The following is a 144,179-nucleotide window of genomic DNA, read 5'->3' on the forward strand; positions in this document are numbered from 1 at the left end:
TGGCTGAGCAGCTATTGCCACTTTTATCTGGGCACCATTGATTTTGTTCATAATGAAAACTGTTTATTTATTATTATTATTTTAAAAATGACTAAATATTTTACTTTCCCCACGTTTTGCAGCTCAGGTCAGGTGCAGGTCCTAATTTCCAAAGCATAGTTGATATTAACCATTTCTTTTTGACTTTCCAATAAGCACAGATCTTAGGCCAGTAATCTGTGATACAATTGATTACAAGCAACCCTGGATGCTTTCAATGACTGGGCCGTTTACCAGGGCTACTGGATGCAGAAACACATGGTGAAATGCAGCTGCCTCAGAGCTGCTTCATGTCAACATGTCACCTCAGTCCTGTTTCATTTGGTCTCCATATCTCTGATAATCACTCGTCTGAAAATACTGCCTTTATGAATGAGAGTGTGTGATCAGTTTTTATTTTCCTGCTTTTTATGTTGTGGCTTAAAAATGTTGAGATTAGTTTAAAACAATCAGTGTATTAATTACAGACAGTCGACAAATCAAAAATGAGACCTGAACACTTGACCTTTGCACTTTGATGGACTGGTTCCTTTTAGTCTCTTTAGAAGGAAGGGGCACTGCAACTCAGGACAAAGTGATGAAACACTTTTATCCAGGTGGTACTAACAGGGGTTTGGATAAAGGGAGGGCTGGGTGTTGCAAACTCTTATTAGAATAAAACTTATTTAAAACTGTGACCAGACTCCTTCACTGTGACTGCCATATTGTTCTGGGTTATGCTATATTTCCTGATGTCTGTTTAGATTTTTGGGGGAATTTATATCTTTGATGTTTTAATCTTCTGATTAGCCATGGCCACCTTATGACTGCTCACCCACCTACCCACCCTCCTAATGTGAGCCCACAATCACAGTCCCTCCATGCATAGGGAATATGGGCTCACTGATTGTGTATAAAATGCTGTGAATCACAAACCATGGCCTTCGCAGAAATCAGATCTACCCCTAATTGAACACATATGAGAGATTCTGGACCAACATGCTAGAGAGAGCTCTATGCATGTTCATTTTCAGAAGAAAATGTTGTTTTTCCTTTAAATTGTCACCCATCTGTCCCTTTATGCAAATGTACAAACAAATATACAAAGGATGTTGTAACATTGTATCCTTTGCATATATATATATATATATATATATATATATATATATATATATATATATATATATATATATATATATATATATATATATATATAATATATATACATATATATATATATTTGCCGAACACAATATATATATATATATATATATTGTGTTCGGCAAATCTTCATAAAACTGCACACAACATATGATCATAGGAGGAAACCTGTGGATTACAGAAAAGCGTCATGAAGTGAAATGCATATTGTAATGTCAGATGTGATAGAAGTGTAGGTGACATTTTCCAAACATTGCCATGACAATTCCTTGTGGAACACTGGAAGACATCTGAAACTACTTTGCCGTGCTGTGTTAAGACAGGCCTGAGGTTTAAATTCTAGTGTGTTCAATCCATCCTGGCTGCATCTCTTCTGGCTTGTTTTGATAGAATAATTCTAGGTTCCATTATGTTCCTGCCACAGCCTGTAGAGCTGATTTGAATTTCTTATAATTCCAAAGTGTGTTAAGTAGCACCTCTTTGAAAAGAGGGGGGAGTCGGAGCGCATGTTTCAGACCTTCTAATGTGCAAATGTGTTTCTGATTCCTGACACGACACAAAGTCAGATGGCAGTGTGTGTGTGTAAGTGTGTGTTTCCTTGATCCCTCCATATGACTGGCTGCCTGTAATCAGTAATTACCGGGATTGGTTGATGGATTCTAGTTATAATGAATGATTGATGACTGCTGAAAGAGAGCGGCCAGGCCATTTCTGTCCTCTGACAGCATGACGTTAGCACTGAATTGAAACCATTTAAGTAGAAAATGACTGGACACAAGCAAGGGCTCAATAGCAGGTACCATGTTACCATTTTGGAAATAGACATGTTTGCATTCACCCTGTCTTTGAATACTGTGTATATTCATGTGCATCTAAAACCTGAGCTCTTGCCGCTGCCAACTGTTCACAAGTGTTCATAGGAAAATCAATCCAAGCCCGAGATGAACTTAAATGCTATAAAAGTGTCTTTCACTCAAACAAACAAAAAACAAAACAAAACACTAATTTGTTTGTTTTCACCTCTAACACATGCTAAAAAATGACTAGAAAAACAAGTTAAACATTTAAATTTCCACTGTGTAGACATCTTTAATGGGAGTACTTTTTATACCGTACCTCTTGTTTTTATATCTGTGGTGAGTATTTTCAGGCACACTGACCCCACAACACAATTGAGAGTGGCTTTCCTGAAATTTGTACATTCAAGTGGTAAAGGCCAGAGTCTGTCCAGATATTTATAAGTTATGCTAACACTTCATAAAACAGCTGTGACCAGGCCTGTGAATGTGACAGCAAAGCACCTCCTTTTGCAAGCTTGCCACCACACAACTCAAGTGTGTTACTGTCTGCACCCCAAATAGTGTTTAATGTTTAACTACAGTGTAATTAGGGAGGTTGGGCTACTCTGTGATATAGCCTACAAGAGTGATGAGTAATTACAGTCTAGGAAGGGGAGATACAGCCCACTCCTGTTTCATTATAATTTAAGAAAGGAAAATATTATTGTTTTCCTATAAAGGATCTTGAAGGTTACTACTTAAAATAACTAATTACAACGAAATTTATGTCTATATGCTTTTAAAATACTCCAAAGATACTCACTGCTTACTCTCCTTTCCTTTAAAAACTTTTTGAATCTATTTACTCCGCACTGAAAATAACACCATGCATTCAGAAACATGACATAAATGTTTAGAAATTACACCAGGCTGAATAATGAAGGGCTAACTCTGCTTTTACAAATCTAAGTCATCATACTGTCACACTACCACTAGGAGTCACCACAGTCAGGCATTTTAAAACCCATGCAGATGGACTTAACCCTGGCTGTATTTTTAATCGTTATCATACACTGTATTAAAATTTCCATCATATTTATCTATGAATCATTTTGGGGTTTTTTAGATTGAATTATGTACTCATCACACTTTTTATACGTGATAGTGTATCACACATGGTTAGGTTAGGTTGTGCATAATTATTAATGTGAGACTAAATGATGGTCTGTTAGCCTTGCAATGACAGCTGATCTGTTCACTGTGCATCCCGCTGCTCTTTGCCCAGTGACAGCTGGGATAAGTGGACGGATGAATGGATGGATTTGGCTGGGATGTAAATGACATGGTATTTTGTCTGAGCAGTTTTGTATAAAACTCTGCATGCACTGCACTCTCTGCACTGCAGGGTTGTTGGGATCCATTTAATGGTTTCAACTCATATTTGTGACGTTGTTTGACAAAATTTTTTACATGATTTCAATTTATGCAACACAAAGCAAAAAGTGAATTACAGATTTGTCTGGAGACTGGATTGTCGGGAAGCATCATTCATCACTTTTTTTTTCTAGTAGGCCGGCTTTTTGTGAAAGGATTATTGTGTGTGCAACTTACTTGAAGCTCATGTGCGAAGAAAATGAGTGCTGAACAAAATGACATTTTGTGATTCGCGTCCTTTCATGTGTGAGGCAGATATTAAATTTGTGGTCAGGTTACGGGCACTTTGTGGTTTGCTTTGAGCAAAAGATGGTTTGCATCGGGTGGTGGTGGGAATGATGAACGGAGGAAGGGTGGGCTGCCTCCTTGAACCTAGCAAGTGGTTCTTAGAAACACATGGGTCCCATAGTGGATCCCTGATCCAACAAAAGGAACCAGACTCTACATGACAGATCTGACATGTACATATGTAACTATGTGTGTGTGTGTGTGTGTGTGTGTGTGTGTGTGTGTGTGTGTGTGTGTGTGTGTGTGTGTGTGTGTGTGATTGAATTTACTTGCATTTTATTTGAAAGGAAACTGAAAACTAGATTAACAGACCTTCAAATTCATCAACTCACAGACACACACACACACACACACACACACACACACACACACACACACACACACACACACACACACACACACACACACACACACACACACACACACACACATTCCATAATATTCATTTGTTAATGCTGGTACTATGTGTGTTTTTTAGGTTTGTTTATGCATTTTCCTTTGAATTCACATCACTTATGCAATGCTGTTTACAGTAATTTTTCATTTTATGATTTATACAGTTATGGTAGAGTAACGGTATATACAGTGCAATGACAGTAATATACACTGATATGCCACAAGAACTGAACACTGATGACCTTGTTATTACACTACAGTGGGTTTCTTACCTTCATGTGGCTACTTTAACACACACCACACCCAAAAACGCTGTTTGAAACCACACAAATTGTTGCTGACCAAGTGGTTTCCTTAACCAGGACAAAAACAACACATGGACAGTTTGAGGAATGCAATAAACGGCTGAAGCTGACCCATCCTCCAAACTTCCTCTATCTATCTATCTATCTATCTATCTATCTATCTATCTATCTATCTATCTATCTATCTATCTATCTATCTATCTATCTATCTATCTATCTATCTATCTATCTATCTATCTATCTATCTATCTATCTATCTATCTATCTATCTATCTATCTATCTATCTATCTATCTGATAATGTAATTATTCAGCCTTACCATATATTTATCACCTCTTGGAGGGAAGCATTAACAAGTTTGTCTGTTTTTATTTACCCTGTTTAAGCAGGTTTTAAAGATCAGGGCTCTGATATATAAAAGATGCATCTGCTATTGCAGCTTTGTGAGTCTTCTTCAGCTTCCATCTGCAGCCTGATTGACGCTTCTATTCACCTGTAAGTGCTGCCTTCACGGTGCTTTTCAACGGCTTTTAATTTCAAATGGACATTTCGTTTTGTGGCAATCCCTTTTGACTCGTTGCTTTCACTGCCACTTGGAAGTAGAAATATAGAAAGAAATGTGAAAATAATAACAGCACATGGTCCTGTTTTGCTCTCTCTCCCGGTCTCCTCTGAGCTAGAATCAAAGTGTGACTGTATTACAGAAAAGGCTTTCAGCCGCGGGAGCGTGTTTCCAGACCCAAAAAAGTCACACTGATTTCCCACTACACACAAAATCAAAATGTGTCACAATCAAATCAATCAATATCCACTTGAATTTTTTTCATCTGGAATGTAAATAAGTAATGCATTTTATGTATTTTTTAAAAACGAAAAAAAAATTATCTTTTGCTTCTTATACTGTATATATGTAATAACCACAGTCATACCAAAGGCCTGACACTGCACACTGCTCGTGTACGCATGATAAAGAACAGAGTAAGTTTAGTCTTTGTCCTGTGAACATCCCCGTGTCCACATCGGCTCCTATCTAAGGTTCGCTTTGTTTTGGTTACATGGCTGATAGATTTCAGATCAAGTGTCATACTTCGAATTTCCCATGCACGCATGCTGCAGCGGGATGGAACGGAAGTAAAAGCTTTGAAAGAGCTTCATTCTGGATAAAAGGCGCATTTTTTTTTATAACATAAGATGCAGTTTTGGGGTTGTTGGCTCAGAGTGCTGCCGTGCACTTATCTGTAAAACAGCGTCCTCAGAGCAGCAGGTTGTAGTTTAAAGGTCAGGCTGCGGCTGAACGGCAGGAGTCAGCCTAGCCTCGCCGGCACAAGCCTACTGAGGGCTGGCAGCAGCGCGCTTAGCTTTCACGATTTTTGCAAAACTGTCAAAGCAAAGAAGAGAGACACACACGGCCCCGGAAAAGCGCCCAAACACAACGTGACAAAAGAAAGGAAAATGCATCTGTGATCACAAACAGTGTCTAAAATGACGCTGAAGGACCAACGCATTTTATTTGCCTTTTTCTACTCTTCACGCGACTTGTTTTTACCTTACAGAAAAGCCATCGTGCTTATCCCAGTGTTACTGTACAGAGGTTTCAACGGAATATCTCTTTCAGGGAAATTTCGTAGTAGAAGGTTAGAGATAATAAATCAATCGTCTTAAATTCAATTGCTCTAAAATTAAGAAAAGAAAAAAGAAAGAAAGATTTTTTTATTTCACCCGATATTTCAAACAATTGCAAAAATGTTAAAAATAAACGTTTCTTTAAAAAAAAAAGGTGCAGTGTCTTCGTTTTCCGAAACAGGCTGACATGTACAGGGGTATTTCATCCACATTTTTTAAAATGCTGTAAAAACAATTTGATGGATGGTCTGCAGGTAAGAGGAGTGTAAACTTAGAACAGAGCTTGTGTGTAAACTGTGCGGCCACACAGTGCTAATCACCTCCGTATCTTCACAGCTCAGGCTTATCTGGCCGCCTGACAGCAGCATGTGCGAACATCCTGCAGAGTGTTAAATGCAATCATCGTCCCATTAAGGTCTGAGCTGGAATCCACGTTCCACTGCAGCAGCCAGCGCCCGTTTCCCGACCGCTAAGTCTATGTTGATTAGCCATGTAAATACTTAATAAGTTCCCCTTTCCTTCACTGAATGGAAGCGATAATGGGCCGTTACCTTCGCCCGGTCAGGGGGAAAGAAAGACAACTATGGAGGAAAGCGCTGACTTCCTCCCCACGGAACAGCGAGGGTGGATAATGAGATGACCCCCAGCTTTAATACAGCGTGTTTCAGGGTGACATTTTCATTTAGTCATGCAGGAAGGCAGAGGAGGTAACAGGTAAAGCCCCGGTCACACTTTCACCGCACTCATGCGCACAGATTGTTAATCTAATGGTTTCTTTGTTGTTAAGTAGTCCTAAATGGGCCATTAGTGATAGATATTAATGAGCAACAAAATAACCGTCATGTCTGCTCACTGCTCGAGCTTTAGCGACTTTCTTGCTTTGAGTCAGTAATGATGTCAGAGTGTCCAGAGTGATGGGCACAGCTCACGGAGACCGGTGCACTGGTTTTATGAGGACTTTGATCTGTGCTGAGGGGCACGTTGAAGCAGCCTGTAAACGCTGCTGTGATGTCCTGCACAAAGTCTCGCTGACACCGCGATAATCGGATTACTCTGTAGGAAGAGCCCCCGCGGCCCAGTGACACGTTTCTAAAAGTCTGCAAACACTCTGGATTATCTTAATTGAATTAATTCAATACACAGCTCCGTGGCGCGTTCACGCAGCAAGACGAGCGCAAGGAGACTTGTTGCTGTGACGTCAGCAGTGTATAAGAACAGCCCCGGACTCAGGCGGTTCCCCCAAACCTCCTGTCCGTATTCTCCAGCAGAGAGAGAGAGCACACACGAGTCCCGGAGCCGCGATGACGCAGTTGTAGCTTACGTTCTCCCGGAGCACGGAATCCCGTCAGTCCAGGACGCTCACAGCTGGTTCCCACTTTTCGGAGAGTTCCCGCCGCACACCGGTGTGATGCCCGCCGGGATGTTCAGCATCGACAGCATCCTGTCCGCGCGGCCGAGCTGTAAGGAGCCGCTGCTGCTGCACCGGAGCGGCCCGGTGGTGCTGTCCGCCGGCCTGACGGACTCTCTCTACACCGACTACAACGGACTGTATTCAGCCACGTGCGGGCCCGTGGCCCCCCCGGTGCAGCCCGTGAGCGGGAGCAGGATCGGATATAATGGCTACTACTACAGCCAGCTGCACGTCCAGGGCGCCGCGGCAGGGCCCCCGTGCTGCGGCTCCGTGCCCGGCCTCAGCCCGCAGCAGTGCCCCTGCATCCCCACAGGTAACACGGCCAGTCACAGAGTGTCACAGACTCAGCTAAGACCTACGCAGTGAAGGATCCGCCACGGGAACTTTTTTTCCCCCTCACACTCTGTATTTCTCAGAGAAAGCATCTGTGGAGCGAAGTAGCTTCCAAGCCAGAGGGCCCATCAGCCTCTAGGTCAACGCGCGTAATGCCACCGTGAAGTAATTATTCGTTATTAATACAAATTAATTACAATCATGCGTAATATTTCATCGCTTGCGAGCACTATCTTACAATTAAGATTCAGTGTAAACACGCCTGAAATACGCGTTTGTAAAATTATTTCAGACTCCATGCTGCATTTCAAAGCTTTGTAAAAACTCGCAAATGTTCACGTGTGAAGTCTTTTTGTGAGACATTACTGTCGCTGCTGTTTCGCAATCAGGACGAATATCACCGAGCTGTTCTGGATTCATACACAGGAAGCAGAAGCGCTCAGGCACGTGCGCGAGCTTAACTTTGAATACAGGAAAGACTGGAGCTGAGCTTTTCCATCGCTGGGATCTGTTTTGGTGTTTCCACACATTCTGTCATGCATAAAACAGCCTCTTCCACAGTTCATTTAATGTATTTTATTTTATATTTATTTTATTTTATTTGTTTTGTTTTGTTTTGTTTTGTAGTAAAAAACGGAGTGATTTTAATACGCCAAATAATTGAGTGTATATATAGGGTTTCCACCCAGCCATGATGTGTGCTGTCTGTCCGTCATGCAGGCTATGACAGCCCGGGCTCGGTGCTGATCTCTCCGGTGCCCCACCAGATGATGTCCTACATGAACATGAGCAGCCTGTCTCGGACCGAGCTGCAGCTCCTCAACCAGCTGCACTGCCGCAGGAAGCGAAGGCACCGCACCATCTTCACGGACGAGCAGCTCGAGGCTCTGGAGGGCCTCTTCCAAGAAACTAAGTATCCGGACGTCGGCACTCGCGAACAACTTGCCCGCAAGGTCCACCTCCGCGAGGAGAAGGTCGAGGTCAGCGCTTTTATTTTTAAAAGCTATCTTCTTTCAAAGCTTTCACTCCACTCATAAACACACTCACGTGCAGTGAGTTCTAAAACCCGGCTGACACGCGCTCACAATGTTATTATTATTATTGAATAATAATAATAATAATAATTAAAGTTTGCTCACCTTTATTATTATTATTATTATTATTATTATTATTATTATTATTATTATTATTATTATTATTATCTTTTTTGTTGCTTCAACAAAATTCACAAAAATCACTATGTTAGAGGTTGTATAATATTGAACAGAAATGTAATTTAATTCAATTTTATTAAATGTTTCTGTTTGCAACAGTTTATCTTCTGCCCTGATTCTGAAAACAAAGTCGATGCTTATCTACAATGTGCAGCAAGTAACACTGCTTCAAAGCAAAAACAAAACAATAACAACAACAACAACAACAACAACAAAACAATAATCATCATCATCATCATCATCATCATCATCATCATCATCATCACCATCGTGATAGTTATAATAATCCATTGAAAACAATAGATTAAGAATAAGGGGCTGAGCTGTGGCCGTGCTCAGCATCAGTCGCCACACAGACACGTTCAAAGTGTGCTCTCTCTCTGTCACGCAGGTGTGGTTCAAAAACAGACGTGCGAAGTGGAGGAGGCAGAAAAGGTCTTCATCGGAAGAATCAGAGAACTCTCAGAAATGGAACAAATCCACTAAAACGTCCGCGGAGAAACCCGAAGAGAGTAAGAGCGAGGTGGACTCGGACAGCTGATAACAGAGCGGACCTAACACGGCCTCATCGGCTTGTCCCGTGGAAATCGATGTGGACCCCGAGACATTGTGGTGGTGTGGTGTTGCCATGTTGCACAGTTGTATATATATCTACATTTTATTATTGACTGTGTTCATTATTTAAATTTAATTTAAGCTGCTTTTGTAACGTTCCACACACAGGGATGAGACGCCCTCTGAACTGACTGACATGTGTGAATATATCGTGATGTTCTCTATATGTGATATTTTCATGGATATTAAATGTTGTAATTCTATCATTATTATTACTGTTCTTTTGTCTTTGGCAAAAATAAGAGAAACGTATAAAGGACAGATAAATGTGCGCTCATTTAAACAGTGTGCGCTTTCATTCTGCGCTCGGCGGCAGAACCACAGACTGAAAAGAGCTTGTAAACAGGCTGTGAAATATAGCTCGAAGAAAACGAACGTTCTGGGGTTTTTTGTTTTTAGCTTCCAAAACGTCAGGGAGAAAAGCTGCTGCAGGCCTCCACATATAAAAGCCTTTATGTGAAAGTAAATGAAATGAAAGATGATTTTATTGTTATCACATCTGAACTGTGGCTCTTTTATGTCCCGCTGACGATTTGGGGTTTGTTTAAAACATCTTTTGGGCAATGAGTTAAAAAAAAAACAACCCCAGAACAGGACAGGTTAGAGAGGTCAGGTCGATCATTTTAAATGGAAACCGTGGAGAAAACAACCGCCAACAAACAACTGCAGCTATTTCCTTCATTTTTTTTTAAAACTTGGTACGTTTATTATCATTGACAAACCAACAACAACAACAGTCCAGAAACGTTTGGCCCGCTCAGCAGATCTGGATCAAAGTGTCAGTGTAAGCTGAAACAGAGGAGCAAAGAGACACCGAGCAAAGAGAAGGTATGAACGCTATCTGCAGAGTGTTGAAGTCCCTCTCTCTCTCTCTCTCTCTCTCTCTCTCTCTCTCTCTCTCTCTCTCTCTCTCTCCATATACATTGTAGAAAAAATTATTATTATTATTTTATTTATTTATTTTTTACAGTGCCTTAACATTTGCGCTCTTTATGGCCTCCTCTCGATTATTTCCCCCAGTTAAAGGGCTCAGCTCACATTGAGCTCCTCATGTCGTTTAGAATGAGCAAACATGAGCAAATGCAGCTGCTGATAAACACAGCATCAAGGTCAGAAATGCCACATACGAGATAAAGGTCAATGTGATTATGAAATAGAGGGCAATGTGATTGCATCAATAAACTGATGCAGTAAACACACAGCTAAATACAATGATTCATTAAATATATCTACATAGAAATAAAAGTGGCCAGATAAACGAATGGAGTCCGGGCCTCCACGCTTTCGCAATAGCAACTTCATTTTTCGATACAAGTGGAAAAACAATCAAGCTCTAAAATCGGGTTCACCTTTCTCTTTTCAAACACGTGTGGGACATCCACTGTCTAGTCATAATTCCATATCAAAATGGACTTCTCAAAACGCACTTCTTCAACAAAACCCGCAACCTTTAGCCTTCTTTCTTTTTCTTTTCTTTTTTTTCCTACTCTTGTGTAAATCGTCCTCGGGGTTCTTCAGAAAGGCTATACAAATATGTTATTATTATTATTATTATTATTGTTATTGTTGTTGTTGTTGATAATAATAATAAAACAACAATAATAATAATAATAATAATAATAATAATAACAATAATGATAATAATAATAAAAATAATGATAACAACTGTGTTGCGCTGGCTATTGCTCTTTTCACATTTTTCAGCTGGAGGCAACAAAATTAAGTGACCCGGACACTCCAGTATGCTCACAGATGAAGTCTGGCAGGTTCTGCTGGTTCTGGTGTGCTGGTTTGGTTTGAGTCTATGATTCTGAGCGATCGTCTTTAGGTGTAGGTATCATTCACGACTCTTTCCTTGATGAAAATGAAACAGTTGGTCACATGTTCTCACCTTTACAGTAACCAGAGCAGCTCTCACACATGTGGCGGTGAGCTCGGAGTTCTGTTTCCATCTTCTGAAAGAATGTTGCCTGTCGCTTCAGAGCAAATTTCATCAGATGTGGACTATCTGTGCTGAGGAGTAGAAAGATACTGCGCTGGTTTTTCCTTTAGCTGGTTGCTCATTTGTATTGGAAAAAACAATCACGTGTAAACTGACACTTTTATATCAACTGTTAAATCTTACATGAATAAAAGTGTATTCACGAGTAGTTTAGCTTCTATATTTCTGAAAGTTTGTGTTTGTGTACAGCAATGGCGTTCTAAAAGCTATTAAAAATTTGAAATCCACACAGAAAAGACTGCTTGTGATTGCTGTTAGGTCATATTTATTAAAAAGAAAAATTCACACACTTTTTGTGTGTTTTGTGTTGTACCCTTTATTAAAGGGTTTGCGCATTTGTATGGGAAATTTCAAATTTGCTTTATTAAGTGTTCCTAATGAAAGGGTGTTACCCACCTCTTTAGCTGTTTACAGTAAAAGATAAATATTGTTATAAGCTGTTGTTTAAAATGCATTGTAAAAAGTAGTCTCCATGGCAAACTAGGGGTAAAGACTTCTGCTGCATGCAGGTTCTGTTGTAATATAAATGCTAGCACAGCAACGATGACGCATTAGGTTAGAGCAGATGAACCAGTCCTTAAGTACATTATTTCTTTCTTATGAATTCAGTTTTCATCAGAGCCCTGCAGACCTGCTGCCTGACCGTCACGCTGTATGCTGTCTGTATCCAGAGGTGAGTGTCTGTGGTGTTTTTTCATGAACACGATTGATTGCAGACTCAGCGATCAATCGATCGCTCTTGATTGATTGATCGATCAACCACCGATCAATCAATCATCTTTCTGACACCATTTTAAAGGAAAATTACTATTAAAACAAAGGTGTTTAATTCACTGAGGACTGAAGTACAGCTGATGTTGCACGAGTTGCTTTATTTAAACGCAGATATTGTTTTGAGGATTTTTACAGATGACACCTAATTATTTGTCATTAACATTCGCATACTTTCTCTAATTTGTGTTTTGTTCTGTTTGCTGTTCTGTCTTCTATTTTCCTCTCCATGCCTAACCAGTCGTAGCAGATGCCTCTCCTGGTTCTGTGAGAGGCCGTTTGCTCTAAAAGAGGAATTATTCTCGCACCACACTTTCACATCAAGCTAGTCTGGTTGTTGGGATTTTCTCTCTAATATTGTAGGATATCCATCATACAGTCTGGAGACTGGAGACAACTGTTAGAGTCAGCTGGTAAAAATAAAATGTAATTGAACTATATATCGACATTCAAACTGGGTAAGATTATTTAATTCCAATTTACATTAAATTAAATTGACACTTAACCTTTCCTTTAAAACTCCAAATACCTCTCAGCAGGTAAAAGACTGAACCGAGGATTCTTGCAGGAATAATGAAGTGTTATTTTACTTGCAGCCAAACTCTGCTGTAGTGCCAGCATAGATGGAGTCCTTCACCTGTGCAATAAACTGCTTTTATCCAAGCTATGGTTTTAACTACATATTTAAATTTAATTTATTATATTTCACTTAATCTCACTTTATTAGGTCCTACAACAGAGTGCAGAGTCACACTGTCCCTCTGTCATTTTGAGTCAATTTCTCCCCACTGACTTAATATTGTTTTTCAGCTTTTTGTATAGTGTTTTTTTAGCCACACGGTAAAGTCCTCGAGGCACTCAATCCTGTTTGTGCAGTTGTATTAGCTGGGACTATTTACTGAGTTAATGCTTGCCATGTGTTCTCATTTTAAAATATTACATGTCATCATTTTAAAATATTACATATCAAAGGGCACTCTGCCACTCATCCTGAAGCAGAGACATCAGCACATACATGTATCCTTATGCTCTGTCAGTGACCATAAGTGCTGCTTTTCTGGAGGCAGATGATATTGAAAGTCCAAAAAGAAATGTTCGATTTCACTGCAAAAATGATGGCTTTGTATTAAATGTCTTTTATTCCCCCAAATGTTTGTCTTTTCAAATAACATAAGAATTTATGTTTATATTTTTGTTATAATGCTCACTGTAACTTATTCTTGGTGCCTCTGAGAACTTCAGTCGCTAGTCTTATATTATGTCATTTTTGTCATAAACTAGGACCAAGTTTCAGTTTTCCAGCAAAGCAAACAAAAAAAACCACAACCACAACAAAAAAGCCCTTTAAATATAATACTTTAATAATATGTAAAAAAAAATGATTATATTATACTGAATTAGAATTTTGAAAATTAAAAAAAACATTATGTTAAAAAATGTAGTAAAAATATTGGCACAGTTAAAAATGACAAACAGATCATACGATAAATTATTTTACAATTATTTTGTTTTTATGCATTTATATAGTTATGAACTTGGAAGATTTGGGTTTAATGTTGCATTTTTGGTATAATTCATTTGCCAAAAAATGACAAAACAAAATAAATGAAGTTTAAGATGAATTTGACTGGGAGTATTAGAGCTATTTTTGCAGGTTTTAGACAGACATTAGCACAACAATTATGAAGTGAAAATCTGATATTGTGACAGCCCTAATCTAGACAGAAAAAGCAGTGAAGCTGTGAATCACTTCTTTTGACAACCAGGAGAGAAGCTGGAGTTCAAAGAAAGGAACACAGCTGGCATCAAGAGGAGCACAAACCCTCAAACTAATGAGTACACCACAACACAAACCACAATGTTCAGCTAAACAAGCACGTTGTAAATTAAGAAAGTACAATTTACAGTTATCAGATATCAATTTTTTACACTAATCAGAGCATGCCTAAACATGATGAGGAATGACATCAGGACAACCCAAAGCCTGGTAATGTAGAACAACAAATATGGTTTGAAGTGCATGTTTTTGCTGCCCAGATCCCATCAGTCTATTATACAAAATCAGCTCTAAAAATCATTGTGTTTTCATGGTTATGTTTAGGAAAGTCACACACATGATCAGGGAAAATTATTGCTTAGTTAAAGATTGCAAATAAGTCAATTTCTTTTTAGTTTGACAGAGCATATTTACATTTTCAGTATTTATGCAAATCTTGGTCTAACCTTGACCATTCCGACATGCAAGGACACACAACACAAATCTTCATCGCTGCAGCTCGTGACCTCTACGGTGTCATCCCTGTACGAAACAAAAACATGTAACAATCGTATCTCTTTAGTGCATATAGCTCATATAATTGCCATTTTTATGAGTTCGGTCAGGTTTGGGTGGCAAGAAGGTTTCTGGTTTGAACCCCAGCTGAGGTCTTTCTGTGTGAGGTTTGCACGTGTCTGTGAGCCCAGGTGGTTTTTATTCCCCCCACTGTTCAAAGACAACATGTTAGGGTGGCTGCTGTTGAAATTTTTAGAGGATACAATTGTATACAATACTATAAGAATTTATGGTTACAAGTGCTTTGAGTTGTCAGTAGGACTTGAAAGCTCTACATAAATGCCATTCCATTAATCAGAATGAGAGTATAACGTGAAATTACCCAAACGCTGTCAGGAAGATGGTGTACAGAGAACCCTTTGTTCCCAATCTTAAAACCCTAGAACAAGGAACCATTAAGTTCAAAGAAAGTCATGAAATTAAGAAATCATGAAAATGTAAACATTTAAGGCAGCCTTTTAATGTTTTTAGATCAAACACCTTAACTTTTCTCTGTCTGTTTTTTTTTTTTTTTTTTTTTTAGATTTTTAAGTATTTTTATTACATACCACAACAACAGTTTGCTTATAATAATTTAGTTTTAGGTCAACTCAAACACGACTTTGTTTTTCACATCATTATCTTTTGTAGTCACTGAAAAGCAGTGCCTCACTGTAATCACAGTCCTTTCAGCAATCACTGTAAAATAACAATAGCATCTTAAATTAATTCACTCTTGGTAACACAGCCAGAAATTCACTTTAAAAAGCTTGGTATTTTACAAAGAGAGCATAAAACATTTTCTGTTTCATTAACTCAGAGAGAAAACATCGCAGAAATTCAAAGCTTTAAGTAAAAAAAATAATTTTATACCTGATGACCTGCCTCTTGCCCTATGACAATTGTGATTGTTTCCAGCACCCCAGTGACCCTGAACTGGGTAACTAGAAGAAGATGGATGGATGGGTAATTAGGTTTTCAGTGCCTAATCTAATTAATCACTTTGGGCATTTGTCTTTCCACCACTATAGAGTATAGCTTTTACTCGAGTAAATTTAAAAGAAATTAGAGAATTTTTTTTTTAATTCTCCATCTTTTTTTCCTAACATTATCCTAACTGTCCTAACTGTACATGAATTTATTATTTAAATTCATGTACAGACTTAAATGAAATGGATTACACTTAGTTATTTGCTGACAGAACAAATAAACAAGAATTTTCAAAGTTAGCATTAAACATTTTTCTGTTTTCCATTTAAAACAGAGAGCTATACATGGCTTTTCAATTATTAATAGTACAAAGTGGTGAAAAGTACCTTACATAGATTTTCTTGCCGATCTTGCTTTGATCAGTCTATCAACATTCATATGCCACACAGGCTCCCATCAAAGAAGAAATCACCTTGCTTTGTGGTGGCTGTACTCAGATCATGAGGAGAGTGACATAGAAGCAGGCTGCTAAAGAGACTTTTTAAAAAACAGATTAGAGCCTGGATCAGTTCAAGCTCCCTGAGACTTGGCACCCACACAAATAGTGAAAAACACCATCCCAATTAACTCCTTGTATGGACACCAGTGATTTATTAAGTACCTCTGTACAGAGCTCCAGTGAGATCCATGAGCCCACAGCTAGAGCCATTTATCTTTTTTTCAGCTGCAGTCATTTTCTGTTTCACAAATTTAATGCAACCAGTTAAAAAAAACAAAACATTTTCTTTCTTTGACCTTTTTTATACTGTTCCCAGCACTTGGAAAAACAAAGGTGGAGTCCAAGAAAAATTAGGTATTGAGTTAACTTTCAGAGTAGATAAATCTTTACTCCTTCTGCAAGCATTTTGGGGGGAAAAAAAGAAGTTGTTTTTCATTTTTTTGGATTCTGTGTAATTTTCTGTGGGTGAGCTGCACTTACGTAAGCCCAGCTGATGATGCTGAGGTCTGATTTATTTACTTTTTTCTAGTAAATACCACCACGTCTATAGTATCTGAGCCTGTGCGTGCGTGTGTGTTTGCACGTATACATACACATATGCATGCATACACATCTGCAGTCAGTCAGACACACGCACAAGTGTGTATGCATTGTGCGTGCGTGGATGTGTGTGTGTGTGTGCAGATGTCTCTGAATGACGCTGTTAGTGTTTGGGGGTCTGGAGAGTTTTAGCAGTCCTGGATTTGGCGGCTGGACTGACAGCTCTTGGGTGGATTCCCTGCTCTAAAGATAGACAGGGGTGTTGGCTGCTCTGTGGTCCACGTCCAGAAACATTTGAGAAAATGGCCTCCCTCATCATGGCAGGCTCAGCCAGTCATGAATGAAAGCTAAGACAAATAATGCATATTTTTACAAAATGTAAACTTCCTCCTGTATTATTACCATATATCACTGGGATGACGTGTGGTTTGAAGTTTGTTTTTGTTTTTGTCCATGACTATCTTTTTGGCCTCTGGATCTTTCTAGAGAGCCTGACTCTTGAGGCCAGATTAAAGTTGGTTGGATACATGGCTACACATAAAGGCATGTACAAATACACAGTGGAAAAAGTCATACCACAGCCATTTAAATACCCAACATGTGGCTGCTCTATGGAGTTGCCTTTTCACTGTCTTACCATCCCTGGTTTTGCTTCCACAGAGATTTGTTGGATTAAAAGCGTTTTCCTTTCATTAAATTTTTTGTGTTAGTTATTGGATTTACTGCAAAACCAATAATATTTCAGTTCAATTCAATGCAGTTGTATTTCTCTAGTGTCAAGTCACAACAACTCAAGTCAAGGCAGCTATCAGCTCAATATTTTCACCCTTATTTAGGCCATAGGTTACACAGTACTCAAATAAAACATGCTTTGGTCACAAATATTGTCTGCTGTTAATGCATAAACATGTCAGCATGTGTATGTGGCTGCAGCTCAGGAGGTATTGCAGGTCACATACTAACTGGAAGATTGGTGGTTTGAGCCCTGGCTGCTCCAGTCTGTGTGCCAAAGTATCCTTGGGCAAGATTCTGACCCACATGCTACGCATTCTTCAGAGTATGAAATAAGTACTTGGATGAACTAGACATGTAAAATGTTGTGATAAGAGTAGAGCAGAATTATATAAGAACCCCTCCATTCAAGTGTTAGCCAGTGCTTGCACTGTTTAGACAGACAAAATTGTGTTACTCATGCTGACATCGTGACACTACTTGTAGGTGTGCTACACTACCAAATAGCTGGATGTCCATTTAGCTGGTTAAATTTGTATTTAACCTTTGTACACAGAAACCAAAAAAATAACCAAAATGTTCATTCTGTTCTTGTAACAAACAACAAAAAATAAGATAAAAATAAATGTAATAATAATAATAATAATAATAATAATAATAATAATAATAATAATAACAACAAAAAATTTAAAAAAAAGATATGCTGGATATGAGCGGTGACTTTGTCTTCTTCTTATGCACAATCAGTGCAGACAAGATGACTATTTATTACAAATAGCAAAATCGAATTGAATGCAATTAAATCTAAACATGATTTATCATCTCCCTAGTCTGATATGTACTGATTTATGTCTTTGTGTTTTCCACTTTTCAGAGCTGTTTCAACTTTAAAACTGCCTTTAAACTATGAAATATAGTTATTGTGTTTAGTTACTAGATGAGTAAAGTAAATATAGAACAGATGTTGGTGCTAAGCTTTTCAGTCAGTCAAAATGTGTTGGACATTTTCTGTCTAGTCACATACAAGGACTGAATTCAAGACCAGTCTTCATCATAGGTACCATAGTTTCCATTATTATAAAAAGAAGAAAAGTATCACCTTTACATGCATTAAAAAATGTCATGTGTCTGAAGAAAACAAAATTGCATCTCTGGGGCACACATGGAATTATAATTTTAGCTCTGTCTGAAAATTCAGAAAGGGAAAGGGAATTTATTATGTTTTACTCACTCTGTCCTGAAACCTCTTTTAACAGAGATTTTTTTTAGAGATTTCTTGGTCCAAGGAAGGATAAAGAAATGTACTTACACTGCAGATGTACACCCCACCACAAACATACATTGTATTGAGCAGCGTCGCAGCACTCCCCACGATTTACAAATACCAAAATGTAAGTATCCTTTTATTGGCCGAGTTAGCGCCCGTGAAACCCCTTAACTACTGTAATGTTCTTTCTGACCAGCCGTGTAATTACACTGCTTGTCACCACACAAATCACAGCACACCTGCCATCTGCTGACTTCAATTAGCCGCTCCCCCTGGCACTCCCGCCTGGCTGGCTTAAAATCACTGAGGAACCTTAAATCTGAGGAGCTATAGTGCAGGTCAAAGCCAGGTGCTGCCAATGCTCACTGATCTCTATGGTGGAGGAGGAGATTATAAAGCCTGTGACAACTCAGGTTTAAACCACCGTAAAAGATTTCAAGGTAAAGCCACGGTAATTCACAAGCCTCCAAAAGAAAGGTTCGTTCTAAAATGTGCATGCTGTAACCTGTAACCATAAATGAAAACTCTGTACTTTCCTGTCATTCTCCTCTTATTTTCCTGTCATTTCTATGTAGCATAAAACTCAACTTAAAGCTTGCCTGTGTTGGGTGATCCAACACTGCAAATATAAACTTTGCTTTCCCTGTTATCAATACATTATTGCTGGCTGTTTCACAGTGGATATTGACTGAAAAGTCTGCAGCCAATTCCTTCAAAGTGACAAAATAACTTTGACATAACTGAAAAAGGAGAGAAGGGACAGAAAAGACGCCATCAAAATATGTTACCGTGGAACTGAATCTCTTAATTTTATTTCTAAGTCACAATTCACAAGCTAAATGTTAATTTTTTTTTACATGCCTTTAAACGATCGAGATTTTTCAGTAATAAATAAAAATATTATTTTTGAATTTTCAAGAGCTTTACTTTATTATTATTATTATTATTATTATTATTATTATTATTATTACACCTTTAAAAAACAAACCAAATGATACAATAAGTGTGTGTGTGTGTGTGTGTGTGTGTGTGTGTGTGTGTGTGTGTGTGTGTGTGTGTTTGTGTGTGTGTGTGTGTGTGTGTGTGTGGTTTTCTTTCAGTTTGTGAGAGCAAGCCACTGGGATGAATGTCTGACCACATATCACCAGCTGATATTGCAGTTTAGAGGGACAGGTTGTGGTTTGGGGGCTGCAGGTTATAGGGAGAGAGGCAGCAAGAAGAAAGGGAGATACTGATGATGAGTAGGAGGCAGAAAGCAGATTTAAAGAGAAACAATGAAAGCCTCTCTAAGAGCAAAATGTGTAACAAGTTGATCAACAGAGAACAACCCTAAATGATTTTTTTCCTAACACTTTGGAGGCTGAGTAAAAAAAACACAAGGTAAGTGTAAAAAGAGTCAAGTCTTAATCGTCAGATTCCACAGCAGCACAAACAAAGTGAAGCTGTTTTCATTGAAGTCACAACTGAAAAGCAAAGCAAGTATAAAAATATCAGAAACACTTCTTACGTAGTTTTCCGATTGTGGAGCCTAAATGCGTTTGCACAGTCAAGTTATGACGACGACTAGTATTCATAGTTAAGATTATAGCAAGTCTCCTGGAAAAGAACATATGTTGATGTAACGTTTAAAAGAAGAGGAAACCAGAGACTGTAATTTAATTTTCTTAAAATGTTTCAACGTGAAAAATACTAAGTGAACAGACAAAATTCACAGAAATGAGACCATTTTGAGAATTACCAAACACCACTCAACATAAAACCAGCTACTGGGTTTTCTGAGAAAGTATTTTCATTGCAAGTTGAAAAGTAGTGTTTTGCTGCCCTCTATGGCTGAAGGTTTCAGGTCTGTTTCCTCTCTGACCCATTGAGAAATAATATCCTCTGGGCAAAATGTTTGCACCAAATTTTGTTATGATCCATTTAGTCTATTTCAGAACAGATACTGAAACTTGGTTTCCGGAGGTGACTGAGTTTGGGTTTGACCTCTGAAACCAGGCTAAAGTGACTAATTTGACTGCTTTGAACAAAAAGTTTCAATATTTTTAAACACAAGTCTTGTTCTTCTCACCTTTTTATTTATAAAGTATTAAGGCTGAAAGAAATGTAGTATAACTGCCAGCCATGGCATTGCTGCAATACAACCGCATGAAAATACTCAATGTAAAAGATGTAACATAATTACAGCACTGACAGAACGAGCTGCAGAGCTTGCATCATTTTATGTGCTACGTGCAAAATTTGATAGTACAACAATGTGACATAAAATGTGTTACATTTAAAATTTCCTAACTTGGCTGTTCAGAGTGTAGGAATACATTCATTATGCTCTACTCACATCAGAAAGTTATTAAAGTGTAGATAACAAGTGTGACTATGTGACCACAGGAAGAAGCTGTTGCACTGCTGGGGCTGAAACCTAACCACCTTCAGTCTGAACTGAAGCATCATTTGCTGTTTGACTGTGAACAATCTTGTCTTTGTGTCAGCGAATATAAGCAAATTCTGTAATTACTGATGTAAAGCTCAAGGTTCATGAAAGAAGTGTGCGTGTGCACTGAAGACATACATGCTTGTTGTTACACTCTGTTGTGTTTATGGATCAGCGATGGTGCTGATGTGGATACAAATGTTGAACGTTTTAATAAGGAGCAGATTTGAGGATTCTATGATATTAGTTTGGGTAAAATGAGGCTAAATGCATCAGCTCTGTGCTAAAAACAAAGCAGAAATTTTACTTGATTTTTTTACTTGCTTTTTAATTCTACTTCAAAAATTAAAGCTAACAAAAATGTTTTTTATTCCATATTACATTATTATTATTGTTAATTGACTTTTTTCATCATCATTTGTTTGACCCCTCACCCAGGAGCAATTTGCTTTGGGAGACCCTACCAGGGGGCAACAAAAGCCCCCCAACAATATAGCATCTGGTATCACAGTAGAAACAGTGATACCAATAAATTAATGTGAGCCTTGACCCAAACAAGAAAAGCCTGTAGCTCTTGATTTGCTGGGTACGTTGATAAATGACAGTGTGGTGATTGAAGTGTTCTTGCAACTTGTCTGGGCCTTTGTGTTTGGCTTCTGGGGGTGGGTATTGCAGTTGTAGGTGTACATGCCCTGCTGACATCTGGGGGAACGCTCACCCTAAGTTCAATCCCACCCTTGGGCTTTCTGGGTTTTTAGCTGCTGCTTGCCTCTGTTACCAACATGATCCAGAAAAAAATTACCACAGCACCACCTGAAACTAAAAAGCAGCATGTTTATATCAGCCCATCCTCCCCCCACCTAGCTCGACTCTATAAGCAGGGGCTCACAGTAGATCACTTGTTTTTGACCCCAGAGTGTCCCCCCTTGTCCTCCTCCACTCTGTCTCCTAGTTGCTGAGAGCAAGGGGTAAATAAAACAATGTGTGGATTAATGATCATGTGATTTGATGGCTATGTTCTTCCAAGGGCCAGAGCAAACCGCTCTCTATTTACCCAAAGGATAAATCAAAATTATGGGCTGTATCAACAACAGAATTGCACTCCCTAGACACACACACACACACACACACACACACACACACACACACACACACACACACACACACACACACACACACACACACACACACAAAACCCCAGAAAAAGATCATCAATGGAAAAGACTACACCACGAATTGCAAAGAGTCTCTTCTGTCTACTTATCTGATGATAGATGCTTCTTCACATGCGAGAATGTGATACATTTTTCAGTTAAATGCACAGAAATTAAGAAAGCCACTGCTGCTTGTGTTACATAGAATTTTTAAAACACCTATTTAACCTTTATTATTTTTATATAACTGATTATGTGTTTTTTAGTCCGAAAAATCATTTGCACACTTTATTTAGGGTCTGCTCACAAGTCTTTTTCCAAGCTATTAACCACCTTTCATGGTCTTCATCACTGAAGACATGGACTATTTCCAGATTTATTTGTCACTTGATAAGAATGGATGAGGGGTGGGGGGTTCTGGCACATCAAGCACAATCTGTTCATATGATACCAGCAATTGCAATGTTTTTGTGTAGTTGGCTAGTATTTTGCAGGTCACAAGTAAGTCTCATGTCTTTGTTATGTAGTCATGTCCCAAGCCAAAACCAACAAGTCAAGCCAAGTTCAAGTCCTAAACAAGTCAATATTTGTCCATCAGCTCATCTACACTGCCAAATGCACCTTTTCCTTCTGCAAAACTGGCTGACAAATTTACTCCATTGAGTGTTAGTTCATACTCCCCACACATTTATAACACTGTTTTTAGCATAATATTGTAGTGTGACTCATTTGAGTCAATGAGTGTGAAAAAGGCCCTTTTCCAACAAGACAGTTCCATAGCTTCCACACAAAAAGTTTTATAGTAAATTAAAAATGGACTGGTTCTTATGTAGAGCTTTTCTACTCTGCCCGAAAACTCAAAGTATTTAGGACTTTGCAGTTACTAAGCCAGGAGATTGTTGGCAACTTTTATACACTAGCAACACATCAACTTTGAGTGTCGACGCGCTGCTACCACGTGGTGGCTGAGTTTCTGTGGTTAGTAAATATCTCCAATTTATAATATTAACACTTGTTGAGCATCTTGAAAGGAAGAAATTTCACCAACTTACTTGCTGCGGTGGTGACAGTGATACTACAGTACCACACTCGAATTCAGAAAGGTCTTCACAGCAACCCATTCTGTCACAAATATTTGTTGCATTTAAGACTGCATGGCTTGGAACTTGAATTTATACATCATTGGCAATGGGACTGAAAACACTGGAATTCAAAGATTCAGAGATTAGGAGTTGTGTCCCAAGAGCTAAAACTAACACAGAACCTAAACACATTCAAGCAGTTCTATAGCCTGTGTCTCAACCTCTTCTCCTGTATCAGAGAAAAACGCTTGTACTTGCAGATTCTCTGTATTAATACTAAATACAAAATGGTTGAGAGTCCCAGGTGTTTAAGCCCTAGTGGGAGTTCTCCCTTAAGAAGGTAGTTGACCCACTATTGATCATCTGCCTCATGAGCCAAAGTGTGAAAAAAGGCATGGGTCATTATCTGCAGAGGTTTCGAGTGAAATCATTGTGAGACCTTGCCTCACTGTATCATGTGACCCATTGAGATCAACTGATGCAAGATGTAAGTGGGCGTTAAGGAAGGGATCTTAAATCTCTATTATAGAGGTGGCAGACAGTTGGCGTCCTAAGGCACCTCCTCTGTTTATCATTTAGATGCAAGTGTAAATAAATTATCTTTAGACTAAAGACCTATGCTCAGTGTTTCATGTCTTTCAGCATGTATGTCCTATAGAGCTTCTCCTGAAGCTGAAGAACAGCTGCATCTGCTTGAGGCTGACATACAGGGAGTAATTACTAATTGATTTTTGCATTAGATTTGCTTGTCAGGCTGCCAACTTCTGCTTTAAATAACTAGTGGATGGATGTTTAGTGCTGAGGAGAGAGCATGCTCTGGATGCAGAGATGCAGAGGCATATTCAAATCACAAATGTTTAAACTGTTGTTAAAATCTTTGTCTACACAGGCTGCCTGTGCCCTCTTGTGGAATAAAGCTATAATTACAATGAATAAATGATCCGAGTTGTGTAAATATACAACACCTGCCTCATTTCTCTCTTAGAGTGTTTCCTTATTTTTACACTTGTGATTCTAACATGTATATAAGCAGACACGACTAATTCCTATCATCAATCATGGGCTATTATACTTTATAGATGAGTATATAATGATCATAATCTTATGTCACTACAATTCCTCAGCCAGTTTCTTCTCACAATTTGCATGGCTGTGAGGAAAAGTGTATGAAATGTGCTACTCCCTGAACAGAACCAGGCTCAGAGAGTGGCACAGTTTATCAAGTGCTTGTTTATACAATATAATACATACATTACACACTTATAATTAATTATACCATCCTCATTATCAAGCACTTTTTAACACACACACACACACACACACACACACACACACACACACACACACACACACACACACACACACACACACACACACACACACACGTAAAGATAAAACATTGTATGTTTGCTTTCTCTCTTTCAGGTGCTGTTATCTCTGAGACTGTGTTTTGTTGCAGCACTTGGTGAACCGTTGGGCTCATCCCCTTTTTTCTCTTTATTCCTTTTTTCTTCCTCTCTGTCAGCTCTGGCATTATTACACAAGACATACATTAATGAGAATAATAAAAAAAAAAACTTTGAAAAATAAATAAAAAGAATAAGAAACTGGGCAACAAGAGGAGCCTGTGCAGATTTTATAGAGCTCCTCTTAGCAAAGCAAGTGTTCTTGGCACATCAGGGCATTTAGATCATGACACTGCTAAAGCCAACAGCCTCCCACCTAAGCAGCTACACTTCTTCTTCTCAGCAGGCTCGCCACAACTTAGTGCACTGCTTTTGTCCTTCTGGTGAAATAATATCATTGTTTGATTTGTTGTTACTTGATTGCTTTAAAGCAGGTTTTAGATGTATCCTTGATCCAACACAGCTGATTTAAATGGTTAAATTACTTCCTCAACATGTCTTGACATTCTCCAGAGTCCTGGTAATGAACTAATCATTTGATTCAGGTGTGTTGACCCAGGGTGATATCTAAAACCTGCAGGCCCTTGAGTTCCCCAACCCCTGCTTTAAAGGCACAGTCTGTAAAATTTCACAACTAGATGTCAGTAGATTGCAGACAGCTGGATTCTTTGTTAGTGATCTTAATTCATGTGCATAATTGTAGCTTTAGTGACAGCTGTACTACAAACATATTTTAGTCAGCTATGTTTTCACTAGAAATTTATTAGGAATAAAATTATCTTAGTGGGTATCTTAATATCCCCTCGGCTTGCTGCCTGTACGTTGAGGTTTCTCCTGGTGGATAAGAGTGTTTGTTCCCTGCACCATCAGGTCTGGGAATGGGTGGTTTTCTGAGCTTATACGCTGAACAACGGAACAAGAACAACTTCTTGGAGTTCCTGGGCGGGGTTTGAGGGTGTTCCACCTAGGGTCTCTGTGATCCTACTGGGAGACTTCACGGCTCATGTGGGCAACGACAGTAAGAACTGGAGGGGAATGATTGGGAAGAATGGCCTGCTAGATCTGAACCTGAGTGGTATTCTGTGCAAACCACAGTTTGTCCATAAAGAACACCATGTTCGAACATAAGGTTGCCGTTACGTGCACGTGGCACCAGGTCAATGATCCATTTTGTAATCATACCATCAGATCTGCAGCCATATGTTCTGGACACTTGGGTGAAGAGAGGGGCTGAGTTGTCAACAGATTACCACCTGGTGGTGCGTTGGGTGATGGAGCACATCTTCAACCTGAGCCTGAGGGGAGAGTTCCACAGCTCTGGAAAACCTCTTGTGTGGTACCAGTGCCAAAGACTCTACGTCCCAAGGAGCTCAAGAGCTACAGGCCGGTGGCTCTGACATCCCTGATGAAGATCCTAGAGCGGCTGGTCCTGGCTCAGCTTCGGCCCCTGGTGAGCTCATTATTGGACCCACTTCAGTTTGCCTACCAGCCTAGAATTGGAGTGGATGATGCCATCATTCACCTCCTGCATTGTTCCCTCTCTCACCTGGAGACCGCTGGGAGCACTTTGAGAATCATGTTGTTTGATTTCTCCAGTGCCTTCAACACCATTCTTCCCACAGTCCTGAAGGACAAGCTGGAGAACACAGGAGTGGACCATCACCTCACAACATGGATACTGGACTACCTCACCAACTGACCAGAGTACGTGAGAACTAAGGGCTGTGTGTCAGACAGGGTCATCTACAGTGCGGGGACCCAACAGGGAACGGTTCTGCCTCCATTCCTCTTCACCATCTACACTGCAGACTTCTGCCACAACTCCACCCAGTGCTTCCTGCAGAAGTTCTCTGACGATTCTGTAATAGTTGGCCTCATCACTGATGGGGACGACAGGGAGTACAGAGAACTGACCCAAGGCTTTGTGGACTGGTGCTAGCAGATCAACAATAGAAAAACCAAGGAGCTGGTGGTACACTTCCACAGGCACAAAAATCCTCCAATGCAGCCACTAAACATTCAAGACATGGACACTAAGGCTGTGGACAGCTACAGGTCCATTGGTGTTTATCTGAACAATAAACTGGACTGGACTCACAATTCAAATGCTCTCTACAGAAAAGGCTGTACTGCTGCGGAGGCTCAGGTCTCAGTAAAGGGCCCACTCCTGAAGACCTTCTATGACTCTGTGGTGGCCTCAGCCATCTTTTACGGTGTGGTCTGCTGGGGCAGCAGCATCTCTGCCGGGGACAGGAAGAGACTGAACAGGCTGATCTGGGGGGCCAGCTCTGTTCTAGGATGCCCTCTGGACCCAGTGGAGGTGGTGAGTGACAGGAGAATGGTGGCTAAGCTGTCATCCCTGTTGGACAACATCTCCCACCCCATACAGCAGACTGTGACAACAGCACTGAGCAGCTCCTTCAGTGGCAGGCTGCGGCACCCACGATGTGGGACAGAGAGATACCGCAAGTCTTTCCTGCCAACTGCTGTCAGACTCTACAACAAAGACTTTACAGATGATCACACACGCACACACACACACACACACACACACACACACACACACACACACACACACACACACACACACACACACACACACACACCAAGACAGCCTTCACCCAGTCTCTGTAATGTGCAATAGTACCAGTGCAATTTTATTCGAACTTGTATAGTATTTTTATTCTATTTTGTATATTACTTTATTCTATTGGATAAAATATTTTATCCTATTTTGTATAGTATGTTGTTCTATTTTATTTTATTCTATTCTATTGGGGGTTTTTTCTTAATTTTTGCTGCTCCTAACTTTATACTCTCCACTTTCGGCCGTGACCAAAACATTTCCCACTTTGGTACTTATAATAATGGTTTATCTCATCTCATCTTACCTTCATCTGTTAGCCTCTGACTATATTTTTCCTGAGTTTTACACTTAACATAAAATTTGCAGTTCATTTATCTGAGCTTTTCAACCTAAAACAGCTGTATGCTCCGGCAACCATTGATCACTGGTTGATGAAAAGTATGAGGTAAAGCCTGGAAAGCTGTAAGATTATTGATCGTCTCATTTAATACTTAACAGGTTTCAAGGCAATCTGAGTTCCAGATTTTCAGATCTACTTGACAATCACCCAGTGTGTCCCAAAAATGTGTCATTTGATCTGGGTAAAAGAAAAGCCAACACTAATCCAAAAACCGGTGTGATGTTTCATGAATTCACTTAAATGGCAGCTAACATGCATGTATAAATATTCAATGTTAATTTTCAGGTGAGCTGAGTACAAGGACAGCAGGATATGTTTAAAAAAGTATGGGGGGATAAAGTGTTATAATTTGTGACTGCAGTCTTCTCCTCTGACCCCAGAAATAGTGCGGTGTTGGCATCAGTTCTCATGTCTAATCTCCAACTGCTAAGTGAGTAATTGGAAGTGAGAGCTTATGTATTTTGGTAATGAGCTGACAGCATATTTCCACTCCTTGCCCCAAAGGTTTATCTAATCAACATGGTCACTCAGTTTCTCTGTTAGTGACAGCTCTCGCCACAATGACCATGAGAAAACAAAGTGTCAAACAGTGAAAAGGGTGTGTGTGTGTGTGTGTGTGTGTGTGTGTGTGTGTGTGTGTGTGTGTGTGTGTGTGTGTGTGTGTGTGTGTGTGAGTGAGTGTCTGTATTTTGGGTGGGCTTCAACTTCTCCCCCAACAGTGTTTCAACATCACTCCTTTTTGTCCATCTGCAGCACTGGACAGGAAGCTGCACATGATAGATAACTTAGATGAATATGCTTAGTATGAATGCAACCTTTATATGTTGTGAACTGGAAGCCCCAAGTTCACAGACACATACCGCAACATTTAGCACTAGATGATGAGTGTTTTCGTGAGAAAAACTGGGGTGGCTGTAGCTCAGGAGGTAGAGCTGATCATCTACTAATCGGAAGGTTGGTGGTTTGATCAACAACTGCTCCAGCCTGCATGCTGAATATCCTTGGGCAAGATACTGACCCCAAGTTGCTCTCTGATATATCCATCAGAGTATGATTATGTGGGAATTTTAGATATAAAGCATTTACAGAGAAAACGCACAAGAAAAAAGTCTTTGTGAAATATGTGAATGAGACATGTCATATAAGGTGCTTTGATTGCTCAGTTAGAGTAGAAAAGTGCTATATAAGAACCAGTCCATTTACCAAAATGTCTATGGTGACTATTTAAGAGAAGAAAATTACTGAATGTGCATAGCATTGGGAAGCCTTTGGAAACAAGGCATGTCTTACATGCAAGATTTAAATTTCCAATCTATAAAAATTTACTTGCTGAACAGTTCTTACATATAAAAATAACTTTTCATCTTTGTCTCTTTATCTTGCTTCTTCTATTAGTTTTGCATATTAACAATTTTCCCTTCCTAGGAAATACAGCAGCTGTATCTTTGACTAGCAGACACATCTGGTGACAAACCCTCAGTAACCATAAGTAACAATTTGTGTTTTTGAAAAGTTTAATGTGAAGTTACCTGGCACTGAAACTCTTTGGTCACTCCTCTTCTGCAACTATCTAGATTCACACAAGTTTAAAAAATGATGTTTTGAGGCTGTAAAAAATGAAAATGTTCAATCGCAAGAGCTTCCAAACTAGGAGTATTCCTTCATGTTTATTATGCAATGAATTTGATACAACAGATCAGAATGAAACCGTCACACTGGCAATTAATTAAAAAAAACCCCCAAAACATTTGTGCTCGGTCTGTGTTCTTAAAGTGAACTGCTTGGGAATTCTTGTTGGATTAAGAATGCTAAAACTGAGAATACACAGAGCTCAGAGGTGAAAAGGCAAGTGGTACAATCAGGATCCTGTCTTTTTAATCTGTAACTCAAGCTGATGGGCCTATGTGGGAAATCAGCTTTGGCTGAAGGCTTCACGGATTAGACTCTATCTTCCATGCTCCCTCGGTCCCTCAAGGCCAGTGCTCCTGACCGCAAAGCCTCAGCCCCATATCTCCATTTAGGGATACATGGGCACATGAGAGGTCACAGTGGATTGTATATGGAGGTGTTCCATTTTAAATGCCAAAACAATTTCCCTCTGGCCTGTTGAAAGCCTGTTTTGAAGGTCATCTGCCACTTGTGACATCAGTGAACCCAGAGTAACCTGCAAAAGGGTTTAGGGCTGCTCTGGACCTGCTGTGGGACTCAAATGCTGCAAACCATAGGCAAGAATGCATATAATACAGTTGTGTCATCAACATCAGAGGCTATCCCAAAGAGTGTTATATGTTTTCTGAAGTAATTACAATCACAGCCATGAGCTCTCCCCCCCCATTCGTCCTTGCAGTAATCTGGAGTACTGGCAATTGTACTGCTGAGGATCTGCTATCTGCAGCACAGGGCACCAACCCATGCGTGACCATGTGTAATATAATCAAAAAGTCAGAGCTGTGTTTTATACAACTAATCAGAGCCAATCAGTGTGAGCCCAATGTGTGATGGGAAGGTAGAAAGGGGAGTATAGGGTTTGCTGGGGCCCCAGTTGAGTGTGTTACTCATCAGTCTCCAAGGCACAGCGCTCTGTTTGGATTGCTGTGTTTGGATAAAGCAGATTGGTTTGCACTTAACCCTGTAATATATGCAAACTATTCTCCTGATAATACTCTTTAAGGCTGCCCAGTCACCACTGTGGCAGATACCGTAAACGTGACACAGCTTGAAGAAAAATGGCACATAATAAATTGTGACAAAGTCAATGAGTCAGGCAGAGTCTGTGTAGCCCCCCCCCCCCCCCGCCCCCGCCCAACACACACACACACACACACACACACACACACACACACACACACACACACACACACACAGAGTTATATTTCCATTAAATCATAGGGCATTTCATTGACCTATTTTTTTTTTTTTTTACAGACTAACCTTTTTCTCTCTTAAACCAAGTTAATTAAAAAATGTATTGATTTATGGTATGGAGGTTGTTTCTTGCATATCTAGAAGATGGATGTACCAACAACATTGATGCGTAACTAGATTAATGTTCTCGCAACATGAGCAATATAAGTAAGCAGATACAACACTCTCCTCTGTAATGTTTCCAGTAAGGATATAAAATATGGGATTGCGATTTACAGATGCCGGTCAAGAGTGTGTATTTGCATTATAGTGCACATTTGAAAATAAAATTAAGTAAAAATTGTTCAAGTTTTAAATTGCAATTTTCATTAATTTCTCACCAGACTTATATATAACAATAAAGCATACATCAAAATATTAATCATAGTATTCATTACTGCAAAAACACACAGAGAAGTCTGTATAAACAGTAACTGATGATAAACATGCTGGATTCTCTATGAGTCATGATAAATACAAGGGAAAGTAAGGCCCTGATGCTCCAGAGGAGACATGCAAATTAAACAGGCAAATAAATCAATTTTTTAGTTCAGTTCAATGCTAATGTATATATTTTTATTTAAATCACAGCAAAAGTCATCTAATGGCACTTTATATTGTAAAGGAAAGACCTTACAATGAGTCGTAGATGAAGGGAAATTGTCTTAGCATGGTGTGAGGGTAGAATGGAAATCAGATGGGTTGGCAAAATCAAAGCCACTTCAGGTGTTACACTCTGGAGTATGTATTATATATGGTTAAAATACATCAAATGTAGGAATTATACACAGTAAAGACAGACAGGAAAGTATACTATTCTTTCATATGAACATAGTCTGTAACTTTGTTATTACCATATTTTTTGGGCTATAAGGCACACCCAAAATCCTTTAATTTTCTCAAAAATCGTCAGTGCGCCTTATAATCTGGTGTGCCTTATAAGGCGCATTGAGCAAAGCAGAAAACAGACCCATTCATCGACAGAGCGCCTTATAACAATAATAATAATAATGGATTGCATTTATAAAGCGCTTTACAATTCCACTATTCATTCACTCTCACATTCACACACTGGTGGAGGCAGCTACAGTTGTAGCCACAGCTGCCCTGGGGCAGACTGACAGAAGCGAGGCTGCCATATCGCGCCATTGGCCCCTCTGGGCCGCTGAGTGCGCTTCATGGTCCGAAAAGTACAGTAGCTTTAGACCAAAAGATTCAACATTTCAGTTACATAACAAATTTGAATTTTGATGTTATGTACTGTATAGCCTATATAATAAATAAGCATGTAGTCCTCTGTGTCCCTCTGTTCCTGTCTTGTTATTGTCTAATCCGTATGTGTGTTTCCCGGTTCAGTTCAGTCAGCTTATGTTCTGTCCATCCAGTCCTTATAATAAACACTATCCACATCCTCAGCCAGCAAGTTCTGCATTTGGGTCCTCTCTCTCCACACTGATGCTGACAAAACTAGAGTGGCAGTAGGGGTAGGAAGAGATTAGTGACTCTACTGTGACTCTGCTGTGGTATAGCCCACCACAGCAGATCTGCCCCACCTACAATACTAGAAACAGTAAAATGTAAAAACTGCTATATGTACAAAGACATTATTTATTACTATTTGGTGTTATTCTTAAAAACCACATTTACTTTACCGTCCTCTGTCAATGATCTGCGGGTGCAGATCATGTGAGGCAAGGTGCAGACCCAGGCACAGACAACGCATGGAAATGGGGAACTTGAAAACAAAAGTGAGCCTTTTATTGAGTGTTGATAATAATAATGGATTGCATTTATATAGCGCTTTTCTAGACCCTCAAAGCACTGTACAATTCCACTATTCATTCACTCTCACATTCACACACTGGTGGAGGCAAGCCACAGTTGTAGCCACAGCTGCCTCGGGCAGACTGACAGAAGCGAGGCTGCCATATCGCGCCATCGGCCCCTCTGGCCATCACCAGTAGGTGAAGTGTCTTGCCCAAGGACACAACGACCGAGACTGTCCGAGCCGTGGCTCGAACCGGCAACCTTCCAGTTAGAAGACGAACTGCTAACTCCTTGAGCCACGATCACAAGTACACAAAAATAACCTAAACTGGAAAAGTACTAAGAAACCTGAAAACCTTAAAGAAATGAGAGGAGGGGAGCAGAGACTTGGACAAAGGGACAAGGGAAGTCTGAAACAATTTTTACACAGAGGGATGACAAGGAAAGCAACAAATTAAGTATAATGAGACAGGAGAAGCCACTGAACACAAAGCACATGAGACAAGGAACTGGCACCAAAGGTGGAAAGTAATGAATTACATTTATTTGTGTTACTGTAATTGAGTATTATTTTTGTGTATTTGTACATTTTAAAGTAGTTTTTAAAATCTGTAATTGTACTTTTCCTTAAGTATGTTTTTGAAAAAGTATTGTAATTCACTACATTTTCAATCACACCTGTTACTGAGTGAAAAAACATAGCGCTTTGGACTCGGAAATACTGCAGGGAATAATGGGTAGAAGAACAAACTGGCGCTAAGGTCAGAATAAAGATGGAGACGGAGGCCGAGGCCGCCTCAAAAGGGAAAGGACCCAAATGCTGGGCGCCGAACAGCACGTAAGTAGTTTCAGTGACAACGTTTATTTTCTCAGTAAGTGTTCACAATCAGGAAACTGGAATGTGAGTTTAACAAGTGCTAAATGCCACAATTAAACCAAAGGGGTTTTAAGCAGCCTGGGCTAAGTAAGCAATCTGGTCGTTGGTCAGTGGAAACAGCTGTTCCAGGGATTGGGCTGGAGGGAGAGTCAAACTGGGTCCGGGGCAAGGGTCAGAGTCACTGTAAATAGAGTACAGACGTTCAGGTATGGTTCGAGCAAGCTATTCAATTAAATTCAATTCAATTCAATTTTATTTATATAGCGCCAAATCACAACAAAAGTCGCCTCAAGGCGCTTCATAGATACAGAGAAAAACCCAACAATCATATGACCCCCTATGACCCCCTATGAGCAAGCACTTTGGCAACAGTGGGAAGGAAAAACTCCCTTTTAACAGGAAGAAACCTCCGGCAGAACCAGGCTCAGGGAGGGGCGGGGCCATCTGCTGCAACCGGTTGGGGTGAGAGAAGGAAGACAGGATAAAGACATGCTGTGGAAGAGAGACAGAGGTTAATAACAGATATGATTCAATGCAGAGAGGTCTATTAATACATAGTGAGTGAGAAAGGTGACTGGAAAGGAAAAACTCAATGCATCATGGGAATCCCCCGGCAGCCTACGTCTATTGCAGCATAACTAAGGGAGGATTCAGGGTCACCTGGTCCAGCCCTAACTATATGCTTTAGCAAAAAGGAAAGTTTTAAGATTAATCTTAAAAGTAGAGATAGTGTCTGTCTCCTGAATCCAAACTGGAAGCTGGTTCCACAGAAGAGGGGCCTGAAAACTGAAGGCTCTCCCTCCCATTCTACTTTTAAACACTCTAGGAACAACAAGTAGGCCTGCAGTGTGAGAGCGAAGTGCTCTAATAGGGTGATATGGTACTACAAGGTCATTAAGATAAGATGGGGCCTGATTATTTAAGACCTTGTATGTGAGGAGCAGGATTTTGAATTCAATTCTGGACTTAACAGGAAGCCAATGAAGGGAAGCCAAAACAGGAGAAATATGCTCTCTCTTTCTAGTCCCTGTCAGTACTCTTGCTGCACACTTTTAGGAGTCCTCATTCACTTCCGCAAGGAACCTGTAGTGGTGGCAGCAGACATAGAACAGATGTTCTATTGTTTCAAAGTCTGCCATGATCACCGGGACTTCCTATATTTCCTCTGGTTTGAGGACAATGACCCCACCAAGCGCATCACGGAGTATAGGATGACCGTGCACGTATTCGGCAACAGCCCCTCTCGCGCTGTTGCCATATACGGCTTGAGAAGAGCAGCTCTGCAAGGACAGGAAGAACACAGTGCAGAGGCAAAAGAGTTTGTTCTAAAGAACTTTTACGTGGACGATGGTCTTGCTTCCTTCTCCACCAATGAGAACGCCATCCAAGTCCTGAAGGAAACCAAGGAAATGTTAGCTGATTCCAACATACGGCTACATAAGATAGCTTCCAACCACAACATAGTAGTGGAGGCGTTTCCACCTGAGGAATGTGCTAAAGAGCTGAATGACCTAGAGCTAGGTGTGGATCTGTTGCCTATGCAGAGAAGCTTGGGTCTCAACTGCCACCTTCAAACCGACAGCTTTACCTTTCTTGTCTCCCAGGAAGAGAAGCCCTTTAACCGTAGAGGCATTCTCTCCACAGTTAACAGCATATTTGACCCGTTGGGGTTTGCAACTCCAATAGTAGTTCAGGGCAAGGCTATAGTCAGAGAGCTATGCATGGAGCATTGCGATTGGGACACCCCAATACCTGCTGAAAAAGGGGTAGTCTTGGAGAGACTCACTGAAGGCACTCGAGCAACTTCACATACCAAGGCAGTATCTACCTGTTTCCCCTGCTTTCCGCACAGCACAGGGAGTTATGTGTCTTTTGTGACGCGTCCACCATGGCCATCTCTGGCAGATGCCTACCTCAGGACAGTTGATGATGAAGGACACTGTCTTGTAGGATTCTGCATAGGGAAATCTAAATTCCTATACTGTGCCCTGTCTAGAGCCGTACTATCAGTTGAGCTGGCTGATATCTTGAGGGATGAGCTAGATGTCGAAATCCACAAAGTGAAGTTTTACACCAACTCCAGAGTTGTGCTGGGCTACATCTACAATGCCAACCCAAGGTTTTATGTGTATGTTGCAAACAGAGTAGCACGCATCCGGAAGTCTTCGCAGCCTGAACAGTGGCACTTTCTCAGTTCGGAACACAATCCTGGTACAAGACCAGTTCCAGCTGCACTGTTGAGAGATACAAACTGGTTTTCTGGGCCGATGTTCTTGAAAATGAAAAGGGAGTTACACTTACTCCACCACAGTTCTTTGAGCTTGTAGAACCAGAAAAGAATGCAGATGTGCGTCCACTGATTGCAACCTTTTCTACGAAAGCTTCTGAAAGACTGCTTGGTTCACACAGGTTTGAGAGCTTTTCCAGCTGGAAGACACTTGTATGTGGCATAGCGAAGCTCATCCAGAAAGTCAGATCCTGTGCTAAGACTCTGGAGGGAGATTCGACAAAGGTAGATGAGCATACACAGGCAACAACAGTGCAGGGAGTGCAGAATTATTAGGCAAATGAGTATTTTGTCCACATCATCCTCTTCATGCATGTTGTCTTACTCCAAGCTGTATAGGCTCGAAAGCCTACTACCAATTAAGCATATTAGGTGATGTGCATCTCTGTAATGAGAAGGGGTGTGGTCTAATGACATCAACACCCTATATCAGGTGTGCATAATTATTAGGCAACGTCCTTTCCTTTGGCAAAATGGGTCAAAAGAAGGACTTGACAGGCACAGAAAAGTCAAAAATAGTGAGATATCTTGCAGAGGGATGCAGCAGTCTCAAAATTGCAAAGCTTCTGAAGCGTGATCATCGAATAATCAAGCGTTTCATTCAAAATAGTCAACAGGGTCTCAAGAAGCGTGTGGAAAAACCAAGGCGCAAAATAACTGCCCATGAACTGAGAAAAGTCAAGCGTGCAGCTGCCAAGATGCCACTTGCCACCAGTTTGGCCATATTTCAGAGCTGCAACATCACTGGAGTGCCCAAAAGCACAAGGTGTGCAATACTCAGAGACATGGCCAAGGTAAGAAAGGCTGAAAGACGACCACCACTGAACAAGACACACAAGCTGAAACGTCAAGACTGGGCCAAGAAATATCTCTGTGACTGATTTTTCTAAGGTTTTATGGACTGATGAAATGAGAGTGAGTCTTGATGGGCCAGATGGATGGGCCCGTGGCTGGATTGGTAAAGGGCAGAGAGCTCCAGTCCGCCTCAGACGCCAGCAAGGTGGAGGTGGAGTACTGGTTTGGGCTGGTATCATCAAAGATGAGCTTGTGGGGCCTTTTCGGGTTGAGGATGGAGTCAAACTCAACTCCCAGTCCTACTGCCAGTTTCTGGAAGACACCTTCTTCAAGCAGTTCCACTTTTTGTTCACTTTTTCTTGCTGAGCCTGAGAGAGCACATGCCTGTAAGTAGTTGCTATATGTTGTGTAAGCTTTCCCGCGATAGTTATGCGTAGCAATTTAGAGTTTTGTGTGAGAAATGGCCGCGATGCTAACACGTTAGCCCGTCTATGGGATTTCCGGACTCCCGGATGTTTATTGTGGCCCTGTTAGCTATCTGTCAAGCTAGAAACCACCCTAATGAGGGCAGAATAACGACCTCTAAAATTTAACAAGACCTGTGACGGATGACACTAACTGAGGTTAGCAGATCACTTGGCGGCAAGTAGTGGTGAATGCTGGTCTTAAATGCCGGCAGCTCAGTTGCTCGCAGGTGTGTGGTAATGCAAGTGCAGGGTGACTCCGCCCAGGGGTGGTAACCACGCTCCAGTGGAAAATCCCAGCACTCACCCGGACCATGACAACTAAATATTCCACAGTCATGTGTTAGTAATAGGGCTGCCACAAACGATTATTTTGATAGTCGACTAGTCACCGATTATTTTTGCGATTAGTTGACTAATCAGATCATGCATCCATTGGACCTAAAACGTACAGCTTACTGCACAAGCATGCATCTGCTCTTATATAACTATCATTAGCTTACAGCTTTAAGTGTGTAAGGTCTGTGCTAACTAAAAATAAAGACATGATAGTTTATTAAATTTTAATGAAATTTGCAGATTGTTTCGGTGAAGTTTAATAAACTCCTTGCTATCTAAAATATAACAGGACACCGGAGTATATTCTCCAGCATCTCACACTTCTGATAATCAGTTGTCTGCTTGATGTTTATCCATCTGTGTAAAAACTATAACTTTAATCTCAGCCAAACCGATTTACTCAGGAACAAATAAAATACAAAAAAAAGCCAAACAATAACATTTTTAAGTTATCTAATTGACTTATATATATTTAACCTGAGTAGCGAAAGACAGCGGTGGGTTTGAAAACGATTTGTTGGGAGTCCGGTGTTCTCACGGGCTCTAGTGAGCCTTGCCCCCGGCTAGCTATCCAGCTAGTGGGTAACAGACGTCTCCGAAAACGTCAGAGCGCTTTTGAAAATATGTGGTGTCTTGATAAACTGAGCAGATATTTGAGGTTTACACAGCTACATTCTCGCCTGAAAATATGTTAAAAGTTTATTTTGTGACCCAGAAAGAATAATAAGAGTAATAATAAAACTAACTAGCTGCCGCCATTGTTGGAAACTGAGCAGGGCCGCGCTATGAATTCTGTGACACAGCTGCTTCTTCTTCTTCAGGGTTTAACAGCAGCTGGCATCCTTGTACATGCAGTGCTGCCATCTTCTGTTTCAGTCCGTTATTACACTCTTAAATCCTACTACTTATTCTTGCGTCTTTTGTGATCTTACAAAGCTTCAAACGACGCGTCAACTATTAAATCAGTCGTCGACAATTTTGATAGTCGACGTAATCGTGACTAGTCGACTAATCGTGGCAGCCCTAGGTAGTAATATTATAACAAATTTTATAACATTAATATATATAGTATATAATATTATAACAAACAGATCACAAAGTGGGGGTCTAGTGCACATAAGTCACCAACTTTCTGCAGAATCAATTGCTACAGACTTCCAAACTCCATGTGGCCTTCAGATTAGCTCAAGAACAGTGTGTAGAGAGCCTCAAGCAATGGATTTCCTTGGCAGCAGCTGCATCCATACCATACCTGCATCCGTGGTCTAAAGCATGCCACCACTGTACTCTAGAGCAGCGGTCCCCAACCCCCGGTCGTTTGGTACCGGGCCGCGAGAGTTGAGGCTCAGGTGTGAAATATATAGTTTTCAGGGTTTTTATCGGTTTTCAGAGTTATTTTGTTATCGTTTTTATCGTTTACTTGGTTTTCCTGGGTCTTTTCACGTGTGTTATGAATAAATCTTCTACCGGTACTAGTTTTATTTTGTTGTATTTATCCGCGACACCTTAAAGGCCGGTCCATGAAAATATTGTCGGGCATAAACCGGTCCGTGGCACAAAAAAAGGTTGGGGACCGCTGCTCTAGAGGAGTGGAGATGTGTTCTCTACAGTCACGATCACACTTCTGTGTCTGGCAATCCAAAGGACGAGTCTAGGTTTGGTCATTGCCAGGAAAATGGTACTTGTCTGACTGCACAGTGCCAAGTGTAGTTTTATTGTTGGGGAGTTATGTGTAGAGTTATTTTTCAGGAGTTAGTTCCAGTGAAAGAAGCTTTTAAAGCTTCAACATACGAAGACATTTTGGACAATTTTATGCTCCAAGCATTGTGTAAACAGTTTGTAGTTTGCCTCTTTACCAGTGCACAAAGCAAGGTCCACACTGTAAAATCTAATTAGTTCCCAGAACTCAAAAAAATTGAGGAAACTCGTTGCCTCAAAAAAATTGAGTAAAGCTTAGCTAAAAATGACTAAATTAGAACAACTTATTTATTTTGAGTACTCTGTACAAGCTCATTTGTTCCCAGAACTCAAGAAAATTGGATCAAGTTTACGTAAGATGACCAAGTTAGGGCAACTTACTCATTTTGAGTACACTATACAGCCTTGTTAGTTCGCAGAACTCAAAAAAATTAAGGAAACTCGTTGCCTGAACAAAACTAAGTAAAGCTTACTTAAGATGACTGTTAGGACAACTTATACAGTGCAAGTCTACAGTATTAAGAATAACTTGATACTGACTGTACAATACTAATTGTTTACCTACTGACAAACATTTCAAGTTCAACTAAATGAAAAAACAATTTGTGGTAACCTGAATATGATTAAAAATAATTAACAACACTTTTTGTAACGATGTTAAAATCAGCCCAACTTTTATTTTCAAACACAACAAAGTATAAAAGCCAACATACTGGACACTGTTCTGCTGAACAACAAACAATTATATTGCCATCACTGTTGTAATCTTACAATGAAACAAAGTCTCAGATGTAATTATTCTGAAAATAAGTTTAGGCCTACCACAAGTTTGTTTTGTACTTACATTACTTATATAATCAAAATAAAATATTTGTTGTTCTGTCACAAGTGCAGTCTCTGATTTAAACAACACATTTGTTTTGCATTCCAACACATGAGCTGGAATGTTGTAATATTTTAAGGATGGCTTGTTTCCAGTCCAGGCATTACTGCCTGAATGACTATCATGGATCGAGGTGATCCAAATGTAGGTGCAGAAGAAAGTCTTTAACTTCCCTTAAGTACAGTGTCACTGGATGTGGGTTGGAGATGCAATGAGCTTGAACCTGCAGGCGACCATCTTCACTGACCACACCATCTGTGATGGAGGACTCATCTCTCCTGTTGTCCTGCAAGCAAACAATCGTATTTTTTGGAACATGAACTTAATTGCTTTCTTAAAACATTTTTTCTGCATTTGGTATAAACAGACTCAAATTTAGACAATCTCAGGCTCCCTCCCCACCGGAGAGGTGACATTCAGTGTCCCAATTGTCAGTCTGGATAGCCCTGACCACCACCCAACACACAATAATGTCATGAAAGCATCATTTTAAAAAGGGCTATGCAAACATGGCCAATAACTTTCATTCTAATGATGTGCAAAATGATTTGGGCACAAAACAAATTTTGTTGTTAGAAAACTTGCAGACTTCACTATATACAGTGTAAACCCTCTAAACTAAGTTTGGGGGATGTGATCTTTCAAGAAATGCAGACCAAACTGTTGTTGTTTGTTTACTTACACAGCATGTCTTGTAGAATTAACTGGAGTCACCAGCAACAGCATCGCGCAGTCATATCTCAAGTCTAATAACAGAAGACAGGAAAAGATCAGTAAAGAAACAACTTCCCCAAACCAAAGCACAAATAAAACAATAAGTAAAACAGGCTGATCTAAAGTATGATTAAAGTTCAGCCTGATTATTATAAATGTCACTGACAGTTGCTAATATATTGGAAAACCAGAATACTTACTGATGTCTTTCTGTCCAACAGCAGGAGTACTGGTCCCGAGCCTCAAAGACAGTAAGAAGCAAGCAGAGGGAGAAAAAACAGAACATTTTTCAGAAACTGATTTGATCCTTAATGGCTGTGCAATCATTGTAACATGGAGTTTGCTTATGTTGTTAAATAAAGGCTAGATTTGACATTAATAGATGCCACAGATGTTCAAAAGCTGCCACAAAGCATGAAAAAAATGGACGTCTCCGAAAACGTCTGAGCATTTTTGCAAATATGTGATGTCTTGATAAATCGAGCAGCTATTTGAACTTTACACAGCTACATTCTCGCCTGAAAATATCTTAAAAGTTGATTTTGTGACTCAGAAAAAGTAATAAGTTTTTTAGCCGCGCTCCTCCGCCATTGGCCAATAAGTACGCACAGGCTCCGACAACCGCAGCCGACAAATGCCATCCTCCTTTTCCCCAGACTACCCTTTTTGGGTCACAAAATAACCTTTTAAGATATTTTCAGGTGAGAATGTAGCTGTGTAATGCTCAAATATCTACTTAATTTATCAAAATATCACATATTTGCAAAAGTGCTTCCACGTTTTCGGAGAGCTCTGTTATCCACCAGCGCGATAGCTGACCGGGAGGTTAAGGCTTGATAGAGTCCATGAGCACAGCTAACTCCTGGCTTATTGTTTTCAACCCCCTGCGGTCTTTTGCTACTCAGGTTAAACATGATATATATAATTAGTTAGTTAGTTAGTTAGTTATGGCTATGGATTGAAAATACCCCCCACACCACACCCCTAATGGCTGCACCTCCCGAAGAATTTTGTCTGGGCTCTTATCTCACTTTTTTATTTCAAACAATCAACAGAAAATTTCACCGACATAGTTTTATGTAAGGTTTTTAAGGGTGTGTTAATTTTTAAGTAACATGAGCCCAGCGGCAACAGCAACGCTAGGCTAACACTAACTAGCTAGCAAGATTATAAACTTGCTGCTAAACTAAGAGAAGCCACAAAATCAGTTTGAATAAGAGTAAACATTTACTTACCAAGTCAGTGTATCAGGTAAAGATTCACAGCAATGACAATAATCTCTTGAGCTGATGCTTCTCCAGGTTTGCTCAACATATTCCATAACAAATGCTGGCACCATGAACATGCGGACTGATCCAAGAGGGAGGAGGACGGTAGTGACGTGGCATTTTCAAAACACATCTTTCATCCTTCCGCACTGAGAAGCAAAACTTCCAGCTTATTTAGTTTTTCTAAGTTAAGACAACTCAAATAAATTGAGTTTATCAGCGTTTTGCATAAAAAGTACTTGTAACTTATTTAAATTGAGTTCTAATAACAAATTGATAAAAATTGAGTTCAGCTTATTTAATATTTTTAATTAAACACAATATTACATTTTACAGTGCATAAAGACATGAATAAGTGAGTTTGGTGAGGAAGATTGTGAAAAGTGCGCTTCTGGTCAAAAATTCCAATAAACACACTCCTAAACCTTGTGGAAAGTCTTTCCAGAAGAACTAATCCTGTTGTAGCTGCAAAGGGTGGGCTAACATCAGATTAAACCTACATATTAAATCACATTTTAATGAATTAAAAATAAAATGTCACTCACATTTATATGCGTGGTAAAGCAGATGAGCTAATACTTTTGGCAATGTAGATAATGCTTTGTTAAGCAAAGTTGGCTCTGACTAAAACAAGTTAACAACATAGTCTACAGCCAAAAAGCAATATTATAAAAGTAATACATTAAACTAGGCAATAGTTTTTTGCTTCTATGAAGTTAGAATTTCTTATTGCAACAGACATGTTGCATGCTTCACTGACTGTCCTGTTAAATTCATTTCTCTTTTGACTTCAGCCTTTAGGTTGTTCTTTCTCTGTTGCTCTTCATCCTTTCGTTCCTTTGCAAGTCTCTGTTTCTCTTTCTTTGAGGCCTTCTTTGCCTTTTTCAACATGTTTACTGTGTAGTGACCCCCACAATTCTCCACAGTCATTCTGTCAATTTTCTCTAGAAGCTGCCTGATTTGTTCTGGGTCTTCCACTTCGTTATTGAAGACATGATATCTGCCATAGACACCCTCAATGAGCTCTTGAAGTCATTAATTTTTTGAGATGAAATTTTCAGTAGTTTGTTTCTTTAGTTTGTCTCCATGTGTGAACAGAACTAGCGAGTATTTGGCTGCCTCTTTACCAAAAGTACTTTGAATCATCTTCACAGTGTCTTCCTCTTCTTGTGTGAACCTACCAAGCTTTAGGACCATCAGGAAGGCATGAGGGCCAGAAGCAGACAGAGAAATAGATATTTTAATTTTTTTAACACTTCTTCTTCAGTCACATTATTGTCAAATACCCCAGGAGTGTCAATGATGGTCACCTTTCGACCTTCCACATCTCCCTGAGCTCTCTTGCACTCAGATGTCCAGGACGGTGGGGACAGTTCAGACTAGAGATGGACCGATCCGATATTACGTATCGGTCCGATACTGACCTAAATTACTGGATCGGATATCGGAGAAAAATAAAAAATGTAATACGATCCATTAAATATCACGAAAGCACCTCACAAAACTTGCAACACGCCGTAACTCGCCTCAGAACGTTAGCACGTCGAAGCAGTATGCATCACGTGATAGAGCGGCTGTGGCATGCGGGATCTGTCGGTGGTCTGGATAGCATTTGGAGCTTCGCTAGCAACCCGGCATTTCATCTCCGACAAAGTTATCCCCGAGAGAAGTAAAGCAAGTGTGTAAGTCCATCTCTGAATGTTTGTAAAGCATTCCTGCGTTAAGCTTAACAAGCGACTGCCTCTTCTTGCTGCTACTTCAATCATGAAACTGCTTAATGATCAGCTGATCGGCTTTTCTGTCGTGAGTCCGTCTCTCTTGTTTGGTTTTGGCCCACTTTGCACCAGAAAGAGGAAACCAGCGGATAAACAACAGCAACACGTTTAAGCTTGATAAGCTGTTGTTAGAATTTATTTAATATTACTTTCTACTCGAGGATCTTTTTCTACGTAGCTGACGGCTGGTAACTGTGCAGGGGCGGATCTAGCAAAGTTTAGCCAGGGGGGCCGATAGGGCATTAACAGGGAAAAGGGGGCACAAAGACATACTTTTCTTTCTTATTCTCATTTAAAATGTCGAGCTTTTAATAAATAATTATCTGACACCCAAAGTTTTAATTTGATGTAAAAGGAATAGAAGTCAATTACTGTATATAGTGACTATTAAGTCTAATATATATACCCTAGTAAGATATAGTACTTTTTCCTTTGGGAAGGTACCATCTGTGCAGTCTGCAATTTTGTTGAAGAAAGATGTTGAATCTATTTAATATTTCTTGAAAAATAATTGATTTCTGTGCATTTTTTTTCACACTGCATCAAATTAAGGTTGATTACGTCGATTAAGCATCATGAGGTGGAGCGTGAGGGGTGGTTCCCTATTTTTTATTTATTTATTTTTGTTGTTGCTGGGAGTTGGAACCCTATTAGTTAGGTTGCTTAATATTTACGCTAAGTACTCTTTAAAATACCAGAATAGGGAGGATGGTGTAGGTTTAAGTTTATTAGATTGATCAGTATTGCTGAACTATGAAATATTTTGTTTTGCATACAGGTATAACAGAATAGCTTTAGTGTAGTTGTTGTTTTAAACTTGAGTTATGAACTTATACAAAATGCAGCAAGATATAAAAAAAAAAACAGTTTTGTTGATTAAAAAACACTATATCGGATTCATATCGGTATCGGCAGATATCCAAATTTATGATATCGGTATCGGTATCGGACATAAAAAAGTGGTATCGTGCCATCTCTAGTTCAGACTGAAAATCTTTTCTTCCTAAGATGATGTTTCCTGTTGCACTCTTCCCTCCTCCTGTTTTTCCCACCAAAATAATTCGTAGTTCATCACTCTTCTTCTGCTTCCTAGAACCTGCAGACATAAAACATAGGAACATCTTTTTTCTTTTTCAGTTTTTTTTTCTTTTTCTGCCGTCATTGTATAAAATATTGAACTTTAGTGTAGATTGTACAGTGTACAAGTTATTTGCTCACCATCACAGTGTAAGATAAAAGCTGGCCTTTCTAGACTGTCAAGCACCCAATTCTAAGAGACTGAAAAAACTATCTCCATAAACTAATAAAATATGAGTGCATAAATTGGTGCCGTCCCTCATTAGCAAATAAGCATTTTTATTTTAACCTCTATCTACCAGGCCACCCACAACAAATCTAGGGTTACGTTACTGACCCTTTTTTAAATCGTATTTTTACCTATTTGGAACACCCAGATGGAAAAAAAGAAACTTTAAATACAAAAACCCTAATGACACAATGTAAGCAATTTAATTTAAAAGGTTTTGTTTTCACCCTACAAGAACATGCTGACTTACAATTTCTTTAAAACATTTGTGTGTGTATAGAATAGAATAGAATAGAATAGAATAGAATAGAATAGAATAGAATAGCCTTTATTGTCATTGTACAGAGTACAATGAAATTGGAGTGCCACTCCCTTGGTGCAAGATAAATAATAAATATAAATGTAAAATATAAAAAGTACAATAAAATAATCGCAAGTACTCAAACAATAGTAAGTACGATATATACAGGATAACGTGTGTGTTTACAACCCTTCAAAGGTCTGTGTGAGGTTCAAGCCTTGATTTTACTGTTGAAGTCCTTAGAGAGACTGCCAGACAAACATGTCTATACACCTATACCAGGTTGAGCAGACAGTCACTCTAGGGCAGGGGTCTGAAACTCAAATGAGCTGGGGGCCACTGCTAGCACTGTCATCTCATTGGAGGGCCACTCAAGTGTTCGAGAAGTACAAAAAAACAAAACAAAAAATACACTGACAAATATTTATGAAAATATAGTGGGTTTTTTAAATTTTAAATATTGTATAACACAAAACTGCAAAAGTGAGTGCAAATCTTTTTTCCTTACTAGACCCCTGCTCTAAGGCAATCACCGATAGCCAAAACACAACAACCATATATCAGTATATCCATGTCCAAAAGATGAACACTAAACATTTTTGAATTGGGTTCAGGTCATTTAAATGGTGACACATATTTCAAAATAAATGAGTTTCTTCCATTTCAAACACCAGCATCAAAAGAATTAATTAGAATTAATCAAGAACTTTGAGTTGAATGTGCAAGTCCATTGTTGATCAACAGCAAGGCAAAATCCCCAGAATATTAGAGAGAATAGTATAGAGCAGCGGTCCCCAACCTTTTTTGCGCCACGGACCGATTTGTGCCCGACAATATTTTCACGGACCGGCCTTTAGGGAGTTGCGGATAAATACAAACAAAATAAAACTAGTACCGGTCTCGAAAAAAGAAGATTTATTCATAACACACGTGAAAAGACCCAGGAAAACCGAGTTAATGAAAAAAACGATAACAAAATTACGCTAAAAACCGATAAAAACCCTGAAAACCATACATTTCACACCCAAGTCTCAACTCTCGCGGCCCGGTACCAAATGACTCACGGACTTGTACCAGTCCGTGGCCCGGGGGTTGGGGACCGCTGGTATAGAGATTTCACATAGATAGCTACATCTCTCCTAGAGCTCACATGTCCAAGGTTGTGGAATATCGTACCAGCATGACTGGCTGGTTTCATGTTTGTGCTTGAACAAGCTTAGAATCAGAGATGGGCAGTAACGCGTAATCCGATTACTTTTTTCAAGTAACTTGACCAACACTGCTTAGAATGACACTTTTTCAATCCAGTCTGACAAAAAAAATACAAAATATTCCCAGAACAGAATTTATATAGATACTGATATTCCATTAGTAAATGCCTGCATTTGTATAGCGCTTTTCTAGTCCATAGGACCCCAAAGCGCTTTACACTACATTCAGTCATCCACCCATTCACACACACGGCGCCACCGGGCCCTCTGACCACCACCAGTAGGAAAACACGGGGTTAGTATCTAGCCCAAGGATATTTGGCATGCAGCCAGGATGCAGCCTGGGATCGAACCACCGACCTTCTGATTAGTGGCTGACCTGCTCTGCCACCTGAGCTACAGCCACCCCATTAGTGATTGTAATCATTTACAAATAATAGTGAAGTTATTAACAGTTGAGTATCTCTCACTTGTACATGTTCAAATTATTTCTCTAAGTATTAAAAAGTGATTAGGAAAGTCGTATTCTTTATTTGTGCAAAAATGTTTCTTGAGATGCAGTTGACCAAAACTGCCAAAATTTTCCTGGGGAATAATTTAATCCTCCAAAATCTTCATTGTATGTGGCAGCAATCTGAGACTCTCACTGCTAAAGCACCAACTGTAGCTCCAACAGCTGCTCCAGCAGCAATTCCAACTGCCAAACCTATCGGACCGCCTGCAATTCCAAGCACACCTCCAATGGCAGCACCACAGGCTGCTGCAACAGCTATTGCTGGTGCTGAAGTGAAGTCATTTGATTTTTCAGCTCTGGCTCTGGCTTCATAATGATATCTCATCTGCACCTTGCACTTCTCTCTGGTGGCCCTTCCTCCATATTTGGCTCTCAGTTTATCAAGCTCTCTCTGCTTCTGTGCTTCCATCTCCTTCAGGAGTCGCTCTTTCTCCTTTTCTATGGCTGCCTCTGCTTTCATGAACATTGCATTTGTATAGTAACCTCCACCATTAACCACAGTCATCTTGTCAATTTTGTCCAGGAGCTGAGAGATTTGTTTGGGATCTTTGATTTCATTGTTGAAGACATGGTATCTGTTACCACACTTTCGAATGATGGCTATGAGATCAGGACTTTCTGAAATAAAGTTTTCAATGGTTTGCTTCTTTAACTGGTCTCCATGTGTAAATAACACCATTGTGTATTTTGCTCCATCTTCACCAAAGGTGGTCTGGATCATCTGAACAGTATCTTTCTCTTCCTGAGTGAACCTGCTCAGCTGAAGAACCACAAGGAAGGCATGAGGACCAGGGGCAGACAGAGAGATGCACATCTTGATCCTATTCAATACTTCTTCTTGAGTGAAATTCGTGTCAAAAAGGCCTGGAGTATCATTGACAGCTACCTTTCGACCGTCAACATTCCCCTTTGCTTTATGGCATTCAGATGTCAGAGAGGATGGTGACAGTTCTGATTCAAAGGCCTCTCTCCCCAGGATTGTGTTTCCTGCTGCACTCTTCCCCACTCCCGTCTTCCCCACAAGAACAATCCTCCTTTCATCTGAATCCATGGCACCTTTGTACCCTGTTGGACAGAAACACACTGTTCATCATACAGTGCTTTGTTGTTCAGGGTGGCATGCACATGCAAAATGCAAAAAACATCTTTTATATGCTGCTTAGAGATGGTGGTAACTCTTAAAGCTGAACCAGTGAGAACCTAATAAGAATCAATAAGAGAACTGATAAGGAAATTCTGACATCCAACAGGTGAAACAGCTCAGAGATTCTCAGTTTCAGTTAATATTGGATTTAAATGCTTATCTCTTGTCTTTGATAATGCCAAAATAAACAAAAAGATTCTAAAGAAATGTTTTGGGGGATTTAAACAGATTTCATGGGAAAAAGGCTTCTCTAGTATTCAATCAGAGTGCTCAAGCCCTGTGTGAAAAGTGATTGCTCCCCTTTCCAGAAATGGCGAAAACATGGAACCATGGTGAAGCTTCCCAGGGGTGTCCAGCTGACCGAGAGTGCAGTGATCACTCATCCAAGAAGTCACAAAAGACCCCAGAACATTTGCCTCAGTTGAAGTCAGTGTTCATGACTCCACCAAAAGAATGTGTCTGGAAGAAAACATCTTGATGATCCCAAAGACCTTTTGGAAAATACTCTGTAAATGAGGGTGTATTGTGATAAACAGCTGAAACACCCAATGAGTTGGGGGTGCACAACTGATGATGTTTCGTATTCGTGACAAATGGTGGTTTACATTAGTCTTCAACTAACTGAAGAATTACATTACTGAAAACACCTAAGGTCAGTTAAAGAAAACTTGCTTCACTGATCCTGTGACAAAGTGGCTGGACTGAATGCCATTTGTCACTTGCATATATTGTTATTTTGTGTTCTGTTATCTTATAGTCAATCATAATGCTTTAATTAGTGATGTGCGATACCACTGATTTCCTTTCCGATCCGACACCAAGTAAAATTCAGGGTGGTATCGACGATACTGATCCGATACTGATACTTTGTACAAAAACGTATTTTATTTATTGCATCTTTTATTGTATCTCAAATTATAGAGTCATAATGATTACAGGACATTCGATTAATTGTTCTTATCACTTAATAATGCAGAATTCATCATATAGAAATAAAAAAACTGAAGTTGTGCGCTATTTGAACACGTTGCCTGCCTGCGGCACTAAAGGACTCCGTGAAAGACGTCTGTCTCGCCCTAGCAGCACCTGTCCTGTCCCTCTCCTCTCCTCCTCTTCAATTTGCCTCAACATATGCTCATCATATTCTGTGATATGATTTACTCTGAGGTGTTTGACAAGGTTAGTGGAGCTGCCACAACACCTTACTTTTTTGCCACATGTATCGCAAACCACGCCTCGGCTGTTTGTGGATGTAAAATACGTCCGCACATGACTCCATTTATGCGCAGCCATTGTTGTGAGTGTGCATGCCAAGGGGCTGCAACACATTTATACATCCGTATTTCGCACATGACTATGAAAGGCGGAAGAGGAAGTAGTTCCTTCCTATGTAGACAATCCGAATGATATAGTTTCTTTCCATTGTGTTCCCATTAATGGAACTGGCCTGAGGATCAGCTCTGAAAAGTCGAAGCTCATGCACATCAGCTCCATGGACCCACGACGGGGGATCTACATCGGGACACAGCTGCTAGAAGAAGTGGAGAACCTACCTCGGTAGCGCGATTTCCCATGACGGCAACGCGGAGGTGGATGTCAAGTGCCACACTGGAAAGGCAGCTGCGGTATTTCGGAGGATGAACAAGATCTGGTTCTCCCCGACCATCTCCCTCAAGATCAAACTCCGCGTGCTTAATTCGATCGTGATCCCAACTGCCATTTATGCCAGCGAGACTTGGAAGGTATCGGCCTGCATCAACACCAAGCTCGACGTCTTCCAGCAGCGATGTCTTCGCCGGATTCTGAAGATCCGCTACACCGACCACATCACCAATGAGGAGGTCCTGCGAAGGAGTGGCACAGTCAAACTTCACAACATCGTTGCATGCCAAAGACTCCGACTGGCCGGCCATATCCTCCGCATGGATGATGCATGGATTCCAAAAACAGCGATGTGCTGGCAACCCCTGGGCATTAAAAGACCACGAGGACATCCCCGCAACACCTGGTGAAGGTCCATCAAGACCTAAAGACATCGAACATATCATTGGAAGAAGCTGAAGCCCGCACACAAGATCGAGCCTGGTGGCGTTCGTTTGCCACCCGATATGCCACATAAGGCATGGGAGGATCTAAGTCTAAGTAAGTAAGTCCTGTTAATGATAAACTACAAATTTACCCTAAATTACTAAAATATCAATATTTTAATGTGAGAATCGATTCTACAACATAAATGACTGGTATCGGAGGAATCGATATTTCAGTATCAATCAGCACATCTCTAGCTTTAATGTAGACACTGCACATGTAACCTTGGCTCTACATACTATCCCGGGTCTGTTTGTGGTAGCATTGTCTATATATTGAGGCGATCGTGGCTCAAGAGTTGGCAGTTCGTCTTGTAATCGGAAGGTCGCCAGTTCGAGCTCCTGCTCCGACAGTCTCAGTCATTGTGTCCTTGGGCAAGACACTTCACCTGTTGCCTACTGGTGGTGGTCAGAGGGCCCAGTGGCGCCAGTGTCCGGCAGCCTCGCCTCTGTCAGTGCGCCCCAGGGCAGCTGTGGCTACAATGTAGCTTGCCATCACCAGTGTGTGAATGTGTGTGTGAATGGGTGGATGACTGAATGTAGTGTAAAGCACTTTGGGGTCCTTAGGGACTAAATAAAGCGCTATACAAATACAGGCCATTTACCATTTATTCATTACATCTCTGCAAATGTTCTTAAAGCGAAATGTCACTTCATCATTAGTTGATTTGAATCTTTCATTTGTTTATGTAGTTTGGTTATACTTACCATTGTGTGTTCCTTGGTGCAGGTCCTATATGTGAAACAGGTATATGGGAATGGCCGCCCCAGTACTTCCTGATTTTATAGGATATGATGTCACTGATCATATCAATTGGGTGTAACCAAATGAAGGGCTGTTTCTTTTGTGTAAAATTGTTTATTTCATTTAAAATAACCTCACGAGTCAGATTAAGTGAAGAGATTGACTTTTCACACCGTTTAGTTGGGTAAATGAGTTTGTTAAGTGGAAAAATGATTTTATTCCTGTTTCTTTGTCTAGACTGTGTTATTTAGCCTACCCTATATTCTCGATGGTAGAGGTTAATGAGGTTCAGATGTGAATGGAATTCTGTATAAAGCAGGTGAGATTTTGACTGTCAGGTTCTTATGTTTTGTGAAACATTTGTTGAAAGGCAATGCTAGAAAATAAAGAAGACTTAAAAGTAGGGATGGGTATTGATAAAATTTTCACGATTCCGATTCCATTTTCGATTCTGTTTAACGATTCAATTCTTTATCGATTCTCTTATTGATTCTTTTAAAAAAAAAAGGAGAACACTAAGGCCGATTAGCTTAGAACTTTGTTTTATATCTTCCCTTTGAACAAGATAGAAATTTAGGAGTAGCATGGCCTTATAAACCCAACAGTGAGATATTAAGAGATCTAGCCTATGGCTCTTCAATGGGGTTTCACAGGGTCCCCGGGGAAAAAAATTGTAAATGTAAAATAATAAAAATAAATATTCTTCTGTAGCAATAACAAAGTATAACATAAATTATTCTGTAACAATTACACAAGAATATCCAGTAATGTCCCTGCCTACAATTAAACACATTCCCTTACCGAAAATTTGAGGGCATCTGCTGTGGCAAATGGGTGCAAGCCTTTTACCACAAACTGAGTCACTGCTCGGTGACATTCGTCTATCCTGGCCTGAAAGTAGACGCTACCGGTAGACTGCAGTGACAACTGCCAGCGAGCGCCAGCCAGACTCTGTCTGTCTCTCTCATCATGGTCACCTAAATGCAGCACACAGTAATGGCAGGTTTTGTAATAAGGCAGATCACACTAACATAATATGCACTGTTAGTTGATTATTTACCTGCTGCATTAACGGGAGAGGACGTACAAACGTTACCGCTGCTGCTGGGTTGAGATTCATGAGTCTGGAGTGGAATTAAAATCACGACATTCATTTAAGGTCATCGCGTGTTTTGTGAGCAAATGCTTTTGCATATTTGTAGTGTTCCATCCATCCATCCATTTTCATCCGCTTTGTCCGGGGCCGGGTCGCGGGGGCAGCAGCCTAAGCAAAGAGGCCCAGACCTCCCTCTCCCCAGCCACCTCCTCCAGCTTATCTGGGGGAATACCAAGGCGTTCCCAGGCCAGCCGAGAGATATAATCTCTCCAGCGTGTCCTGGGTCTGCCCCGGGGCCTCCTCCCGGTGGGACATGCCTGGAACACCTCACCCAGGAGGCGCCCAGGGGGCATCCTTGTCAGATGCCCGAACCACCTCAGCTGGCTCCTTTCGATGTGGAGCAGCAGCTGCTCTACTCTGAGCCCCTCCCGGATGGCCGAACTTCTCACCCTATCTCTAAGGGAGAGGCCAGCCACCCTTCGGAGGAAGCTCATTTCTGCCGCTTGTATCCGCGATCTCGTTCTTTCGGTCACTACCCACAGCTCGTGGCCATAGGTGAGGGTAGGGACGTAGATCGACCGGTAAATTGAGAGCTTCGCTTTTACACTCAGCTCCCTCTTCACCACGACGGACCGGTGCAGCGTCCGCATTACTGCAGCTGCAGCCCCAATCCGTCTGTCGATCTCCGGCTCCCTTCTCCCATCACTCGCGAACAAGACCCCGAGATACTTGAACTCCTCCACTTGGGGCAGGAACTCATCCCCGACCCGGAGTGGGCACTCCACCCTTTTCCGGCTGAGAACCATGGCCTCAGATTTGGAGGTGCTGATCCTCATTCCCGCTGCTTCACACTCGGCTGCGAACCGCTCCAGTGCGAGCTGGAGGCCCTCACCCGATGAAGCCAACAGAACCACATCATCTGCAAAAATCAGAGATGAGATTCTGAGGCCACCAAAGCGAAAGCCCTCCGCCACTTGGCTGCGCCTAGAAATCCTGTCCATAAAAATTATGAACAGAACCGGAGACAAAGGGCAGCCCTGGCGGAACGCTGGACCAGCTCTTTATCCTCTCCAGGATACTTGAGGGTGCATGGGAGTTTGCCCAACCAGTCTACATGTGTTTTGTGGACTTGGAGAAGGCATTCGACCGTGTCCCTCGGGGTGTCCTGTGGGAGGTGTTGCGGGAATATGGGGTGTCTGGCCCATTGCTACGGGCCATTCGATCCCTATACAACCGTTGCAAGAGCTTGGTTCGCATTGCCGGCAATAAGTCGGACTCGTTCCCGGTGGGTGATGGGCTCCGCCAGGGCTGCCCTTTGTCTCCGGTTCTGTATTTGTAGTGTTTCCTCCCTTAAATTAAATATCTACTATGCAAGTATTGCAAGTTGCCCTGTTGTTCTCGTAAAGTATGACCAAACTTTTTAGCGTTTGCCATGTTTCCTGCCAGGTACTGTAAATGACGCTCTGCAACGTAGTGACATCATTCGGGGTGACTGGAATCGATAAGGAAATTGTTTGCAAAAATGGCAAACAATTCCAAGGAATTGAAACAGTGGGAACCGGTTCTCAACAAGAACCGGTTTTCAATACCCATCCCTACTTAAAAGAAACTTGAACAGTCTGCAGATGCTGTTTTGCTATCACTTTCCATGCTGCTTATGTTATGCTACCTCACACCCCCCCCCAACCCATTCAAGACTTGTGCTAATTATTTTAGGGATTTTAAAATCTGGTCCTATCAAGCAACCCATTTAGTCGCTTCATATTTTTCCCATAGTATAGGTTTATCTTTCTTTGTAAAATCAGACAGCTGCTACTACACTAGTACTTTAATTAGCATCATTATCAGGAGGCTTAGTTTAAAAAGAAAAGACATGTTTTTCACGGACCATAATAACTACTGTTAGAAATTCTGAACCTAAAAATAAATAATGCTTATGCTAATTGGAAAGCAATAAGTATAACCCTGGCAGAGGGTCTGAGGGGGTGTTCAGACCTTTTTGTAATTTTATACAAACCCTTTTGGAAACAGTTCGGATTCAAAGAATTCTAATGAAGCATGTTTCTGTTCTTGTATGACAGCTTGTTCCAATATTAAACTGTAAAGATATTCACAAGTGGATTTCTTTCAGTTCAGTGGGTTTCTTAGATTTAGATTACAATCAAGTATTGATCAAATAAGAAAAAATCCCCAGCATGAGAAAATGAAGCTGACAAGTTTGAATAAAGTATTCCTTGTGTGGGCCTGGTCCTGCCCTGACATAGATCAGCAGGACACAGCAGCAAGCTCAGCCAGAAGCTACACACAGCTAAGTTGATTCCTGAAAGGAAAAGAAAATGAGCTGTCCCCAGACTCTTCTTTGTCAGTGGTATTAAGGAGGTCCTCAAAGTATTCCTTCCACCGCCTGTCTATATCCCCAGTTATAATCAGTATTACCCCAACTGCCACTATCCACTGTGTAAATAATGCACTATATTCCCCTTCTGAATTGTCTGATGGTTTGCTAGAATCGCTTTGAGTCAGACCTGAGTTTCATGGCCTCGCCGAACTACTTTTGCTTCAGCAAGTTCCTGAGCAAGTTCCTAGTTTTCCAGTGTTAATTCCTAGTTTCCATGTTCAGGATGTTGGTTTGCTTTTCATGTGTTTATTTAATGGAGTGTTTTTCCCAGCAATAAAGCTACCATTTTAAGTTACATTTCCATGTTCGATTCCTGTATGTAGGTCCTTTCTCCTGCCTGCCACACAGCGAAACATGACAACAGTGACCACTGGGTAATTTGTGTTATAAACATGGATAAACATTACTAATTTGTAACGTGGGTTGTATTAAGTGGTTGAGAGGAGGCCGTAGAAACACTCAGCAGGACACTCATGACCACACTGGTACTGGAAATTCCACAGTGTTCGTCTTTTAATAAACACACTCTTCACCAACCGCTGCTGTCTTACATGGAGCAAGCAATGTTCATACAACCTGTAACATTACTTTGAGTTTGGGAGCTGAAAAAACGAGGTCCATCTCAGTCCATGTGTCCATGTGTAAGCACGTTTCTCCCACACTCTACAGAGGGCAGTAGCACATACTTGTGACATCACTAAACATTAACTTGGGTTGTCTTAAAGAGACATCACACAGTTGAGATTGTTATAACTTCCTAATCAGTGTATATGTGTATATGAATTTAATAACCCATCTCAAAATAGACAGAGCCGGGTCCGTGACACAAATCGTGTTATTTTTATTTTTTAACAATGAATATGTCATTTGATGGTTTTTCCTCATTTCAGTCTTGTTTTTCAATTAGACTTGCTTTAATTTGTTTCACAATAAATATATTTAATAACCCATTACTTTACAAGTTCTCTCATTTAGAAGACTTCACTAAAAGGGATATTGTTTATGGACTCATTATGCACAATAGCAAAGATGACCTTCTGGTGAATGCTATAATCACTCTTTGTACATTTTAAATACACAGATCTAAACATACAAAGCTGGCTTTTGTAAAATTTTTATTTCATACTTTAAAGCCCTTATTTTATGAAAACAAAAGATGCAGTGAAACCTTTGAACACAACTGAAGAATGTGATTTAGTTAGTAAGCCCAAATTTACCCCTTTATTTTCTCTTCCTTTTTTAAAAAAACTGAAAGCTAATTTCTTGTAATCACCTGCTCCAAAGGAATCTTGCAGGAGCCATGTTGTTATATATTAATTCTTGTTTTTGCGTCAATAAAAACAAAAAAACAAAAAAACCTCTTCTAATGCAGCAGACAAATGCCTCACCGTTTTTCCCCGGATTTTAAGGGTGGGTCGTGTGTACCCTTAAAAAAATCATTGCGAACACTGTTTGAAGATTTTTTTTTTTAAATTGCGGACGTTCGTAGAACGAAATAAACGTTTAAAAGTAAGTACCGGTGTGACGGGTTTCAACATCACGTGGCCGCTCAGCTGCGCTGTCATGTGATAGAGAATGTGCGCGCGCGTACAGCGTCTTGTCAGCTAGCGCTCAGGATGGACTGCAGAGAGTCGGCGTTATTAGTGTCCGTTCTCCTCTTGGCTTTGGCTTTGTGCTCTGCTCAGAATTATGTCCTGAGCGATGACGGGGGTCTGGGAAGGGTTTTTGATGGAATTGGAGGTTTAAGCGGCGGAGGGGTGAGTTTAGTGTATTTTACTAGAGTACTTCCTTGTACAACACTGCCTCCACAGGAACAATCTGATCTATGCATGCCTGCCTGCATGTTTCTGTTTCTCTGATTAGCTTATTATTTTACTAACATAACATTTCTACGTGTGCCTTAATGTAGGCGACGTCTCGGTTACTGGTGAGTTATGCGGAGCCGTACCGCAGCCAGATACTAGACTTCCTGTTTAAGGTACGACAGAAGCAACTCATTCACACAGTTCAGTTTTAAGCACGGGAACTCACTGCTCTGTGTTCCTATTTTCAGCCAAACTTTGGAGCTTCTTTGCACATTCTGAAGGTGGAGATCGGAGGAGATGCGCAAACTACTGGTAAAGTACATTTAGTCACACTACATTTCTGACAGTTTCTAATTTGTTACTTGTTACATTTCCATTTCTCTGCTGCCAGGTCTGAAATGCATTATGACACACAGCTAAAGTCCAGCAGAATGACATAAATTCCTTCTTAACAAGGAAACACTTGTGACATCTGCTTCATATGGATCTTAAAGTCTTGTATGGATAGGATATTGGCTATAATTACCACATATTTTGGTGCTGGGGTCGTGATAGACACTTTGGATCATAGTATAACTTCAAGAATAAACTGACTCTCTCCATTTTTTTGGTATTATTGAACCTCTGATTTGATCAGATGGAACAGAGCCGTCTCACATGCGCTATGAAAATGATGAGAACTACTACAGAGGCTACGAGTGGTGGCTTATGAAAGAGGCCAAGAAGAGGAACCCAAATATCACACTCATAGGTAAGAAGGAACATTGTTTCCTTTTCTGTCTGATAACTTGACAGCAGTAAACCAAAACCAGTAGACATCAGAGGGAAAATGTCATAGTAGGAAACTGAGATTTAGAATCTACATGTGTTGTTACAAATGACCACTCCTGCTTTTCTTGGCATGAACACATTTGGTATTACTGGCAAACCTCATGGAATTTCTGCCAGAACTTTCCACCCATTTACTTCTATCCGGAGATTTTGTTTTTTTTTTTTTCATTTATTTTTTTTTTAAATTTGAATAAAGTAGTTTTGATATAAAGGTTACAATTCAATGCATGCAGTTATTTTATATGGAATGTAAATAATACAATAATATTATTGATATTATTGAAAACTTTAACAAGTCTGCTCAGTTTGTTGGATAGATGGTGGGGGTGATTGGAAATGTGACCAGATAGTGAAATTTATATTAAATGTAACACAAAAAGAATCATTGTCTTTTCTTGTGTGTCTGCTTGTTTTCATATAGGTTTGCCCTGGGCGTTTCCCGGTTGGGTGGGCCGTGGCAAGAACTGGCCCTATGACTACCCGGATGTCACTGCAACATATGTGGTGAACTGGATCCTTGGTGCCAAGCAGTACCATGACCTAGACATTCAGTATGTTGGGGTGTGTATACCACTTCTCAGATTAGAATGCAGCTCTGCACAAACCCACAAAATTCATGCAATAATCATCTCTACTTCAACACATTGCTTTTGTGGTCCTTACAAAGGCTGCTTCCTCAAAAAGTGAGTGCTTTGCAGCTTGGTGGCTTTTGGCATGTTTTGAACTTTCCTTTCATAACAGGATTATAATTAATTAATATAGCTATTAATTATAATTCTTTGTTACATTTCAAACACACACATTCATTTTTGAGCTCTGGTTAAACTGTTTGAACATCTGACTGCTTGCATTATCTCTCAGTATCTCTGGCATTCTCAGGATTTTAATAACCAAAAGTAGTAATGGTCAAAACTTCTAAACACTAAGCAGTTATTTGCAGCCACCTAGTGACAGTAAATTCTCTAATGTAAGTCCTGTTACCAACTTCTGTATTTCATCAAATATAAACCAGGAATTGGAACAAAGATGGACCTCTAGTAGCAGATGTGAATCTGGTCAATGTGACCAAGTGAAAGCCAGCCCACAAACACAGGGAGGAAAAAAGTAGTTCTGTTAATGTTAAATGTTACTTATTGCTCTCTACAGTAACTTACATGGCTTTGATTCATTCATGTTGTCTTAATCCTGTGCGGCTGTTGTTGCATGGAATTAGCCCTGTTAGAAAATGAAGGGTTTCTGTCCACTAAAGTGTGACTTTAACATGGTAAGTGGGAACATATCAAAACCTGACTTTGTTGTAAAATGTGACAGATGACATTTATTAGTTGCTTAGTACTGAAGGCCTGCCTGGAATATAAAAGCTTTACCACGTGATACTGGATTGATGGATTTGCAGGAAATTGAGCCTGCAAAAGTTTGTTTGCAAACTAAAATTCTCTTTCATCCATTTAGATCTGGAATGAGCGAAGCTTTGACATCAAGTACATTAAGGTAAACATAACTTACTGTTATCTTTCATTGTACTTTTGTCATAATGAGTAGCCTGCAGTGTAAATTGAAGTAGAAAAACAGCCACTAACATTGAGTTGTCCTACTGAGAGATGCAGTGTGACGGTGTTTGGGATGATTTTAAAGCTCTAGCCGAGTTCCACTGAGAGCATGTCTTTGTCGCCAAAGGTGCTCCGGAACATGCTGGATAAAGTTGGTCTAATTGGTGTTGGCATCATCGCAGCAGACGGCGATTGGAGCGTCGCTAATTCTATGATCCTTGACCCATATCTTAATAATTCTGTTGATGTGATTGGGTAAGTACAGAGTCTCAAGAAGTTTGAAATGAAATGCTCCCACTGCGTAAATCATTGGACCAGATGGCACAGTAAAAGCAGAACTTTTACCATGTGCTATAAGTTTACTTGAAGGCTATTTGGTGCTTGACAACTGATTGCGTAAATCCGAAATGTCCACTGAGTTTGGGTGCGTCTCTGTTAAAGCACACTCTTCTTCCACAAGTACCCAGCTGAATGTTTGTGGCTGTTATTTTGCTGGACTTGAAAGATAAAGTCGGAGCTGAATCATGTGTAGGTGTGTTGCTGCTGAAAAAAAAATTTCAGATCTGCCACATTTCTTAGGTGGTTTTAAAGCTGCATTAAAAAAATGTTTTTAAATATGAATATTGACCCAATACAGAAAGTAATCATAAGTGCTGAGAAATTTTTTTATTGAATTTGGAGTCTAATTTGCATCTGTCTCTCCTGGGTGACAGCATGTTGATGTGCTACTGTAGGAAAAAACGAATGACTACAGTTGTGCCACACACTTATACAATCAAGCACCTAGGCATGCAGACTGCTTCTACAAACATTTGTAACAGAAGGGGTCGCTCTCAGGAGCTCAGTGAATTCCAGTGTGATGCCGTGATAGGATGCCACCAGGACAACAAGTTGTTTTTCAAGAGTTGGGTTCAGCCTCTTATTTCCAGTGAAAAGAAACAGTCCATAGATCACAGTTTTGAGCCATTTTATTGATTTATTGGTTTTAACTCAGTAGGCGTGATTGCGGATGCCACGCAGTTGCATCCACACTGCCCCACACACCACACCCCACTACAAACACATAGTGAAACACTGTCAGTCATGGACTGACCCATTAACATTACTGAAGCAGTGTAGGATCATCTTGACAGAACAGAACAAATGGCCTGTAAATGGTAAATGGCCTGTATTTATATAGCACTTTACTAGTCCCTAAGGACCCCAAAGCGCTTTACATATCCAGTCATCCACCCATTCACGCACACATTCACACACTGGTGATGGCAGCTACATTGTAGCCACAGCCACCCTGGGGCGCACTGACAGAGGCAGCTTGTTAAGGAATAAAGGTAACCATACCAAATATCAAGAGTTAGTGTAAAAGCAGATGAAGCTGATCACCAGCCTCAATCCCTGCCCCCCTCAAATTCCCTTTCCTGGACACATGACTGTGATAGCTGGCCTGGTGAAGAGACAGCTGGAGTGAATGCATCTATGTTCCGTTTCCTAGTGTAATATAAAGAAAAAAAAGGAAAGGTTCAAGACTTTACAGTAACATTGTAGCATCAGAGAGCACCAAAATATATCAAACATTATATGAAGGACTGGGAGCCATAACCTCAATGATCACTTATAATATCTTCTCTTCTCTTTTGGCTCTCGGCGAAGGCAGTTGCACTTTTCTCCTCTCCTCCTTCCCCTTATCTTCCCTGCTTAGCCTCTTGTGCCCTTGTCTTGTCTCGTGTTTTTACTTTTCCCTGGAACACTCTCTCACAGTCTGTTCTCTAAAACCTAAAATAGAATTATGGATTTGATCAACTGGTCTCTGAATGCTATTGACACCCTTTTCTTAACGAGAAGTCTTGGCTTGGGAGAGCCCGAGTGCCCTGGAGGTACTTTCCCTGCCGGATACACGATGGACGGGTGGCAGACATGGAGGATCGTGTGCTTGGCGGGACTGTCGATCGAGGACGCTGAAGATATCTACCTATTCGGAACCATGATAACAGGGTTCTTGCTGATCGGAGCTGGCTTGGCCCTGGCTTATCGGAGAATTAAGAAAGCGGAACCGGCTGTTCAAACCCCTCCAAGGCTGCCCACTGGGATTGAAACGGTGGGACGAGGCGCGACTTCTCAGAAAGAGCTCACTGAATGCAGCATGGTTAAGATCTTGGAGAAGCTTACAGCTGCCGTGAATACTCAGAATAAGACCTCTGAGTAGAGCTGGGCAATATAAGATTTTTTCACATCACGATATGTTTTTTTTCATTTCAGGCGATAACGATATCTATCATGATATAAGCCAAATAACTATATTTGTAAAATTTAAATGTGCCGTTGCTCACAAGTAAAGTGTGAAATAATCAGCAGCTTGTTTTTATTTAAATATTTATTTCCCATAATAAGTTCAACAGGGTAGATGTACTTAAGGAACATGAGACTTTTTCAGATAAATAAAGGCAAATATTGCAAACTACACAAAAGGCTATGGAACGCCAGGACTGCCATAATGAATTAATTAAATACACCATTAAATAATTAATTAAATGTGACAATAATTAATTAAAATTGGAATTAATTAATTAATTAAATAAATAGTTATGACACATGTAATTAATTAATTATTGACACATTTAATTAATTATTTAATGATATATTTATTTATTTCATTTTGGCAGTCCTGGTGCCTGGCTCTCATCTTGAAATAATTTTATCTGTCAGCCTCACCCATCAAACTCAGGGGGCGGGGTTAACGCTGCCCATGCAGCTTCTCTAACATTTGATTGGTTGCCGTGCAAAGTAAGTCAAAACAGGTCGATCCTAGATAATCGATTGCTTGTGTAGACTTGGGGAAGCCAGGTATCCCAGAATGCAGATCAAATCACAGGCAGCAGTGGTGGTGTAGTTTTAAAATACCCCGTTTTTCTGTCACCAACTACACTTTTAACAGTGTTTTAGCCGCGAATGTCGCGCCGTATGTCTGGTCAGGTTGTCAACATAGAACATGTTTGCAAAAGTGCTCAGATGTTTTCAGAGATTTAACTAGCTCTGCTAACAATTAGCATGCAGAGTGCACCCAGGGGGTTACGTTAACCGGTTTGTTTACATATTCCACTCTCCGTGTTCCACATGTTGCATTCGCAGATTCTCATTTTCACCGAACAATCGTCTCTTTCCGCCTGGTTTTGTGTCTCTGTGCTTCTGTAACATAAAGAACGAGCTGACATTTTTCTCACGAAACCAGCGATCAGCTCAACAGACCCTCAGTTTACCTGCATGCATCCTCCTCCTCATCTGTCAGCTGTTTAACACCTGCTGCTAATTCAAGAAACACGCCTACGTTACCTGGTGATAGTCACAGTTTAACTGGGCAGCCGGTGCTCGATATAAAGCAATGTCAGCGCATTTTTCTGCACAAGATAAGTAAATATAGTATTTTTCCCGAGCTGCTGGAGCTTGTTTCCTTACAGAGGACTTTATAGGCGAACAGCTTCATCAGCGGCTGATGTCCAATCACCGGCACACAGCTTTGAAACCTCAGCTGAGTTTTAGCTCTCAGTGGTTAAACGCTGGACTTCATTCACTCAGGTTCTGTCTGTCGGGTCACGTTTACTTCGCTGTTTTATTTACAACTGAGCAAATCGGTTTGGCTGAGGTTAAAGTTACGTTTCATAACTGCATAGTTTCACAGACGTTTAATGGTTCACTGGCACATGTGTTAGACTGAACTATTCGCTTTTCTTTATCTGGTGTGTTTTGGATTTAACAGTGAATTTTGAGATTAAACTGACTTTTATAACGTTTTTATACAAAGAGGAAAGAGAAGGCGCATTTCCACCGAGAGGAGCAGAGTTTGCAACAGCATGTTCATCATGAAGTCTGCAACATGGACAGAAATATTATATCATCTGTTTTTTAATAGTTATTCAACTGTATTCTAAGCACCAGCTGTCTGTTAGAATGAGATTTTTTTTCTTTCTCTCTGTTGGCAGAGGTATAAAAATGCGCAGGAAAATCTGACGTGCATGGCAAACTTCACCGACAATATTTAGGGAGGAATAAACACACATCAAACATAAATGAACCATTTTTTTGCTTTTTCGGTCATGTTATGTTTACCTGTCAAAGGCTTGTTACAAACTATGAAACACATCGTGCAGACTTCTGGATGTTAGAAGAAAACTAATACTGCTCATGAAGGAGACTAAAGGCAGGAAGGTGTCCTTTAAAACTAAACATGTTAATAGGACCTCCCTATTTATATCATAGTTTATGATATAGCACGTGTATTTCAGTAATAGCCTGCTGATTTCAGTGTAGTGGTGAACAGTCGCACAGCTCACATAGGCGTTATCTGGGATACTCCTTAACTATAATTTATCCAAGTTAACTTCAGTTAACCATTCAGACGGTTCTTTTGCAATGAAAAACATAAACACCCATGCTGCCGGTAAGCTTCCTCAGTGCCAGCTGTTAACATTATAGCTGCTTATGCAGTAACCATGGTAACCACGGACTCTGAGCGGCTGGATCGACGGAGGTCAGACAACAATTTTACATGTATGATCTTAAAACAGGACACAGCCACTATACGTGCTGGCCTCATATCAAATGTGAAGGCAGACTGAGTCTATGTTTGACATTTTTTAATATCTAATCTTCCTTTTCAAACATTTAAACAGCAGCGAGTCTGCAGCTGAGGGAATACAAACTCAAATTGTCGGAACAGGTTTGCTCGTTTCTTGGATTCATTTGGTGATTTATTAAATGTATAACTGTTATTCTAATCTGCTGCTGAGTCTCTTACACTTTTCTTTATGCTGTATATTTTCACGTCTCTGGAATAGTTGGCAGTTAGATAGTCAGCTGGGAAACTTTGTGTTAACTCATGGAGCTGAGGATATCGTGGATATGCTGACCTCGCTCCGTGGTGTACAGGGCCGTTTACCCTCATGATTAATATTCACAATAAAAATATTAGCCGAACATCATGAAGTCTGTATGTGTTTCATAGTGTCGAACAACCTTTGTACAGTTAAAGCCAGCAGTTACTACATGACGGAAACACCAACGTTATCTCTTTTATGCGTTTATACACAGATGACGCTGATTACTGAACAAAAACCCAAAGATCAGATGTTAAACAGATTTATTTGCACTTTCTCCTCCTTAAACATGTTTTTAATGTTAGTTATAATTCAGAATTGGCGACTGAAACACGTAGGACACATAAGAACATCAGGAAATAAAACACAGATAAATATAACCTCAGTAAAAGAAGTCAGCGGGGGTTATTACAGCTGTGTACCGGGGCCTGCGCTTTGTCGGTGGGATTGCTTGCGAGGCAAGCGGGTCTATCCCACGCTTTGCCGTGAGACTGGGCAGACATCTCCGAAATCATCGAAACACTTTTGCAAAGAGGCTGTATCTTGACAAACCGACCAGACACATGAAGATTAAACCACTACATGCTCGGCTACAAAAATATTAAAACGGTATTTGGTGACACACAAACAGGGTTTTTCAAAGTTCAGTTCTGTTAGCTTCCACATGCCGGTTGTTGTGTGCTAGAAACAATGGCCACCAGGCCAAAGCAATGGTTTTGACTCGATCAGCGTTAACCCCGCCCCCTGAGTTTGATGGGTGAGGCTGACAGATAAAATTATTTCAAGATGAGAGCCAGGCGCCAGGACTGCCAAAATGAAATAAATAAATATATCATTAAATAATTAATTAAATGTGTCAATAATTAATTAAATGTGTCAATAATTAATTAATTAAATGTGTCAATAATTAATTAATCACATGTGTCATAACTATTTATTTAATTAATTAATTCCAATTTTATTAATTATTGTCACATTTAATTAATTATTTAATGGTGTATTTAATTAATTCATTATGGCAGTCCTGGCGTTCCATAAAAGGCAGCCGCTAAAGCGTTTAAGTTTCAAAATAGAACAAACGAAACAGACTACTAAATTGTCAATTCCACTTAGAAACAAAATATTAATTCTAAAAATAAATCTTAGTTTGTTTTACAGAAGAACAGACAAAACTGACTAACTTTTGTCAATATCAAATAAACTGAGAACTAAAAGGAAATTCTCAATCTCTCCTTGTTGTATAGCTGAGCTTTTCAAACAGTTTTAACAGTTACTTTAGTCTGACAAAAGCCGAATGACGAATTAGCGCTTCCAGTCAGAGACTGAGGCTACGTCCACACGTACACGGGTATTTTTGAAAACGGAGATTTTTCGTTTTAAAAAATAATCCCGTCCACACATAAAGGCAGAAATGAAGGAAAACGCTGCTATGAACATGCCAAAGCAGCAGGTGGAGCTAGATTCCTAACCGTGCAGAAATGTTGGCCAATCAGAAGTCTAGAAGCCTCGGTGGGAAAAAGTAAACAAAGCTGGGGCATAGAAGCAGAACCGAGTCGTATGTGTGTATCACGCTCGGTTGATTTTTCTAGTCGGCACACTCATTTCCTCCATTACCCGGGCGGTACGGTGGCTGGCTGCTTCCCAAACAAATACACATGTGCGGCTTGGCACTTGTGCTGTACGTAACAAGTCACGTGACGTGACGCTGCGGCTGTGATTGGTTCGGCTCTGTGCTACTTAATTTGGATTGGCTGTTCTTTTTTTTCTTTTTTTGTAAGAGGACAAGAGCGGCGAGGTCTATCGCGATAGTTTAATTTTTCTATCGAGAAAAAGTTATATCGCGATACATATCGTTATCGTTCTATTGCCCAGCTCTACCTCTGAGCATATATTGGATTACATCAAGGAGAAGATCACTCAGAATAACATCTCTGAGGGAAAGTTGGATTACATCGTGGAGCAGCTCACTGCAGTCGTGAGTAGGGATGGGTATCGTTTAGGTTTTATCCGATACCGGTGCCAAACTGGTACTTTTGAAACGGTGCTGGTGCTTAAACGGTGCTCAAACCGGTGCTTAAAGAATCGAGAACACAAAATTGGTCGAAAAACCTCTCATGTTCAGCTGTTTTTTGTTTTTTGTAAAAAGATAACAATGTTAGCCTTTTCTGCAGCTATGGGGCATATATGGTATCGCTCTTGGATGGAAGCAGTGCTTAATCAATGGAAAAAAACACAAACTTTGTCCAAAAACCTCTCATGTTTAACTGTTTTCCACTTTTTCTTTGGTCATTTTAGCCTTTTTGGCCAGGGTGAAGGGAGTATCTGCCATCAAACAAGAAGACAGCCGCATGTAGCTATGATGGTGTTTGCTAGTTCACTTTACTGCATTAGGTCAGCCTACTCAACGTAAATTACACACGAACAACATTAAGCTACTCACACAGAGAAGAACGGCTGCTGCTGCCATCATCATCCGTCATCATTTCTGCTACACTGGCAGGGCTAGGGGCCAGGACTCTCCTCTTCGAGTTTTTGGGGGATGTTGCTAACTCCGGGTCCGATAACAGGCGCCACACCCGCAGTAGATGTGCACGGTGTGAGGTCTCGCAGCAAGCTATCAAATACGGTGCATTTCTCGGCTTTTAAAAAAACCCGCTATGCGTCGCCAGGTGTTTCATCGGATATGAGGTGTTACTTCCTTTGACAGTATCACAGTATCAGCTTAAAGCACTTGCAGGCTGCTGAGTTTGCATATTTTGCTGTGAAGTACAGCCAGACTTTTGACCGCTTCGCCTTGGGCATTTTTAATCTGTAGCTCTGCTCTAAAAGAACGTACGTACCTGGGCCCGCCTACTATCCTCGGAAACGTAAAATGATTGGCTAGAATCTAAAGTGTATCACAGCTCAGGAAAAAAAAGCACCGAAATAAAGCACCGAAATGTGCGCTGCTTTTCGGTCTGGTTACTACCGTTTATGTCAGAACCGGTGCCATCATGGCACCAGATACCGGTAACCATCCCTAGTCGTGAGTTCTCAGAATCGGCTATCAGAGCACAAGAATGACAAGACCACGGAGCGCAAGTTTGATAACATCATGGAGAGGCTCGCGGCTCTCCAACAGGAGATTGAGAGACCAGTGTGTGTTAAAGAGCAGCTTTGAAATTCTCATGAGTTGCTCGCATAAAAGAAAAATCACCATTTATTGCGGCTATCCCTTCGGCGCCAGCTGTGGGCTCAAGGCTGGAGCCGAACAAAAACTCCCTGATAACGACTGTGTTTAGACTGTTCCTTCCCATTCCATGCTAGGCCACCTGGGTTGGCTGGAAGACTGTTTACTTAGCCTGGCAGGCGAAGGACACTGTCTCAGCTGAACTATGGACATGCATACACATACACTGATATGCACACACTCATCACCCCTCCCTTTCCAAACGCCTTCGATGGTTGTTCCCTCCTGGGGAACACGGCGGGTCTGAGCCCGCGCTGGAATGGTAGCGCTGGGCAGGATGGCTGCTGTGTTTGCTTCGGATTACTCCTCACCCCCTACCCATCCCTGTGGCTTGTCACGTGTTACATAATGTTGTGCTGTGGACATTTATGTGCTTTTTTGTGCAGAGGAGTTTTTTTGTTTCTTGTTCTCATGCTGTCCTTCCCGGAGCCCAGCATGAGTAGAGGTCTCTTTTTTTCCTTTTGTACTTTCCCATTGTAGTGTATATTTCAATGTTTTTCTGTAACGCTACCGATCTCCGACCTGTATCCCCATGTGATGTCTGTGTTGTGTGTGTATGGTCGGGGGGGGGCGTCCCATTTCACTGCAGGGCACCCTGCATGTGGTGAATAAAGCCTTGATTGATTGATTTATAATAAATTGTCCCAAACATGGACAGAATCACTGAAATGTTAACTGTAGTCAGTAGTTTATCCCTCCTATTGCATCAAGTCTCTACAAAAGCATCTTTAATGCCACCAGTTTCTTGAGAAACTAGTTCTGGATATAAAAGTTTTATGTGGAAAGCAGCAAACATTGTATAGACAAATTCTGAATTGTGCTAGCTGTGAATCCGTCTTCTCTGCTGTCAATCTCCTTCTATGACTGTGACTGTCTGCACCAGCTGCTGCGATACACTCTGGATAAGAGTGGTCTGGAGAGGGTCAAGATCATAGCCAGTGACAACCTGTGGGAGCCCATTGCCTTCTCTCTGCTGCTAGACCCTGAGCTGAGCACAGCTGTAGACGTGATAGGGTAGGATCCTCCTCTGTCAATAGTTTGTATACGTAGCTTATGTTCTCTATCCTCAGCAGCTAAAACTTCAGCCAGCTGATGGTTGCTGCTTAAAAATGAACCACCTACAAGGCTTTAAATGGTTTGGCACCTTCATACCTTTCTGATCTTTTGCACCCTTATGTTCCATCTCGTACTCTCCGATCCCAGGATTCTGCCGTTTTAAAGGTTCCTAGAGCCAGAAAAAAAAAACTATCGGGGAACATGATTTTTCTTTTCATGCCCCATTTTTGTGGAACAACCTTCCTCAAGATATTAGGCAGGCATGCTCTGTGGAGGTTTTCAAAGCTAAGTTGAAGACCCACTTGTTCACCCTATCCTACATGTCTTAATTCTTTGCCTTTTAGTTTTGTTTTTTGTTTTTTTTATCGTTTTTAACTTTTATTATGTTTTTAACTTGTTAATTTGTGTTTTTAACTTGTATTGCTATGCATCACTTTTATTTATTTATCTCTTTATTTTCAAATAGCTGTACAGCACTTTGTCTGAAAGCACTTTATAAGTTTATAAGTTGTTGTTGTTGGTTATTATTATTATTATTATGTAAACTACTAGCAGTAAAAACAACATGCTTTTTTCTAATGGCAGTATAGCACAGAGTAGTTTGTTATTCTTTCTTTTGCGTTTAAACAAAGTGCAGCATTTAATACCTTCTAAGACGGATTTCATCCACGTTTCAGAGCCCATCACAGCACAGAAACAGCTTTGGTGAAGGTTACAAATGATCTTCTTATGGCCTCTGACAGTGGACTCATCTTTGTGCTTATTGTGCTAAACCTCAGTGCAGCGTTTGATACTGTTGATCACTTACCTTTCATGACCACGTAAACGGGGTGGTAAAATCAGCATTCTATCACCTCAGACGTTTAATGAAGGTTAAGCCCTTTCTTTCCAAGCGTGACTTGGAAAGTGTTATTCATGCCTTTATTACCTCACATTTAGATTATTGCAATTCTCTTTTGTCCCGAATTCGAAAATATTGAGCAATGGAACAAACCAACAGAGGCCCAGAAGAGTGCAGTCAAACAATGATTTATTGAGTACACGCGTGGGAAGATGTATACAGCAACACCAGCATCGATCTTCACCGAACAGCTCAATTCAGAATGGTTTTATTCATGTCAGGGTTCAACCCCTTCTGCGTCACAAATTAACATAATATGCATCAGTTTCAGTAAATGGTCAATCTTAAACCGCTAAAATTAGACAAAGAAGTTCCTTTTTCTATCACATCTTCCATACAAGGCAATTAGGTTCAGACACAGACGGTCCCTCTGGGCTTGTCCTCTTCTTGACTCATCTTCTGTCATCTGTCACTAAGCAAACTAAAATGCAGTTAGAAGCTAAATGAATACCAGGCCTTCGGCCTGGCCTATGTTTAAATCATATGTCTGTAAGCATGAATGCTGTTTATCCTTCTATTGCTCCAAGTCACCTACACAATATATTGTGAAGACATAGCGCTTCACAAAGCTTGAAACCTTTAATAGACTGAGCATCATCTCTGAATGAGCACAAATATGCAATGTGTGTATAAAGTGATTATGGCTGCACCTGTAATAAAAGGTTAATCCAATGCCAGTATCTTTAATAAACATCTTGATGCTATATCAATGCTGTAGGTTATATTATCAATGCAATGTTAATGATAAAGAATATATTGTAGCAGTAAAATAATTTCTTTTATTTCCACACTTTTAATAGGGGTTGGGCAGGGCACTTTGTCACGCTTGCAACTAGTGCAAAATGCTGCGGCACGATTTTTAACTGGCAAAAGGAAATTTGACCACATCACTCCGATTTTGGCCTCTCTACATTGGCTTCCAATTGAATTTAGGATCTGTTTTAAAGTCCTTTTATTGGTTTTTAAATCTCTAAATGGTCTGGCACCTGTTTATTTGTCTGACTTGTTGAAGCCCCATGTTCTCATTCGTTCTCTTTGATCAGCTGAGCATAGAGCTGGGCGATATGAGATTTTTTCATATCACGATATGTTTTTTTCATTTCAGGCGATAACGATATCTATCACGATATAAGCCAAATAACTATATTTGTAAGATTTAAATGTGCCGTTGCTCACAAGTAAAATGTGAAATAATCAGCAGCTTGTTTTTAAATATTTATTTCCCATAATAAGTTCAACAGGGTAGATGTACTTAAGGAACATGAGACTTTTTCAGATAAATAAAGGCAAATATTGCAAACTACACAAAAGGCAGCCGCTAAAGCGTTTAAGTTTCAAAATAGAACAAATGAAACAGACTAAATTGTCAATTCCACTTAGAAACAAAGTATTAATTCTAAAAATAAATCTTAGTTTGTTTTACAGAAGAACAGACAAAACTGACTAACTTTTGTCAATATCAAATAAACTGAGAACTAAAAGGAAATTCTCAATCTCTCCTTGTTGTATAGCTTAGCTTTTCAAACAGTTTTAACAGTTACTTTAGTCTGACAAAAGCCGAATGACGAATTAGCGCTTCCAGTCAGAGACTGAGGCTACGTCCACACGTACACGGGTATTTTTGAAAATGGAGATTTTCCGTTTTCGTTTTAAAAAATAATCCCGTCCACACATAAAGGCAGAAATGAAGGAAAACGCTGCTATGAACATGCCAAAGCAGCAGGTGGAGCTAGATTCCTAACCGTGCAGAAATGTTGGCCAATCAGAAGTCTAGAAGCCTCGGTGGGAAAAAGTAAACAAAGCTGGGGCATAGAAGCAGAACCGAGTCGTAAGTGTGGAGGGACAGTAACTGTGTGTATATGTAAGCATTTAAACACTGCAGAGAGTAGAATTAACAGTAACAGTATTGTAGAAATTCATTTCACCGAAACAATAACGTGGCGCACAGTGTGACGCATGCACCAGTTTATTGTATTTCCAGACTTGCTTTCGGCACAATTTACAGTGCACGCTACTCTGTTTTTTTGTCAGACTTGAAATAGCCGAAATACCTTCACACTACGGAACTTCTATGGCTCTTCCGTTCGACAATCTCTCCGGCGTTGGAACCATCATCTGTTTTCTCTTCGGTCACGCTCGGTTGATTTTTCTAGTCGGCACACTCATTTCCTCCATTATGCGCTGGCTCCATTACCCGCTGGCTGCTTCCCAAACAAACACACGTGCGGCTTGGCACTTGTGCTGTACGTAACAAGTCACACGACGTGACGCTGCGGCTGTGATTGGTTCGGCTCTGCGCTACTGAATTTGGATCGGCTGACCTTTTTTTTTTTTTTTTTTTTTTTTAAGAGGACAAGAGTGGCGAGGTCTATCGCGATAGCTTAATTTCTCTATCGAGTAAAAGTTATATCGCGATACATATCGTTATCGTTCTATCGCCCAGCTCTAGCTGAGCAGTTGTTGCTTTTGGTCCCAAAGTCACGGCTGAAACTTAGAGGAGACAGAGTGTTCTCTTTTGCAGCGCCGATGCTTTGGAACAACCTTCCTCTCCATATTAGACGGGCTACATCAGTGACAGTTTTTAAGTCCTTATTAAAAAACTATTTTTATTCCCTGGCCTTTAACTCTGTGGGTAACTGACATTTTTATTAATTTTGATGCTATGTCTGATTTCTGTTATTTTATTACTATATTTATATTTGTATTGTACAGCACTTTTTAAAGTGCTATATAAATAAATGATGATGGATTCCCATTCATTTTCTATGACGGTCACTTTTGAACACCACAGATGTAACAAAATTGATTAAAACACTCAAAATTCAACGAAAGAAGTGCTCATCACTTTAATATGTTCAAGTGCATAGTGTGGAGGATGTCATAAGGCCTTTAGGCAATTGGATGTAAAACACAATATTTAGGAGTTTTTAAATTTGTAAATCGGTCTGATTTGACCCGAACACGTCAGGAAATGGAGAGTCCTTTTCACACGCTAAATTTAATTATGGAGTTCCACTGGGTTCTTGATATCCCTATGGCAGTATCATTAGAAGGCATAGCATACCACCAGTTCAGAAGTTTTGGCGCGAGATATGTGAAGACTTATCAAAGGCTACGTTCACACCGCAAGTCTTAATGCTCAATTCCGATTTTTTGATCAAATCTGATTTTTTTTGTCTGCTCGTTCACACTACAATAAAATGCATTCGCGATGTCTTATCGAGCGCTTCTCCGGCGGTGATAATTGGCGTCTGTCTTGTGTCAGTGACGTAAAAAACGGATTTAATGCGACTTGACCATTTACACAGCAGTCGCTTTCTGAAACATCGGATATGTATCGGATTCAGTACCACATACGAAAGTGACCCAGATCGGATTTGAAAATATCGGATTTGTGCCGGTCACACTGTCATACCATGATCGGATATGGGTCGCATAGGGTCAAAAAAATCGGATTTGATGCGCTTTCGCCTGCAGTGTGAACATAGCCAAAGTGTCTGAAATGTAACATTCCAACTTCCCCTTTAGTGTGTTTGTTGGGCAGCTTAGATAATGTCACTACAGATAAGAATATAGCCCATATGGTTTTCACTGCCGTATGCATAGCCAAGAAAACAGTCCTCATGAACTGGAAAAAACAAAAATAATCTTAATTCTAACCAATATAGAAATTATCTATTAGATTACATTAGTCTCGATACAGCCTCTACCACCACATCAGATCAATTGCTCTGGGCTCCTTTGATTAGCTCCATCACCTAGTGGGGGTGGGGGGTCATAGTTTGGTCCCACCTTCGCTGTAGTGATTGGTGTGGGGGTAGGGACAGGCTTAGGGCGTCGGGGGGTTCCCCAGTAGCATCTTCCTTGGGGGGCTCAACCCGGGGTAGCGGTCATGGCCTATTAGGGGCTCTTAGGTGACGGTTTCCTTGTGGCTGCATGCAGCGGGGCTAGGGGAGGGTCTGTGCTGACGGACGTGGGTTACTGACCTGGTAGCCTGGCTGCCCCTGGGTGGGTCCGGGACGGGCGTGAGGTTCTGGGGCGCTCCGTCTCTGGGCTGGGGCCTTGGCCGGGCCTCGGGGGCTTGGGTCCTGGTTGGTATGTTGCTGGGGTTGTGGGCGGGTGGGTGTATGGGGGCCCGGCCCTGGCGCAGGGTTCCGCCAGTGCATTGAGCCACCTGGGGGGCTCTTCAACTGGTGGGGGAGGTTGTTACATCTTGCAGGAGCTCTCCTCTCTTCAGGAACTCACTCTGCAGGAGGGGGAGATACAGGAGAGGTGGAGGAAGATCTCAGCCTGGGTGTCTATTGTCTTGTGTAGTCTGGAAGATGAGTGGATGACGGGGTGGGTGCAGTTTTCTCTGTGGTGGGGTCAGATGGGCTGTCCTGGGCTCTGTGGGGCCGGGTGGCGCTGCTGTTCTGTGCCCCGGTCCGGATGGGCCTGTGCCCCCTTTCCCTGGCGGGTTGCAGAGTATGGGGGTGCCTACTGGGGTCAGCGGGGGAGCTGGCCCCAGGGAGAGGTCACTTGCCCCTCCCTTCCTTCCCTCCCCATCTCCAGCTGCCTCCCTCTTCCCGCTCCACCACAATCACCCACACATGCAGGGCCTTGGAGTAGGGGTGTGTCACCAGGGTGCAGGGGAAGCATCCCCCCTCTGTCCCCTTCTGGCTTCTTGTGCCTCAATTTTATCTCACAACTTAGACATTCACATTATTCACACTCTCATAACACATACATATAGGATCTTGGGGGTGGGCACGCTACACGGACTCCAAAAGACCATCAGGGTGTACACCTCACCCCTGGCGTCATTGCCCACCTCTCAATTTTAAATACACGTAGACACTGAGGGCTATCAGGAGGGGCTATGCGCTTACCTGCTGCTCTCTGGCAGGTAGCTCCATGCCCTCCTGGGTTTTAAATGCACCTTAGAACACACATGCATCAGCACTACATATGAGCGGGTGGAGGGAGGTTTGGAGTCTTCTCTCACCCCCGTTCTCTGCGACCTGCTGGAGCGGGGGGCCAGGAGGAGGAGTTGGCCGTCCGACTGGGGTCTGGAGTGTGGGGCCTCCCTGCTGCTGCGGAGTCGGGGCGGTCTGCTTTTCCCCACTTCAGGGAAAAGGGTAACACCACCTGGGTCTGGGTGCAGTTTCCCCCTCCAGGGGCAAAGGTACCTAGACCCGGTTCTTAGAGTACGCTTGGGGAGTGTGATTGTGTGTACAGTGTCTCTCTATGTCTGTCTCCACGTTGGGTGAGTGTTGAGTAATTGCATATGAGAGCATAAGGGTGGGAATGGATGTTTGTATCTGTGTGTGCCTGTATGTCTGTGTCTATATGTCAGGTTGGGTATCAGACGCCACCTCTCTGGGGACATCTCAGGCCCTCTAAGGTATGGAGGCCTATCTCCCCCCACCACTTCCCCTGCCAGTGGCAGACGCCCTCAGACATCGGTGCTTTGGTGGTTCTTTGTGTCCGGGGATGGGCGCCCGGGTACACACTGGCTCACTCCTTGGTGGCTGCTTGTCGGGGCCTGGAGCCTGGGGCTCGCTTTGGCCACTTCGGGGGTTGGGTGCCCTCGGCCTCTCGGCCTGGGGCTCGGTCACTCTGGCACAGCTGGCTGCCGGTGGAGCTCACGGGCACGTCACTGCAACCCCCCCCTCCTGGCTTCTGCTCCGCGGCTGCTGAGTGACCCCTCATCTGGGGCTCTCCTCAGCTCTTTCTGGGATAGTGGCGCAGCTGCCCCTGTGTTGGTCTTCCTTGGTCTCTTGTGTTCTGAGGGCCTCTGGATGTCTGGAGTTTTGATCTCCTCCATACCTGCTTCATGCCCTGGTGGACGGGGCTGTGCCCCCCCCCCCCCCCCCCCCCCCCCCACACACACACACACACACACACACACACCTCGTCTAGCAGATCATTACATGAAGGAACCTTTTAAAAACAAGCGCGTCCATGCTCACAGGTGTACACACGGGTGATCACACACACAAGCTACACCCTTTTTGGCTCCTACCTCAAAGCACACTGTGCGCTGTTGATATTACGTGCTGCACAATAATGTTTAATATTTAGTATTTACTGTCATATTCCCATATATCATCGTGATGTTGTTTATTGTATTGCTCTCCTTTTCTTCTGCTGTTTTTCTTTTTTCTTTCTCAGGTGATCTAGGTTATTGTATGTATTTTTTTTTTTGTCTGCTTATTTAGTTTTTTGTTTTTTTTGCCCTTTATCCCCGTCTGTCTTCTCCGCTGTTTTTTCCCCCCCCTCTTCCTTTCTCCCTTTTCTTTTCCTCATTCAAGTCTGTCCCGTATCTAGCAAGTGTAAATAAAAAAAAAAATAAAATAAACAATAAAAGGTGAATCAAATAAACCATTACGGCAAAGGCTGGGATGTTCAATTTGGTAAAGTAAATCCGTTGGGCATCTTTCTTGGCCTTTAGACAATAATTCTGATGGCAAAAGAACCAAACGGGACAGGCAAAACAAAAAAAAAGACAGCATACATTTTCACTGCTATGCAGATGACACCCAGCTTTATCTATCCATGGAGCCAGATCACACACACCAATTAGTTAGACTGTAGTAATGTCTTAAGAAGCTCATAAAGATGTCTCATACTGACCTTGATGACCTCTAATTTGTTTTTGCTTCTAGTATCAGAAAAATGGTATCTAACTAGATGCTTACTCTGGATGGGATTACCTTGGCCTGGATGGCATCCTGGATTTAGGATAGGTACTTCTTCCACAATTGTAAAAAGTTAATCAATATTTGATCAGAGCATGTGTTCACTGTTCATCAAAACAGTGATCAGTAATTTTACTAATAACCAGGGAAGTACAGAGCAGAAACAGCTTTTTAATATTGTTCTTGCTCGCACCTTTCTGAACACTTTTAAGATTTAAAATAAACAAATATATAAACTTATTAAACAAAAATTTAAAGAATTTCAAGGAAATTGTGCAAATATTTGTCAGACAGCTAATAGATGTGTGATGTTTCCCTGTGGTCTGCAAGTCCAGGCCCAGAGACCAGACTGATGGATCTAAAACAGATATAACTAAAGTTAATCCAGTGGTTACCTGCACAGAGATAACCACAAAGCATAAACAACTTAGCTGCTGCAAGCTAGGTGTGCTACGAGCTTGCTGTGTAATGTAATATAATATAAGATTTACACAGCATGTTCAGACCAATGAGCTACTTACTAAAGATGTCCAAACCCTTTTCTTTCCAAGCTCCTTAGACTATTAAAGAAACCCTGTCACATCCTTCTCTTCTGTCCACTCCACAGATTGTCTGTTCAGGTTCATCTAGGTAATATTTCAGGCTCTCTAAACTCACAGTTAGTGGAGCTCTGCAGCCAGATGTCTAAGAAACAATTTTACCTTTCTTAGGAATGCTGCATGCTTAAATCATAGAAGCTATGTAATGCTATGTAATGCTGTGCAACAAGCACAGAATTACACAGCATCAATGGGACAGCAGTGCAGAGGATTCAGAGCTTATCTTAGAATCCTCGGGTTTAAAATATTGTTTCAACATTAAAGTAATCCAGTGACACACCAAACAATAACTTGATTGTTCCAAGCTTTATTTTTCAAATTGTAACCAAATGCAGTTTAAAAATGTGATAGCGACAAAGAAAAACTATTTCTTCTTTCCAAAACAAAAACTGAGAAAGGAGTCAAGGATTAAATGGAATTTTAAAAAATATATGATTTTTGTAACCGTATCATCCAATTTCAATAATATTATAATTCTTTTCTGTTTCTCTTGTTTTCCCCTCTGGTAAATAAATCAGTTCCCTTTCAGTCTATTCACTCAGTACACATAAGTATGGGATAGCCCTCGCACATCCTGCCGAAGAAACCTTTATTCACTCCTTCAAGGCAGATGACCTGTGTTGACATGCACACAGCCCCACCTGCACATATAACCCCCATCATCACAGACGTCTCTCAGTTCTTACGCTCTTCCCCTCGCTGAGAACACCTCTGCTGAGTTGGGCTAGCTATCTGCTGCTAGTTAGGTCCGTTGTCTGCTGACTTGAACTTAACTTAACTGCCGCTGTTGGTGTTAGTCTCCATCGCTGGTTCCTGATGACAAGCCCGCTGGCACCTCTTCTTAACGAGGTCAGAGTTGCCACGGATTACATCATCCATGCGTCCCGCTGTGCAGTGCTCTCCCTGGGCAGAGGGATGGCTTCGACAGTAGTAGCGCAGAGGCACCTGTGACTGACCTTCTCTGGCGTCCCGGATAGGGACAGGGCTGTATATCTGGACTAACCAGTGTCTGCGGCTAAGTTATTCGGACATTCACTAGATTCAATCTGAGGAAGAAGCAGACAGAAGCTTTGCGCGACATCATCCCCAAACGTCAGGCGAAACCCAAACCCACAGCTACCTCGCACAGGCCCGCCACTCCTCTGCCAACTGGCAAAAGACCGGCGCCCACTGCTGCAGTGGGTGTGCCGCCAGCGGGAGCACATCCTCCACCCTGAGCTCCGCACCAGTCAGCCTGGAGCAAAGGACAACCCTTGGACCCCCGGCGGGACCCGACGCCCAGGAGGAAGCCTCAGCCCTCCTACAGTGGCTTGCAAAAGTATTTGGCCCCCTTGAACTTTTCCACATTTTGTCACATTACAGCCACAAACATGAATCAATTTTATTGGAATTCCATATGAAAGACCAATACAAAGTGGTGTACACTTGAGAAGTGGAACGAAAATCATACATGATTCCAAACATTTTTTACAAATAAATAACTGCAAAGTGGGATGTGCGTAATTTATTCAGCCCCCTTTGGTCTGAGTGCAGTCAGTTGCACATAGACATTGCCTGATGAGTGCTAATGACTAAATAGAGTGCACCTGTGTGTAATCTAATGTCAGTACAAATACAGCTGCTCTGTGATGGCCTTAGAGGTTGTCTAAGAGAATATTGGGCGCAACAACACCATGAAGTCCAAAGAACACACCAGACAGGTCAGGGATAAAGTTCTTGAGAAATTTAAAGCAGGCTTAGGCTACAAAAAGATTTCCCAAGCCTTGAACATCCCACGGAGCACCGTTCAAGCGATCATTCAGAAATGGAAGGAGTATGGCACAACTGTAAACCTACCAAGACAAGGCCGTCCACCTAAACTCACAGGCCGAACAAGGAGAGCGCTGATCATAAATGCAGCCAAGAGGCCCATGGTGACTCTAGACGAGCTGCCTCATTTCCGCAGAGTCGTAAACAAGACAGTCAGCATCAAAGCAGCAGGAAGAAAATAAAGGTGCTATTGCAGAAAAGAGCAATACAAGTACAGCCGTTAGTTTGTTCAAAAAAAAAGGGGGGAGGGCTTCATCCCATCCACAACCTGTGAGTCTTGAACATGTATCTACGAATGTACAAGGTCAAGATGCTAACACTCAGACAGCTCTTGAATGCAGTTGGTCCGGGAGATTGGTTTGCAACAATCGATCTAACAGATGCTTATTTTCATATGACTATACACCCGAACTACAGGCAGTTTCTGAGGTTTGCATTCGAGGGCGTAGCCTACAAATACTTGGTGCTGCCTTTTGGGTTCTTGCTTGCTCCTTGCACCTTTGCAAAATGTGCCGAGGTGGCGCTAGCACCCCTCCGAGAGAGAGGCATCCGCATCTTAGCCTACCTAGACGACTGAACTCTCGTAGCTTGCTCCAGAGAGCAGGTGGAGACTCAGTTGTCACTGGTTTTGTGACACATTCACACACTGGGTTTCTCTGTGAACTTTCAGAGCTCGCTAATCCCGAGTCAGCAGATTTATTTCCTCGGTTTAGAAATATGCTTGCTTTCCAGCCGCTCACGTTTGTCAGAGCATCGCTTCCTCATTCAGGTTCAGCTGGGACGCAGACTGCATTTCCAGATGATATTAGGTTTGTTGGGCATGATGGCATCTATGATCGCCGTAGTGCCGCTTGGACTTTTAAAGATGAGTGTTTCAGTGCTGGATTCTCTCTCATTGCCTGTGGGCATCGTGTCACCTCGGGAGGAGGCATGCTAGCTCTCCGTCCCTGGAGGAAGCCCAGGCTGTTGCATCAGGGCTCTTGGACTGGGAGGGTGTTGTTTTGCTAGGTGGTGTCCACAGATGCTTCCCTAAGGGGGTAGGGAGCGCTGTGCGGTGCATCAGTGAGAGGGATCTGGTCCCCAGCCCGGTGCGAGCTGCACATCAACCACTTAGAGCTGTTAGCAGTGTTCTTAGCTCTCAAACATTTCCGTCCAGTCCTGGAGGGCCAACATGTCCTAGTCAGGACGGACAATTCAACAGTAGTCTCTTACATAAACAGGCATGGAGGAATACGCTCCTCTCAACTGTTGAAGCTGCCTCGCTCTGCTGTTATGGTGCAGTGTTCATTTTCTGTCTCTAAGAGCCATCCATGTTCTGGGTTACCTGAACTTGGGGCCAGACCTTCTCTCTAGTGGGGGGTCCTCTGGTGAGGGAATGGAGGTTGCACCCTTTGATAGTGGCTCAGATTTAGGATCTGTTAGGCAAGGCACAAGTAGATCTTTTTGCCTCCAGGGTAAATACTCACTTCCACATGTTTTTCTCCATAATCAACCACGATGCACCGTTGGGCATGGACACGTTAGCACACCAATGGCCAGACGTGCTCCCTTGTGCATTTCTCCCAGTGAAAATGACATCTCCAGTTCTGGAGAGAGTGCATCAGCAGTCGCTCTCTCTGATTCTAGTGGCCCTTTGGTGGCCCACAAGGTTGTGGTATGCAGAAATAATCAGCCTGCTAGCAGCGAGTCCTTGGCAGCTTCCTCTCCGCGGGGACCTCCTCTCTCAAGGTGCGAGGAGAAGTGGTTCATCCACGCTCGGATCTGTGGCGGCTTTATGCTTACCTGCTGAGAGGTCAAACTTGATTGCTAAGGGTCTGCCAATAAGTGTGATAGCGACAATTCAGAGCATTAGGGCCTCATCCACTAGAGGCTTGTATGCTTACAAATGGTGAGCTTTGAGCAATGGTGCCAGGATTGCCATACTCTCCCATTTCAGTGCTCTATTGTGGTTGTTTTGACATTCCTGCAGGAGCTGCTAGATAAGGGCCTTTCATTTTCAACAATTAAGGTTTATTTAGCAGCTATATCTGCTTGTCATATTGGCTTTGACGGGATGACATCAGATGCATCTCCCCTTGCCTTACGTTTTCTGAAAGGGGTTCACCGGCTGAGACCCATGCTTCTGCCCAGTGTCCCTGCTTGGGTCTTATCTTTGGTGCTGGAGGCCCTTTGTGGCCAACACTTTGAACACATTGAGACTTTGGATATGAAATTTCTCTCATATAAGATGCATTACTTCTCACTTTGGCTTCACCAAACACATGTCTGTGTATTGCGTTCAGATGCTGCCTTTTTTCCCAAGATCATGCCAGCATCTTATAGCTCAATGGAGTTTGATTTGCTGAGCTTTTGCTCCCCTCCTTTTGTATCTGAGGAGCAGAGAGGGCTACATTCTCATTGTCCTGTGCGTGCGCTACGTACCTACATTGAGCATACTCAGAATATGCATTTATGTAACCAGCTGTTCATCTGTTTCGCTAGTCCAGCCAGAGGTTCCACCAGGGGGATGGCAACTTCATGGGCTCTTTTGGGGTGCCTATAGCTGATATTTGTGCAGCGGCTAGTTGGGCATCACCACACACTTTTGTGTGGTTTTATTGGTTCGACATTAAAGCCCCTTTGGTGGCTCGCACTGTCCTTTCTGCTGGGTCTACTGCACACTAAGGTGGTGGTGGTCCAATTCCAGTTCAGTGGCTGCTCTGCAGGGTGTGTATATATCTTCCATACTTATGTGTTGTACCTCGCTCCTCTCCTTCAGGGAACAGAAGTTATAGACATAACTGTGTGTTCCCTTTCAGTTGATTCACTCGGTACAACACAAGGTGGCCCCACTGAGCAGTTTGGCTCGGTGAAGAGCGGCTATCGAACTGAGGGATGTCTGTGATGACAGCGGTTATATGTGCAGGCGGCGCTATACGCATGTCATCACGGGTCATCTGACTTAAAGGCATGAATAAAGGTTTCCTCAGACAGGACACGTGAGGGCATGATATCCCATACTTATGTGTTGTACCTCGTTCCTCTCCTTCAAGGAACAGAAGTAATAGTGATAGGTTTGTAGCATAAACCTATTCGCTGGAACGTTAAGGACAACTTACTACACAGCAAAAGCAAGACACAAGTAGGCAAAGTTCTCTGTGTTACTCATGCATGAGGGAGGCCTGCCTGGAGCCAAGTGTCGTTCCACCCACTTGACCTCCGTCAGACTCTCAGCCATAGCACTTCTTTTATTGTGGTTACATGAATATACATAGGTTCATTAACATATGACGTCTACATACACACAAAGAGTACCTTGCCTGTGCGTTGTGTAAGTGTCTCCACAGACTACTAAGGATCAAACCTCTACCAACACGACATTGATTATAAAACTCTAAGCATAAATGAGTAGATATTTCTAAGCATAAATGACAATCCGCTATATAACCCTGACAAATAGACATAACTGTTTGCTTCACAAGCTATAAAATACAGGCTTTACAATCTGTGACTGTTTGATACTCAGCTTTAACTCCTTTTGTAGCTACTTTTGTTTTTTGTTTTTTTGCTGTATGGGAACAGCTTGAATACAGAAATCTGAACTGTGATCACCAAGTTTGACCTTTTGTATGTCCAGATGGGACTATTGCAACTCTCTTTACTTGGGCCTCCAACTCTCCCTCCTTCAGCGCCTGTAATTAGTCCAAAATGTGGCAGCATGCCTCTTAACTGGCACTAGAAGGCATGAGCACATCACCCCTACCCTCGCTAACTTACACTGGCTTCCCGTCAAATATCGCATTGATTTCAAAATCCTTCTGCTCACTTTCAAAATTCTAAATAACCTGGCCCCTAGCTACCTAAGTGATCTCCTTGATCTGTACAACCCAAAGAGAGCACTAAGATCCTCCAGCCAACTGCTCGTAATGCAGCTGAGGTCTTGTTTAAAAACCAGAGGGACTTCCGCTTCCGGCCGCATGGAGTGAAGTAGTGGGTGCGTTCAGCTCCGCTTATTATTTTTAAATATTGCATTTTTCCAGACTACTTAATTCTTGGTTAGCAGAAGCCACGCTAAAATGGATACTAAGAAGACCAGAAAATACACACAAAAGACCATAGACATCGATTCGACCATCTCGAGCGGGGAATATGGCGAAGCAACTAAAGCTAAAGCTAATGCTAACGTGGAGACGGGGGAGGAAGCGCCTATATCTGTGGGTACGCTGCGACCAGAAATACGTGCAGGACTGAAACCGTATGAAGACAGTTTGGACAGCATTAAAATCCAGTTGGCTAGTATACATAAAGGAATCAGCAGTGATATATCTGTGTTGCAAGAAGAAGCTAAAGCAGATATTAAAACCACCCGAGACGAACTCATGGGAAAAGTTGAACAGCTGTTCACTATGCAAGCAGAGGCAGCGAGCACACAGAAAGAGATGGAGAAGTCCCTGAGTGACACGACTGACAGGCTGACAACACTGGAAAAGTCCTATATGTCTCTAAAGGCAGACCATCAGAAGCTACAAGAGAAATGCACTAACTTAGAAGATAGAAGTCGCAGACAGAATATCAGAGTAGTTGGTGTTGCAGAAGGCGCAGAAGCGAATAACATCACCGATTTTGCCGCAAAGTTTCTGGCGGAGGTCCTCGGAGCAGACAACTTTGACTCCCCTATTGTTATTGATCGAGCTCACAGAAGCCCCAAACCACGCAGCGGGGAGCGACCGAGGCCCATTATTATCCGATTGCACTACTTCACAGACAAGGAGAAGATCCTGAGACTGTTTCGTAATAAAGGAAACTTACGCTTCAACGGGTCTCCAGTTTATATTTTCCCCGATATAAGTCCTGAGGTTGGGCGGATGCGAGCAACCTACAATCAACTGAAGCAGAAACTCCGCAGCGCTGGCATCCAATACAGCCTGTATTATCCAGCCAAATTGGTGATTACGGCAAACGGCTCCAGATACACGTTTACCGACGCACAAGCAGCTGAGAAATTTATCTTGTCCAACAAGCTGATCACATCGGAAGATGAAACTGAATGGGAGGCGCTGGCCAGCTGATCGAGAAAGACATTACTGGATGGTCACACTCACTGACTGAGTTGATAAACTCTTATTGAATTAGAATGTGTTCGCAAGAAAATTCATAGTTAATATTTAAATTGATTAATATTAAGGTAATTTAAGTTATAAGATGATGTTTATTCTCTTACCAATGTAATCTCTTCTTGTATGTAAACCATCATAATAGGAATTAAGGGTAATGGCAGAGCCTGAACTACTTTTTTTCCCCCCTTTATTTATTAATTTTATTATTATTATTGATATTATTATTACTGTGAGTGTGCTTTATCAAAATTAAACTGGATATGAATAATATAATTCTTTAGGAGCTTAGTGGTAAGTCAGATGCTCATATCTCTCTCTGAGTTGAGACTTAAATACTTTTGTTGTATGGAGTCCCCTCTCTGTCCAAGCTCTGTTGGAGTGCTTTGGTCAGGGAGGAGCAGAGAGGAAGTAGGGACTGTTTTTGTGGGGTTTTTTGTTTGGGTTCTCACCTGCACTTTTGTTTGTATTTTGTTTGGAGGCCATTTTATTAAAAAAGGAGGGGGGAAAGGGTTTAATTGGGTTGCAAATCTTTATTTATAAGTTAAATAATGGTTATTGATAATTATAAAAACCTAGTAAATTTTGTGTCATGGAATTGTAAAGGACTCAATAGTGCTGTTAAGCGGGGCAATATTCTAGCACACCTTAAACTGGGGACAGATACTGTATATCTGCAGATACTGTATATTTGCAGGAAACCCATTTGAGAAATCAGGATCATCAGAAGCTATGTAGCAGATGGATTGGGCAGGTGTTTCATTCTAACTTTACAGCTAAGAATAGAGGTGCAGCCATTATTATCAAAAAAGGGATTCCCTTCATAGCGTCAAAAGTATTATTGGACCCTCGTGGACGTTACATCATAGTTACAGGAAAACTTTATAACAATCAGGTTACACTAGCAAATATTTATGCCCCTAATGTTGAGGATGCAGGTTTTATTAAATCATTTATATCCTCTTTACCTAATATGGACACCCATAAACTGATAATTGGTGGCGATTTTAATTTCGTTTTGGATTCTATTCTAGTCTTGATAGATCATCACAAAGATCAGTATTTAAATCAAAATTTGTGAAAACTATTCAAGAATTTATGAAGACATATAAACTGATAGATCCATTTAGAGCTATTTCCCCTAACTCTAAGCAATTTTCATTTTTCTCTTCTGTTCATCATACTTATTCTAGAATAGACTTTTTCTTAATAGATTATAGATTTCTTACACAGATCCAAAGTTGTGACTATAAGGCAATAGTTTTATCTGACCATAGTCCAGTATTGCTACAACTAGCAATAGGAGATAGACCTACTGCACCAAAATGGAGATTTAATAATGGTTTGCTGTTAGATAATATCTTAGTAAATGAAATAAAGGATCAAATCAAGCTATTTATTTCAATAAATGGCACACTTGAAGTTACGAGATCCATACTATGGGACACATTAAAAGCCTACTTGAGAGGCCAAATTATCTCATTGAGTAGCTATAGGAATAAGCAACGAAAAGAAAGAGAGTTAAACATAACAATGGAACTTTTAGAAATAAACAAGGAATATGCTATCTCTCCTTCATCGAAACTTTATAAAAAGGTCCCATTGCAGACAGAACTTAAATTGCTTTATACAAATGACACGATAAGATTACTTACACAACTTCGACATAAATACTATGAACACGGGGAAAAAACAGGTAGTTTACTAGCAAGGCAAATTAAAGAAGTTGCAGCTTCAAGACTGATTACAGAAATAAGAACTAGTGCAGGGCAATTAACAACTGACCCAAAGAGAATTAATGATGTATTCCGAGAATATTATAAAGCACTTTACTCTTCAGACTTAAAAAAAGATCCAAACATAATCGAAAGTTTTTTCGATTCTATTCAAGTTTCATCTATCAATATAGAACACAAACTATTGTTAGAACAACCAATAACATTAAGGGAGATAAATCAGGCTATTCAAAGTATGCAGTGCTCGAAAAGTCCCGGTCCAGATGGGTATAGTGCTGAATTCTATAAGACCTTTAGTGAACAAATTTCACCCGTTCTTTTGGAGGTATATAACGAAGCTCTAACTAAAGGATGCTTACCTTCAACCATGTATGATAGCACTATCTCTCTAATCCACAAGCCTGGTAAGGATCCTTTGGAACCTGGTTCGTACAGACCAATAAGTCTATTGAACGTAGATAATAAAATATTGGCAAAAATTCTGGCTATGCGATTAGAGATAGTTCTCCCAACAGTTGTGTCGGAGGACCAAACGGGATTTGTAAAAAATAGACAGTTATCTTTTAATATTAGAAGGCTATTCAATATTATATACAGGGAGTGCAGAATTATTAGGCAAGTTGTATTTTTGAGGAATAATTTTATTATTGAACAACAACCATGTTCTCAATGAACCCAAAAAACTCATTAATATCAAAGCTGAATGTTTTTGGAAGTAGTTTTTAGTTTGTTTTTAGTTTTAGCTATTTTAGGGGGATATCTGTGTGTGCAGGTGACTATTACTGTGCATAATTATTAGGCAACTTAACAAAAAACAAATATATACCCATTTCAATTATTTATTTTTACCAGTGAAACCAATATAACATCTCCACATTCCCAAATATACATTTCTGACATTCAAAAACAAAACAAAAACAAATCAGCGACCAATATAGCCACCTTTCTTTGCAAGGACACTCAAAAGCCTGCCATCCATGGATTCTGTCAGTGTTTTGATCTGTTCACCATCAACATTGCGTGCAGCAGCAACCACAGCCTCCCAGACACTGTTCAGAGAGGTGTACTGTTTTCCCTCCTTGTAAATCTCACATTTGATGATGGACCACAGGTTCTCAATGGGGTTCAGATCAGGTGAACAAGGAGGCCATGTCATTAGTTTTTCTTCTTTTATACCCTTTCTTGCCAGCCACGCTGTGGAGTACTTGGACGCGTGTGATGGAGCATTGTCCTGCATGAAAATCATGTTTTTCTTGAAGGATGCAGACTTCTTCCTGTACCACTGCTTGAAGAAGGTGTCTTCCAGAGACTGGCAGTAGGACTGGGAGTTGAGCTTGACTCCATCCTCAACCCGAAAAGGCCCCACAAGCTCATCTATGATGATACCAGCCCAAACCAGTACTCCACCTCCACCTTGCTGGCGTCTGAGTCGGACTGGAGCTCTCTGCCCTTTACCAATCCAGCCACGGGCCCATCCATCTGGCCCATCAAGACTCACTCTCATTTCATCAGTCCATAAAACCTTAGAAAAATCAGTCACAGAGATATTTCTTGGCCCAGTCTTGACGTTTCAGCTTGTGTGTCTTGTTCAGTGGTGGTCGTCTTTCAGCCTTTCTTACCTTGGCCATGTCTCTGAGTATTGCACACCTTGTGCTTTTGGGCACTCCAGTGATGTTGCAGCTCTGAAATATGGCCAAACTGGTGGCAAGTGGCATCTTGGCAGCTGCACGCTTGACTTTTCTCAGTTCATGGGCAGTTATTTTGCGCCTTGGTTTTTCCACACGCTTCTTGAGACCCTGTTGACATCAGTCCATAAAACCTTAGAAAAACCAGTCTTGAGATATTTCTTGGCCCAGTCTTGACGTTTCAGCTTGTGTGTCTTGTTCAGTGGTGGTCGTCTTTCAGCCTTTCTTACTTGAGTGGGATTTCCTCTTCTCGACCCTATCAAAGTATGGCATAGGCCCTAATTATATCTCCTTTGTTAAGCTGCTTTACACAAAACCTAAGGCCTCGGTTAATACAAGTAATATATCTTCTAGTCCTTTCCTCCTCCACCGCTCTACAAGACAAGGGTGCCCTTTGTCCCCATTGCTATTTGCACTTGTCATAGAACCTCTTGCCATTCAATTACGCTCTACAAAAGATTATAAAGGAATAAGGAGATTTGGTGTAGAACATAAGGTCTCTCAATGCAGATGATTTTTTTGCTATATATCACTGACCCTACTAAATCATTGCCAAAAATTATGACAGTTTTAACTGAATTTGGGAAAATTTCTGGATACAAAATCAACTTAACAAAAAGCATATTGTTTCCGATTAGTTCTTTAGAAAAATTAGATAGCGCTACATTGATCTCGTTTCCTTTTACAATCTCAAATACCTTCAAATATCTTGGAATAACTGTAACCCGTGAATTCTCTGGCCTTTTTAAACATAATTTTGTTAATTTATACCATCAAACTGAACAGAACTTGGAAAGACTGTCTAAACTGCCCATCTCGCTTGCTGGCCGAGCAAATATCATTAGGATGAGCACTTTACCCAAATTGTTATTTTTGTTTCAATGTATCCCAATATTGATCACAAATTTTTTTTTTTAAGAAAATAGACCAGTTAATCTCTCAGTTTATCTGGAACAAAAAGACACCCAGAATAAAAAATATATTTCTCCAAAGATCCAAGATTACAGGAGGAATGGGGTTGCCTTGTTTTCAGTTTTATTATTGGGCCTGTAATATACGTTGTATGTCATTCTGGGGCGGGGAACATAGACCTGATTGGGAACGGATGGAAAGTATGACTTTTTTCTCCAATACTCTTAAATCTTTGGTTCATTCAAACTCAGATCTGGGTAAGCATAAATGTAAAAATCCGGTAGTGTCTGACTCACTAAAAATTTGGTCTCAAATTAGAAAGCATTTTCATTGGCGTCAATGTTCAATCTTTACACCATTAATTCATAATCAAGCATACACATTGCTCTCAGGATCAACATTCCAGCTATGGAGTTCCAAAGGGATACACACAATCAAGGATCTGTTTATTGATAATCTTTTTCCTTCGTTTCAACAACTTCAGCAAAGATTTTCCATAGAAAACAGAGATTTTTTCAAGTATTTACAAATACGTCATTTTTTTAAAGAAACGTTTCCATCCTTTCCCAATGAACCACAAAAGCTAGTTTCAGATGATCTATTCTTAATGAACCCGCTAAAGAAAGGAGCTATTTCTAGGATCTACAACCAACTTTTGCAAATAGACAGTACAACTACATTGGACCACTTGAGATATGCTTGGAGTGAAGAACTGGCTACTAACATCACTAAAGATCAATGGACTAAGGCACAAGAACTGGTTCACTCCACTTCTGTCTGCTGCAGGCACAGACTACTACAATTTAAGGTCTTGCATAGGCTCCATCTGTCTAAATTGAAGGTTTCAAGGATGTTTCCAGGGGCTGACTCAAGATGTGATCGATGTGGCCAGAATTCTGCCTCATTGTCACATATGTTTTGGACATGTCTTAATATCGCTACCTACTGGTCTAAAATATTTAAAACTTTGTCTGATATTTTTAAAAAACAGCTCCCCCCAGACCCAGTAATGGCACTATTTGCTGTAGCTACAGTTAAAAACTTAAATAATAAACAAATTCGTGCTCTGAGTTTTATAACATTGCTTGCAAGACGCCTTATACTTCTAAATTGGAAAAATAAAGCCCCCCCAACTCATTCTACTTTATTAAGAGACACAGTGTATCATTTACAGTTGGAGAAAATTTAATTTTCATTAAGAGATAATGTTAAACAGTTTTACCTAATTTGGCAACCCTTTATAGATTACTTTAATAAGTAAAACTGGGAGGTATGGCCTCCTCCCATATCTGCCCCAAGATTATATATATATATGGGTCTACGCAGGTGTTGTTGTTTTTTTGTTGGTTTTTTTTTTTTGTTTTTGTTTTTTTTTTTTTGGGGGGGGGGGGTTCGTTTGTTTTGGTTTGTTGGTTTGTTTTTGTTTGTTTTTGTTTTTTCCCTCTCTCCCTCCTTTGAATATACTTATTTAGGATAATAAATGTGTATGTATAGACATAGATATGATTGTTTATATAATGGTAATTATATTTTATGTAAAAAGGATGGGGAGAGGAAGGGAGGGAAGGGGGAAAAAGAGGGGAGGGGAAGGGAAAAGGGGAAAAAAAAAACGATGTCAATGTAAATGAGATATATACTTTGTTGCCTGATTTGAATAAAGAAAGGAAAAAAAAACAAACAGAGGTGACCATGCCTTTGACATTACCGCCCCTAGACTCTGGAATAATCTCCCAGTTGATATCCGTAAATTGGAATCAACTCAGTCGTTCAAATCATGCTTAAAACACACCTGTTCAACTTGGGGATGGCAAGTGTCCTGCACTACACCATGCAATGTAATTTTAATTGTAACTGTACTACTTGTTCCTTGTTCTGCCTGCATTGCAGTACACTAGTCTTTCAAATGTGCTATAGAAATTAATTTTGACTTGACTTGACTTTTGTATGTGGTGATCAGGGCTCACTACCCGGGTACCACCACAATAACAGAGGCCCTGAAGACACAGAAGAAGCTGTGGTCGTCAGAGGACTACAGCACCTTTAACAATGAGGTGGGAGGAGGTTGTTGGGCTCGTATCCTCAACCAGAACTATGTCAATGGACAAATGACAGCGTAAGTTAAAAAACAAGCAGTACATGCCAGTAAAAATATTAAACATTACACAGAATGTTTTTAAATTTATTGAATTTTAATCAATTTGATGGTAAGTTTATTTTTAGTTAGAATAAAGTGTAAACTTGGTGAATACATGCTTTGGACAGACTGTTAAGCCTTAATGTTGAACAATGTGGTTAATATGACTGTGATCCTTCCTCCAGCACCATCTCCTGGAATCTGGTGGCCAGTTATTATGAGGATCTCCCATTCGGCAGGGATGGGCTCATGACAGCTGAGGAGCCCTGGAGTGGCAACTATGTGGTCGAGTCTCCAATTTGGATCACGGGTCTGCATACAGAGACAGATAGTTTGAAAATGTGTTTCAGATCAACATAACATTTCTCATAATAGCAAAGTTATTAGAGAGTGGTCAGTGGTCATAAAGGTCAGCAGTGTACTTTTAAATCCAGAAATCATGACACCAACCCTTAAGGTTCTGAGTAAATATAATTCATTATGTCACTGCATTTTTAGTGTTGACTGTATGTTGCATACTGATGGGGTAGACTGCATAGAAGACATCTCACTTGTGAGACAGATTTGATGGGTTGGCGAAAGTTTTGGCATGAAAGCAATCTGATTTTTTTTTAGAAGTGAATTAGTTTGGTAGTTGTTAGGTCTGGCTGAGTGATTGTTTTGTAACCCTTTGTTTTCAAATGTTTTCCTTGCAGCCCACACCACACAGTTCACCCAGCCAGGATGGACCTACCTGCAGACTGTTGGACATCTGGCACAAGGTGGAAGCTATATTGCCTTGACTGATGGGAAGGGAAATCTCACTGTTGTCATAGAAACAATGGTAAGTTAGTTACACACACACACACACACACACACACACACACACACACACACACACACACACACATGAATGCTCCTTTTAACAAAGCTTTTTGTTTCCTTTATAGACTCACAATCATTCAGTGTGCATAAGACCTCCACTACCTCCCTTTAATGTAACATCCCAAAATGCAACTTTCTGGCTAAAGGGGTCTATTGTAAGTTCATGTTATCTTCTTGAATCTTGCTTAGAGTTTCTGACTTGTACATCTCTCATGTTCAAGATTATTTATTTCTTCTTAGGCATCCATTAAAGAGCTCCAAGTGTGGCGGTCACAGTTTGACTTTAAGACGAACAAGCCCTCCTTTTTTGAGAAACTAAAACCCCTGAAGGTGCTGTTTACACTCTGAAGAAAGATGCACCTCAGTGATATGTGGGCACCAGTTTGTCAACTGTAACACTGTCTTTATATGACATTAGCTTGTAGATGGCTCGTTTACCCTGAATCTGGCTGAAGACGAGGTTTACACACTGACCACTGTTAGCACAGGAAGCAAAGGCAGCTATCCCGACCCACCTCCCTCAGCTCGCTTTCCTAAAGTGTACAAGGATGACTTTGATGTTCGTAAGTTAACCATGTGCATGAACCCAAAACTCACCGAATTTTTAACGTCCATTAAAATGACATAAAATGTGACCTTTATTTTAAATCTGCTTCTGTGTATGTATAGGAAGCCCACCTTTTTCAGAAGCTCCATACTTTGCTGATCAGACAGGAGTGTTTGAGTACTACATTAACCTGACTGATCCTGGACCTCACGTTTTCACCTTAAGACAGGTTCTAACAGAAAGGCCCATCACATGGGCAACGGATGCTGATCAGACCATTAGTGTCATCGGAGACTATTACTGGTGAGTAGTCCTGTGACTACTATGATTACCTTAGTTGGGTTAGTCACTACTATCACTAACCCAACTAAAGTAATTCATGGGGTGTCTGTGGCTGAGGAGGTAGGCAGACACACACAGACACACAAAATATATATATTTTTTTCTCCACCCTGTTACATTGTTATTTTATACAGGCAGAGCCTGACAGTGACATGTGACGTCTTCATGGAGAAGATGAATGCTGGTGGTGTGTTCATAGCAGCCAGAGTGGATAAAGGGGGACAGTCAATCCGCAGTGCTAAAGGAGTCTTCTTCTGGGTGTTTGCTGATGGCACCTACAAAGTTACCAATGATCTTGGTCAGTACAATCTGTCTCTGCTCCAACCTTCTATAAGAATGATCAAAGATGTCCTACCATTAGTTAATGATTGAGTCTTAAAAAATGATCAATCTGTCTTTATTAATGGGCTGTGTACCACAGGGTTTTGATGTTCCACTAGTTAAACCATTACTTACAAAGCAATCACTTGATCCCGCTGTCTTAGCTAGTTCTAGGCCAGTCTTCAACCTTTTGAAAATTGGCCTAACATTAATATTAGATTTGTCAACTCTTTCTCAAATTTTTGAAAGAATAGTCCTAAAACAAGTAACTGATCATCTACAGCGGATTGATTTTTATTAAAAATGATAATAATACATTTTATTTAAAAGGCGCCTTTCAGAACACTCAAGGACACTGTACACAGCAGAATAATAAAAGTAACATAAAAGCATGCAGTTTACATAATCATAAAAACATAAGACATAACACAAATATAAAATTAGAATAGTTTCAGTCAAGTTTCACAACTTATCAAAGTACTGAAACAGCATTAGTTAAGGTTGCACATCATCTCAGTACAGCGTTCCATACTGTTGCCCATTAGTGATGGGATTTCCGGCTCTTTTTAGAGATCCGGCTCTTTCGGCTCGGCTCACTAAAAAGAACCGGCTCTTCAGGTTGGTTTGTTGCTTTAATTAATTTATTATCAACAATAATATAAAATTATGCGCAAAAGGAATTACTAATGTAAAAAAGTGGTTTTATTTATATATGTTTAAATATAAATATATGCGGTGGCCCCTAGAGACAAAGCACGTGCAAACTCTAAAGCATATACAAACTCCAAAACACATTTCTAGCGTTAACTGAACTTCCAAAACAGAGCTACCTAGATCACTTAAATTACACAATTGAAAGCATATGTGTATTGTTTGTGTATTTATAGACAAGCACTCACATATATTCAAATATTTTTTTTAAAAAAAAGTTCATTTACCTGTTTCAGCTAAACGGGCTGGCCTCGTTTTGCGCCGACAGAAATGCAGCTCTGTGTGGTAAGACTCGCGGTGGCGGCTTGTGTGTTTACATCAACGCGAAATGGTCCAAGAACTCTGTGCTAGTTTCTAGTTATTGCTCATCGCTGGTGGAGTTTGTGACAGTTAGATGCAGACCTTTTTATTTACCACGGGAATTCACCACTGTTTTCATTATCGGAGTGGCGCTTAGAAGAGCTAGGGCCGAACTTTCTCGGGCCATCAGAGAGGCGAAGCGCGCACACGCCCAGAGAATCCACAACCACTTCAAGGACAGTGGCGACACACGGCGCATGTGGCTGCTGAGCATCAACGGCTCCTCTGTGGAGATCGTCGACAGCACCAAATTCCTGGGCGTCCACATGGAGAAGGACCTTGGCTGGTCCCTCAACACCAGCTCCCTGCACAAGAAAGCCCAACAGCGTCTCTTCTTTCTGAGAAGACTGAGAAAGGCTCGGCTTCCACCACCGATCCTGACCACCTTCTATAGAGGAACTATCGAGAGCATCCTGAGCGGCTGCATCACTGTCTGGTTTGGGAACTGTGCCATATCGAACTGCAAGACCCTACAGCGGATAGTGGGAACAGCAGAGAAGATCATCGGGGTCTCTCTCCCCTCTATTGAGGACATCTACACCACACGCTGCATTCGCAAAGGCACCAGCATTGTGGCTGATCGGACACACCCCTCTCACACACTCTTCACACTCCTGCCATCTGGAAAAAGGTACCGAAGCATTCGGGCACACACATCCAGACTGTGCAACAGCTTTTTTCCACAAGCCATCCGTCTCCTCAGCAAAAAGGGACTGGACTGATAAACACACACACACACACACACACACATTATCACTCAGCTTAACTCAACTACCTCAAAACATTGAGACTGCCCTGACTAATCAACACAAGTGCAAACACACTGACCTACACCACCAAACTATCGTACACACCAACCTGTAAATGCTCTTTTGCACAATATTATTACTGGACTTTTTGCACTAACTTCTTTACTTCCTAATTTTTGCTGCTACACTAAGGAATGTTTACTGTTCCTCCTCTACCTCAACTCATCATCACAAAACCTTATTATTATGTTACGTTGTGTTTTTTTGTCACACTGTCACTTTGCTGCTCTTGTTTGCACATTTACACGTGCACTTTGTTGTCTGCTGTCTGTTAACAAGAAAAAAAAAGTCTTCCTTAGATAGTTAGATAGTTAGTTTTTGTTAATTTATGTTGTAATTTAAGATAAGATAAGATAAGATAACCTTTATTAGTCCCACACGTGGGAAATTTGTTTTGTCACAGCAGGAAGTGGACAGTGCAAAAGTTATGACGCAAAAATTAGAATACAATAAGAATAAATACAGTACACAGCTGTACAGAATAGAATAAAATAATATACTATATACAGTAGAATAAAATAGAATAAAAATATACAATAAGATAAAAATAGAATACGAATGCTATATACAACTGAGTAAAAATACAACGATGCCAGAAAAGATTATTGCACTTAGTGTTATTGCACATGTGTGGATGTGTGTGTTTGTTCAGTTAAAGTCTTTGTTGTGGAGTCTGACAGCAGTGGGGAGGAAAGACCTGCGAAATCTCTCCGTCCCACACCGTGGGTGCCGCAGTCTCCCACTGAAGGAGCTGCTCAGTGCTGTCACAGTCTGCTGCATGGGGTGGGAGACGTTGTCCAACAGGGATGACAGCTTAGCCGCCATTCTCCTGTCACTCACCACCTCCACTGGGTCCAGAGGGCATCCTAGAACAGAGCTGGCCCTTCGGATCACCCTGTTCAGTCTCTTCCTGTCCCCAGCAGAGATGCTGCCGCCCCAGCAGACCACACCATAAAAGATAGCAGAAGCCACCACAGAGTCATAGAAGGTCTTCAGGAGTGGGCCCTCCACCCCAAACGACCTGAGTCTCCGCAGCAGGTACAACCTGCTCTGCCCTTTCCTGTAGAGGGCGTCTGAGTTATGAGTCCAGTCCAGTCTGTTGTTCAGATGAACACCAAGGTACCTGTAGCTGTCCACAGCCTCAATGTCCATACCCTGGATGTTCAGTGGTTGCAGTGGAGAATGCTTGTGCCTGCGGAAGTCTACCACCAGCTCCTTGGTTTTACTGGCGTTGATCTGGAGGTAGTTCAGCTGGCACCAGTCCACAAAGTCTTGAGTCAGTCCTCTGTACTCCTTGTCGTCCCCATCAGTGATGAGGCCGACTATTGCAGAGTCATCAGAGAACTTCTGCAGGAAGCACTGGGTGGAATTGTGGGAGAAGTCTGCAGTGTAGATGGTGAAGAGGAACGGAGCCAGAACCATTCCCTGTGGGGCCCCCGTACTGCAGACGACCCTGTCCGGCACACAGCCCTGAGTCCTCACATACTGTGGTCGGTCGGTGAGGTAGTCCAAAATCCAGGTAGTGAGGTGATGGTCCACTCCAGAGTTCTCCAGCTTGTCCTTCAGAACCGAGGGAAGAATAGTGTTGAAGGCACTGGAGAAATCAAAGAACATGATTCTCACAGTGCTTCCAGCGGTCTCCAGGTGAGCGAGGGAACGATGTAGGAGGTGAATGACGGCATCATCCGCTCCAATGCCAGGCTGGTAGGCAAACTGAAGTGGGTCCAGTGATGAGCTTGTTAGGCGCCGAAGCTGAGCCAGGACCAACCGCTCCAGGGTCTTCATCAGGTGGGATGTCAGAGCCACCGGCCTGTAGCTGTTGAGGTCCTTGGGGCGTGAAGTCTTTGTTAGTCTATGTTAGGTCAGTCTGTCTTGTCTCTGCTAGCCAGCTAACTAGGCCTCTTAGTTAGCTAGTTTAGTGTTTTCTGTTAATTTATGTTGTAAATTTATGTTGCATGTAGCACCTTGGTCCTGGAGGAACGTTGTTTCGCTTCACTGTGTACTAACTGTATATGGTTGAAGTGACAATAAAGCCAACTTGACTTGACTTGACTTACTACCACACACCAAATCCGATTGTTGATACTTCCTGGCTTGTGTAGCCACTAGGTAACAAAAGCTCAACACTGCGCCCTAGCATCCTGGAGCACTTCTGTTGTCTTTTGTATGTGCTTCAGAGTTTGTACATGCTTCTGGGTTTTTACGTGTTTTGGAGTTTGTACGTGATTCTGAGTTTGTACATGCTTCTGGGTTTTTATGTGTTTTGGAATTTTTACATGTTTTGGAGTTTGTACGTGCTTTGTCTCTAAGGGCCACCATAAATATACTTTATTTATTCACTCCACATAAAATGTAATAAATAAATCATATACAGTGGGGCAAAAAAGTATTTAGTCAGCCACCGATTGTGCAAGTTCCCCCACCTAAAATGATGACAGAGGTCAGTAATTTTCACCAGAGGTACACTTCAACTGTGAGAGACAGAATGTGAAAAAAAAATCCATGAATCCACATGGTAGGATTTGTAAAGAATTTATTCGTAAATCAGGGTGGAAAATAAGTATTTGGTCAATAAGAAAAATACAACTCAATACTTTGTAACATAACCTTTGTCGGCAATAACAGAGGTCAAACGTTTACTATAGGTCTTTACCAGGTTTGCACACACAGTAGCTGGTATTTTGGCCCATTCCTCCATGCAGATCTTCTCGAGAGCAGTGATGTTTTGGGGCTGTCGCCGAGCAACACGGACTTTCAACTCCCGCCACAGATTTTCTATGGGGTTGAGGTCTGGAGACTGGCTAGGCCACTCCAGGACTTTCAAATGCTTCTTTTTACAGAGCCACTCCTTTGTTGCCTGGGCGGTGTGTTTTGGATCATTGTCATGTTGGAAGACCCAGCCTCGTTTCATCTTCAAAGTTCTCACTGATGGAAGGAGGTTTTGGCTCAAAATCTCACGATACATGGCCCCATTCATTCTGTCCTTAACACGGATCAGTCTTCCTGTCCCCTTGGCAGAAAAACAGCCCCATAGCATGATGTTTCCACCCCCATGCTTCACAGTAGGTATGGTGTTCTTGGGATGCAACTCAGTATTCTTCTTCCTCCAAACACGACGAGTTGAGTTTATACCAAAAAAGTTCTACTTTGGTTTCATCTGACCACATGACATTCTCCCAATCCTCTGCTGTATCATCCATGTGCTCTCTGGCAAACTTCAGACGGGCCTGGACATGCACTGGCTTCAGCAGCGGTACACGTCTGGCACTGCGGGATTTGATTCCCTGCCGTTGTAGTGTGTTACTGATGGTGACCTTTGTTACTTTGGTCCCAGCTCTCTGCAGGTCATTCACCAGGTCCCCCCGTGTGGTTCTGGGATCTTTGCTCACCGTTCTCATGATCATTTTGACCCCACGGGATGAGATCTTGCGTGGAGCCCCAGATCGAGGGAGATTATCAGTGGTCTTGTATGTCTTCCATTTTCTGATGATTGCTCCCGCAGTTGATTTTTTCACACCAAGCTGCTTGCCTATTGTAGATTCACTCTTCCCAGTCTGGTGCAGGTCTACAATACTTTTCCTGGTGTCCTTCGAAAGCTCTTTGGTCTTGGCCATGGCGAAGTTTGGAGTCTGACTGTTTGAGGCTGTGGACAGGTGTCTTTTATACAGATGATGAGTTCAAACAGGTGCCATTCATACAGGTAACGAGTGGGGGACAGAAAAGCTTCTTACAGACGACGTTACAGGTCTGTGAGAGCCAGAGATTTTCCTTGTTTGAGGTGACCAAATACTTATTTTCCACCCTAATTTACGAATAAATTCTTTACAAATCCTACCATGTGAATTCATGGATTTTTTTTTTTTCACATTCTGTCTCTCACAGTTGAAGTGTACCTCTGGTGCAAATTACTGACCTCTGTCATCATTTTAGGTGGGGGAACTTGCACAATCGGTGGCTGACTAAATACTTTTTTGCCCCACTGTAATATGTCTGTGAAGGTTCTCAGTCATCCAGGTCATCGTAGTCAAAGGAGCTTGCAAAGAAAAGCGTCTGGACTTCTTTAAGTTGCTTGAAGACGTTTCACCTCTCATCCGAGAAGCTTCTTCAGTTCTAAGGTCAAATGGTGGAGACAAAACGCCAAAACACAAACTTAACAATGTGGTGTATGCTGTACAGTGCAGCGAGGAATGCTCAGACCTCTACATTGGAGAGACCAAACAGCCACTTCACAAGCGCATGGCACAACACAGAAGAGCCACCTCCACAGGACAAGACTCAGCAGTCCCTCTGCATCTTAAGGATAAAGGACACTCTTTCGAGGATGCCAATGTTCACATTTTGGACAGAGAGGACAGATGGTTTGAAAGAGGAGTGAAAGAAGCCATCTATGTCCACTGTGAGCGACCATCTTTGAACAAAGGCGGGGGTTTACGACACCAACTCTCTGCCATCTATAATCCAGTTTTGAGATCCCTTCCCAGACGCCTTAACGCCCACTCACATCCTGGGCCATCTGATCTCAGGAATTCGCATGATAAGGTGGGGCCAGGTTTCACAATGAACTCACCCGAAACTCTGGCTGATTGGGACCCACACCCAGTTTCACACCTTGGCTCAGGCGAATAGAGGATCATCAGGAGGTCCTTTTGTCCCTCTGTGGGGGGTTACTCCCACTAGGTTTATATCTGGGACTCTCCACCATTTGACCTTAGAACTGAAGAAGCTTCTCGGATGAGAGGTGAAACGTCTTCAAGCAACTTAAAGAAGTCCAGACGCTTTTCTTTGCAAGCTCCTTTGAAATCATATAATACAAAAACCAACTATTTACATTTTAAACTTTTAACAATTTAAATTTTCAGCTTTTTCCTTTTAAACAATTTTAAAGTGAAACAACACAAAACACTGCAAACCACAACACAATTAAATATAAATTAAAATATAAAAACAAAAAGAGCTTGCATATTCTGTCATATGGGCCTGCATGAATAAGCTTTCTGAATCCGTTATCATCCGCAACTGAAAATAGTTGTGGATACCTTTCTAATGTGACGTTATTGTCCCTGGCTCTCTTTCTCTCCCGCTCTGTTCCTGTGCTACTGCAAGTGTAACTACCGCCCCTCCCCCCTCTTCCCAGCACAAAGTACAAGCCTCGCATGCGGAGTGAAGCGGAAAAAAGGTGCGAGAGAGAGAGAGGGTGAGAGAAAGAAAAACAACCCCACGGCTCGCGATAAGGAGCCGGCTCGCGTCGTTCACTTCAAAGAGTCGACTCTAAGAGCCATTTCGTTCGCGAACGACACATCACTATTGCCCATAATATTCTATTAGAGCAGTTAAAGCATGTCGTCCCTCTCTGAAACAGCAGGATGGGTGTTGGTGTCCCTGTTTTGTTGGTCAAAGCGGGCAAAAAACTGGTTTAGGGTGTCAGGTAAGGTGATGTCCGGGGAGTTTGTGTGCGACTGTCCTTGTAGCCAGTGAGTGTCTTGATCCCCTGCCACATGTTTCTGGAATTGTTTGTGTTAAAGTGTTCCTTGATGCACTGTTTGTATTTCCGCTTGGCTTCTTTTATGCGTTTAAGCAGAGATTGGCGTGCCTCTTTGTTGGTCTCCTGATTTGAAGGCACTGTCCCATGCTCTTAGTAGGGCTCGCACCTCACTGTTGAGCCATGGCTTCTGGTTCGGGAACACTTTAACAGTCTTTGTTGTTGTTACACTCTCGCTACAGAAGTTGATGAATGAGAGTACAGCAGATGTGTGGCCCCCCAAGTCTGATCCTTCTGCAAATGCACTCCAATTCATGTTATCAAAACAGTTTTGTAGGGCCGTGGTGGCTTCCATGGTCTACTCTCGTACTGTTTTTACAGATGGTTTTTGTCTTTGAATTAGAGGTTTAAAGGGAGGGATCAGGGACAGAGAGAGATGGTCTGAGAGTCCAAGATGAGGCAGTGGGGTGGCTTTGTAAGCATCTGGGATGTTGGTGTAGACCTGGTCAAGTGTGTTGTTTTCGCTTGTTGGGAAGCTCAAGTTTTTAAAGAATCCAGGCAGGACAGATTTCAGGTTTGCATGGTTAAAATCTCCTGCCATGGTCACAGCGCAGTCCGGGTGCGTTGTTAGCTGTTTATTAATCGAGCGCTGGAGTAGCTCCATGGCTGACTGCACTGCAGTGGTTTGAATTACATTCATCTAATACAGGGAGTGCAGAATTATTAGCCAAGTTGTATTTTTGAGGAATAATTTTATTTTTGAACAACAACCATGTTCTCAATGAACCCAAAAAACTCATTAATATCAAAGCTGAATGTTTTTGGAAGTAGTTTTTAGTTTGTTTTTATTTTTAGCTATTTCAGGGGGATATCTGTGTGTGCAGGTGACGATTACTGTGCATAATTATTAGGCAACTTAACAAAAAACAAATATATACCTATTTCAATTATTTCTTTTTACCAGTGAAACCAATATAACATCTCCACATTCCCAAATATACATTTCTGACATTCAAAAACAAAACAAAAACAAATCAGCGACCAATATAGCCACCTTTCTTTGCAAGGACACTCAAAAGCCTGCCATCCATGGATTCTGTCAGTGTTTTGATCTGTTCACCATCAACATTGCGTGCAGCAGCAACCACAGCCTCCCAGACACTGTTCAGAGAGGTGTACTGTTTTCCCTCGTAAATCTCACATTTGATGATGGACCACAGGTTCTCAATGGGGTTCAGATCAGGTGAACAAGGAGGCCATGTCATTAGTTTTTCTTCTTTTATACCCTTTCTTGCCAGCCACGCTGTGGAGTACTTGGATGCGTGTGATGGAGCATTGTCCTGCATGAAAATCATGTTTTTCTTGAAGGATGCAGACTTCTTCCTGTACCACTGCTTGAAGAAGGTGTCTTCCAGAAACTGGCAGTAGGACTGGGAGTTGAGCTCGACTCCATCCTTAACCCGAAAAGGCCCCAGAAGCTCATCTTTGATGATACCAGCCCAAACCAGTACTCCACCTCCACCTTGCTGGCGTCTTGCTGGAGCTCTCTGCCCTTTACCAATCCAGCCACGGGCCCATCCATCTGGCCCATCAAGACTCACTCTCATTTCATCAGTCTATAAAACCTTAGAAAAACCAGTCTTGAGATATTTCTTGGCCCAGTCTTGACGTTTCAGCTTGTGTGTCTTGTTCAGTGGTGGTCGTCTTTCAGCCTTTCTTACCTTGGCCATGTCTCTGAGTATTGCACACCTTGTGCTTTTGGGCACTCCAGTGATGTTGCAGCTCTGAAATATGGCCAAACTGGTGGCAAGTGGCATCTTGGCAGCTGCGCGCTTGACTTTTCTCAGTTCATGGGCAGTTATTTTGCGCCTTGGTTTTTCCACACGCTTCTTGCGACCCTGGTGACTATTTTGAATGAAACGCTTGATTGTTCAATGATCACGCTTCAGAAGCTTTGCAATTTTGAGACTGCTGCATCCCTCTGCAAGATATCTCACTATTTTTGACTTTTCTGAGCCTGTCAAGTCCTTCTTTTGACCCATTTTGCCAAAGGAAAGGACGTTGCCTAATAATTATGCACACCTGATATAGGGTGTTGATGTCATTAGACCACACCCCTTCTCATTACAGAGATGCACATCACCTAATATGCTTAATTGGTAGCAGGCTTTCGAGCCTATACAGCTTGGAGTAAGACAACATGCATGAAGAGGATGATGTGGACAAAATACTCATTTGCCTAATAATTCTGCACTCCCTGTAGACTCCAATTTTTCCTGTTAAGGAGTCGTCGTCTTCATACAGTAAGGTTAATTATGGAGTTCCACAGGGCTCTATGCTTAGGCTAATTGTATGTACATTATGCCTGCTTTCTTTAGGAAGTGTCATTAGAAGGCATACTATACTGTAATTCATTATTATCAGGATGTCCTAAAAACTCCCCGAAAAGCCTTCAGATGATCCAAAATCCTGCAGCAAGAGTACTGACAGTACTGACAAAGAAACTTGAGGCCACTGCTGTTAAGATTTGGCACTGTATAAATAAAATAGAATTGAATTGGTTCATCACACTTAACTCCAAACTGAAAACCAAAATCATCACTTATAGTCTTTTATTTCGTAGACAGTTTCTCCATAATTTCCATAGTTGGACAGTTTGTTGTTTCTGTGCCTCTCATCACTGTTCTTTTGTCAACAGTTGGCGAGACTGTACTTGCAGAGGGACAGTCTGGTACTGAGGTACATAGCTGGTACACCTTGTCACTCACTGTAAAAGTAAGTAGACACTTTTTACTATTTCTAATGTTTCTTTATACTCTCACTTCTTCCACTGTTATGATGATTAAAGGAGTTTGTAATCCAATAAACCATGTTAGGACGTGGAGATTAGATCAACTCAGATTAGCTACTCTCATTATCAATAGTATTTTGAGTCAGCATCTAAATCACATGAGAGATTTAAGATGATGTATTAGCAAGACAGAGCAAAAAATCTGCCTTTTTCCTACTTGGATTTTATATGGAGGTTTGTTTGTTTTTTAGGTGATTTGTAGATTTGTAGGTGTGTTAATACAGTATGTCAAAATCAAGAAATAACAGACGTCACACTTGAGGTTGTTCTGAAAAAAGGCAAGGTAAACAGTTTGTGATCATATATGAAGACAAAATAAAAGTGAAGGATTATAACCTTGACGACACAGTTAACTGGGGCAGTAATCAGTCCTGCTTGCTGGTAGCTGTGCAGGAACAGTCCTTTCTGGTGTAGGTTATTGTGTTGACACACTGTAACTGAACATTTCAGCAATATGCCTGTCTTGTCACAGCCACATTAATTTACGAATTAACCTATGAAAAGTCTATCTTTTTGCACGGATTTGAAAATGTAAAGATGTTTTTCTCTTTACTGTAGGGACAGTATGCATCAGGGTCACTGAATGGATACCCTCTGTGGAAGAATGCTGTGATACTGACCCCAAAGGCTGGCTGGGCTGCCATAGGAACACGCTCATTTGAACTGGCCCAGTTTGATAACTTTGCTTTGGTGGCTGAGTGATGAATTAACTTTAAATCATGATTTACACTATGCTGAATGTCCTGATTCATTTATGGACTTGATTAGTACTTTACAGCCGATAGCTTCAAGCATAATAATGTTGTGTGTAAAATTTTGGGCGATGTATTGACAGAAATGGGTTATAGTATTTAATTACCATGTAATTATGCATCACTGTGTTTTTTTTTGTTGGAATGATCCTGTCATATCAAACCTCAGTCCTGAACAGAAATTAATGTCTTTCTACAGCTCACAGCCAACAAAACACTGGTTTAAGACCTTTCTTTGAAGAGATGCCAAGACTTCAAGATAAGGCTGGAATTGTTTTGGGGCATAACTTGTAGTGAATCGTGTGTTTGTAGCACATCAGAATCCATCACACTTGTACAGGATGTGCCTTATAGCCTGGTGTTAGAATCAAATGACCATATTAGTATTTGGTGCTAGCCGTGTAGTTGGCTTGTCACTACCATAGGAGCATCCCTCAGTTCCCTCAATGGGCTCCACCCCTCATTTGTTGCATCTGTTTTCAAAACAGCTAAGTTTCAACACACCACGCTTCTCGGAAATAATACTTAATGTCTTGGTGGTTTCCTCCATCTCCATCTTTTTTTATACAGTGTATGTAGAGGAAAAAAATATATCATATGGCACTGAATCCTGGAACTTTGTTTGATGTGATTGTAAATGATTTTATAGTTTGACTTTATATTGTCTTAACTGCTTTGAATAAATCAAATAGAAAGCCAACCACAAGTGTAGTGTAATCCGTGACTCCCCATTAATCATGTCTGCTCCCTACTCCCATATAGCTAACTGCACAGTCACCAGGATAACCTAAGATGGCAACACAAGCACTACATTTTAATTTACATTCATTAAAATCAGCTAAATTTAGGGTCCAATCCTGATTTATTCCCTGTGCTTTGAATACCCTAGTTGTCAAAAGTGGAATAACGCTGGGATTTGGTTTAGTCAGTAGAATCTCCAGGTTAGGATTAGATATACAAATTCTGTGGAGAAGGACAGGGAAAACTACTGGTCTAGGTGTTTGTCTTACTCATTTTTCCAGTCCTAGATTGTCCAAACTAATGTAAACTTCTGAGTACCATGGCCAAAGGATATGGAAATCTTAATTTCAGAAACTCTTATAACACTGTTGCATCCCATGAATATGAGAATTTAAGCAGGCTTACCAAAGGTGATCACATGTTTTGTTTTTGTGTTGTTTTTGTGTTTGTTTTTTTAAACACTCACTCTACTCCATGCTGTTCATGACATCTGTGTTCTTTCTTTGCACCATGATTGGGGTTGTTGAAAAGTCCAATCATCAAGCTCTTCTCACAGTTCCATTGTTCCATGCTGGTCCGGTGTCAGGCTTCCAAGCTCCAAAGTAGAGCTTTCAAGTTACTCTGCAGCTATTTTCATTGAAGAACCTTACACACACAGAACAAGATGGAAAAAAAGTAGCAACAGTTGCCTCTGTTTTCTTGCAGTTTGCATAAGGCTCCATGACACAACAATAAACAAGGCAGCGTTCCCCACTAAAATGTATAATAATATTAAGAAAGCTCAGAAGCTGTTAAAAATCGTGGGATTAAAGTCAAGGATTTAGGTTTAGGTTAAGCTCCATGGGCGTAAACGAAGTTTTATTTTTTATTTGGGGTGGGGAATTTAAGGTATAAGGTTTCAAACCTATATTCAGACGTAGACAGCATATTGAGTGGGTTGGTCAGCACGTACCACATTGCATCTGGCAGATCTGCCCTTTATACTAGTAAATGGACGAACTTTATAAATTGCCTTTCTACAAAGGTATTGCTCATCATTCACACATCACTAATAACTAATAATAACTAATAACTACAATTTCCTTGGCAGCACCTGGAAATTGGAGTTATGGCAGACTGCACAATTTCCCCTCTGGCATTTATCATGGCAATGGAGTTGGTTATGCAGGTATCCCAGTAGGTAGTGGGATGTGAGAGACTCAAGAGTGGCCTTCGTCTTCTACCCATTAGGGCCTACATCGATGACATGACCATCATTACAACAACAAAACCATGTACTAGGCGATTGCTACAGAAGCTCCAGGAAAACATAGAATGGGCAAAAATGGAGTTTAAGCCAAGTAAATCTTGCAGTATCTCCATCATAAAAGGAAAACTGACAGCCTAGCAATTCTATATCAGTGGAGAACCAATTCCAGCAGTCTTAGAGAAGCCCATAAAGAGCCTGGGATGGTGGTATAATGCAGACCTCAATGATACGTGGCAACTAGAACAACTAAGGCAGATCTTGGCTGATGACCTCAAGCAGATTAACAACACTGCACTCCCAGGGAAACTGAAGCTCTGGTGCTTCCAGTTTGGGTTATTACCCAGACTACTGTGGCCGCTGACAATGTACGAGGTCTCACTCAATCATGCCAATCAACTAGAGAGGCTAGTGAGCTCCTACATTAAGAAGTGGCTCGGACTTCCCAAATGCCTCAGCAGCGTTGGACTCTACAGCGACGGGATACTGTCATTGCCTATCCCTAGCCTGGTTGAGGAGATTAAATGTGCAAAAGTAAGGCTTGAGATGTCACTCACGGGCTCCCGGGACCCCATAGTGAGAGGCACTGCTCCCACCCTAGCAACGGGGAGGAGGTGGACCACAGCCACATCTGTGCTACAGGCGAAATCCGCTCTTCGGCACTGTGATGTGGTCACGTCCAACAGGGTAGAGGAGGATTTGGTCTTGGCGCAGTAACACCTTGGTGGCAACAGGCATCTGTAACTGTTCTGGTTACAGATGCCTGTTTTATTGTTGTGCCTGAAGAATAAATTCCTCGTTTAGAGCCTCTGGGTCTGGGACTGATCCAGCATTGACACTGTCAGCAGAGGATGGTCCAGCTGCTAGTGTAGAACTTTTAGCAGGAGGTGAAGCTGAAAAATGTTAAATATTAAACATTCATTAAAATGGGTTGAAATAAATGTACAGTACATATAATAAGTAGTGATTTGCATGTTTTCAGTTAAGTTTTTACTAAAGTTACAACTTTTAAATATTGGCATCAAATAAGTCATCTCACACACTCACTGACCCAAATCATTCAGTACAAGTGCCCTCTAGGGTAGTGTGACATCTGTAGTGCTTTTCTACATTGTACATTAATAAATTAATGAGTGTGACTATAAATCCAGATAGCTAATGACTTTTTGACACTACTTTCCTGACTTTGTAGTAGAGCTGGGCGATATAAGATTTTTTCATATCACGATATGTTTTTTTCATTTCAGGCGATAACGATATATATCACGATATAAGCCAAATAACTATATTTGTAAGATTTAAATGTGCCGTTGCTCACAAGTAAAATTTTAAATAATCAGCAGCTTGTTTTTATTTAAATATTTATTTCCCATAATAAGTTCAACAGGGTAGATGTACTTAAGGAACATGAGACTTTTTCAGATAAATAAAGGCAAATATTGCAAACTACACAAAAGGCAGCCGCTAAAGCGTTTAAGTTTCAAAATAGAACAAACGAAACAGACTAAATTGTCAATTCCACTTAGAAACAAAATAATAATTCTAAAAATAAATCTTAGTTTGTTTTACAGAAGAACAGACAAAACTGACTAACTTTTGTCAATATCAAATAAACTGAGAACTAAAAGGAAATTCTCAATCTCTCCTTGTCGTATAGCTTAGCTTTTCAAACAGTTTTAACAGTTACTTTAGTCTGACAAAAGCCGAATGACGAATTAGCGCTTCCAGTCAGAGACTGAGGCTACGTCCACACGTACACGGGTATTTTTGAAAACGGAGATTTTCCGTTTTCGTTTTAAAAAATAATCCCGTCCACACATAAAGGCAGAAATGAAGGAAAACGCTGCTATGAACATGCCAAAGCAGCAGGTGGAGCTAGATTCCTAACCGTGCAGAAATGTTGGCCAATCAGAAGTCTAGAAGCCTCGGTGGGAAAAAGTAAACAAAGCTGGGGCATAGAAGCAGAACCGAGTCGTATGTGTGGACGGATAGTAACTTTGTGTATATGTAAGCATTTAAACACTGCAGAGAGTAGAATTAACAGTAACAGTATTGTAGAAATTCATTTCACCGAAACAATAACGTGGCACACAGCGTGACGTAAAAAAATGCACACACCTTTGACGCTGTGTTTTCTCAGTTTTTCTAGTCCACACGTAAATGCAAAAACGGAGTTTTCAAAAATTACCACCCTGGCCGGAGTTTTTAAAAATCTCCGTTTTCAGTGACCAAAAACGCCGTTTACATGTGGACAAAAGGTGCAAATGCATAGAAAAATCTGCGTTTTCAAAAATACCTGTACGTGTGGACGTAGCGCATGCACCAGTCTATTGTATTTCCAGACTTGCTTTCGGCACAATTTACAGTGAACGCTACTCTGTTTTTTGTCAGAGTTGAAATAGCCGAAATACCTTCACACTACGGAACTTCTATGGCTCTTCCGTTCGACAATCTCTCCGGCATTGGAACCATCATCTGTTTTCTCTTCGGTAACCTTCGGTCACGCTCGGTTGACTTTTCTAGTCGGCACACTCATTTCCTCCATTACCCGGGCGGTACGGTGGGTGGCTGCTTCCCAAACAAATACACATGTGCGGCTTGGCGCTTGTGCTGTACGTAACAAGTCACGTGACGTGACGCTGCGGCTGTGATTGGTTCGGCTCTGTGCTACTTAATTTGGATTGGCTGTTCTTTTTTTCTTTTTTCTTTTTTTTTTAAGAGGAGACGAGCGGCAAGGTCTATCGCAATAGTTTAATTTTTCTATCGAGAAAAAGTTATATCGCAATACATATGTTATCGTTCTATCGCCCAGCTCTACTTTGTAGTGCATAACATTTGACACTTCAAACTAGTACTGTGACTTAAGAGTTTTGTACAATGATGATGCTAACTACCTCAGGGAGGTAATCAGGTAACCTCTTAAGAAGTATATAAGTTATATAAGAATCTTGGTGTTCATATTGGTAACATTATATAACATTTGTTATACTAGAAAGTCTCGAAGAGAATTATCAGGTCTGGTTTTCGTGAAGATTTTTAAAATTACATTTGTATATACATGAGTGTGAAGACCATACTACACACACACACAAAATTGTTCAGGTGGGTAACACCAGAGGTTCAGTATGGCTAGCTTTGGTGATGTGAACGACACACGGGGAGGTAATAAGGCATATATAACACTATTTTCACGTTAGCAACAGGACATGTAGGGCAGCTGTCACCTCACAGCAAGTAAGTAAGTAAGTAAAATTTATTTATATAGCACATTTCACAGATAAAAATCACAAAGTGCTTTACAATAAGATCAGACATACAAGAAGGTTACTGGTCTGAACCTTGGCTGAATAATAGAACAGAATAGAGTAGAATAGAATAGCTGGTGACTGTTAACTATCCTCATCCTCACCATCTTGTTTGTTTCTGTGTACCCCGTGGTGATCTGCCTTCTTATCTAGGGTGTACTATGAGTATCACCCAAAGACAGCTAGGATAGGCTACCTGATAAGGACACCTGGTTACAGATAATGGACTCATCTTCATGAGGATGTCACGTGCAGCACCTTCCGCTGGTTCGATCTGAGTGATCACGTCCCCTACTATAAGGCCCTTACGGTCAAACTGTCCAAGAAACAGAATTGGCTGGTAGCCCAGGGCATGTAGTTTTGAAACCTGCAAGAACAACAAAGAAAAACATGCAGCCAGTCTTTCATGTAAGAAAATTGATGTATAACAAACCTTTAAGTTTCACATCTTTGTTGTTTTATTGTTGTAGATAGTTAAAAAGTATTTATGGTGACCAAACCTGTAAATGTATGATAAAATCCATCTTAAAATGTTTTGTCTCTCAGTTAATAGCCGATTAAATTAAAAATCAGAAGTAGCTTAAATAAAAAGTTTTTAACAAGTTTTTTCTAGTTTGATGTCTTTAGTGTGATGATGTTATTCTGATGTGAATAACTTTTTTTTATTTATGCTCTTTTATAAATTAATAGTTTATGTGTATATACATGTCTTGTTAGTTTCTTACTTCATGATATACAAGAAAACATTGACAACTGTGATTAATAAAGAATTGTCTAGCAGACCAACCATCAGAACTTTTAAACTTACTGACAACTGGGCTGAATTAACCACCCTGCTCGCATTTCTGTTTTTTTTAACAGAGGCAGCCCAGTTACTGTTTTTAAACTGTTCTTGTTTTTTTTTTCCAATCCCTCCTTTACATTCAGGCTGCCCAGGCATCCACTGCATGTCTTCCTGTTGCAGGTGCTTGGAGCCTGACAGGAAGGGCATGGTTTGGTTTTTGGCTTTGTCATTTCTGCAAATGAAAATGGAACATGTAGTGATTATTTCAGGTCTGTTTTGGTTAAATTATTACAAAAATAATTTATGACCAAAGAAATAACTTGTATTACGAGGCAGTATTACACCATATTTAGAAAAAAAATCAATTACGAGATTAAAGTCATTAATATTGAGTTAATTACGTGAATAGGGTTAAAAAAAAAACTGAATTGATTACAGAAAAGATAAATTGCTAAGCAAGTGTGGCCAAGCAAGTGTCTTTCACATGAGAATACATCACAAAAAAAAAATTAAATAAACTTTTGCAGAAGTAGTTCTCTTGGTACACAGACTGCTCTGTGAAAACATTTCAAGTTTAATATCAGTTTAATATCACTGAAATTAATATTTCAGTGAACATGCAAATAACCCACAGTTTGTCACAACTTACTTAGGTAGGATCTGCCTCGTGTCGAGTCGAAAAATTCGCTGCAGGACCGTGAGTTGAAAGATACATTTACTACGACTCCCAAGATGCATTGCAGTAAAAACCATCCAATCGCCTTGCTTAAGATCTGTTGACGTGTCGCTAAAGGCGCGCTGTAGATAAATATTGCAATTTGAAAAAAATAAAATAAAAAAATAAAATTTGTAATTACATCATTTAACACTGGGCCAGTTTATTTTCGTATTATCGCTGGTTATTATTTTAGAGTAAATAAAGGAATAAGATAAGATAAGATAAAACTTTATTAATCCGTCGGGTGGGTTCCTCTGGGAAATTCGGTTTCCAAAAGCACAGCACCGACAGAAGTTACAGTTACAGAATATTATATATATATAAAAAAAAAAAAAAACACCCAGCACGCCCCTGCGGGCGGTTTATCCTTCAAGCTCGGGTCCTCTACCAGAGGCCTGGGAGCTTGAGGGTCCTGCGCAGTATCTTAGCTGTTCCCAGGACTGCGCTCTTCTGGACAGAGATCTCCGATGTTATTCCCGGGATCTGCTGGAGCCACTCGCCTAGCTTGGGAGTCACCGCACCTAGTGCTCCGATTACCACGGGGACCACCGTTACCTTCACCCTCCACATCCTCTCGAGCTCTTCTCTGAGCCCTTGGTATTTCTCCAGCTTCTCGTGTTCCTTCTTCCTGATATTGCTGTCATTCGGAACCGCTACATCGATCACTACGGCCGTCTTCTTCTGTTTGTCTACCACCACTATGTCCGGTTGGTTAGCCACCACCATTTTGTCCGTCTGTATCTGGAAGTCCCACAGGATCTTAGCTCGGTCATTCTCCACCACCCTTGGGGGCATCTCCCATTTTGACCTCGGGACTTCTAGGTTATACTCGGCACAGATGTTCCTGTACACTATGCCGGCCACTTGGTTATGGCGTTCGATGCCTTCTTGTTCCAGTAGCCCACTTTTCGTCAGGGTGCCCTGGTTCCTCAACACCTGACGCGGACCTTGTTGATCCGGGCGACGTCCGAGCCGGCATGCCTTCATATTTATCTGTCTCGCTCATGTCTGCGGTAGGCTTGCTTAGCATAGGGGGTCTAGCCTTAGGACCCTTACTGGATACAGACGCCCCAGGCAGGAATCGAACTTGCGATCCTCTGTTCCAAAGGCGTGTAGTTTAACCACTACGCTATCCAGCTGCTCTATATATATATATATATACACACATACACACACACACACACATAAATACAGAGACATATATAAATAAAATATATGAAGGGGATAAATAGAATAAATAGGAATAAAAATAAAAATACAAGTGAATTGCACATTTCAAGTATTGAGGTCTATTGCACCATTGACTATTAACAAAAGTATTGCACAAAAGGTATTGCACAGTGAGGTGAAGAGGCACTACAGCTTAGTTGTTCCCCCCTCCTTTGTCCTCCTGTTTCCCCTCCCTCTCCCCTCCAGAGAGGAGTTAAACAGTCTGATGGCGTGTGGGACAAAGGAGTTTTTAAGTCTGTTAGTTCTTGTCTTGGGGAGAAGCAACCTGTCACTGAAAAGACTCTTCTGGTTGTTAATGGCCGTGTGCAGAGGATGCCCAGCATTGTTCATAATGTCTAGCAGTTTTTTTAGTGTCCTTTTCTCTGCCACTGTCACCAGAGTGTCCAGCTTCATGCCGACCACAGAGCTAGCCTTCCTGATCAGTTTCTCTAGCCTGCATGAGTCCTTCTTTGCTGTGCTGCTCCCCCAGCACACCACAGCATAGAAAAGTACTCCAGCAACCACCGACTGGTAAAACATCCTCAGGAGCTTCCTGCAGATGTTAAAAGACCTCAGCCTCCTGAGGAAGTACAGTCGGCTTTGGGCTTTTTTATACAGGTGCTCTGTGTTGCATGACCAGTCCAGTTTATTGTCCACCAGCCCGAGGTACTTGTACTTGTTGACCACCTCCACCTCCTCCCCCTCTATCTGAACCGGCAGTGGACCTTCTCTGGACCTCCCGAAGTCCACAACCAGTTCCTTAGTCTTTGAGGTGTTGAGTTGCAGGTGGTTTGTGTGACTCCATGCGACAAAGTTCCTCACCAGACTTCTGTACTTCTCTTCATGATCGTCCCAGATACACCCCATGATGGCTGTGTCATCTGCAAACTTCTGAATATGGCATAATTCAGAGTTGTAGCAGAAGTCAGAGGTGTACAGGGTGAAGAGAAGAGGGGACAGCACAGTTCCCTGTGTTGCTCCTGTGCTGCTGACCACAGTGTCAGACGTGATGTCCTTCAGCCTGACGTACTATGGCCTGTCGGTGAGGTAGTCGGAGATCCAAGCCACCAGGCAGGGGTCCACCTCCATCCTGTTCAGTTTTTCCTGAAGCATACAGGGCCGGATGGTGTTAAAGGCACTGGAAAAGTCAAGAAACAGGATCCTGACCGTGCCTTTTCCCCCATCCAGGTGTGAGTGGGCTCTATGCAGGAGGTACAGGATGGCATCCTCCACTCCGACACCCGCCTTGTATGCAAACTGTAGTGGGTCCTGGGCATGTTGTACCTGTGGTCGGAGGAGGTTGAGGAAGAGCCGCTCTAGAGTCTTCATAAGATGTGACGTCAGTGCCACCGGTCGGAAGTCATTCAGCTCATTGGGCCGGTTCCTTTTGGGGACCGGGATGATGCAGGATGTCTTCCATAGGGCGGGCACTCTCCCCAGTCGCAGACTGAGATTGAAGACTCGTTGTAGCGGCTCCCCAAGTTCAGCAGCACGGGTAGCACCAAGCTGTTTGAGCTAAGATGTTAAAGTTATTCACATAATGAAAACCTATACTTTGTTTCGGGCGAGTTCCCCATTAAAATGCATGTAATAGTCAGAAATGCACTGTCTTGACGAAATAAAGCGTTTTTGTACAACTGTCCCTGGTGTAATGCGGATGGCCTCAGCCAACATCAAAGGCCCTTGGTTGGTGAAGATTGCCTTACAGGAAGCACTCTCCCTGGTGTAATCTGGATGGCCTCAGCCAACAACAACATTGGCCCTGATGAAATGTGGATGGTATTGGCCAGCACCAAAGGCCCTGGTGTAATGTGGATGACATCAGCTAGTAACGCAGGTTCTGGTCAAATTTACATGGCCTCAGAAAGCAGTACAGGCCCTGGTGTGGTGAAGATGGCCTCACAGGAAGCAGTGGCTTTGGTGTAATGTGGATGGCATCAGGCAGTAGCACAGGCCCTGGTGTAATTTGGATTTTCTCATCTAACAATACTGTCCCTAGTGAAATGTGCATGATATTGGTCAGCAGCACAGGCCCTGGTGTAATGTGCATGCCATCAACGAGTAGCACAGACCCTGGTGAAATGTAGTTGGCCTCAGCCAGTAGCACAGGCCCTGGTGAAATGTAGTTGGCCTCAGCCAGTAGCACAGGCCCTGGTGTGGAAAAGATGGCCTCACAGGGAGCACAGGCCCTGGTGAAATGTAAATGTCCTCAGCCAGTAGCACAGGCCCTTGTGTGTTGTGGATCGCATCAGCCATCAACACAAGCCCTCTTGAAATGTGGATGGCATGAGCCACCAACGCAGGCCCTGGTGAAATGAGGATGGTATCATCTAGTAGCACAGGCCTTTGTTTCGGTCGAGTTCCCCATTCAAATGCATGTAATAGTCAGAAACGCACTGTATTGACGAAATAAAGCGTTTTTGTACAACTTCATATAAATAGCTGTAACTTTTGATAGAAGATTCAGATATACGTATTCATGGCTTTATCTCAATATCCCCGTGCTGGGCAAACAGGTTTTGCAGCTGTGGGAGCTAAGATTTTCAAGTTATTCACATAATGAAAACCTGTACTTTCTTTCGGGCGAGTTCCTCATTCAAATGCATGTAATAGTCAGAAACGCACTGTCTTGACGAAATAAAGCATTTTTGTACAACTTCATATAAATCGCTGTAACTTTTGATAGAAGACTCAGACACGCATATGTATGGCTTAATCTTATAATATTCAATATCCCCGTGCTGAGCAAACAGGTTTTGCAGCTGTTTGAGCTAAGATGTTAAAGTTATTCACATAATGAAAACCTATACTTTGTTTCTGGCGGGTTCCCCATTCAAATGCATGTAACAGTCAGAAACGCACTGTCTTGATGAAATAAAGCGTTTTTGTACAACTTCATATAAATAGCTGTAACTTTTGATAGAAGATTCAGATATACATATTCCTGGCTTTATCTTATAATATTCAATATCCCCGTGCTGGGCCAACAGGTTTTGCAGCTGTGTGAGCTAAGATTTTCAAGTTATTCACATAATGAAAACCTATACTTTGTTTCGTGTGAGAACTCCATTCAAATGCATGTAATAGTCAGAAACGCACTGTCTTGGCGAAATAATGCATTTACAACTTCATGAAGACAGGTCTAACTTTTGATAGGAGACTCGGATATGCATATTTATGACTTTATCTTATAGACTTCAATATCTCCGTGCTGGGGAATATACTTTGTTTCGGGCAAAACAGTATGTATACGTGGATGGATCAGCCAGCAACAAAGGCCCTGGTGAAAGGTACTTGGTCTAAACCATGAAACACCGGGCCTGGTGAAATGTGGATGGCCTCAGCCAGAAGCACAGGGCATGGTGCTGTGAAGATGGCCTCACAGAGAGCACTGGCTCTGATGAAATGTGGATGGCATCAGCCAGTAGCACAGGCCCTTGTGTATTGTGGATCGCATAAGCCAGCAATACAAGCCCGGGTGAAATTTGGATGGTATCAACGAGTAGCACAGGCCCTGGTGTAATGTGGATGGCCTCAGCCAACAACACTGGCCCTGGTGAAATGTGGATGGCATTGGCCAGCAGCACAGGCCCTGGTGTGGTGAAGATGACCTCACAGTGAGCACTGGCCCTGCAGCAATGTGGATTGAATCAGCAAGTAGCAAAGAATCTGGTAAAAATGTGGATGGTAACGGCCAAAACCAAAGGCCCTGGTTGTGTGTATGTGTATGGCATCAACGAGTAGCACAGGCCCTGGTGAAATTTAGTTGGTCTAAGCCAGCAACACATGCCCTTGTGTAAAGTGGATGGTGAAAGAAAACTCTGTCCCGGGTCATCCGTGGATCGGGTTTCCTCCGAGGCGTGGGCACCTATCAGCAAAGATTGTCCATGACCTATAGAACTCAAAGGAATATTCTCAAGTAACAGTCAGATATTTTCTCAAGTAATAGTCAAATATGCCATTCAGCGTGTTAGTTACAGCGCCGGGAGTAGCTTGGGAGAACAAGGAAACACAGACTGCTTCAGGTTGCCTTCCCAAACCAACTCAAAGTTTATTTGTCATACAACAGTTTATATAGAGGAAAAAGGTTTGTGTGTCAGCAGATTCTCAGTTCAAACCGGTACAGACCAAATAAGGAAGCGTCTTCCTGCCCTCTGAGCAAAGAAGTATCCTTCGTATAGTTTATCAGTTCAGCTACAATTTATGATTATCCCAGCGAAATACACTCCTAGACATAGAATACAGAGTTCTTTCATTAGTGAATTTTGAAACAAACCACCTGGCCTTTAACAAGCCCTTTTCTAAGAGATAAAGAAGGGAGGATGGGAGTAAGGGAGTGATCTCTGTGGTATTTTCGACCTTGAGGTACCAGCCTGTGATTCTTACACATCAATTCTTGGGTCACAGAGAAAGAGAAAAACAACTAGTAAATGGGCCTTATTAAGTAACAGTTTTCCTGTATAATATCACTATAAAACAATATCCTGTAAATGCTCCCATGGTGCTAAAATACATAACAGTTCCACTCTTTTATTATATTTAAAATAATAACTCAATATAAAGGAAAATCACAAATGTAATAACATAATATAAAGACAAATCATAAATGTGAAGTAAATCATAAATGTAACTGGTCCTTCGAGCAAGCTTAATATCAAAATTCTGAACGAACCTTCATTCCCTTCTTGGATAACGGAGTAATTCACAACCTAATGCTCAATATATACATCAGGATCATCATTGGTGACATCTGGCACATCATCAGGGTCAATTTGTGCTAATTGTAAATATATTGAGGTAGCTGTACTAGGTGGGTGTCCCGCCAAGTGGAGCATGAAGTATTGTCAGCAAAATGTGGCTTGCAGAAATATAAACATGGTTACAGCTTTCAATACAAAATAGTAAATAAAAAATCCTAAAGTTAATGCGATCGATACAACAATCAACCTAAAATTATAAAACATACAGTTCTTCTGTCGTCTCCTGGCCTGGTCCCAGGTTCGAGAGACCTCGTATAAGTGTCGAGTGATGACAATGGGCATTTCATTTTCTCTATTATCAGGATGGAATGAGTCAGCTCAGACATTGTGTGGTACTCTAGGCTTTCTGTTCCTGCTTGATGTTCGAGTACCTTGTTGTTGTTCAGGTGGGGGATCAAAGACCTCTCTGAGTCTTGGCTTTTTCAGGCATTGTGTGTATAGAGATTGACAGACCACGTGACTTTCGCGCATTGCATGCCGTGAACTCGTGGCAAAACAATCCAAGTACCGCATCAAATGCAAGCATTTGCAGCACCGCAAAACTTTCATTCTTCGGTTCCAATAAATTCTTGCTTTTTCTTTGCCCCCCAAAAAGGTATGTACAAAACGAAGGAGAACAATGCCGGTCCGTACAAAGACAGACTTGATGAAAAGTCAAAGAAAAGATACGAGGAAAAAAATCAAGCCAGTGAAAGGGTCAGACCCGTACGAGCACACAGAGTGACAAAATACGTTAGCGTGCTGCCCAACTTTCAGATTTATAATTATACGGTTCTTGGAGTGAGTGCATACACTCGTGAAGTTTAGTAACTTCAGGTCACTGCAACAAGCCCAGGTACAGTTTACCGACGGATGGGTACAGGACCTTGAAATGCACCGTGTAGAAAGTAAAGACCATCGTACACATCATAAGTTTACCAGTCTCACAAATTGTCTTCATAAATACACATTCGTTAACCGTTTATTAATAGGACCTTTAAGCTCAACGGTAATTAATTAGTAGTGGAAATAATTTCTGGTACGCATTACAGAAATGTAGCAGTGACAATAATATTGTATGCTGTAATCGTACTGGGCAATTAGTGATACAAAACAACTGTTTTATCCTGTGAATAAAAGTATATGTTTTTGTCAATGTACCATGGCAATAACAGAAGCGAAACGCAATATTGTGTCAGGACAATTCACTATTTATGCACAATAAACAAAGGAGCATAGCGCGACAATTTCTGTTCAGCGCCAGACTTGCTTGTAACCTATATCACTAATTATGTTAAGAAAAATGACGCATTAACTACAACAGCAGACTTGCCTTCGTGTAAATGCTTGGAGCAGACTAACCTGTGAGCTGGAGTGTTCTGGGACGTTATATTTGGTCTTTGAATGGCTGCAATCCAGTCGCCTCTTTGTTACTTCGGAAACATGGCTCGAACAATTTCTCTTCAACGACGTAATCCGATAAAAAAAATGATCTCTTTACCCGTCAGCTTCCCGTGGCTGTCATGCGACCGGCTATTGCAGTTAATAATACAACAGCTTCTTGCCATTTTTTGTGTTTCTTTTTATCGCTGTGTAACTAATTTCAATTGAAAACCTGCGTGCGCTAGTACCTCTTGCCACGAGTTCCCAGAATTCTTTGCGGTTTTACCCCTGAGTGACGTCACATTTTCAATCTCTATTGGATCCGGGCGCTGGCTCGCCTGAGTCGTTATCTACCTGTGTGTGTTTATTTGTTTTGGTTCCCGGCGCTGGCTCGCCTGAGTCGTCGTCTGCTTCATCCGACACCTGAGGTGGTCTGGTTGGGCTGGTCTTAACCCTGCTGGCATGAATCCACTGAGGTTGTCCGTCTGTGAGGATGCTGGTTCTCGTCACTGCCAGTACAGTCTGGGGGCTGGAACACGCGGCCTCCCCGAGTGGCCCTGGTTTTAGCGACTTCACCAACATCGCGTCTCCTGGTTTCCTGAGGAAGGGAGAGGCTGAGAGAGACAAACTTTCTGATGGTTATTATTCAGTGTTTCTACCAGGTTGTGAACATAGTCCGACAATGCAATGTCTATGTCCCCTTCCAATAGCAGTGCCCCTCTGGAGGCTGACCATGGTGTTGGGAATGGTCTTCCCATGATTATTTCAAATGGAGATAATTTGGTTGCTGCGGATGGAGTCATTCTAATCTCGCAGAGGACTTGAGGAAGTAATTTGACCCAGGTCATTCCTGTTTCTATCATTGCTTTAGTCAGGCGATTTTTTATGGTCCTATTCATTCTTTCTTCAACTCCTGAACTCTGAGGGTGGTATGGCACATGATATTTCCAGTCTATTCCTAAAGTTTTAGCACACTTTTGAATTACTTCTGATGTGAATGAAGGTCCTCTATCACTGTTAATTTGGTGAGGTATTCCGAATCTGGGTATTATTTCATTGCACAACTTTTGACAGACTACTACTGCAGTTTCTTTTGATGTTGGATAAGCTTCTACCCATTTACTAAATTGATCCACTATCACCAGTAAGTACTTGATGCTTCCTTGTGCTGGCATATGTGTAAAATCAATTTGTAATGTATGAAATGGAAAATCTGGTTGTGGTAAATGCTGATGTTTTGCTTTTGGTCTCCCTACATTAGTTCGTGCACATGTTAGACAGGTTGCTAATATGCGTTTTACTGCGTGTGATGTTTTCTCAATTACAAATCTTGATTTTATTGCTCCTATTACCCCTCTTTGTCCGACATGACTCACACCGTGAAAATGTCGGACAAGGACTGGCAGTAGGGAAGATGGGAGGGCAATCAAACCCTCAAGATTTTTGTATAGGCCATCTCTGTCATCTAAGGTACAGTCATTATCCTCCCAATAGGTGTAATCAGATGCAGAGGCCTGCTCTTGTATAAATTTTAAATCAACATTTGTTTCTAAATAGTCTGGGAGTGTAACAAGTGGAAGCTGTAGGGGCACAGATAATACTTCCTGTGGAGGTGGGAGCTGTGACGCAGCTGCAGCCTTGGCAGTCACGTCTGCTAGAGCATTACCTGTTGCTTCGTCTGTGTCAGCTGTACTGTGTCCTTTCGTTTTAACGACTGCAATGGCCGATGTTAGCTGTATAGCCTGCAAAAGTCTTTGAACAAGATAAGAATTAGCAATTGATTTTCCGTCAGCAGATCTGAAGCCTCTCTGTCTCCACAATGTGCCAAAGTCAGGTACCACACCAAACGCATAACGGCTATCAGTATAAATTGTCACCCGCTTATCTACATGTAGCTCACAGGCGCGTATTAAAGCTCTGCTTTTTGTCCTGAGTGAAATGGTAATGAGTGAGCCTCTAGTATAATGTCAGGCAATGTCACCACCCAATAGCCACAAAGAAATGAGTTGTCATTTGGTTTTGAACAGGATCCGTCCACATAAACAGTGATAGGTGTCTGCTCTAAATCTGGGCGTGGTGCTGTAGATTCTTGTATGCGTGTCATGCAATTGTGAACATCAGGCCCGTCTGAACCATCCTGTCGGTCAGAGGAACACAGCATACGAATAAGTAAGTGTGCTGGCGAATTGAGTGTGCTGCTTGCTTTTATAGTGAGATTTGCTGTTGAGGTCAGTGTAGCTTCATAACCTGAGCGACGTTGTGCGGTCATATGTTAAGATAAGATAAGATAAGATAAGATAACCTTTATTAGTCCCACACGTGGGAAATTTGTTTTGTCACAGCAGGAAGTGGACAGTGCAAAAGTTATGAGGCAAAAATTAGAATACAATAAGAATAAATACAGTACACAACTGTACAGAATAGAATAAAATACTATATACAGTAGAATACAATAAAATAAATATACAATAAGATAAAAATAGAATACAAATACAAATACTATATACAACTGAGTAAAAATACAACGATGACAGAAAGGATTATTGCACTTAGTATTATTGCATATGTATGGATGTGTGTGCTTGATCAGTTAAAGTCTTTATTATGGAGTCTGACAGCAGTGGGGAGGAAAGACCTGCGAAATCTCTCCGTCCCACACCGTTGTGTAGTTATGTTTGCTAGAATGGTCGTGACCTGATGATTGGTGTGTAGAATAGTGTCATGTGAGAGTGTGAGCTTCTCGCAGTCCCTTATCATGATAGAGCAAGCTGCTACTGCCCTCAGGCAGGCCGGCATCCCCTGAACAACCACAGGCAGCACCTTTGAGTGGCGGAGGTCAGCGCTCCCTTTAATGCATTGAAAGAGGCAGTCATTTCTGTGGACCACAGTATTCGAGGAGGCTTGTCTTTTTTACAACAGTCACGCAGAATGTGGTCATGAAAAGAACAGTCTGGTATCCACTGTCTGCAATAGTTCACCATGCCTAGGAAGGACAGCATTTCCTTCTGTGTAGTGGCCCGAGGGACGGAGGTCACAGCTTTGACCCTGTCTGCAGTCATGGAATGTTTTCCGTGAGACAGTGTGAATCCCAAATATTGAACAGAAGTCTGACAGTACTGCATTTTCTTTGCCGATGCTTTGTGGCCAGTCTGTTGGAGGTGCTGGAGAGGCATGTGTGTAGCAGTTTGACATAGTTCCTCACTCGGAGCACAGAGGAGGAGGTCATCCATATCCGTACAACATTAAAAAGTTTTTGCATCTCTGTGTGTGGAGTGAAGCTGTGGAACAGACTAAGTAAAGATATGAAGCAATGTCCAAGCATGGCGCAGTTTAAAAAGGATATGGTTTTTAGAGGGTACAGGGAAAGGTAGAGATTTGATAGGGTGTTCTTGTCTAATATTTTCATGTGTGTGCAGGTGCACGGGTATGTTGGTATGGGTATATATATATATATATATTTGTAGGTTGTGTATCCTTGAGGTGAAAATGTGTATATGTGCGTATGTGTATATACGTATGTATGGATAGACAGAAACATATATGTATATATTAAAAAAAAACAAAAAAAAAATTACACATGACATATAATGTAATTGCAAGGAGGTATTTTTGTAGTCTATTGATAATATATAGTGGAAAAGGGGTGGGATTAAATAAGCTTATGCTTCTTCCTGCTCCTTTTTGAACATGAACTTTATTTGGAGTTGTGGTTGCTTGTTTTCCTTTTGTTTTCCTTTGTTCATTTGTCTCTTTTAATTCTATTTTGTTGTACTTTTTCAACATGTTCAAAATAAAGATTCAATCAATCAATCAAACCACGTACTGTATCAAGGTACAGCCCTCCGGAGGAGTGAAGCTGTCCAGGGTAGCACGGACCACCATTGAGAAAGCAGCAGGGCTATCCACCATGCCTTGGGGCAGACGAGTCCAGGTGTACTGCTTATTTCTATGTGTGAATGCAAATATCGGCTGTGTGTCTTCATGCACAGGCACTGAGAAAAAAGCGGAACACAGGTCCACCACGGTAAAATGTGTAGCTGTGGATGGAATGGATGTCAATATGCTGGGAACGTCTGGGACGAGAGGTGGCAGAGGCATAATGACTGCATTAATTTGCCTTAAGTCTTGTGTGAAACGCCATACGCCAGGTTTGTTAGGCTTTGGCACAGGATTGACAGGAGTGTTATATGGAGATACTGTGGGCTTTATTACTCCTGTAGTCAATAAATCTCCTATGATGACATCTAGGGCTGCGGCTTTTTCGGCGGAAATGGGATATTGCTTGACATATACTGGCTTGTTGTATTTCAGCTGTGCGTGATAAGGTGTACAGTCAATAAATCCTACATCATTCTCAACTTTTGACCATAATGTCATATTCTGGTATTCAGCTGGCAACGTAACTGCAGAAATAGTACAGTGGATAGGGTAGGTTAGATCTATGTGTCGACATGGTGTAGTTATGTCATAACCTATGTCTGAGTTATGTGACAAAACCACTGTTTGACCTTCACTGGTGTGAGCAGTTATCATGTTGTTGAACAGTGTGAGAGAGACAAAAGTGTGGCTCCCAGGCATGGGGTTACCTGGTAGTGGTGTCTGTACACGTGTTTGGCACAGTGTGTGACATGGAGTACCGGACAAAAAGATGTTGAGTTCATTCTCTGCTGAGGCGTCCAGCTGACACAGAGGCTGTTCCTTCTCCATGATGTCGGTGCATAGGGCAGAGAAAACATAGCTGTTATCAGTGTCAGCAAACATTTCACCCTTTGTGTTAAATTAAATACACAAATTCATTTTTGCCATTAAATCTCTGCCTAATAGATTCACAGGCGAGTTTGGAATAATTACGAATGGATGATATGTGATTTCATCTGGTTTTGGGCCCCAGCGTGTCTTTAGAGAATGAGTTTTAGGGCATCGCACTACAGTTCCGTTAATTCCCATAGTGTTGATGCACACAGAGGAAACAGGCCCATTATAGAATTTTCCAGACAGTGAACTTTTAGTGGCTCCACTATCCACTAAAAATGGGTATTTCTTACCATCTATTTCTACCTCTAGTATGGGCAAGTGCTCTGTGTTAGGGGACAGTTGCAAATGCAGCATCGTGTGTAGTGCTTCACACTGCTGTCCCTCATCCTCACCTGGGCCTCCCTATTGGCGGTCCAGCCGGGGGTTATCAGATGATGGGAAGAGATCATGGTGGGAATTGTAACGCACTCTCTCCCATTCTGATTCATGCTCTGGGTGTCTGCGGCTGCTGGAAAACTGAGCTAAATTTGCACCTCTAGCTTGTCTACCTTGTGGGTTAAAATGCGGATTATAAGGCTGCTGCCTAGATGTGGGGCCATTATTGCGTGATTCCTGTTGTTGCCAGTTACCTTTACTGGAAGAGCTCTGCTGACGCCTAGTGGCAGGAACTTGTACTGCGTTTTGTGGTTGAGGCTCGCGTGCTCTATTGGAAGCTGCAAATTTGCATTCCCTAAACCAATGTCCTATCTTTCCACAGCAAAAACACACATCTCTACTCTTATCTTTCCGCCCTCTGAAACCTCCCTGCTGTGCTGGGGCAGGTGGTACTCCTGCATACATTAGTTTCTCACTTTCTTCTGGATCTGCAACATCAAAATTCAGCATCATTTTAACACTTTTAGCTTTCGTGGTAGTAGGGAAAAGTTCTGCACTGGCCTTCAGTTTTACAAGCTTTAAAAAAGCATCTTTACTCAGTTCATAGAGATTATTAGTAGCTGTCACTTTTAGCAACTGAGAGCATTCAGGGTGGATATTGTTCAAAAAGGTAGTAATGAAAATCTGATCATTTCCATCCTCAGGCATGCATGCCTCATTGGTCCAACAGTGCATAAAGCGTTTTATGAATACTAGGATAGATTCATCAGGCTTTTGTTTACACATAGTTACTGCATTTAAGTCAATTTTGTCTCTGGACATTGTTAGCAGGAATCTCTTTAGATTCCTAAAGAAATCGGTGATTTTGTCATCATTTACCCACAAGAACTCTGCAGTTGTGGATGCTTTATCATACTTTGGATCTAGATCATAGAAGAGTCACAACTCTTCTATGAGTTGTGACTCGGTTACTCCAGGAATGCATTGACACAATATGTACCTGTAATCCGGAAGTGGGAGTCGTTCTGAGCCGTTATTTGTGACTTTATATTTTATTTTTTTCGGTTTTACAGTTAATTTAGATTTTTCCTCGGACCTGTCTGAGGTCTTTGAATTATTCTGACCCATGTTCAGTGATTTCCAGAGGGGTTTACGCTTGAAGGATTTAAGTTAGTATTTTTGCTGTGGCATACCTGAGGTTACTTGATTATTGCTAGCAATTTTATCTTTTCTTTTTTTTTTTTTTGGTGAGCAGCTTCTCACTCTTTAATGAGCAACTTCTCGTTTTATGACAACAGGCAACTTCCTGTGTCCTTTCTGCTGGTGAGCAACTTCTCACTTTATGACAACAGGCAACTTCCTGTGTCCTTTCTGCTTTATTTTACTTTATTCGGGGACTAAGGAAGATTCGTCAGTGTATCCCATTTATCTGGGCCACTGAGGAAAGCTTCGTCAGCATGTCCCGTTTCTACGTGGGTCACTGAGAAAGGCATAACACAGTCTTTATAAATAAAATTAAGAAAATTGTGTTTTAGTAGCTGTGTTTCGATTAATGTATCGCATTATATTGTTGGGAATGTTAAATGCTAAAGTGAAGAAAAGGTTTGATTTCACTCATGACTGAGCATGTTATTATTAACCATAGCAGGCCACTGTAAAGAGTCAATTAACTTTTATAGAGGTAAAAAAAACAAAAAAACCCCCCAAAAAAACCCCCAACCCTCTATTGAGGTCTATGAATAACAGGGGAATGATAGACTTGTCACACTCAAAATGGAGATATGTAATAATAAACACTGGTCCCCGTCTTTTGGGTGCTTTCTTGAAATAGTCAGCAATTTAAAAGCGGGATAGAACCGACAGGGGCATGTGCTGAGAGGTGGCGCTGCACAAGAACAAGAGCAAAATAAAGAAAAATTATTGTGTTTAGCTTTGATAAATTCAAATTAAAATGTACCATTACACTCAGAAGATCAATATGAAATTCGATATATGCTAATTTTGTATGAAGTACATGACTGATAACTGTTCTGTCCTGAGCTTTTGTTTTTACAGCACCCACTTGTCCACACCAACAGTTTCTCGCCACCAACAGGGGGTACTTGCAAAGAATAGGGAGGAATATCATCAAAAATGGGAAAGGTAAGCCCCGAACGGGGTGATAATACCATAACTTTCACTTATGGTCAAATTCTCAAAATTTGATCCCAAACTTGAAAATTCTTCAAACATTTAGAGACAGAGTGGATAAACATAATGTCGCAAACCACATAAGGATGGAGCATTTGAATCGATAAGATGGTGAAATAACATGCAGTAAAATGTTGATCATGTTGATTATGTTTATTCCAGTGTGCAGAGCAAGGTTATTATTATTAACGAAAACAAATGAAATAACGAAAACTAGAAGTGAAAAAACATTTTCGTTAACGGAAATATAATAAAAACAAAAAAGGAAAACTAACTAAAACTGTAATGAGTGTTCACAATACTAACTAAAATTAACTGAATTTACAGCAAAATGTGTTTCGTTTCATTGATGTGTTCGTGTCCTACAATAGTTAAGGGTGAAAATGAAGTTTAGTTTCCAGATTTTTGCTTGCTGTCTAATTATGCCAGCAGGTGGCAGTACATTAGTTGAGTCGTCTGTGTTGCTGCTCCGTCCACGCGCAGAATCATGTCAGGAAAAGTCGGGGGAAAGCGCCAGAGTCCAATTTGAATATGACTGTGTTTTGGATAAAGCAAGTGTCTGTTGTAGTTGAAAGAGACAAATTATGAGGGACATTTCTAATGGGAAAATTCCCACAAACCTTAAAATGCACTTGAAAAGCTCACACAAGAAGGCTAACCTAGCTTACCTTGAGAAGGTAAGGGAGCACACTCAACCCTCATCCCCAGAAAACAGAAGCTAACCCCAGGCAAGGCAGCGTGATGCATCCCGAGACAACAGGACGGGGACATCTATATAACTGTGTGAGTCAATTGCCTTCACAAAGTTTATCAATTCAATTGAACCAAAATTAGGAACACCCGGTGCTGTAAGAGTTAATAGTCTCAATACTAGGGCTGGGCCATATTATACCGTTCACGGTAATACCGGTATAATGTTAGGCAACGATAGGAAAATGAAATATCGCGATAGAATGGGAGTAAAACGCGCATGCGCAGTGCCTTTGTTTTCATACGCACATGGCCGATTGTTGAGTGAAACAAATGAACCAGAATTGGTTTGTAAAAATGGTGCAACTTCAGTGATGTGGAACTGGATTGGTGTTTGTCCGTCAGATACACAACAAAGCACATTTTTTGCAGAACATGCAAGCGGCCGTTGTTATTGTCATATTTATCAGACTAAGATGCTCTTAAATCTGGGAGTAATCTGGGTCCTAAACTCTGTATGCTTCAGGTCAAACAACACTGCAGCATCACTGAGAGTTAAAAACTGTCTAAATTCTTTCATCTGTAATAAAACGATCAGCATCGCTGCTTTACCAGGTGTAACTATAAAGTTTAACTTCCAGGCATCCATGAAAACAAAAGTTATTACATTTAACAGGGTTAGAAGTTAGCAGGAAGCTAGCGGAAGTTAGCTCGCTAGTTTCGCTAGTTACCTAAGCATGATATTGCATGTTCTGACTGAGATTTCTGAAAAAAAATTAAACGTACAGCTCTGCTATCACTTCCAACATAAATGAAGACAGGAAACTAAACAGCAGTGACGTTTGTAGGGTTACTGAAGTAGGGCTAGCTGGTATCATCAAGTTTGCGGACGACACAACGGTGGTGGGTCTCATTAGCAACAGGGATGAGACCGACTACAGAAGTGAGGTGAGACGCCTGGCCACGTGGTGTGCTGACAACAATCTCTCTCTGAATGTGGAGAAGACGAAGGAGATTGTTGTGGACTTCAGGAGAATGCACACCCAACATGCTCCTCTGACCATTGACGGAGCGTCTGTGGAGAGAGTGAGCAGCACCAAGTTCTTGGGTGTGCACATCACAGAGGATCTCTCCTGGACGTACAACACCACAGCACTGGCCAAGAAATCACAGCAGCGTCTCTTCTTTCTCCGCAAACTAAGAAGAGCAGGAGCTCCAGCCCCCATCATGTACACTTTCTACAGAGGCACCATCGAGAGCATCCTGTCGAGCTGCATCACTGTGTGGTTTGGAGCCTGCAATGCGTCCTGCCATAGAACCCTCCAACGCATAGTGAGAGCTGCAGAGAGGATCATTGGTGTCTCTCTCCCCTCCCTCCAGGACATTTACAGCACCCGTCTCACTAAAAAAGCCCTTTGCATAGCGGCTGATCCCACGCACCCAATGCAAAGCTTCTTCAAGCTGCTGCCGTCAGGGAGGAGACTGCGGAGTCTCCAGGCCAGGACCAGCAGACTGAAGGACAGCTTCATCCATCAGGCTGTCAGGAAGCTAAACTCCCTCCCGATTCTGCCCCCCTCTCCCCTCTTCTCCACCACGGTCTCACTGAACTCTGTCACACACACACACACACTCACTCTCTGACGCACTCACTGGCCTGCTCCAGTCACTTTGTGGAGCATTGGACTGCTTAAGCATTGGACCTCATAAGACTTTGTTGTTACACTATCTCTTACCGTACACTACTAAATCCCCATTTGCACTATTTGCCTATTTTGCACCACTATGCCTTCTTACTTGAATATTGTATATTGTATATTGCATAGCTTTTTTTTGTTATACGTAAAATTGTATTGTATTTATTTAAATTTTTACTTTTTAATTATTTTATTTGCATTTTTCTAATCACTAGGGTTTGAGAGTAACGCAATTTCTATTCTGTGTATGTCCTGTACATGTGGCAGAATTGACAAATAAAGTTGACTTGACTTGACTTGACTTGATATAATGATGTGCTACGTGATCGCTAGCGACACCGCTATGTTAGCATAACATAAACAGTGAAGCTGGAGGACGAACACTAACACTTTTCCACTTATAAAAGTTAATGTGAAGGTTCCTCATGGTTAGAGACAAATGCAATCGCATGGCAGGATGCTGTAAACCAGGGGTGTCAAACTCAAATACACAGTGGGCCAAAATTCAAAACTGGAACAAAGTCGCGGGCTAACATTAATATTTATTGAAATATATTTATTCCTCCAGATATAAGAATGAATCTTTTCTTATGGACTCAAACACGTTTTGCTGAAAAACTGAATATGGAACAAGCAAAGCTTAATTTTAAACAATATATATATTAGCTGTATAATACCAGTAGGCCAGCTCTGATAGTAATTTGGTATGGCTTCACGGGCCAAATGTAATTAGGTTGCAGGCCAGAGTTTGACACCTATGCTGTAAACGGACCAAACTTCAGTCAGGAGAACAACTGAGATAATCCATCCACAATACAAGGTTAGTCATTAATATACTGCAACAACATGGGAATAGAGCAGCTGCCAGAGAATTCAACATTAATGAATCAATGGTACAGAAGCGGAGGAAGCAAGAAGAATGAGTTTAATAAAGTTTGATTTATCTGACTGCTTTGTTTCGCTTAATAGGAAGGCCCAGGCTTCTACCTTTCTACCTTTAAAACCCGCCACCAGCCAAATGGCTGGTAGGCTTTTAGCTAAGCTTTAGCTTCAGGCAAGTGGAAGCTAAATTGGCTAGTCATTCATATGTAAATTGGGTTGTTACCTGGGAATTCTGGAGGGAGGGGAGTGGGGGTGTGTGGATGAGGGGGTGGGGGAGCTGCTAAAAGCGGTGAGCTTCCTTTTGTTTCATCTTGATGCATTCTCAATCATCCAGGGAAACAAATCTCCAAAAGTCACCAACTTGGAGTGTTTCAGTTTGCCATCTTAGGGAGAAATCAACACACATGGGTGTATGTCCTTTGTTGCTGAGATTTATTGATAAAAACAGTACAAAAAATCAACCATTTGTACACATTTTTACAAATAATTATAAAAAGTGAGTGAGTACATTTCAACATTTTCAGCAATCACTCACAATCCTGGCACTGCCATGGTATCTGTAGTCTGCATTTACCTTGGCTTGGCTTCCTGATCAATTGTCCACTACCAAAAGGAAGCCAAGCCCTGTGATCACACCTTGTTTTGTTGTAAAGGGTGGCAGGGCTTGGCTTCCTTTTGGTAGTGGAGCATTGATCAGTCGTCCATTGTGGCATCAATGTGATCACACCTTGTTTTGTTGTAAAGGGTGGCAGGGCTTGGCTTCCTTTTGGTAGTGGAGCATTGATCAGTCGTCCATTGTGGCATCAATGTGATCACACCTTGTTTTGTTGTAAAGGGTGGCAGGGCTTGGCTTCCTTTTGGTAGTGGAGCATTGATCAGTCGTCCATTGTGGCATCAATGTGATCACACCTTGTTTTGTTGTAAAGGGTGGCAGGGCTTGGCTTCCTTTTGGTAGTGGACAATTGATCAGGAAGCCAAGCCAAGGTAAATGCAGACTACAGATACCATGGCAGTGCCAGGATTGTGAGTGATTGCTGAAAATGTTGAAATGTACTCACTCACTTTTTATAATTATTTGTAAAAATGTGTACAAATGGTTGATTTTTTGTACTGTTTTTATCAATAAATCTCAGCAACAAAGGACATACACCCATGTGTGTTGATTTCTCCCTAAGATGGCAAACTGAAACACTCCAAGTTGGTGACTTTTGGAGATTTGTTTCCCTGGATGATTGAGAATGCATCAAGATGAAACAAAAGGAAGCTCACCGCTTTTAGCAGCTCCCCCACCCCCTCATCCACACACCCCCACTCCCCTCCCTCCAGAATTCCCAGGTAACAACCCAATTTACATATGAATGACTAGCCAATTTAGCTTCCACTTGCCTGAAGCTAAAGCTTAGCTAAAAGCCTACCAGCCATTTGGCTGCTCTCCGGGTTTTAAAGGTAGAAAAGCCAAATGGCTGGGCTCTGGGCCTTCCTAGTGTTAATGTGCCTTATAATCCCGTGCACCTTATGGTCCAAAAAATATGTACTGCACACTGCAGTTTAATGTTGCAAAGCACCTCTTTTTAACTTCAGTGGATATTATACATGGTTATGCTCAGGATATGTCAGCCCATTTCTACTGGAAATGCCTTTTGGTTAAACTTTCAGCAAGGAATTTCCATTTGCACTGTTACATTTTTATAAAGCTTTAATGTACATAAAAACCAGCTTCTTGTTTAAGTGAAAATAAATGGAAGGGAGTCTTTTTGCGCTAGTAATGTTGTGGAGTTGTATTTTGTCTCGCATCAATTATATCGTCAGTTATATCGTTATCGCAAATTTTCAAATATATATCGTGATAAATATTTTTGGCCATATCGCCCTGGTCTACTCAATATCCGAGGATAAGCAGAAGAGCATTACTGATATGATGAAACTGGGATTTTGTTACACTTAATTATCGCAAACACAACCAAAACTAAACTGAAACTAATCAAAACTAGACTAAACTGAAACTAAGGATTTTCAAAAAATAAAAACTAAACTAAACTAGCAAACAATTGGTAAGAACTAATTAGAAACGGATGTAAAATTGAAAATCTGGAGTCAAGACTAAATAAAAATAAAAACTAATGAAAATTGCAAAATGATTAAAACCCTGGTGCAGAGATTGGCTAATCTGACCAGGAAATGTTATAAAATGGATTGTCGGAACAGTCAGCGTTAAAGTCACCTTTGACAGTCCAGACTAAGATGTCCGACGCCATGTTGGACATCTTCAGGGCGGAAAAGGGTTGGTGTGACCAAGGTGTGGTTTGGCTTGTTGTATGTATATTTCAAGATCATATGGCTCTGGATGGACCAGTTACCAGGGCATGGAAGGAGGACAGACTCATTAAATGAGGAGAAGGAATTTCCTGGGATTGAAGATCCTCTGGGTGAGTGGTTGACTGAAAGCATGCATAAAATAAAAGCTATTTTTCGTTATTGATTGGTAATACATTGATAATTGGCCACATTTACAGCTGTATTGACTTGTTGTGGACGTAGTCTACTTCATGTTTAAGCACTCTAATTAACAGATTGAACATAGAGACATTAAAGGAAGTGTATGCAGCTCCACCCTGTTAGATGCCAGTCACGGTGGGGCTCAGTGATGAATCAGGTGAGCTGGATTCATGGCTGAATCAAGACAAAGATTCCCCTGCTGTGGTCAGTAAGGGAAAAGCAGGGGGAAATAAAATTTAAAAGAGGCATTTATAAACGTTTATGTGTCAAGTTTATAAACGGGATAAAAAGGGGGTGTTATTTTAGCATCAGCATTATTATTGCATCAGAATCATATAACAAGCATTGCATTGATCATTTATTGAAGCTTCTGACATTATATTAACATTTGTGTTCCAGTGATTGTTATAACCTCAGGTTAATCTTCTATTTACAGGTGTCAGGATAATCATATGATCTTTCATTGCAGGTGTAACCATGATCATTTTTATACATATTGCAGTTTGTTGCTCATGATAGAGTTGTGCTCAAGTTAATAAGGGTTAAAAGCTACAGTCAGCGCGATGTTTGGCTGATCTATGGACTGGAGTGACATTGGGCATGGAAGGCCGCACGCGCTTACATAACACTGATATCATGCTTTTCTTTGTGATCTTTTATTCGGTTATGTCTTTTGCTAAGTTTTAAGTAGTGGCAGTTAATTAAACGACATGCATTTAATATAACATACCTGATTCGGAGCATTACACACAGATCAACTTAACAATCTGCAAAACCTTGTAGCTGCAATATTGTGTCTCCATAAGGGACAGTTGGCTCCATGAGATAAGTGGGAGTCAGTGCCTGTCCTCGAGAAGGAGAGAATCTTCCTTTGCTGTGTCACAAGTAGTCAACAAGTTCATATAAACGTGAAGTTCATATTATTACAGGTTTTGTTTCTTGGCAATTCTGCAGATGCGGGCTCTGGGCGGAGCCAGGGGTTGAACAGATCTAACATGACAATTAAATTGATTTCATTCCCTGACACAGGATGACAGGACTGGAGCGACGACACTGGATAGGAGGAAGTCTCATACTTTCTAAGATATGAGGTCACTAACCTTTTCTTTCAATTTTCTAGCTCCGTTGATTTGACACATGGGAATGTGTCAAAAAAGGGGGAGGAAGTTGAGTTTTAACATCAAACAAGGGTTATATGAACATTTTTATGACTTCATTTGTGTTTTAATAACTTAGGTATGGTAAAACTTAGGCTAATAATGTCCCAAAAGGTTTCCAGACTTTTTTAGAGAATCAGTGAGAAGCATTAATCATTATTTCCATGTTTAAGCATTAATTATTGAAATGAACTGAATAGCGTTTAGAAGATAAAATGCCTGTGTTCATGAGAAGCTGAGTATCACACTGGAGAGGAAACCGTGGGACAGTAGGCGGAAGCAAACACATGATTTTTGGGGGGCAAATGTTAGGATTAAAAATGGCTAATTTGTTTTTGATGTCTTTTGTTAAAATGAGTGGTTTTAATAATTTTCAGACACACCTTGCAAATGTGCTTATAATGAGTTAGCACTTGGTCTTTTGAAGGTCATAAGCTTCGTTCGGCGTGATGGTCCGGACTGATAAAGTGTAGGAAATGCCTTGAGTGCAGAGGGCTAAATGCAAACACGCTTACACACACACAGGATATGATTAGAATAAGTCCCTGGGACATTCTGAATATTCTAAACCAATTCTGAATCACCAGAAGGTCAGTAGATAACAACATTAGATTATTAGAGCTAGGAAGAGAGGTGTTTTGGTTTTCTGTCTCTTACAGAGAAAGGAACAGACACCAGACGAGGTCACAGATATACGAGGATCCTTCGCAGCAGAGACAGACACAGTGACTGCTGAGACACCAAATGGGTTCAAGTGTCATGGCGTTTGGGGTCCGATTAGTCACCTCAAAAGGATGGATCCCATAAACACACAACCATGAAGGGGTTGGCGGAAATCCAGGAACACCAGACCAACGAGGTTCGAGAGGCTCTTGGGCAAAAGGGGGACACGTTCCTGTTCCTTTTTCTGGGGGATACACAGGATACACAGGACAAACAGGACCCGAAGATACACAGGTCGTTGTTTGAAATCGGGGCAGAATAATCCCCTGATCTGTGCAACGACTGAAGGGTTGTCTAACCCCTGAGGTTGAAGAAAGAAGAGCAGAAGATCACCCAACTGGACGACACTGGTGGCTGCAGCAATAAAATAAAGACTAAAAGCTCCTTGGACAGAGGTTCTAGTCTGAGTACGTCTGAAGGGTATAAGGTAGCACCAAAATAAAGCTGTGGAAGAACTGGGGAGTGTCATCTGTACCTGCTATTGTTGTAATAATAGTTTTTCTTGCATCTGAACTGTGCAAAGACAGAGGTCATCTCACATATGGTTCGCCAAACAGGGGGACAAAGGGCCTCAGGAGTGAGAAGAAATGAACCTGGCCACACTGGATTACAGGGTGTAGGTGAGCTCTCTATTCTAAAGAGCTCATCAGGGGGAGTGTGAGATTATAATATTATTTTATGCCATGTTATACCCCTAATTAAAGATTGTGAATTATTATGTAGTTTTAGTTTGCATTATTCTCCTGAATTAGAAGAAGGTGGTAACTATTGCATTTGTTAAACTGATTTGCATTACATTAGACTGCTGATTTATTGTGAATGAATGATATTGTTTTATGATGCATTATACTGCTGAGTTATAAGAAATACTGTTCGCAGAAAGTCTTCGCCTTATTTGTCTGATTAGAAGAGAACAGAACATACTGGAGTTTTCTGCCCCATCTCAGCAGGAGCAGATAAACAGGGAGCCAAGGTCGTAGCTTAGGCGCTGTGTGAGAGAAAGCATGTGAATGTTTAGGCTTTTATGATTAGGTGGGGGCCACTAGATGCTATAAGAGTTTGATCAATGCTCCACCATTTTGAGATCTGATGCTGTCTGCGTACGGTGTCCATCTCCCACGCGTGTGATCATTAAAATCATCGTTTGACTCAACCCGGCCGGACCAGTGTTGTTATTGTGGTTTTTCCTCTTGTATCCATCCCCAATATTTGAATCAGTAACAATGGCCTGATCTAACAAAACTGTCCCTGTTGAAATATCGATGGTATTGGTCAGCACCCCAAACCCTGGTGTAATGTGAATGGACTAAGCCAACACCACTGGCCCTGGTGAAATGTGGTGGCATCAGCCAGTATCACAAGCCCTTGTGTATTGTGGATGGTTTTGGACAGCACCACATGCCCTTGTATAATGTGGATGGCATCAACGAGTAGCACAGGCCCTGGTGAAATGTAGTTGGCCTAAGCCAGTAGCACAGGCCCTGGTGTAATGTGGATGGTATGACCCAGCAACGCAGGCCCTGGTGTGGTGAAGGTGGCCTAACAGGGAGCATTGGCCCTGGTGCAATGTGGATGGCCTCAGCCAGCAACGCAGGCCCTGGTGTGGTGAAGATGGCCTTAGCCAACACCACTGGCCCTGGTGTAATGTCGATGGCATCAGCCAGTATCACATGCCCTTGTGAAATGTAGTTGGCCTCAGCCAGTAGCTAAGGCCCTGTTGTTATGTGGATGGCATGAGCGAGCAATGCAGGCCCTTGTGAAATGTGGATGGCCTCATCTAAAAACACTGTCCCTGTTGAAATATGGATGGTATTGGTCAGCACCACTGGCCCTGGTGTAATGTGAATGGCCTTAGCCAACACCACTGGTACTGGTGTAATGTGAACGGCCTTAGCCAGTACCACTGGCCCTGGTGTAATGTGGATGGCATGAGCAAGCACCGCAGGCCCTGGTGAAATGAGGATGGCCTCAGCCAGCAACAAAGGCCCTGGTGTTATGAAGATGGCCTCACAGGAAGCAGTGGCCCTGATGTAATGTGGGTGGCATCAGCCAGTAGCACAGGCCTTTGTATATTGTGGATGGGATCAGCCACCAATACAGGCCCTGCTGATATGTAGTTGGCCTCAGCCATGACCACACACCCTGGTGTAATGTAAATTTCCTAAGCCAGTAGCAAAGGCCCTGGTGTAATGTGAATGACCTTAGCCAACACCACTGGCCCTGGTGAAATGTGCATGATATCGGTCAGCACCACAGGCCCAGGCGTAATGTGGATGGCATCAACGAGCAGCAGAGGCCCTGGTTTGGTGAAGATGGCCTCACAGGAAGCAATGTCCGTGGTGTAATGTGGATGGTAGAAGTCGGCATCACAGGCCCTGATGTAATGTGGATGGCCTCAGCCAAAAGCACACTCCCTGGTTTGGTGAAGATGGCCTCACAGGAAGCACTGTCTCTGGTGTAATGTATATGGCCTCAGCCAACAACAGTCGCCCTGGTGTAATGTGGATGATATTGGCCAGCACCACAGGCCCAGGTGTAATGTGGATGGCATCAACGAGCAGCAGAGGTCCTGGTGGGGTGAAAATGGCGTCAAAGGAAGCACTGTCGCTGGTGTAATGTGGATTGTAGAAGCCGGCTTCAGAGGCCCTGGTGTAATGTGTATGGCCTCAGCCAACATCACTGGCCCTGGTGAAATGTGGATGGTATTGGCCAGTGTGGCACTATGTTAAAGACAGAGACATGAAAATAGTAGCCCCCCATTTTATTTGATGCTCAGAGACATTTTCTTTTAGTGAGGCCACTGCAATGTAAGTTTTACTGTTGTATAAGTTCCGCCAGCAGAGGGCGCTCGGTCCTGTACGCATCGGTAGGTGACGCTACACTATAAGAAGTAGTGTCAGTGGTGAAGAGGCAGCGTACGGCCTGCACACCAAAGAGAACTGATTGTCTTATTTTTCTGTTTTTACAGGTAAGCTGGGTGGTTGATAATATAAACAGATGTTATAAAAGTGACAGACAGCAGTGGCGATTAATGATAAATGTCTTGTGTGTGGTGAATGTTAAGCTAAAGAGCTAATTTCCAAGTTGGTCCAGTTGTTATTCTGTGCCGATTAAAGTGTTAGACTGTACCGAAACTCTGTGAGCTCGGTGCGGTGTATTTTTGGGTTAAAGTCGCAATATATATGTTTTGCACAATAAGAGAAAGTGTGAATTGCTTTATGTTTAGTTCATGAAGAGTGGATGCTATAGAAACATGTTAAGAAAAACATTTATTTGAAAGAGATCTAGTTTATTAAATACAGTTAAGAAGACAGGTTCATGAATAGATTTAAAAAGTAGTAAAAACAAGATAAAACTGTAATGAGTTCACTATGTTGTTCATGTGTATAGTAAAATGTATTTGTGTGATTTAACCAGTTTACAAAGGTGGTGCATGTGAATGTGAAACTGTATAAGTTACTTGTATAAAGTAATGTCAGCTACACTAGAAGAAGTAGTGTCAGTGGCGAAGAGGCAGCGTGCGGCCTGCGCGCCAAAGAGAACTGATTGTCTTATTTTTCTGTTTTTACAGTTTTCTGTAAAAATAAATGTGTTGCACGGGAGATGAGTTGGCCCATCATTTCAACAGTGTAACACCAGCACCAAAGGCCCTGGTGTAATGTGGATGGTATCAACGAGTAGCACAGGCCCTGGTGAAATGTAGTTGGCATTAGCCAGTAGCACATGACCTGGTGTAATGTGGTTGGCATGATCCAGCAACGCAGGCCCTGGTGAAATCAATCAATCAATCAATCAATCTTTATTTATAAAGCACTTTTCATACAGAAAAAATGTAGCACAAAGTGCTTTACATAGTTAAAAGCAGCCCACCCCACCCTCCAACTCACTCCCCACACTCTCAATACACATATATCCCCCCACCCACACACACATACACACACGCGCACACTTAAAGAGTAAAAATTGGGCTGGGCTCGCATGAGCCAAGTGAGGAAACATTATAACAGAGAGCCGTCTGCACCGGGAGCCGGTCACAGACCGCAGCCTCCGGGCTGGGCACACAGCAGGAGGGAGGCCAAGGAGCCCCCCAACCAGGCTGAGAGGACCCCAGAGACCCAGCAGCCACGGTCAATAACAGCCCCGGTGCAGAGAGCGCCCTCCGAGGAAACACTGGAGATATGACGCAATACGAAATGAGGATGGCCTCAGCCAGCACCACACACCCTGGTGTAATGTGAATGGACTTAGCCAACATCACTGGCCCTGGTGAAATGTGCATGATATCGGTCAGCACCACAGGCCCAGGTGTAATGTGGATGGCATCAACGAGCAGCAAAGGCCCTGGTGGGGTGAAGATGGCCGCACAGGAAGCACTGTCTCTGGTGTAATGCGGATGGCCTCAGCCAACAACATTGGCCCTGATGAAATGTGGATTGTATTGGCCAGCAACGCAGGCCCTGGTGTGGTGAAGATGGCCTCACAGGGAGCATTAGCCCTGGTGCAATGTGGATGGCCTCAGCCAGCAACGCAGGCCCTGGTGTGGTGATGATGGCTTCACAGGAAGCACTGGCAGTGGTGTAATGTGGATGGTCTCATCCGACAACACTGGCCCTGGTGTAATGTGGATGGCATCAGCCAGTAGCTCAGACCTTTGTATATTGTGGATGGGATCAGCCACCAATACAGGCCCTGGTGAAATGTACTTGGCCTCAGCCAAGACCACACACACTGGTGTAATGTAAATGTCCTAAGCCAATAGCAAAGGCCCTGTTGTAATGTGAATGGCCTTAGCCAACACCACTGGCCCTGGTGAAATGTGCATGATATCGGTCAGCACCACAGTCCCAAGTGTAATGTGGATGGCATCAACGAGCAGCAGAAGCCCTGGTTGGGTGAAGATGGCCTCACAGGAAGCACTGTCCTTGGTGTAATGTGGATGGTAGAATTCTGCATCACAGGCCCTGGTGTAATGTGGATGGCCTCAGCTAAAAGCACAGACCCTGGTGTGGTGAAGATGGCCTCACAGGAAGCACTGTCCCTGGTGTAAAGTGTATGGCCTAAGCCAACAACAGTGGCCCTGGTGAAATGTGGATGGCATCAGCCAACACCACAGGCCCTGGTGTAATGTGGATGGCATCAGCCAGTATCACATACCCTTGTGTTTTGTGGATGTCATCAGCCAGCAACACAAGCCCTGGGTAAATGTGGATGGTTTCGGACATCACCACAGGCCCGGGGGTAATGTGGATGGCATCAGCCAGTAGCAAAGTCCTTTGTATATTGTGGATTGGATCAGCCACCCACACAGGCCCTGGTGAAATGTAGTTGTCCTCAGCCATGACCACAGGCCCTGGTGAAATGTAAATGTCCTCAGCCAGTAGCACAGGCCCTGTTGTAATTTGGATGCCCTGATATAACAACACTGTCCCTGGTGAAATATGGATGGTATTGGTCAGCACCACACACCCTGGTGTAATGTGAATGGCCATAGCCAACACCACTTGATCTGGTGAAATGTGCATGAAATGGTTCAGCACCACAGGCCCAGGTGTAATGTGAATGTCCTCAACCAACACCACTGGCCCTGGTGTAATGTGAATGGCATCAGCCAAAAGCACAGGCCCTGGTAAAATGTGGATGGTATCAGCCAGCAGCACAGGGAGCATTGGCCCAGGTGTAATGTGGATGGCCTCAGCCAACAAAACTGGCCCTGGTGAAATGTGGATCACATCAACCAGCAACACAAACCCTGGTGAAATGTGGATGGTAACAACGAGTAGCACACACCCTGGTGTAATGTGAATGGCCATAGCCAACACCACTTGATCTGTTGAAATGTGGATGATATCTTTCAGCACCACAGGCCCAGGTGTAATGTGAATGTCCTCAGCCAAAACCACTGGCCCTAGTGTAATGTGGATGGCATCAGCCAAAAGCACAGGCCCTTGTGTATTGTGGATGGCACCAGCCAGTAGCACAGGCCCTGCTGTAATGTGGATGGCATCAACGAGTAGCACAGGCACTGGTAAAACGGGGATGGTATCAGCCAGCAACACAGGCAGTGGTGTGGTGAAGATGGCTTCACAGGGAGCACTGGCCCTGGTGTAATGTTGATGGCATCAGCCAGTAGCACAGGCACTGGTAAAATGTGGATGGGATCAGTCATGACCACAGGCCCTGGTGAAATGTAAATATCCTCAGCCAGTAGCACAGGCCCTTATGTATTGTGGATGGCATCATTCAGGAGCACAGGCCCAGGTGTAATGTGCATGGCATCAACGAGCAGCAGAGGCCCTGGTCGGGTGAAGATGGCCTCACAGGAAGCACTGTCCCTTGTGTAATTTGGATAGTAGAAGCCAACAACAGTTGCCCTGGTGAAATGTGGATGGTATTGGCCAGCACCACAGGCCCTGGTGTAATGTGGATGGCCTCATCCAGCACCACACGCCCTGGTGTGGTGATGATGGCCTCAGCCAAAAGCATTGTCCCTGGTGTAAAATGTATGGCCTTAGCCAACACCACAGGCCCTGGTGAAATGTGCATGATATTGGTCAGCACCACAGGCCCAGGTGTAATGTGGATGGCATCAACGAGCAGCAGCAGCCAACAGTACAGGCCCTGTTGTGTTGAAGATGGCCTCACAGGACGCACTGTCCATGATGTAAATTGTATGGCGTCAGCCAAAAACAGTGGTCCTGGTGAAATGTGGATGGTATTGGCCAGCACCACAGGCCCTGGTGTAATGTGAATGTCTTCAGCCAGTAGCACAGGCCTTTGTGTATTGTGGATCGCATCAGCCAGCAACACAAACCCTGGTGAAATGTGGATGGTATCAACGAGTAGCACAGGCCCTGGTGAAATATGGATATTGTCATGGTCTCCGCTCCTCGTCAGCTGACAGCCGTCAGGTGCTTTGTTTTTGTTTACCTTTCTCTCTCACCTCTGCTCTCTCTTTCTCTCTCGCCCTCTCCCATTCTCTTTCTCCTGCCGGGGCGGAGCTCAGTATGGGCTCCTGCCCCTGGCCTACACACCTGTCGGTGATCATGAGAGATTGGAACCCTTCTTAAGAGGGCGAGTCTGCTCTTCTCATCGCTGGATCGTTGAGCCTTCAGCGTCAGTCGTCCTGTATTTTATAAAGTCAGTTTGTGAGCATGTCTGAACCAGGAGACTAATGGTTTTTTTCTGCCTGTGCATAGATTGCCTCTGGACTTGTTCTTCCCCGTGCCTGGCGACTGAACGGGAGCAAGAGAGACAGAGGAAAGGAGAGGAGATGTGTTAGGACTGAATGGAAACCTTCCCTTCCTGGACTCCTGCCTCTTTCATTCCTGGACCCTGGAACCCCGACCCCTTTTTTCCTTTGGCACCATTATGTGTATATATGAATTTCACTGTAGGAAACACTGTAAATAAATGCACCTTTTGAAGATACTAGTGGTCTGCGCGTGAGTCCGATCTACGAAACCTGACAGAACGATCCAGCCACAACATGGACTCAGCAGATCAGAATACCATCGGTCAGGCACTGGCTGCCCAAGACGCGGCGCTGACTCGCCACGAACAAATGTTACATCAGCTGCGAGGTGAGATCGCTGCACTAACTCAAGCTGTTTCCGGTTTGACTACGCCAGGGGGAGTACAGCCAGGGACCTCCCAGCCGGCTCGCCCTGCCTCGCAGGAGACACTCGCGGCGGCTGCGGCCGGTCCCTCATCGGCAGCCACCCCATCCTCTGACGGTCCTCTGCCTTCGCCTGAGCCCTTTTCGGGGGAGACAGAGAAGTGCCCTGGCTTTCTGGCCCAGTGTTCATTGATTTTCCGCGAACAGCGGCGTTTTCATAACAATGACGGGGCGAAGATTGCGTTTTTGGTACAGATGCTTCGTGACCGGGCTTTGAAATGGGCCCAGGTCGTGTTAAACTCCAACCCGGAGATCTCTTTTGAGAGGTTTGTGATTAACTTTAAGACTGTGTTTAATCAGGGCTCTGGAGTTGAGGCTGCGGCGCTCCGCCTCCTTAACTTTAAGCAAGGTAAACGGAGTATGGCAGATTATTCAATCGACTTTTGGATTTTGGCAGAAGAAACTGGCTGGGGACCGGATGCGCTCAGGAGCACATTGTTAAATAACATCCGGGAAGATCTGAAAGATGAATTGATTATGCGGGACCTACCCACTGCTTTTAATGAATTGATGTCTTTATGTATTAAGGTGGATGAGCGACTACGAGCTCGTCGGCAAGCACGGAACTCCAGTTCCCAGGAGGCCGCAGGGCCGCGAGGGGCGGAGGCTTCGGCCGATTACCGGTCCTCCCGGACATCAGGGGGCGCCGACGAAGAGGTACAGCCCATGCAAATCGGCAGCTCTCACCTAACCGCTGCAGAACGTCAGCGACGCATCACGGCCGGTGAGTGTTTGTATTGTGGTAATAAGGGACACATGATTGCCTCCTGTCCGTCGCGAGCAAAAGGCCGCGCCCGCCAGTGATGGTAGGAGTACTGGTGGGCGGTTTGAATCAGGATAAATCTCCTCCACGTTTAGCCCTGCCGGCTAAGCTGCTGGTCCACTCCGAGTGTCATTCACTTTCTGTGCTTATTGATTCTGGAGCAGAACAAAATTTCATTGACTCTGAACTAGCTAAACGACTCTGTGTGACTGTGGAGTCACTACCCCACGCCTTACGCGTCACGGCTTTATCAGGGCAGCGCCTCCCCGACATCACACACATCACTGAACCGCTCACCCTCACACTGTCTGGCAATCATTCGGAGGAGATTAGTTTTTTTGTTTTTCACTCCACTCAGACGCCGTTAGTTCTTGGTCATCCCTGGCTCCAGCAACATAATCCCACGATTAATTGGCAGAAAGGAAGCATTACGGGCTGGGGAGAGGAGTGTCATATGACCTGTCTTAAGGCGGCCGTACCGCCTAACCAATCGGTCATCTGTCCAGAGCCACTGCGGTCTTCCAACTTAACAAGTGTGCCGTCTGTTTACCACGATCTCGCTGAAGTGTTTCGGAAGGACCGAGCCCAGTCGCTGCCCCCCCATCGGCCTTACGACTGCGCCATAGACCTACTGCCGGGAGCTCCCTTACCGGCCAGCCGCCTCTATAGCCTCTCATTGCCGGAACGGGAGGCTATGGAGAAGTATATCACGGAATCTCTTGCTGCCGGCATCATCCGGGCCTCTTCCTCACCCGTCGCAGCAGGTTTCTTCTTTGTGGAGAAGAAGGATAAGACCCTCCGACCCTGTATTGACTTTCGGGGACTCAATAACATTACGGTCAAAAATAAGTATCCACTGCCTCTACTCACCTCTGCTTTCGAACTTCTCCAGGGCGCCGTCATATTCAGTAAGCTGGACTTGAGAAATGCTTACCATCTGGTTCGGATCCAAGACGGTGATGAATGGAAGACGGCGTTCAATACCCATCTTGGACATTTTGAGTATCTGGTCATGCCGTTTGGCCTTACCAACGCACCTGCAGTGTTCCAGGCTCTGGTCAATGATGTTCTGAGAGACTATATTAACCGATTTGTGTTTGTCTATCTAGACGACATTTTGATCTTCTCTTCCTCCCAGGCTGAACACGAGACCCAGGTCCGGCTGGTACTGCAACGCCTTCTGGAGAACCGGCTGTTCGTTAAAAGTGAGAAATGTGAGTTTCATGTGCCCACGGTTGCCTTCCTAGGGTACATAATTGAGCGTGGAGATCTTCGACCCGATCCTGTGAAAGTTAAGACTGTTGTGGACTGGCCTGAACCAACTAACCGTCGCCAGTTGCAACGCTTTCTTGGTTTTGCTAACTTTTACAGGAGGTTTATACGGGACTTTAGTAGGATTGTTCTACCATTGACCCAGTTGACCTCTCCCAAGCTTGTTTTTCAGTGGAGCGACGCCGCCCGGTCTGCCTTTCAGGAGCTCAAGAAACGGTTTGTCTCGGCGCCCATCCTGGTCCAACCTGACACCACCCTTCAGTTCGTGGTAGAGGTCGACGCATCCGACTCAGGGGTGGGGGCCATCCTTTCCCAACGGAGGGAGGGTAAGATGCACCCTTGTGCCTATTTTTCCCGTCGTCTCACCCCTGCAGAACGAAACTACGATGTGGGCGATCGGGAGCTGTTGGCGATTAAGCTCGCCTTGGAAGAATGGCGGCATTGGCTGGAAGGCACAACTCAACCCTTTGTGGTCTGGACCGACCACAAGAACCTGTCCTACCTTCAAACGGCAAAGCGTCTCAACGCTCGACAGGCCAGATGGGCCCTGTTTTTTACCCGTTTCCATTTCTCAATCACGTACAGACCCGGTTCCCGGAACGTCAAGCCGGATGCTCTCTCCCGTCAGTTCGCTGTTACTGACGAAAAGCCGGACCCTGATTCCATCCTGCCAGCAACCTGTACTATTGGGGCCATCACCTGGGAGATTGAGGCGGCCATCCGGGCGGCTCAGGTAGCCGAACCGGATCCGGGAGGGGGGCCTGCCCACCGACTCTATGTTCCGCGCGCTGTCAGGTCCCAGGTTCTGCAATGGGCTCACACGGCCCGGTTCTTATGCCACCCAGGGATACATCGCACCGTCAAGTTTCTCCAGCGGTACTTCTGGTGGCCTTCACTCGCCCAAGATACTCGGGAATATGTCACGGCCTGTACGGTCTGTGCCCGAAACAAACCCTCGAACCAACTTCCGGCGGGTCAGCTCCATCCGTTATCCACTCCTTCCAGGCCATGGTCTCATATTGCACTGGATTTCATTACCGGGCTACCTCCCTCAGCAGGTAACACTGTCATTCTGACTATCATTGATCGTTTCTCTAAAACGGCTCATTTCATTGCTTTGCCTAAGCTTCCTACAGCGCTGGAGACCGCACGTCTACTTGCCACTCACGTCTTCCGCTTGCATGGAATTCCGGAAGACATAGTGTCTGATTGGGGTCCTCAATTCACCTCCCGGGTCTGGAAAGAGTTCTGCGACTCCCTGGGCGCTAAGGTCAGTCTATCCTCAGGCTATCATCCTCAGAGCAATGGCCAGTCCGAGCGGGCCAACCAAGAACTGGAGACTGCCCTGCGCTGCGTCGCCTCCACCAATCAAACCATCTGGAGTGCGGAGTTGCCGTGGATTGAGTATGCCCATAACAGCTTGACTGCCTCAGCTACCGGCCGGTCGCCCTTCGAGGCGTCCTTGGGATATCAGCCTCCTCTTTTCCCTGCTGTGGAAGGTGAGCACTCTGTACCCTCCGTTCAGGCTCATCTGCGCAGGTGCCGCAGAGTTTGGCGGGCGACTCGAGCGGCGTTACTACGCACGAAGGAGAACAATAAACGTATCGCAGACCGGCACCGGACTCCAGCGCCCGACTACTCTGTTGGCCAGAAGGTATGGCTTTCTACCCGTTTTGTTCCGGTTCGGACTGAGTCGAAGAAGCTTACGCCCACCTTCATTGGTCCTTTTGAGATCTCTGCTTTGGTCAATCCCGTCTCTGTGAGGTTGATGCTCCCTCGTAATATGAGGATCCATGATGTTTTTCATGTTTCTCAACTCAAACCTGTCCGGTCCAGTACTCTGTGCCCTCCTTCCAGGCCCCCTCCTCCCGCCCGGCCTACTCCATCACTCGCATCATGGACTCTCGGCGCCGTGGGCATGGCTGTCAGTATCTGGTTGACTGGGAGGGTTATGGCGTGGAGGAGCGCTCCTGGGTCCCTCGGGCGGCCGTTCTGGATGTGCCCATGCTCCGGGAGTTTCACCGCCTGCATCCGGACAAGCCTGGTGGGTCACCGGGTGGCTCCCGTTGAGGGGGGGGTACTGTCATGGTCTCCGCTCCTCGTCAGCTGACAGCCGTCAGGTGCTTTGTTTTTGTTTACCTTTCTCTCTCACCTCTGCTCTCTCTTTCTCTCTCGCCCTCTCCCATTCTCTTTCTCCTGCCGGGGCGGAGCTCAGTATGGGCTCCTGCCCCTGGCCTACACACCTGGAGGTGATCAGCACACCTGTCGGTGATCATGAGAGATTGGAACCCTTCTTAAGAGGGCGAGTCTGCTCTACTCGTCGCTGGATCGTTGAGCCTTCAGCGTCAGTCGTCCTGTATTTTATAAAGTCAGTTTGTGAGCATGTCTGAACCAGGAGACTAATGGTTTTTTTCTGCCTGTGCATAGATTGCCTCTGGACTTGTTCTTCCCCGTGCCTGGCGACTGAACGGGAGCAAGAGAGATAGAGGAAAGGAGAGGAGATGTGTTAGGACTGAATGGAAACCTTCCCTTCCTGGACTCCTGCCTCTTTCATTCCTGGACCCTGGAACCCCGACCCCTTTTTTCCTTTGGCACCATTATGTGTATATATGAATTTCACTGTAGGAAACACTGTAAATAAATGCACCTTTTGAAGATACTAGTGGTCTGTGCGTGAGTCCGATCTACGAAACCTGACAGATATGGTATTTGCCAGCACAACAGGCCCTGGTGTGGTGAAGATGGCCTCAAAGGAAGCACTGTCCCTGGTGTAATGTGTTTGGCCTCAGTCAACAACAGTGGCCCTTGTGAAATGTGGATGATATATGGCCAGCACCACAGGCCCTGGTGTAATGTGGATGGCATCAGCCAACATCACAGGCCCTGGTGTGGTGAATATGGCCTCACAGGGAGCATTGGCCCTGGTGCAATGTGTATGGCATCTGCCAGCAACAGAGGCAGTGGTGTGGTGAAGATGGCTTCACAGGGAGCACTGGCCCTGGTGTAATGTGGATGGCCTCAGCCAACAACACTGGCCCTGGTAAAATGTGGATCGCATCAGCCAGCAACACAAACCCTGATGAAATGTGGAAGGTATCAACGAGTAGCACACATGTAATGTGAATGGCCATAGCCAACACCACTTGATCTGGTGAAATGTGGATGATATCGTTCCGCACCACAGGCCCAGGTGTAATGT

General features: G+C 42.2%; 3 protein-coding genes across 4 annotated transcripts; 2 read left to right on the plus strand and 1 right to left on the minus strand.

Annotated features, from left to right (window-relative positions):
- Positions 1 to 7,177: 7,177 nt before the first annotated feature.
- On the plus strand, positions 7,178 to 9,845 carry gsc (goosecoid). Its single transcript, XM_080870931.1, has 3 exons — positions 7,178 to 7,728; positions 8,469 to 8,728; positions 9,354 to 9,845. The coding sequence occupies exons 1-3, from the start codon at positions 7,413 to 7,415 to the stop codon at positions 9,501 to 9,503; spliced, it is 726 nt and encodes a 241-aa protein (XP_080727057.1). The 5' UTR covers positions 7,178 to 7,412; the 3' UTR covers positions 9,504 to 9,845.
- A 37,044-nt stretch (positions 9,846 to 46,889) lies between these two features.
- LOC308389891 (GTPase IMAP family member 9-like) lies at positions 46,890 to 47,840 on the minus strand (the record flags this gene model as incomplete). The annotated part of the gene is made up of 1 exon (XM_080871491.1): positions 46,890 to 47,840. One exon carries the CDS (start codon positions 47,838 to 47,840, stop codon positions 46,890 to 46,892), a length of 951 nt encoding a protein of 316 aa, XP_080727617.1.
- A 7,988-nt stretch (positions 47,841 to 55,828) lies between these two features.
- On the plus strand, positions 55,829 to 102,897 carry galcb (galactosylceramidase b). 2 transcript variants are annotated; one of them, XM_080870968.1, is made up of 17 exons: positions 55,829 to 56,016; positions 56,169 to 56,237; positions 56,313 to 56,376; positions 56,702 to 56,815; positions 57,317 to 57,456; positions 58,348 to 58,386; positions 58,573 to 58,700; positions 88,971 to 89,126; positions 89,333 to 89,457; positions 89,843 to 89,970; positions 90,077 to 90,166; positions 90,252 to 90,341; positions 90,430 to 90,574; positions 90,681 to 90,861; positions 91,035 to 91,198; positions 101,279 to 101,355; positions 101,990 to 102,897. In XM_080870968.1, the coding sequence occupies exons 1-17, from the start codon at positions 55,876 to 55,878 to the stop codon at positions 102,131 to 102,133; spliced, it is 1,995 nt and encodes a 664-aa protein (XP_080727094.1). In that variant the 5' UTR covers positions 55,829 to 55,875; the 3' UTR covers positions 102,134 to 102,897. The 2 variants fall into 2 exon arrangements, with proteins under 2 accessions (XP_080727094.1, XP_080727093.1); XM_080870967.1 differs by lacking the exon at positions 58,573 to 58,700 and adding an exon at positions 67,426 to 67,556.
- Positions 102,898 to 144,179: the final 41,282 nt, after the last annotated feature.

This window comes from Rhamphochromis sp. 'chilingali', assembly GCF_963969265.1.
Source record: "Rhamphochromis sp. 'chilingali' genome assembly, chromosome: 21".
Taxonomy (NCBI): domain Eukaryota; kingdom Metazoa; phylum Chordata; class Actinopteri; order Cichliformes; family Cichlidae; genus Rhamphochromis; species Rhamphochromis sp. 'chilingali'.

Bases quoted from the DNA above. Each gene is read 5' to 3' on its own strand.
- gsc (XM_080870931.1), top strand. From the start codon at position 7,413: ATGCCCGCCGGGATGTTCAGCATCGACAGCATCCTGTCCGCGCGGCCG. The intron at 7,729-8,468 runs GTAACACGGCCA...TCCGTCATGCAG, and splicing joins GTGCCCCTGCATCCCCACAG to GCTATGACAGCCCGGGCTCG. The intron at 8,729-9,353 runs GTCAGCGCTTTT...TCTGTCACGCAG, and splicing joins TCCGCGAGGAGAAGGTCGAG to GTGTGGTTCAAAAACAGACG.
- galcb (XM_080870967.1), top strand. From the start codon at position 55,876: ATGGACTGCAGAGAGTCGGCGTTATTAGTGTCCGTTCTCCTCTTGGCT. The intron at 56,377-56,701 runs GTAAAGTACATT...TGATTTGATCAG, and splicing joins AGGAGATGCGCAAACTACTG to ATGGAACAGAGCCGTCTCAC. The intron at 58,387-67,425 runs GTAAACATAACT...TGTCTGCACCAG, and splicing joins TTGACATCAAGTACATTAAG to CTGCTGCGATACACTCTGGA.